The 135,899-nt window shown below is 36.7% G+C and overlaps 1 protein-coding gene across 1 annotated transcript; it reads left to right on the top strand.

Moving 5' to 3' along the window:
* Positions 1 to 32,562: 32,562 nt before the first annotated feature.
* LOC129943281 (uncharacterized) lies at positions 32,563 to 134,703 on the top strand. Its single transcript, XM_056052601.1, has 2 exons — positions 32,563 to 33,605; positions 133,564 to 134,703. Exons 1-2 carry the CDS (start codon positions 33,381 to 33,383, stop codon positions 133,942 to 133,944), a joined length of 606 nt encoding a protein of 201 aa, XP_055908576.1. The 5' UTR covers positions 32,563 to 33,380; the 3' UTR covers positions 133,945 to 134,703.
* Positions 134,704 to 135,899: the final 1,196 nt, after the last annotated feature.

Raw genomic sequence — 135,899 nt, 5'->3', positions numbered from 1 at the left:
CCCCTTCCTTGGAGTTATACTAAGGATATGGCCCTCCAGGTTGGGGGTTGTGCCGTCGGGGTGACTTCCTAGCCACGTAAAAATACCTTAAGTTTCGAAGCACCAACAAGCCTCGGATACGGACGGATTCACTGTTGACTCACGCAAACGAAATAAGGACAACGAACTTCGGATATGAACGTGGAATGTTAGGTCCCTTAACAGACCACGTGCAGCCGAACAATTAGCGGAAGCCCTAAACTGCTGCAAGGCAGATATTACAGCCATCCAAGAAGTGCGATGGGATGGACTGCGATATCTATTACGGCGACTCGTATGAGGTTGTTAATTTTACCAAAAGGTAAAAAACACCTACCAAGGGTACAAACCACGAACCGAAGCCTATAAGGATGATCAGGGGAACATCGTAGTTGAACCGCATTCGATGCTGAGAATATAGAAAGACCCCTTCTCTAAATTACATAGCGGCGATGACGAACCGAATTCCGCTGTACGGGAGATATAACCACTCAACCTAGGCGACGCAGATCAACAATTCCGCCTACCTGAACTTGACGAAGTGAAGATAGCTATATCTAAACTTAAGTCAAACAAAGCTGCTGGGGCTGACGGCATCGCTGCCGAAATATTCAAAGCAGCAGCCGATGACTTGGTGCGGAGCATGCATCAGCTCATCTTCAAAATATGGTCCTAAGAAAGCATGCCTGATGAGTGGAATCTCAGCATAGTTTTCCCAATACATAAGAATGGAGACCCTCTTAACTGCGCCAACTACAGAGGCATCAGTCTCCTTAACATTGCGTATAAGATCCTCTTTGCAGTATTATGTGAACGTCTGAATTTGTTCGTCAACAACCTGATTGGTCCTTATCAGTGTGGCTTCAGACCAGGAAAGTCCACTATCGCCCAAATATTCACACCACGGCATATCTTGGAAAAAACCCAGGAACTTCAAATCGATACCCACCATCTCTTTATTGATCTTAAAGCCGCGTATGGCAGCATCTATAGGGAAGAGCTCTACAGAGCAATGTCTAGTTTTGGAATCCCTGTCAAACTTATCCGTTTGTACAGAATGCACGCTGCTCTATAAAAGTCGGAAAAGATCTCACCGATGCATTTGATGTCAAAAAAGGTTTTAGACAAGGCGATGCACTGTCATGCGACTTTTTCAACATAGTTCTAGAAAGAATCGTGCAAAACTCAACCCGTCTATACTAGAGGCACAATCTTTCAAAGGTACATCCAATTACTCGGATAACCAAATGATATTGACATAATTAAAAGACCAAAGCCAGTGGAGCGTTTTTGACCATTGCGACGGAAGTGAAGAAGATGGGTTCAGTGGTCAATGAGAACAAGACCAAATATATGCTGTCATCAAAAAAGTACATTGAACAACGACGTCTTGGACAAAACGTCACCACGGACAACTATAACTTTGAGGTAGTTAAGGACTTTGTCTACCTAGGCACCGCTATTAATGCAGACAACGACACCAGCGCTGAAATCAAACGAAGTATAACTCTTGCAAATCGCTGCTTCTTTGGACTTAAAAGGCAATTGAGAAGTAAAGTCCTCTCTCGAGCATGTAAAATCACCATTTATAAGACACTCATCATCCCGGTTCTCATTTATGTCGCTGAAGCCTGGACCCTGTCAAAGAAAGATGAGAGCATCTTAGGATGCTTCGAGAGAAAAATCCTTCGGGTGATTTTTGGTCCCGTACGCATAGATGGAGAATGGAGGAGAAGATATAACGACGAACTGTACGGGATGTACAGCGACACTGACCTAGTTAGCAGAATTAAAGTCCAACGGCTTAGATGGCTAGGTCATGTAGAGCGGATGGACATCAACGCTCCAGCCCGGAAGGTCTTCGAATCCAATCCCGAGGAACGGCGCAGTAGAGGAAGATCGCGACTCAGGTGGCGCACGCAGGTGGGAGAGGACCTCAACCAACTTGTCGTGCAAAACTGGAGACAGCTAGCTAGGGACCGAGCTGGCTGGAGACTCCTGATTTTGTCATTTTTAACTGTTAAAAATGTGCGGAAGAATGAAGAGACTTCCATAAAGGAAATGCTACAACTTATTCTTAAAAGAATTGATAAACAGGATTTGAATATCAAACTGCTTAGCGAAAAAGTCGCTCTTAAAAAACAATGATGGACAGAACCATTAAAAATTGCTACATGGAATGCAAGCGGTCTTATACAACATTCATCCGAATTAAAAATATTTTTAAATCTAGAACATATCGATATTTGCCTGGTGTCCGAAACTCATTTCTCCAATGGACAAAGTCTAGATAATGTAATAGAAAACTATTCATCTTACCGCGCTCCACATCCAGCTGACAAGGCAAGAGGTGGATCGGTGATTCTTATAAAAGAAAGCTTAAAACATTATGAAGTAACCAGGTTTACTAGTGAAAATATGCAAGTAAGAACTATTAGTATTGGTATGAAAAAGAAAGAGTTTAAGATAGCAGCTACATACTACCCACCAAGGCGCTCGACTCCCCGACAGAAGATGACTATACAGATCTATTTAATCTTCTTGGGCATAACTTTCTTTTGGTGGAGACTTCAATGCGAAACACACCCATTGGGGTTCAAGACTTATATCAACAAAAGGCCTAAAGGCTTACTGGCCTTCCGATACTAACAAAATACCAGACGTTATTGACTTTTTCGTAGCTAAAGTAATCAAACGAAATAACATTAGTGTCGAAGGTAATTGTGACCTATTATCAGATCATACTCCAGTGATTCTATCACTAGGTGAATGGGAAGTACTAAAAAAAGTAATCCAAAGCTTGTAAATAAGAAAACAAGCTGGAATGATTTTATAGAAAGGCTTTTAAGTTTTATAAATTTAAGATCTCCAATAGATACAATCGAGCAAATTGACCATGGAGTGGAACAATTTATTGCTGATGTGCAACAGGCCGCTGAAAAAAGTATATCTAACATTTTCTAATAGAAGACAAAATAAAAATATCCTTTAGAGAAAAGAGAGTTGATAACAGAGAAAAGAAGAGCTCGAAGAAAATGGCAAAATACTAGATTTCCAGATAATAACACAACGTTTAACCGTATAAGCAACAACCTTAAAAAACAAATTTACAAATTCAAAAATGATTCACTCAGTACATTCCTAAGGAATTTAAAGACTGATGCTTAACCGATTTTTCGCCAAGCGCCTGAAAAGACCGCAGTTACAAAATTCGTCCTTGAAATCTCAAGATGGGAAATAGATCAGTAACCCGAAAGAAAAAGCTAACCTTTTCGCTGAACATCTTGCGAATGTTTTTAAGCCATACTCATCAAACGCGGCTGAAAATAACTTACAATTTGTTGATAAGATAGATGAAAGTAAAACACCAATTGTAAGACTTAAAGAAATAAAAAGCATGTGTTTACATCAACTATCAAATAAAAAATCACCAGGTTACGATCTAATTACTGCTCAGGTTATTAAAGAAATGTCATTAAAAGCCTCCATAAAACTCCAATATGTAATAAGTGCATGCCTTAAGCACCGGTATGTCCCGCACCATTGGAAAATTGCTGAAGTAATTGTCATACCAAAGCAAGGTTAACCACTAACAGAAGTGATGGCTTACAGACCAATATCGCTTATACCAATTATGGCAAAAGTTTTTGAAAAACTGCTTCTGAAGAGACTTAGCAAAATCATAGAAGAAAGAAGGTTAATCAAAAACCAGCAGTTTGGCTTTAGAAATACACATTCCACGACAGACCAAGTTCATAGAATATCGGATGTAATAGAAAAAGCATTAGAAGAAAAACAAGTATGTTCAGCTATTTTCTTAGATGTTGCTCAAGCTTTTGACAAGGTTTGGCATAAGGGACTTGAGTACAAACTGCAAAGGGATCTTCCCAGGCAGTACTTTGAAATATTGAAATCGTACATCTCAGAGCGGTTGTTTAGAAAAAGGTACGTTCAAGAATCCTCGGAATTAAAGGAAATAGAAGCCGGTGTACCACAAGGACGTGTCCTAGGTCCTACCCTGTATTTACTATACACAAGGGATATTCCAGTTGGTAATCACACCATAATGGCTACTTTTGCAAATGATACCGCAATTTTGGTACCCGAAAAATGTGTCTCTAAGGCAGCAGTAAAACTACAAAATGCCGTCGACACAGTGAGAACTTGGACAGAAAAATGGCGTATTAAACTCAATGAAACAAAATCTTCACATATAAACTTTACAAATAAAAAGATAAACAACAGTGGAGAGCACATAAAAAAAAAGAGAAGAACTAAACTTGAAATATAGAAAAATGTACTGGTTGCTTGATAACAACTCTGATTTATCAATCCAAAACAAAATAATGATGTAGAATCAAGTGCTAAGGCCTGTTTGGAATTCAAATACTGAAATCATCCAAAAATTCCAAAACAAAGTCCTTCGTACATAAGAAATACCGATCTACATCGTGACTTGCAAATAGAAATGGTTACAGAAGTTGTTAAAAAATACGCTGTATCGCACAACCAGAGACTCAAAAGTCATACTAATTCTGAAATGGAGTCCGTCTTGAATATAAGAAACCATGTTCGGAGATTAAGAAGAACTAAGCCTCATGAGCTTATGGTCTAAAAAAAAATATGGGAAAGTATTGAAAGTTTAAACTTCCCCCGGAAGCCGATCCTTCAAAATTGGTCCTTATGAAGAGGTTGTTTTAGTGGTTAAAAGTCCCACACTACTTGGTGTCGACGATTTCCCATTGTAAAAAAAAAAAAAAAATTAGAAAGGACTTCTGAATTCTTAGTAAAATATGTAAGACTTGATAAGACCCATTTTGTGTGATGAATTGAGGAAGGAACCCAATATCTGCAACTTAGATGTAATGAAGTAATGAGAGAGTTGCTTTAGAAAAATCAGTGAGAATTTCCCCTTAGGTTACAAAAAATGGAAATAGGCACGAAGGGAAGATGCTACTATTGATTTATATTTTTCAAGATAATTGATCTGGACTATAAAGTACAGCCAAGTACTGTAAGATTTCGTCTAACATCATTAAACTTAGTTTGGGGACAGTCTTGCAAGTAAATTTATACGGGATTTATACGGGATTGTCAATGAAAAATTTCTGAAAGTTGGTTGGAAACGGGTTACAAATTTCTGGAATAACAACTGAGTTATCTTTATTATAAATAAAGCTTACTGGATAGCCATCAGCTTTTATAGAGATGTTTAAGAGGACTTAAAATTTGGACTTATTTGGAAAATAGGATTTGTTGATATTTTTCATCCGGACTTTAAATTTGAATCTGTCATTTTAAAAAATAAGTTTTTTTAAGGATGTTAACGGTTTCCCAGATTCTTTCTTTCTCCGCTCATATCCCAAAAATGATCAGAATCAAGAAGTGCAGTTGGAAATTTTAAAAACAAAATCAAAGGATTATTCACAAAACAGGGTAAAGAACCAATTTAAATAAAAATAAAAATTAAAGTTGATCTAAAATATTTGTAACGACTCAAATTGTCTTCGACGACTTTAATGCTAAGCAAGAAGAATAATCGGGAAAAATAGCCTGCACGACAACACTTCCGATAACGGATTCAGGTTCATCGATTCTGCAATGGGGAGACACATCATGGTAGCCAGTACGCGTTTTCCACGCCTCAATATACACAAAGAAACTTGGAGTTCTCCAGATCAATCTATCGTCAACCAGATTGACCATATTGCGATCGACGCCAGACACGCTTCCAGCATCGTGGATCTCCGAACTTTCCGAGAAGCATCGACTCGGACCACAACCTCGTTGTAGCCAAGGTAGCACTTCGGGTTTCCAGGCCCAAGGCAAAACAAGGAGATGCTGGAAGAAGATAGAACGTCGATCGGCTACAATCGCAAGAGATCGCCAATCGTTCTCCAACCGAGTTACAAGTAACCTCTCTCAAAGTTCTTTGCCGCCAACACAATGTATTAAAAATTAGTGGCAATCAGGGAAGCCACTTCTGACGTGCTGGTTTGAAGCAACCACCAGCAAGGAATGTCAGCAGGCAAATTCAGCCGAACAATAGACACGCAAAGCGCCGCTGCATAGAAGGACCAGAGCTGCTTACAAGCTCATGAAGAGAAGTGGCCAGAGGAAAACCGTCTTCTCAGAAGGAAAAAGAGAGAGTATAAGAGCGTGCGGTCGAAGTTGTTGAGAGGTTCAAAAACAGGATTGAAGTTCCAAAGTTTTATGAACAGGTGAAACGAATTTCACAAGTACATAAACCTTGAACCCAAGGCTGCAAAGACGAAAGTAGAAACATCATAGTAGATCCGCAGTCAATGCCGAGGATATGGAATGATAACTTCTGCAGGCTGTATAACGGCGAGGACTAACTGAATTCCACTGTCAGGCAGTGGGCGACGAAAGCTAACAGCCGCGTCTTCCCGATTAAGACGAAGTAAAGAATGCCATATCTAAGCCAATGTCCAACAGAACTGCTGAAGCAGATGGCTTGAATGCCGAGCTGCTGGAGATAATTTGGTTAGGAGCATGCACCAACTTATCTATTAGATATAGGTTAGGTTGGTGGCTGTCCAGATGTCAATGACACACGTTGACCTCAAGGGTCTATTGTGATGCAACTACTGAGGTTACTCATGGGAGAGTAATGAACTTAAACAAACCATTTTGTACTTTAAATGAAGTTAGAGAGACATTTTGTGTCAATCGTTGCCAGTTCACTGGTATTATCGAAGAGGGGATTACCGAGAAAGTTATTCCTTCTAATGGAGAGTGCTGTACATGTACATAGAAGGTGTTAGACTGTTTCCTCGTCCATGCAGCTTCTACAGGAGTCATTGGTGTAGACCCCTAGCCTCAGAGCAATTCTTCCTATAAGGCAGTGTCCTGTTATTACTCCAATTGTAGAGCTTATACTTTGTCTGCTCAGGGATATCAAGCCTTTTGGCCTTTTTAAGTCTATGCTTGGCCATATTTGCTTGGTTGCTAGGCAGGTGGTACTCTGTGACCATCTAGCATTTGTTGTTTCTAGAGCATATTGCTTGAGAAGATATTTGTATGTAGCATATGGTGTTCCTATGTTATGTTTTTGTCTAACATTAAGCAGAAGTGTTCCGTTTTTGGCGAGCTCATCGGCTTTGCAATTTTCCGGAATGTCTCTGTGACCCAGCACCCAAATAAGGTGAATATTAAACTGTTTCGTCATCTCGTTCAGAGATGATCGACAATCGTGGACTATTTGACAGTTTGTGAGCCAGGATAGTGCTCCTTTAATCGCCATTACTTCTGCCTGGGAATACACTACATTGATTGGGAAGTCTATATGATAGACTGAGATTCAGTTGTTCCGAATAGATACCACTTCCAACTCCGTGATCGGTCTTTGAACCGTCTGTGTACCGCATCCTCTTCCAGGGGTATCTTTTCTTCCCAAGTGGATCTTGAAGGGATGGACACATGGAAGCTTTTACCGAATACCATTTTTAGGTGAACTGTCTAGAATAGTAGTATGTCCAGTATTGTTACTGTTCCATTGAGAAGTGGCTCTAAGCCTTACATATGAGTTGGCAGCCACCTTTTTAGAGAAGATGTCAAGTGGTGTTAGGTTTAAAAGGACTTCCAGTCCTGCGGTTGGTGTTGAGCTAAGTGCTCCGGTGATGCACATACTTGCTGACCGCTGGACATTGATGAGCTTATTCAGACTTACCATTTTGTCCAGTGCGGTCCACCATACGACAGCTCCATAAATGAGTATCGGTCTGATTACCGAAGGTTATATCCAATGGGTTATTTTTGGGAAGAAGCCCCATTTTGATCCTATTGCCTTTTTACAAGTAAAAAGCGCTACAGTAGCCTTTTTGGCTCTTTCATCAATATTTGCCTTCCAATTTAGTTTTTTGTCTAAAATGAGGCTTAAATATTTAGCTTAATGTTATTCCTTTAATCTTGGGTGGGCTAATCTGTGGAATTTTATATCTTTTCCAAAGAGTATTATTTCTATATTATGTGGTTTGACGTCCAAGCCACATTGCTTATTCCATTTTGTTAGCCTATTTAAGGAATTGTGTAGGAGTTCCGAGAGAACTTCGGGGTCAGCATAGGCAATCACCCTGAAACCCTATTAGATATGGTCAGAATAAAGTATGCCCGTTGAATGGAACCTTATTATTGTTGCCCGATTCTGAAAAAAGGAGACGCTACTAACTATGCCAACTATAGAGGCATCGGTCTCCTTAAAATCGCTTACAACCTGATAGCTAATTATCAGTCTGGATTTAGGCGAGGAAATCAGAGATCAGTCGATCAAATATTCACATTGCTGTATAGAGCAATGTCTAGTTTTGGCATCCCTGCCATAATCGCGCTGCCCATTAACCATAAAGGTTGAAAACAACTTCACAGAAAATTTCGATGTCAAAAAAGACTTCATGCGATTTCTTTAACATCGTCCTTGAAAGAATAGTGCAGATGTTTCACGTCAACACAAGAGGCACTATCTTTCAAAAGTCTGTCTAATTACTAGCATAGGTATGCTGATAACATTAAGGTTTAATGGATCCACATTCTATAACACTGAGACGTCTGGATCAAAACGTCACCATGGACAGACGTTAATTTGAGGTAGTTAAGGACTTTGTCTACCTAGGCTTTGGTATGAACGCAGAAAACAATACCAACTCTGCGATCAAACGAAAAATAACTCTGCTGTTTCTGTGGGCTAAGAAAGCAATTGACTGGCAAAGCCCTCTCTCGAGGGACCAAAGTGTCGCTATATACGACCCTCATCATTACCGTCTTGCTATACGGTTTAGAAGCTTGGACTATGACAAAAGCGGGTCGTTCCAAAGAGAAAAGGACTTCGCGTAATCTACGGCCCTGTCTGCATATAAGGGGATTGGAGAAGAAGATGGAACGACAAGCTGTACGAGCTGTACACTGGCGTGGATTAAGCCAAAAGGGTAAAAGTCGCACGACTGAGATGGTTGGGTCGCGTAGAGCGCATGGAAACTAATGCTGCTGCCCGTGAAGTTTTCGAATCCACATCCATTGGAAAGTGTAGTAGAAGAAGACTACCGATCAGGTGGCGCGCACAAGTGTAAAGTGACCTCATCCAACTTGGAGCGCGAAACTGGAGAAATCGAGCTAGATGGAGAAGTTTCTTGGGTGAGGCCCTAATTCACACAGGACTCTATTGCCATCTTAAGTAAGTAGGTAACAATAATTTCTATTGCCGTCGACAGACACCTGTGGACCGTTTTTTTTTAATATTTCTTTTTTTTAAAAACCGTCCTAGAACTTTAATTTTATGAGTCTCTTCTTGCTACTCAATTGCCGTCGACTTTAAGGTACTACTGACTATTTCTCGAAAACGTTGTTTATTGTGTTCTATTACTAAAAACTAAGTATGTTCAAATACCACGCATTTTTCTTGCTGTTGAAATGGTTCCGTTTTGAAATTCTTTGACATCTAACCCATTCATCAAATATACATTAAAGTTTATTAATAAATTCAAAAGAATAGTTTGTCTGCTAAAACTATACAACCCAACTAGACAAGGAAGAATCTCAACAAATTTAAGCTCAAAACAAACAGTCGCGCCTCCTCCCCTATCTCCATTTCATCTCAAAAGATCTGAATCATGTATGTCGTGGACCGAAACTGTGAAATTGAATCAAAATTCATAAATAATAATTTCAGTTGTATCGTTTTATTTCTTTCAGTTGAGCAATAAATAAGTTTATTAACAGATTTAAACAAAGTTTATTACTCATAACCACACTTACTTAAAGTCAGTTCCAGACTATTTTCCATCCACATCCTTTAACTAATAGCTTCCTTGTCATAATCATAATACTTTTATAATGAACAACAGATAGCTCTATCTCTCTCTCTCTCGCTAAAAATCCACTTGACTCCGATGATGACGTCGTCGGCTTTAAAACTTTGCAATTTCCATAAATACATAATACCCATCCAGCTTATGTTGGACAAGTTCCAAACAGAAAAATATTTATTCTCCTTTTTTTAAATATAATGTCATGATGATACTTGAGGCAAAATTATGCCATGCTCCGATCGCTGGCTGTAGGAAGGTACCTACTATAACTTTTCACAACCAGTCATCAAAAAATATTTTTCATATTTTATTTTTGAACAGTTCTTTCAGGAGTCCTTGATGTCACAAAAATATCCATATGAATACGAATGTACATAACTACTCTGGGAAAATACAATAAATTCCCTTTACAATTCTGTGGCAAACCACATTTAAATCATTTTATAGATATCCCTCCTTTGAACATATACAACCGCCTTCGCCACCGCCGCCGCCACCGAGTATACAATTTGACCGCTTGTATTTTATTTTTGTATTCTCTTTTTTTTCCAAAAACCTAATTAAACATCTTTCCCATAACATTATATCCTTTTCCCTGATTAAGGCTCACAGCCCCTCTCTGAATGTATGTTGTTAAACAAATCATTATAAATAGCCCTTTCCTATGTGAGTCCTCCCTTGAACCCATACAAAATGCAGTTGCATCATAAAATAAACCAATGCCACTGCCAATGCCACCACCGGAATGTGTGTCATCCGATGTATTACATCCGTTTTGGACACCACAAATCCCCCATTATGTACTAACTACTGTGTGGGACAAGCACTTTAGTCCTAGAATTTTCATATTTGTAATGTATCCCGCCGCCCTACATGCCCCACCATTCGCCACCATATAATGTTCTATATTTCAACTAATTAGGTAATTGTCGGTTTCGATAACAAAAACTTTTTTAGCCCACTATTGCCCTGGGAACAGGATACATATTGCAGCATATGGAAATGCAAGAGGAAGGCAAGGGCGCAGAGGCTCATGATACGAATCTACCGCAGGAACAATCAGTCACTGGAAACCACAGCAATTCCTAGTTTTTTATTAGATTTTATTTTCGAATACTTTTACTACAAGCTGGGGATATATAGTTATGCACAACCCTCCCGTTGGGCGCCATTACAACTTTTGTTCATTCTCTCTGGAACTATATATACAGAGTGTTATGGTACGCAAAGGGGTATGATGGAGATGAGGGGACTACTTTTGAACAATTTCAAAGTTTCGGTGTCGTCGTCATTTGGAAATATGCTAAATAAGTGCAAAATTAATACTCTCATGCGGCAGGCGAGGCGCATCCTCGTGTACACATCCATATTCCTGTTTATGCAAATCCCTTATAGTGAACAACAAGGATATGACTATACCCCATACCATATTCCACCATCAGTGTATAACCAGCCAGCCAGCGCAACGGAATACTATAATATGCCCTTTTCTCTCGGTATAGGTACATATAGAAGCGTTTCGACAGACGAAAAGTGAAGCAACACCGTCATCGTAACAAGTTGAAATATGTTTCGGTTCGCCTCAAAAACTACCACCTTCCCTGCTTTTTGGAAACAATGGTGTTGTACTCTTTTTTTTTTTTTGTGGTAGGACCCGCAGGAGCTTCGTATCCTTTATATCGTATAGACAGATATAACTATAATTTTTCTTTTCTCTCCACTCTCCCGGATGCAGAACAAAGCCAACATTGTGATGGAATAATGAAGAATACACTCTGGATACCGAGAATACCCTGAAGCACAAAGCCCTAGATTCGATACGATATACGGTGTACGCGTATAGGTATACCTACCTACAACGAATATACAAACAAAAAAAAATCCTGATTGTGGCCCTTTAATCCTTTTCGCCATTTGCATCACGCGTGCCTTTAAAAAGTCATTTATTCGAAATTAAACCTTTTGTCTTCCAATCGGACCGACCGATGATGCCTCTAGAGAACGGCTTCGGTTGTGAATTAAGTCATTAGTCTTGTATAGTTGTGGGTTGGTTGTACATATATGAATAGTGGGTTGAAGGGGGGATAAGGTTTAAAAGTAACCCTCTAGGGGCCAGGTGCAGATGGAGAGCCTCAATTCATATAAGTACACACACACATCACACATGATTCCAATTAAAAACTCGCTCAGTACACATTCATTCATTTCAATTAAAGGAGCGAGGTATTCTGTTCGGGACCGAACAAAAGGACTTGATTTCATGATATAATGAGACGGCACAAACACACCCCTCCATCCAAACCGAATGAGTGGGGTATTAAGAGATAATAGCCTTCAGGGATAACGCTGGAAACATAAATATTTATTTCGAAGATTAAACGGAAATGGAAATGGTAGAAGACAGCGACTATTTTCTACCTTCGAAACGAAACATAAAACAAAAATTCAAGTATCCAAAAATACAGCTAAGGCCAAAATAAAAGGAACGAAAAAATAATTGTTTTTAAATATTTCTTAAGAATTTGTGTAAGTCGGAAAATCCAAAATGTATTATTTTCAAAAAGGTAATAAAAAAATTTTAAAATTTTGGAGTCCATTTGTTTCAGGTTTTAAGTGCGCTTTTTTCAAAACTGTCAATTCAAAATTTCCTTATTTAAGTTGAAAATCTTTATTTTAATTGAATTAAATTACTTCTATTTTTCGAAGAGTTTAAAATAAAAGTCGGGACTTAAATAGCGATAGAAAGTAGTTGGTATAATTTAAACGTCCGTCAGCTACAATTTAACAAGAAGGAAAGAAACCTTTCTTAACAACACACATTTTGGGAAATTAGATCTAACGTTCATAAATTAAATCGCAGTTATCAACAGTTTAGAACTACTTCAACGTTTGATGATATTTTAAAAAAACTAAAAGGAGTTAATAACTTTCTATTGACATAGAAAAGAAGTGATTTGAAAGCACTCACTACCGGACAAAAGTTGCCACCTAAACGAAACCTGTCGAAACTATACTTGAAATCAACGGTCGTAAGCGTCAAGATGCATTGTATTTGAAGTAATTTCAATATTTTAATTTTTGTAAAAGTAATATTTTTGATTGACTTTTTGTCTGTGCCAACAGACGAACGTTTCTATTTACACCTTTTTTAAGACTACTTGCAACCTTAATATCATCACACGAAAAGTTAAGCCTCACCTCTCGGGCAAATACATAGCGTTCAATGTTTTAAGGATCATGGAGTTCTTTTTAATTTTTAATTAGGAAAGCTAATTCTATGTCAGTATTTGTTAAACGTTGGTCTAGAGACTTTAAGGTTCCTCATGGTACTCTCTTTATATATAACTTTAGTCCGACTTAATCTTGTTTCCTCACCCCAGGTATGGACTGTGCAAGAAAAGGATAGAATCTGTTCAACGCAGTTTCAGAAACTTCGATTAAAGAGGATTGGTCTGATCCTTACAACTTTTCTCCTTATGAACATCGGATAAAGCTTCTTCAAATTAAGACATTATCAAATAAAGAGAATATAAAGGGTAAATCATCTCTAAGCGGTACAAATTTCAGCGGCTTAAGTTATTTCTGCAGCTTTATCATCATTGATATTTTTTCGCTACTGTTGACATCTTTAGATAGGTCCTGTTTCGTCATTCAAGTATTTTTCTCGCAAAGTTTCTAACTCTTCATTTGTTGTATTGTTCAAGCTTAACTTTATACCACAGTTTGTTGCCAGATACAGGTAATTAACACACCAGCTTGTTCTAGGCCTTAGCTACTATCTTTCGAAATCGGTTATAATCCTATGAAAAGTGTGGAAATTTCCGTTTCCAACTAGATGACGTAATTTGGTATACTATGTGGTTTATGTGGTTGGAATATTCGTTTACAATAGTACCGTAGAAGTTTCTGTACCGTGTCATACTGCCTTGTTCTATAAGTCTGTGTAGCGTGAAAAAGGATTGGTGCTGATACCGCTTTAAAAATTTTGAAGTTTCTACTTTTGTTATAGAAACAAATCTTCTAGGTTGCGCTAGTTACGTTTTTCGCCTACATCAGTTTGTCTTTCGAAAGCCTTTAAATACTCAAGTTCCGTTTCAAAGTGACACCAAGATATTTAAATTTCGTGATAGCATCGATGTTGTCATGTCATTTTTCGTGTTCGTACAGTTGCGCCCGCTTCCTGTTTGAAAATTATAAATTTGGATTTATCCAGGTTAACTATTAACTATTAAGCTCCAAAGATGGCAATGTAGGAATAGGCGATTAATCATCAGCTGCAATGATTCACGTGAGACGTGAGGTAAAACTGTTGTATATAAGTTCATTTCTTCATTAAAGAAATGTCTCTGCAATACTTTTGAGAATAAAAATGTGGTCAATAGTAGAATTTCCAGTTTTAAAACCTGCCTGCCAGTCCTTTTAAAGTTTGTTGTCGTCGTTTTTTTCAATATAAGCGTAAATATTTTGTATTACTTACAAACTTCTCCATCTAGCTCGGTCCCTAGATCTAGGAGTCTCCAGTTTTGAGCTGCAAGTTGGGTGAGGTCACTTTCCACTTGTGCGCCACCTGGTCCGAGGTCTTCCTATACTTCGCTGCTCTATGTGTGTGGATTCGAAGACTTTCCGGGCATTTTACCCTTCTGGCTTAGTCTACTACGGTATACAGCCCGTACAGCTCGTAGTTCCATCTTCTCCTTCACTTACTTTCTTTGCATACGGGACCGTAGATCACGCGAAAAAACTTTTTTCTGGAAACGACCCAAGGTGCTTTCACCTGCTTTTGTCATAGTCCATGCTCCAGCACCGTATAGCAGACGAGGATCATGAGGGTCTTATATAGCGACACTTTGGTCCCTCAAGAATGGGCTTTGCCACTTAATTGCTTTCTAAGCCCAAAGAAACAGCGGTTAGCTGTGGATCATAGGTAGACGAAGTCCTTAACTAACTCAACGATGGTGACGGTTTGACCGAGTCGTCGGTGTTTTAGGTCCTTTCTTGATGACAGCATGTACTTTCTTTTGCCCTCAATAACCGTTAAACCCATTTTTTTCCGCGTCTGCCTCAATACTCACAACAATTTCCATTGAAATCACGCTGAATTCTTCCGATTATGTCAATGTCAGGAGCATTTGCCAGTAATTGGACAGACTTTTGAAAGGTAGTGTTTCTGTTGTTGACGTGGGAGCTCTGCACTATTCTTTCAAGCACGATGTTAAAGAAATCACATGACAGCGCATCACCTTGTATAAAACCTTTTTTGACGTCGAAAGGTTCTGTTAAGTTGTTTCGAACCTTTATGGAGCAGCGTGAATTCCCTATGGTCATCCTGCAAAAACGGACGAGTTTGGAAGGGATTTCCCTGTAGATGCTGTCATATGGGCCCTTGATATCGATGGAAAGATGTTAGGTGTTGATTTGATGTTCTTCGGTTTTATCCTTGATCTGTCAATATTTGATTAACTGTGTTCTTTTCTGGTCTAAACCCTCACTGATAAGGACTTATCAAGTAGTTGACGATGGGCTTTAGACATTCACATATTACGGCAGAGAAGATTTTGTAAGCGATGTAGTTAAGTAGACTGATGCCTGTATAATTGGCGAAATTTAGAGCGTCTAATTTTGTCAAAATACGGTAAACAATACTGAAGTTCCATTCATCGGGAAATATTTTGTATTAACAATTTAAAAAGGATATGTCTCTATAATTTGACGGTGTGTTCAAATTGAAACAAATATTGTATTCCTTTAATTCTCGTGATATGACCTCCGTTCCGAGGACATTGCCATTGCTATTATCTTTTTGGCAACACTGGTTTAGACAGCTAACGCACGTTTCATGTTTTGTTTCACTGTCAAACATCTTCAGTTTGGTCTATAATTTAACCGTGACTCGTTTCACAAACGAACAGCGCTTGCAAATTATTGAATTTTTTTGTATCAAAAAGAAAGTTCATCGCGCGCTTCTTCGAAAAAAAAGTATTGCAAAAGCTGCAAATGCATCCACAAAAGTCACAATTTGGTTCGGTTTATGGACTGATGACACCATTGGACCATACTTCTTCAAATATGATGAACGGTACCGTGAGATAAAATCCAACTTTTTTTGCCCAAAATGCTTGTGCTTGACTCTCATAACATATGGATTCAACAAAACGGTAACACATGCCACACAGCACGTGCAACAATGGACTTATTGAGAGGGGATTTCGTTGAACATTTTATTTCACGTTCGGGAGCGGTCAATTGGCCGCCTAGATCATGCGATTTAACGTCTTTATACTATTTTTTGTGGCGTTGTGTTAAAGCTCATGTCTATAAAGACAAGCCTGCTTCAATTGACGTATTGGAAGACAACATTGAAGCATTTATTCGTGAGATACCGACCGAAGTTTGAGGCGCAGTAAAGGTTAACATTTGCATAAAATAATTTTCAAACATTAAATTAAATGGACCGTACTATCGCTTCAAATAAAGATTTCATGAATTTTTCTAAATTGTATGTGTTCTTTTTAAATATTTCCTAAAGCTTTTAAGAAATCACACTTTATAAGTGACAGCTTCCTTAATTTGTAGAATTCAGCTGATATCCCATTCTATCCTGCTGCTTTTTTCCCCCTTTAAGTTTATAGAAGAATCAAGAATTTCACTGTTAAAATATGTAGATTTCTCTTGAGCTTGATTCGACAATTTTTTAAAGTGAACTTTCCAAAGCTTTGACTTCTGATTGTGGCGGATTTAAAACCACTTGTCATTTAGACTCTTTGTCAAGTAATCTATTAAATTGTATAAGTTAAAACTTGTAGTAGTAGTTTACAATGAATGCCTGTTTCCCAAAACCGTACTAATGTCTGAACTTTTAAATATGAACTCAAGCCTCTCTGCTTTTGACACGAGTACAAATATTCTTAAAAAATTATTAAATAAAAGCATGCAACGGACTTGAATTTTTGGCAATTCTTTGGTCATAAAATATAGCTTGTAATAAGGTTTGTTACGCAAGGATAAAGAAATGTTCCTTTTATTTTGGGCATAGCTGTACATGTAGGTATATATAAATAACAAATTCCCCGCATATATAAACATAGCCAAGCCACACACCATGCCACAAAGAAGAAAGGAAAAAGAGACTATACTCCTTTCTAAGCCTGAGCCTGAGCCTGAGGCTGAGTCATCATCCATCCAGAGTAACTTTCACTTTGGATTAGTTTTCCTTTGGCCAACATAACACATAACAACAACAACAACAAAAACAACATTATCATTATCCTGGAAATCCTCATGTGTTCAATGGCAAAGAGTGTAGAGCCAGAAAGATTTCAAGTGCTGATTTGTTATCCCAGACAGCCACCATCTCCACCGCTACCACCCATCGCAATTGCCATCGCCATCGCCATCACTCTCGTGCTCATCTTCATCGTCGTCATCTTGATGTTCTTCTCATCCTTATCCTCCTTTTCCATCCTCCATCCTCATCCTGAGTGTGTATGACTATGTGTATCCTTAATCACATGGGTGGCATCAGAGAGGCAGTTGATACTAAAAGGAGTAGTGGGGGGTGTTTATGACAACTTCGTTTAGGTTATGTTCATGGATCAGTAGTCTTTTTTTTCTGTGTACTGTTGATGTTGCTGTTGCTATATCCTTGTATATCCTGTGCACTCCCATTCAATTGGGATTTCATTTCTCATTCTCTCAGTTACAGTGAAGCTATTTTCCCCCGATCCAGTTTTCTCTAAGCCAGGATGAAAGGAGAGAAACAGTTCAAAAGGACTCATTTCTAACCACCCGTTCGGTCGTACAGTTCCCTATTACATCATCACATCGTCCTTGATGGGATCGGGAAACATTAACAAAATTCTGAGCTGTTCGTCGCTCGTCGCGTCTCGTCGCTCGTGTGCCGTGCGACGTTCGTCGTCGTGGTTCTGCAACGAAAATTGATAGTCCTTATATGCGGGGAGCGATATGATATATGAGTTGTCTGTGTGTATGATAGGAAGTAACGGTTTTCTATTATGCCTTCTATTTCTAGGATACTCTATCTGCCTCCTAGAAATCGAATCACGGCACTGTTCGGTGGCTGATGTTGTCAGCATATTGTAACAAAGGAACCGCCGCCCGCGTGTAGCTTCATATTTTATTTTTCGCTTTCGTCCTCGTCCTCGGCTGAGGCTCTTGGATTCTCTCCGTAGATGGCAACAACTTTAGACATGGTGTTTCGACTTTGGTGCCATTGGCATTGATTGGGGAGAATCACAAGAGATGAAAATATGTATAGGAGTTGGATTCTTCTACGGAACGGATATATGGATGTATATTTTCTGTCGTCGTCATCATCGTCGTCGTCGTAGTCACAAAACGATGAATCTCATCAGGCATGTAATTAGATTTTTGGAAAATAGTTGCGGGATTGCGGCACAAAGCACGATACGGCCTTGATTGGAAGGGATTTCAGTTCCAATAATTGAAATTGTATAGAAGGATTTATACACAGTTAGAGGCAATATTGGCATCGAAATTTGACAACTTTGAGGAATATATACCATTGAAGAAGACGAGAGAGAGTGAGTTATTGCATAATTGAGGCGAGGAAATGAGGACAGAGCAATTAATTTAAAAGGATTTTTGGGGGAAATATTTTAAGTTACAATTTGGAAAATAAAGGTTAACAAGAATTGTTGTAAATTTTAATTTACTCCATGACATGATTTTTCTGCCAAAATTTGAAAGAAATTAAGAGATCTGGGTTAGATAAGGGAGGAAACTTGAAATGCAGTGGTTGTGAGAGTGTAACCAATGGACATATGTACATACATTGCTGCAAACTTGTTTCCTGTATTATTAAATTACCTCACATAAATGTATCAAACTTTTTTAAATTATTTTCATATTACTGAGAAAAAAGTGGTTATCTGCAATTTGATTACGTTCTGACGCAATTTCGAAAGGGGTGCTTTAAGTTAAAAATCAGAACAGTTTATATTCTATGCTGTGGATGACATTCAAATTGATGGATCTAAAAGGGCCACTGACTTTGCTTGATATTTGTATTTTATTCATTATTTATAAAGAAGGTTGACTAAACTCTAATTTATAGTAAGTTATGGGATCAATTAGTATTTACTCGTAACTATCTTTGAAACTTTAAAACGACTTACCTATGGCTTGAAAGTTTGACTGACAAAGAACGTGTTTCTGCAACTAAGTCGGTGACCGGACTTATTACAAAATTGCTGTAGCGGCTTGGGTAGTGTTTGCAACTAACTTGAATGGCGTGCATTTTTGAAAATAGTAGATGACTGATATTTTATATACTAGTTGACACTTTTTGACCTAAAATAATGTGAAGAAAAAATATTGTTATTAAAAATTCAATCGTAATGTTAAAATCATTAGTAAAGTAATAGAAAACGAATTTGAATAGAGTTTGGTCAAATTATGTTTAAAGATTTTTTATTTATCTGAATTTGGTTTATAAAAAAGTATCTGCGAAACCGAAGCTTGTCTTCAGAAGAATATCTATCCATTACATTAACATAAAAGAAAGTAAAGTTTACGGTTTTACATAAAATGCAATTTCAAAGTTCCAATTTGAAAAAATAAAAAAATAAGTAAAGATTGTAATAAAATATCTTTACAATTTTAATTTGTACAATTGATGAAATATTTGTTTCTCTTGGTAGTCCGTTGATTATACTTGGTACGGTGTGTTGAAGTTTACGTCTTCGGTAGTTATTGTAGTTTCTTGGTATCTGTAACATTCCTTGTGCACGTCTTCTGGTGTTGAGTTGGTGTTAAATTGGTTGTTTGAATCGGTTGTCATCAAAGTATTCTGTTATGATTGTCCTCTTTAAACAAAATTTTCATTTTTTAGTGGTTTAAAAAGCGTGTCATACGTTTGTCAATAGTTGTTGTTAATTTGGTTTCACCTGTATTATCCCAAGCAAGTATACCATGTCGTATCCTAGATTCCTTACTTACTTACGTAAGGTGGAGCTACAGTTCTGTGTGAACTAGGGCCTCACCCAACTAACTTCTCCATCTAGCTCGGTCCCTAGTTAGATGTCTCTTCACTTGTGCGCGGCACCTGATCCGCGGTCTTCCTCTACTGCGCTGTCCAGTGGGTGTGGATTCGAAGACTTTCCGGGCCGGAGCATTGGTTTCCATGCGCTCTACGTGACCCAGCCTTTAAGTCGTTGGACTTTTACCCTTCTGGCTAAGTCTACGTCGCTGTACAGCCCGTACAGCTCGTCGTTCCATCTTCTTCTCCACTCCCCTTATATGCATACGGGACCGTAGATCACACGAAGAACTTTTCTCTCGAACCGACCCAAGGTGCTTTCAAAAGCTTTTGTCATAGTCCAAGCTTTAAAACCGTAAAGCAAGACGGTAATGATGAGGGTCTTATAAAGCGACACTTTGGTCCCTCGAGAGAGGGCTTTGCCAGTCAATTGCTTTCTTAGCCCAGGGAAACAGCAGAGTTATTCTTTGTTTGATCTCAGCCCTGGTGTTGTTTTTTGCGTTTACAGCAGAGCCTAGGTAGACGAAGTCCTTGACTACCTCAAAATTACGTCTGTCTATGGTGACATTTTGACCAAGACGTCGATGTTATATGTCCTTTCTTGACAACAGCATGTACTTTGTTTTGCCTTCATTAACCGTTAAACCCATTTTTGCCGCCTCTGCCTCAATACGCACAAAAGTCCCATTGACATCACGCTGAGTTCTTCCGATTATGTCAATGTCATCAGCATATGCCAGTAATTGGACAGACTTTTGAAAGATAGTGCCTCTAGTGTTGACGTGTGAGCTCTGCACTATTCTTTCAAGCACGATGTTAAAAAAATCGCATGACAGGGCATCACCTTTTCTGAAACCTTTTTTGACATCGAAAGGTTCTGTTAAGTTGTTTCCAACCTTTATGGAGCAGCGTGAATTCTCCATGGTCATCCTGCACAAACGGACGAGTTTGGCAGGGATGCCAAAACTATACATGGCTCTATACAGCTCGTCCCTGTAGATGCTGTCATATGCGGCCTTGAAATCGATGAAAAGATGGTGGGTGTCGATTTGGTGCTCTTGAGTTTTTTCCAGGATCTGCCGTAATGTGAATATTTGATCAACTGTGGACTTTCCTGGTCTAAAACCACACTGATAAGGACCTATCAGGTTGTTGACGATGGGCTTTAGAAGTTCACATATTACGGCAGAGAAGATTTTATAGGCGATGTTAAGCCTGATTCCTCTGTAGTTGGTGCAGTTTAGAGGGTCTCTTTTTTTCAGGATCGGGCAAACAATACTGAGGTTCCATTCATCGGGCATGCTTTCTTCCGACCATATCTAACAGATTAGTTGGTGCATGCACCTAACCAACTTATCTCCAGCTGCTTTAAAGAGCTCGGCATTCAAGCTATCCGCTCCAGCGGCTTTATTAGACTTCAGCTTAGATATGGCAATCTTTGCTTCGTCTAAGTTGGGAGGACGGGATTGGTGGCTTTCGTCGTCTATGTTGAATGGATCATCCTGCCTGACAGTGGAATTCAGTTCGTCGTCGCCGTTATACAGTCTGCAGAAGTGGTCCTTCTATATCCTCAGCATTGACTGCGGTTGCACTATGATGTTTCCACTTTCGTCTTTGCAGCCTTCGGTTCTAGGTTTATGTACCTGTGAATTTCGTTTCACTTTTCAAACTTCATTCCTGATTTTAAACTTCTCAACATCTTCGACCGCACGCTTCTCATCTCTTTTTCCTTCCGAGAAACCAGGGGTTCCTTGTTCGTGGCTGTTTGAAATCCAGCACATCAGATGCGGCTTCTCTGATTGCATCTTGGCAATGTTGCTACTGGTTTCGATACATTGTGTTGGCGGCAGAGGACTTCGAGAGAGGTTACTTGTAACTCGGTCGGAAAAGGATTTGGCGATCTCTGACGATTGTAGCCGTTCGACGTTGTAGCTTCTCCTAGCACCTCCCTGTTTTGCCTTGGGTCTGGAAATCTGAAGTGCTTCCTTGGCTACAACGAGGTAGTGGTCCGAGTCGACGTTATCTCCTCGGAAAATTCGTACATCCATAATGCTGGAAGCGTGTCTGGCGTCGATCGCAATATGGTCAATCTGGTTGACGGTAGATTGATCTGGAGAAGTCCAAGTTCCTTTGTGGATGTTGAGGTGTGGAAAACGCGTACTGGCTACCATGACGTTTCGCCCCACAGCAAAATCTATGAGCCTGAATCCATTGTCGGAAGTGTTGTCGTGCAAGCTGTTCTTCCCGATTATTCCACCAAAGATGTCTTCCCTTCCTAGCTTGGCGATAAAACCGCTCAGGACTATTTTAATATCGTAGCTAGGGCACTGCTCATATGTTTTGTCTAAGAGCTCGAAGAACATATCTTTGGTGTTGTCGTCTTTCTCTTCTGTGGGGGTGTACGCGTATATCAGGCTAATGTTGCCGAATTTAGCCTTGATGCGTATGGTCATGAGGCGCTCAATGATGCACCTATAGCTCTAGACTTCTTGCCTAAGTCTGGCTCCAATGACGAAGCTGCATCTAAATAAGCGCTGTTGGTTTTCGCGGTAGCAGTCACCATACTAAATATCGCAGTTTTTCATCCTCTTTTTGCCCGGACCATCCCATCGTATTTCCTGGATGGCGGTGTGATATCTGCCTTTTAGCGTTTCTAAATTTTATTCGTTTCTAAGAACACCCGCTAAAAATTGTTAACCTTTGTGTAAATTTATTCATTATTTGAAACCGAAACTCTGGTGAAAAATGAAACAGCGTGATTTGTCGAACGAAATCTTTTTACACTCTAGAATATGATTAGAACAATTAATGATGTGAACTTTAACATTAACTTTATTTGACTTGTTAAATCGTTTTACAGAAATATCAAGAATTAAATTTTTAACTGATATTTGTTTTTTTTACAGTCACTAAATCTGTCAAAAAGAAAACATTTTCCAGATTGAAAATACCAATAACAAAAATTGTATATCTTTTAAAAAGAAGGACGGTCTGATATCTGGTATTTTCTTGACTTAATTTGAATTGGAAAGATTTGTTTCCACGCGATGTATACTAAAAACATCAATACTCGACTTTGTCGACAGAAATCATCTAAACTTCAATTTTGTATTCCTTTATGTATGATGTTCTTTCCAAAAGTCTTTAAATCAGTATAATGATTATTACCGTAAAATTTTAAGTGTCAGTTAACCAGCGTAAGTCTTTTCTCATCAGCATTATTTTGACAGTTTATATCTAAAAATAAAATAGTTTCAACACATATGTCTTTCAAAATTCTAAATTATTAAAACTCTTTGTGACAAAAACCAATCAATTTATTTCTTTTATAAAACTACACTCATTCCTTTTTAGTTCAGGTGTGAGAACCATTATTGATTGGACACAATTCAGGATCTCTCTAATGTACGTAGCTCTTTTCCGGATGACAAAAATTAACCCTTTTAGCTAAAGTTTGGATAAACACCCAGTTATTTATAGATAACAAAAACGAATATCATTATCTCTACAACCATTAACTAAAACAAAGGTTTCACTTTATCTGAAAACACCCCTTTTAAGCTCCATTTCTCTCGATATATATACATAGGTATAGATTATATTATATGTTACACTTATAACACTATTTGCCACAAATATGTCAAATAATGAAATTACTTATTTTTCATGATCAACATTCAATCCATTTATTGTGCCACACACCACACTTTCTCTCAAATTCCGCATTCATCAATATCCATCATCAATAGACTATATATGTATATGTATGTACCTTGTGGTGTGTGACCCTTATTCATTCGAATAAACCAAAATATTTCTCTTCTTAAAATGTATTAACCCTCCCCCATCTACCTCTCTGTATATATGTACATTCTGTTTCACTGTTGTCAACTTTATCGAGATAAAAAGATACCAATAACAGCAAAACAATAATAACAACAACAACAAAAAGAAACATAACCCAATGTTTCACTCTGACAACACAACGCAGAAATAACATCTCAATTTCAAAACAAAGATCAATATCCATATGTCCACACAACATCTATGGTCCCCCCCAACCTCACTCTCACCCTTACCATTCTTCCACACGTTCCCAACTCCTTTTTGATGCTTTTTCCATAACAACTTTTCAAAAATATACCCCCCCCCAAGACCATCCCTTCTGCCACATAATTCAGACATAAAAAATCGTTACAAAAAAAAAACATCCTCTCCCCTAAAATGGATATAAATGAGAATCAGGACTCATTTTGTTCCACAACCCTTATCCCTTATAATGCCTTATGGGGACGGGTGGGGGAGCTCGGAGAGTTTTGTCTCTTTTATAACTCTCATGACATAACCAAGAGACTATAGGAGCCTTCTATACATAAATGACAATGACAACGGCAACGACAGCACATATTTCAAGCTAAAGTTGAAATTATTGATATGGAATGGAAAGCTGCCTTGAAAGTATAGGAACTTCCATAATATTTCTCCACTGGCAAAAGACTACAACACTTTATTGCATGATATATTTTGCAACAGTCGAGGCTTGAACATAAGCACTGCCTTAAGTTATATAAGGAAAATAAACCTCATGACAATCTGTATTATGAAATATCTCAAAAAAACTGAGACTTATGGTTGGCTTGAAATTTTGTAGACATTAATTTCTAACTTTAAGCTAAATTTTTTAAGCTATCAGTAGTACAGTAAAATTAATAAAACGACCGATGTGTTCGTAAAGTATTGTCCAACATACAAAACACAACCAGATCTTTGAGAAGGGATCCATCCCAAACCATTTCAGCGATGCCTTGATTTTCCTAATCCACAAGAAGGGAATCACTGAAGATCCGAAAAACTACAGAGGAATCTGATTTTTGAACTCGTCATATAAAATTTTTACATCGATCCATTTCAGGCATTTAAATTAATGGAAAAATACTAATAATCTGCTCAGTTAGTTCCAAACTGACTTCAGATCGGGATACTCCAAGAAATAAGAAACTATTTACACTTTTCGTTGATTTAAGAACTACTTTCGACACCAGTGGCAAAATTACCTTGAAGCCATCAGAGATGCCGCCTATGAGGTGCTAGGTTGCGAGCTAGGTGCGAGCTCTACGAACAGAAGAGAGGAACACCCGCTTCTTAGATGGAAAAAAAGAGATCATGAGAAGCGCGCGATCGAGGAGATAGAGGGATGGCACAACAGGAATGAGGTTCGTAAATTTTACCAAAAGGTAAAAAAAAATTCCCAAGGGTACCAGCCACGAACCGAAGCCTGTAAAGACGATCAGGGGAACATCGTAGTAGAACCACAGTCGATGCTGAGAATATGGAAAGATCACTTCTCCAAATTATATAACGACGATGACGAACCGAATTCCGCTGTAAGAAAACTAGAACTAGAACCACTCAACCTCGGCGACGCAGATCAACAATTCCGCCCAAACCCGACCTTGACGATGTGAAGATAGCTATATCTAAACTCTTAAGTCAAACAAACCTGCTGGAGCTGACGGCATCGCTGCCGAACTATTCAAAGCAGCAGGCGATGACTTGGTAGGGAGCATGCACCAACTCATCTGCAAAATATGGTCGGAAGAAAGCATGCCCGATGAGTGGAATCTCAGCATATTGTGCCCGATACACAAGCAAGGAGACCCTCTAAACTGCGCCAACTACAGAGGCATCAGTCTCCTTAACATTGCGTATAAAAACCTTTCTGCCGTATTATGTGAACGTCTGAAGCCATTCGTCAACAACCTGATGGGTCCTTATCAGTGTTGCTTCAGACCAGGAAAGTCCACTATCGACCAAATATTCACACTATGGCAGATCTTGGAAAAAACCGAGGAGCTTCAAATCGATACCCACTATCTCTTTATCTATAGGGAAGAGCTCTACCGAGCAATGTCTAGTTTTGGCATCCCTGTCAAACTTATCCGTTTGTGCAGAATGACCATGGAGAATGCACGCTGCTCTATCAAGGTCGGGAAAGATCTTACCGATGCATTTGATCTAAAAAAAGGTTTTAGACAAGGCGACGCACGCACTGTCATGCAACTTCTTCAAAATCGTTCTGGAAAGAATTGTGCAAAACTCAACCGTCAACACTAGAGGCGCAATCTTCCAAAGGTTCATCCAATTACTCGGATACGCAGATGATATTGACATAATTGGAAGATCAAAGCGTGATGTCAGTGAAGCGTTTTTGAGTATTGCGACGGAAGCAAAGAAGATAGGTTTAGTGGTCAATGAAGGCAAGACCAAGTATATGCTGTCATCAAAAAAGGACACTGAACGACGACGTCTTGGACAAAACGTCAATATGGACAGCTATAACTTTGAGGTAGTTAAGGACTTTGTCTACCTAAGCACCGCTATTAATGCAGACAACAACACCAGCGCTGAAGAATAACTCTTGCAAATCGCTTCTTCTTTGGATTTAGAAGGCAATTGAGAAGTAAATTTCTCTTTCGAGCATCTAAAATCACCATCTATAAGACACTCATCATACCGGTTCTCATTTATGGCGATGGGGCCTGAACCCTGTCAAAGAAAGATGAGAGCGTCTTAGGATGCTTCGAGAGAAAAATTCTTCGGGTGATTTTTGGTCCCGTACGCATAGATGGAGAATGGAGGAGAAGATATAACGACGAACTGTACGGGCTGTACAGCGACACTGACCTAGGTAGCAGAATTAAAGTCCAACGGCTTAGATGGCTAGGTCATGTAGAGCGAATCCAATCCCGAGGGACGGCGCATTAGGGGAAGACCGCGACTCAAGTGGCGCACTTAGGTGGAAGAGAACCTGAACAAACTTGGCGTGCGAAACTGAAGACCCGCCCGGATTAAAGCGCCACCTTAAGGTAGTAAGTAAGTAAGTAAGTTTCGACACCGTTGATCGAAATGCCCTGTTTTACAAGCTTTTCCAAATAAAAAATGTCACTTAAGTTCGGTCAGTCTTGCAACATTTACACAAGACTTCCAAAGCAGCAGTGTAGAATGGCCAAATTGCGAGTTAGAAAGGTCTGTGCACTTAATGAGTTTGTTTGCACGTTTCATTGAAGATAAGTCAAAGAATTACCAGAAGGTCAAACAGCGTAGTAGCAATAACACTATCCATCTTGTTAGATTTGAACGGAAACCTTTTAGTGACGATAGAAGATCAGCTAAAAAGATGGAAGGAGCACTTTGGTGCGGTACTAAATGATGACCATAATGCAGAATTGAATCCACAATTGAACAACATGCGCAGATCTTCTAGGGGTATTGACACCAGTTCCCCAGAGATAATTAATACAATACATCTTCTAAAGAAAAACAAAGCAGCTGGACTTTATGGTATTCCCGCAGAGTTCCTTAAAGCAGAGGCAGCTTCCCGTTTTTTGCTTAAACTCGTGCAGGCTGTCTGGGAGAGTGAAACTTACCGAGGGACTGGAAGGATGGAGTTATTGTAAAGTTACCAAAGAAAGGAAAGCTTAAAAACTGTAATAGCTGGTGCGGTATCACAGTTCTGTCCGTTTTTCCGAAGTTAATGGAAACTGTTATTCGCGATAGGATTAAGTCTAGGATCGAGTGGCCGATCGTGCGTCGACCACATCAACACCTTGCGAATCATACTCGAACAATCATCAGAGTACCAATCACCGCTGTACCAAATGTTTGTAGATTTTGAGAAGGCGTTTGATCGGGTCAATCGTTAATGCACCTGGAGATCGCTTATTGCGCGAGGAATCCCTGAGAAAATTGTAGCTTTTATTAAAGAATCGTATCGTGTTTTGTGTTGCACAATGGACAACTTTCCGACTCTTTCGATGTGCGTCAAGGAGATGTCTTGTCACCAATTCTGTTTTTGCTGGCGATTGACGATGTGATGACTGCCACGGTGGGTACAAATGAAAGACACGGTATTTAATGGAGTCTGTTTGACAAACTTAGCAACATAGATTATGTTGACGATATATGTCTCATGGCAAACAACAGGGCAGGCTTAAATCAGATGTGCCATTCGGTGCAAATAAATGAAGAGGTGGCTGGCTTAAGGATTAACGCAAATAAGACCAAAGTAATGACCACGGACCAAGCACACAAGTTATTCTAAGGCAAGGGACCATAGAGGATGTCGAACCGTTTAATTATCTGGGAAGTGTTATAGCTCCCGATGGCGGAAGGACCTGGATGTCAACAGTAGAATAAACAAATCCAGTAGTGCATTTAAAATCCTTTCTTCTGTGTGGAACTCTAGCAAAATATCGCTACGCATAAGTTGAAACTCTTCGAATCCAACGTCAAATCAGTGCTGTTATATGCTGCTTCTGAAACATGGAAATGATCTGTCAACATCCCGAGAAGAATACATTCTTTCGTTGTCTGCGCTCTATTCTGAAGATCCGGTGGCTGCAAACCATTTCTAACGTTAGTCTGTGGAAAAGGACCGGACAGAAAAAATTGGACGTAGACATCATGCAACGGAAATTGCGTTGGATATGCCATACACTGAGGAAACCTGACGACAATGTAGCAAAATAATCCGTCCAATGGAATCCCCAGGACGCGTTGGAAGACTAAAGACAACTTGGAGGTCATCAGTTTTGAAGGAGGCTTTTTCTAAAGGTTTTCAATCGTGGCCACAGCTGAGGTCAGATGCCGTGAATCGGGATAGTTGGAAGGATCTCGTTGCTGCACTATGCTACAGGAGGAGTTTAAGCGCTGCTGTACTTGCAGCCGGACAACATACATATTACAAGAAGGAATTTAGTACGCAGGTGTTGACAATAAAACTCTTATTTTCGCTGACGACTTTGCCCTGCTCGGGTATACACCGCAGTCACTACAGCTAATGATAAATGAGCTTGCTGAATATTTAAACAAGTGAAACCTAGTGTTAGTTATGGTTTTTAAGAATGGTAGAGGAAAATCGTATGCAAGTGAGTAAAATTTTGAAAGATTAGTGTCTGTTTTACTTAGAACTTGAGCATGGAAGAACATCTCACTGACAAACTTCTTAAAGCAAAAACCGCTTTAACCGAAGGATGGAAGCAATGCTTTAATAGTAAGAAAATTAGACATACTAGTAAATTCAGGGTCTTCGAAGCTGTACGCATACCAGTAAATTCACGGTCTTCGAAGCTGTATCGGAATCGGTTATGTTTTATGCGGCGCAAGCGTGGGGAGGTCTGAAATATGAACAAGTGGAACAATTCCTCAGATTTTATATAAAACGGATTTTCGACCTTCCTTCGATTACGCGAAAATACATGATCATGTTGAAAACGGGTTTATCGCCTTTATTAATAAAAACTCTCAATCTGTAGGTCGATTACATCCTCAAAGCTCTCGGTATGGCAATTTATCGTCTTCCAAAGAGAGGAGTTGTTCAAACAATGCAATCCCGAAGTGGATGTTTTAAAAACTGGATTGAACTAGCCGAAATGTTAACCTGAACTATAGTAAACTTACCTCATGGAAACTAACTTTATATTACTTAATAGCTCGTATGGATGAAGCTTTAAGAAAACAATACACGGAGCAAGCCAAAGCAAGCTCCGTATGATTCACAGTAGACTAGACTACGATCTCCGGGAAATAAACTACTTCCACGACAAATACTTAGGGTTTTTAATTTGGAGCGGGCAGATTTTGGGGCCCTGGGGCAGCCATTTTGTTTTGGTGATATCTGTCAAATCTTTTGTTTATTATTCAGCTGTTTATGCCAAATCATCGTGGCAGGTTAAGCATTTGAACAGCACGTTCAAATGATAAAACTCTAGTATCGAAATGACTGGGTCTTGAATCGTTTGGTAGAAGACCCCAATTTTGGCCGAAAAATCATCTTTAGTGACGAGGCGTATTTTTGGAGGAATGGCTGTGTTAAAAAGCAAAATTGCTGTATATGGGACGAGACCAACCCACGCCAGGTTCACCAGGTGCTAATGCATACTGAAAATGACGTTAGCGAGGCGGTCACCATCAACAGCAAATTTCTAATGGCCTAAATTGAACCATACGGACCTAGACGAAGCGAAGTGCAACACAGCAAATGAAACGATTGATATTTCGCATGAAAGAATTGAGGGTAAGGTTAATTCCCGCAGTGGTAATGTGAATTGGCGACCAAGGTCAAGCGATTTGACTCCGCTAGACTTTTTCCTGCAGGGTTACTTGAAGCGGCAGGTCTATGCCAATAAACCACAATTGACCGATGCCTTAAAGGTGAACATAACATAGGCCATCGCTCAAATTCAGCCAGATCTATGCGGAAGAGTAATTGAAAATTTGGCCACTCGGATCCGTGCCACCACCGCTCTCAATTTTGCTTAATTTTTTAACAATTTTGTTTTAAATTTTTCTGACAATTGTATCAGCTTTCAAATATAAAAACCGTGTTTTCGGCAATTTTTGACTGTACCGTTAATGGAATCCCAAAAAAACAGTGCTAAGCTACCAAAAACATCATTGTAAACATTTGTTGAAGGACTTTGGAATTTTTCAAATGTCGTTGCTGAAGCCATTTAACAATTGCTAAAAATGTCATTCATTGCTCATTCACAGAATTTTCCAATAAGAAGTTTTATCTTGACATTTATAAAATTTAATTTTTTTTTTTAAAATCAATCGATTACTTTTTGAATTTCATCTTTGAGGTCTTGAATTTATTGTAGACTTTTGGCATTTATTAAGCTTTGTTTTAATTTAAAAGATCTAGGTGGCCAATTATTACCAGCTCTTCAAGAAATACTACGGTTACGAAATTTTTCTTGTAAAATTACGATGGTTTCGTTGCTTTTGGGACAACGTCTTATGGAGAAACTAAAGTCGTGTGACTTTAGCCACACATTTTTTCAATAATAATTTTTAATTTTTAGAGACCTAAGTCGGAGGCTTTGTGAGCATGGTTTTTCGATGGAAAGCTGTATCCTTAACATGCCTTTCGAGGATTTAATCAGCGAAGAAACAAGGTCGAGCGGCTTTAAAAATTATGTTAAGTGAACTTTAAAAGCCGTAAATTCTACGTTTTTATGAAAAAAACGGTGTCGGTGTGACTGCTTTAGATAAAGCTATAAACCGCGACAAACTAAATAAAGTACAACGTTCAGCACTGGACACACTACTCTACCTTACATCTCTTGATTTATTCAGCAAACAAATAGCTGCAAGCTCTGCTATTCGCCTCAAAGCTTCGGCCAGTGGACTAATAACAAAATTGGCCACTCCGTAATTCATAAGTATTTAGAATCAATTCCAAAGCACACAGATTACACCATCCCCCAACAGCAATTCCACAAAAAATTCACTCCGTAATTCATAAGTATTTAGAATCAATTCCAAAGCACACAGATTACACCATCCCCCAACAGCAATTCCACAAAAACTTCAAGACGAGTCAATCCATTTTTGTACAGATGGTTCAAAAACAAAAGCAGGGGTTGGGAAGGTGTGTACTCTGAACGACTAAAATTAAGTCTCAGAAAACTCAGGAAACTGTAGGCAAACTCGACAGCAAATGAACTCGCCAGCGATCAAGGTGCTTGCTATCTCGAAGCAGATCACATATAAGCTCGATAATAGGTGTCATGACCAGGCACTGTCTAATAGGAAAGTACGCCACGCGGCTATCCGTATTCCAAATGACTTTTGCGCTGAAGAGGAGGAAGAGGAGGAAACAGTTTTTCACCTTCTCTGTACATGCCCTGATCTAGCTCAAAAACACAAGAATTTTCTTGAAAAAAAAACTCCTACAACAATCTTAATCATTTCCACATAATCAGCCTTTAACGTTTCGTAAGGCACTCAAACTGATATCATTAAGCTTAGGAGGAAGCCTCGAGATTCTTGTGGTATCACTATGGCTCACTAAACTGGCCTAAGTGTGTTGCACTCCACTTTAACCTAACCTTACCCACTAACACAGTTTCGATTTTTCCCATCACTAATTTCTCTCAATATCTCAAATATTTCGAAAACTTTACCTTAGTTCTACGAATTGGGAATGTAAACATTTCACCATTTCAATGCGTTGTTGAAGCGTGTATCGTTCCATTTGTAATCAAAAAGTAGGATAGTTCTTATTTGTCAAATGCCAAAAAATGACAGCTTCAAAAGTAACAGCTGCTTAAATAGTTGACTCTTGGAAGTAACAATGTAAAAACCTCTTACTAAAAAACTACGCCTAAGGTTCTTTCTTATAAAATGATAGAATCACTTAACATCGAATTGTTTAAAATTTTATTTGCTACGTTGCATATGGAACGAAATATACTTGCACCGGCTTTACACTTCAAGGTCCCGTCTCACAAGCCAAATTGAAAAGCGATCAAATCTAAAACATTATCTTTTCAACTTTTGAAATTAAAACAGGATTAACCTTGTTGAGATTTTAGAAAATACGAATACGGCTCAGACCGCAGAAGTACACAAAATTGGCAAATTGTAAACAGAATTAGTCGAATCGAACTTTTTAACATCAAAAGTCGATTTTTAATAAATGAACAAGCCTCCCTGACATAATTATCTATCATGGAAACTTTCTTGCATGCTACTTCGAAAAAATATACAACAGTGTTGGAATACTTTCAGCAGACACTGTGCAGAGAAGAGCATGCGCCCGAAATCCGCCTGTAATCAAAATGTTCTGAGAGAATCTTTGTTTCGTCGTCGTAGTCGTAGTCGCTTCGTAAGGGCTGTTGGATGTTGAGGGTTGATGGTTGATGGCTGATGGTGGTTCACAGTTAATCAGTGTAGGACTAGCAGCAGCAGCATCACAGAATGTTGCTGATACCGAGGCGCTTAAAAACCATCTCTCAAGCACACAAGACGAGCAAACAACATTGAAACATATCGGTGCAACAAACACCTATCGAATCGGCCTCATGCAATGGAAGCCTTGTCAGTTCGCAAAAGGTGCTCGCAATCGAAAGGCAGCTCCAGCCAGTTTGAGACGTGCGTAGACCCGAGCTATATCAGTTTGTCGACGATAACGTTTTACAACCGACCACAAAATTGAAGGCGGGAGTGAAGTTGAAGTTGAAATTCTGTGTTGTGTTTTTTAAATTTTTTGTATTTGTTGTCTCAAAAAATAGGGTGTCATATTTAGTACTATATTTAAGTTGGGGGTTGGTTGTTTGTTTGTTTGATTTGTTTAGTAATTCAGTCCCAAGGGTTGTCGACTTCGACATATAAAGTGCTTCTAAAAAGTTTGAGTAATTTTAGCCCCTGATTTATTAAACAAAACACATAACGAATGGGGGAGAGACATCATCATCAGCACACAGACGCGAAACACAATTCCAAGAAATCCACTCAAGTTATAGTACGACGACACGTAGTGTAGTAGTATATCCTGTGAGTTGAAAAAGAAACAAAAACGAGAAAATAAAAATAAAAGAAAAACGAAAAACGAAACGGTTTGTTGTGAGTGCATCAGGTGTCCTGGGTTATAAACAAAAATATCCTTGTGCGCTATAATGTAATCCGCCGGAAGTGAAACCTTAAACGAGTGCGGTCCGCGCGCAATCCAAACAATGGAAATGGATGTGAACTTATCGACGAAAAAAATTGGCGCTATCGAGGGCGTGCTTGGCGGTGGTCTTGGTCTAAGCCCTAACTCGCCAGTTGCCAAATCGGGCTGCTGTATGCTTCGAATGAATTTAAGGACGAAACAGCATCGAACGCCACAGGAAGTGTATTTCGAGAGTCGGGGCAAGTCCTGCAAGAAGCTGTTAAAATTTAATGGCAACTCGAACAAGGTTAGTGAAGTGATCTACTTGGTTGGTCTAACTTTAAATAAAATTTTCAAAATTTCATATCCTTTATATCCTTTCATTTACATACATACATTTGTGCATCTATAGCCATATAGATACATGGCTATGATGCTTATATCCTTGCAATCACCCATTGCAATTGGGTTTATTTATATGCTCCCAATAATGATCCTTTGTGCCATCGAACATGTGGAAGAATCAGGAGTAGGCAAAAAGGGGGTTTAACATCATGAAAGCTCCATCCTATATCCTATACGACACGACACGACACACATTCATGGAGATGGAGGGATACGAGTATGTTATTATATGCCAGGATATGTCACTTTTGGCTTTCGTTATCCTTATTTTTGTGTTTGCATGGTGCTGCTGCAGTATAGTATAATATAGTATCTATAGAAGAAGTAGCAGCATTAAGAATATATTGAGGTATTCGTGTCGTATCCTGTTTTCAGGATATATGATTTAAGCGCAGCTATTTTTCTATAGGAGTTTCATATCCTGCGGCTAAGTCTCTAGAATGACAGCAGTACGAGTATACTATAGGGTGACCAAATCCGAACTTCATTTGCATTTATCCTGTCCTCGTTTAGTTATGGAATGGGATATACTCGTATTTTTCTTTTTCCTCCTAGTGCTTCCATTTTGTCCTGGCTTTTTTTTCTGCTTCTTCTTCGTCTCCTGCTGATGCTCTCCGGATGGTTGTCTGTGTTTATCAAAGGAGGTGGTTGGAGTGGAACAAAACATACAATATTCCCTTGGTCCTACCTATATTCTACGAGTGTATCCCAAAGGACGATGGAAGTGGTGGCCGTCCGTCGGTCGGCAGGGTGGCCTGGCCATTCAAATAGATGACTTGCGGTTATTCCTGGAACTTTGGTCCCTCTACCTAGATTTTTTTGTTTTCATTTCCATTCCCATTCTTGTTCTTCATCTGCTACTCGGTACTCTAACGACTATATATGTCCTTTTTCGTTTGTCTGCTTCCTTTGTCCTTTGAATTATATGAGTTGGAAGCTGGAAGGTAAGTTTGAACATAGAAGAGAGGCCTCTATCTAGATACTGCTTTACCTGCTTATTTTCTCGTGCCCAGGATTACGATATTTTTTTATTCAATTTTATTCGGGAAGGCGCAGCACAAAAAAGGACTCAAATCAAATTATGTTTTCTTTTTATTTTTATTTTTGTTGTGCTCTTAGAAGCTTTTTCTCTAATTTTTTTTTTGAGGAAATTTATGATCAAGTGGGAGGATAGGTCTAGGCATCGTCGTCTTCGTCGGTCTTCCTCCTGCTCTTATAGTTGGTCGGTCGTCGACATAACGATGATTCAAGAGGGTAAGACGAGGACGAATGCGACTGCCAGCCAACCCAACAATCTGTGACTAGGTAACTAGAAAATCTGGAATTTAATTTCATCTCTCATGTTTGCCCATTTGGAATGGTTTCAAGAGTTTGTGTTTACTGTGTTGTTTTATATTGCTCCTTGGCATAAAAGTGTACTCGCAGACATAAAAATTGAAAATAAAACAAGGATTCTAATGAAACTGCGCTTTGCACCATAAACCCTATCTGAAGGCAACTTGACCACTATCTAAACTCAGAGCTATGCCAAAAGGATATATACCTACTTAAATTCTTCTTCTTCTTCTTGATAAATTAACAAAGATGCTTATCCTTTTACACATATAAACATACAGGCATAAATAGTATCTGCACATATAGCTCGTTATCATAATAAGAAAGGATATGGGAAGTGTTTGTAGAAATAATAGGCTTTGCGCCTGATAATATGCTACACATAGTACCTATGTTTATCATGAGGCCGTTGGTTGTCGTTGAGTCGGCTAGGTTGGGCGGTGTGACGGCGGCGGCAGACAGTCTGCCTCTGATGTTCTATAGGGTTTTTGATTTTATGTGGGTTAAGTAGGTGCAGAGAGATGATAATTTTCAAAAGATATGCGAATAAGGATATTTATACGTTAAGGCAGATTAATAGGCGATTGCCACAGTTAAACTTATCCTTAGACGGAAGCAATTTCCAGCAACACTCTTGGTGCCATTAATCACTCGCTTTTCTGAGCTAATATAAAAAAAGAGATGTGTAATGTTACGAATGAGTATTTTAGGGGGGGGGGGGGGTTAGATTGTTTTGTTCCTCATCATTTCCATCAACAAGGGATGCTTTCTTTTTCTTTTCTCTTTTCGAAAAGTAGGTATACCTACTCGTACAGATAAAAGAACGACGAGAGTAGGGTTTTACTTTTTTTTGTTCGGATTTGTAAGGTTTTGTAAAACGAGTGTTTTATATTCAAATGAGAGATCAGCTTAAGCTTAAACTTGTAATGTCATTAATTTTATTACAAAAGTTTTGAATAGATTTTTAGTGTTTCTTATGCTGATTTAGATTTACATCAATTCAGAATTCTATCGTTTGAAAGGAATATTTTATTTAAATTTAACTAGGTTTTTAAGCAGTATAGGATAGACGTCAGAAGTGGAGAGGGTCAAGAGTCAAGAGCTGTCACTTTCTGTTTTGATAGAAAAAAAAAGAATTCCTGCCTAGAAAGTTTAAGATAGCTTTTATATAAGATCTCCCTCTGTTTTTATTTCTTTTGACTTAAGTTGAATTTTATTTATTTATTTCGGTTCAAGGAATAAAACGAATACAAATTCAGGGAGAAATAAATTATTTATAACTTGAATTAATTTTATTACATTTTATTTTATACCAAAAGTATTCTAATAAAAAGCCTAACTTTTTTTATTTCTTACCCAAAATTGTATTTCTTTTATTAGAAAATACAAATTTGTCCAAAAACAAAATAATAACAATTATTGGAGGATTTTGTAAATATTTATGACTGGAAGAAGTTTTAAACAACTCTTTCAAAGACAATGTTTACACTTAGGTTCTTAATAGTTGAATCATAAATTCTCTCTTAATGCCAATTTTTGTATTTGTGTTTTATTTATTTCAAAAGTCGCTTACAAGGTAGGACATGAGGCTTATAAAGTGTTACAAGCATTTACATTAATTTCAGAATTCGAATAAAAATTATATACCTAAGACTTCTATTTGCGAAAGTTAATTAAGTTGTTTAGCCTACAACCAGAAATTCGTACCACAAAAATTGATATGTTATCATAACGACGTAGATTATAAATAACAATTGGTAGTATAAGGGCCTTAGCAAGTAGCAGTTTAGTTTTGATCGAGATGAAATTTCAAGTCACTTGAAGAAGGCGGAGACTTCCATAGACTTTAGCAATGGTAGTATTAAAGTGGTCATCCCAAGTGAGAGTGCGATTGAATACTACTCCTAGGTTTCTAGCAGTGCTTACATATTCAATGGTTTGGTCGTCAAGTTTACACAGGTTTAAACCCAATAGATTAAAGTTTTTTTTCGATAGATGGGGAGGGATGTTGATTTGACAGAGTTAAGTCGAAGATCGTTATTTTACCACTGTGAAATGCGGAGCAGATCTTCGTTCATTAAAGCTACGGCATCATTTTTAGCCCCAAAAGGTCGACTTATCAGGAGCTGCATATCATCAGCATAAAAATGAATTAAACAATGTTATGCAGCTTGTGGTTACTCATTTATTTAAAGTGAGAAGAGGATTGGTCCAAGGATAGATCCCTGTGGCACTCCACTCAAAACATTGAGAAATGTGGACGAGTATCCATTGGTCACTACGCATTGTTGACTTCCGCTGAAATACGAAAGAACAAGCTTACAGGACTCTGAGGAAAACCCAAAGATAATTGGAAGCTTTCTACACAGAATTGAGTGGGTAATTGTATGCCAAATTGTACACTTTATTTTTTTTTTAAATTCACAAGCACTCAAAGGGTAATTAGTACCCTTTATATGTTTATATTTAAACACAGTGCGAGCGTTAGGAAAATAGGGAAGGGTTTAAAAGGAGATACCGGTGCACATTGGTCTTAAAGTTCTGAACATCAAAATGGGAGGGAAACACAGAGTTGGCCAAAGCATTCCACATTCTCGATGTGCGATTTAAGAAAGAATCTCTATACTTGACAGTACACCCGAAATTGAGCTCAAGGGTAAACTGATGAGAATTCCTGGAAGTGCGAATATTACGGCTGAATCGTTTAAGGGGTGGAATGTAACTTGCTAGTTTAACAGAACATTGTTTGTAAAAACATCGATAAAACAATGATAGGCTTGAAACAATGCTGCGGTGTTCTAGCGATGTAAATGTTTTGATTATAGTTCTGTCGCCTATCATTTTGTAAGCCCTTTTCTGAATTCTATCCAAGAAATTTAAACTTGTTTTGGGGGCACCTGCCCAGATATTCGAAGGCTTTGTAAATTACAGCCATATCAGAAGGGGTGAACAATTTCTTGCACCGTCGGAGAAATCCTAATCACCGGGCAGCGTTTTTTGCAATTTCGAATATGTGATCATTCTATAAGAGGTGATCTGTCATATTCATACCGAGTACTGAAAGTTGATTAGTTTCTTGGATGCAAGTGCCACTCATAGATAGTGGATCGGGGGTGGGTTACGCTTTAACGACAGGAGACACATTGAGTTTTCGAAGCATTAAATTCTAAACGGTTTTTGATTTCCCATTGGACAATGCTGTCAAGATCAGAATTTAATGAGCTTATCATACACTGCCGTTGAAATTCCACATCCGAAGGACAAGGATGTGAATCTAGAAACGAATATGAAAAGCTGAGGGTACTGTTGTTGGCGAAACAGGTTAATGGATTAGAAGTGGCAGACATAAGATCATTTATGAATGTAAGAAAGAGTGTCGGAGACAAAACGGAGCCCTGGGGCATACCAGCGTTTATTTTATGAATTTCAGACTTGTAACCATCCAATACAACTTGGATTGAACGGTTAGAAAGGTAATTTCTAATCCAACAAAGAAGAGATTCATCAATACCAAAAGCACGCATTTTCGATAAAAAAAGCTTGGTGCGAAACTCTATCAAATGCTTTTGAAATATCAAGTGCAATAATCTTACTTTCTCCAAAACGATGTAAAGATTTGTTCCACTGTTACGTGAGATGAACCATGAGATCACCAGTGGACCTATTGCTACGAAAGCCATACTGTCGGTCAATAAGAAGCTTCCGTTCTTCAAGATATTTCTTAAGCTGAAGGGAAAGAAGGGACGTAAGTGCAATTGGACGATAGTTTGAGGGAGAGGAGGATTCGCCTTTTTTAGGGACAGGCTGCACAATTGCTGTTTTCTATCCACTCGGGAAGAGACCTGTAGAATAGGACAGATGGAAAAGCTTACGCCAGTGGTTTTGCCAGCGTTGAAGAACACCTCTTCAGAACAATAGCAGGGATACTATCCGGGCCAGCGGATTTGTGTATGTCAAGGTCTTTCAGTACTCTTTCGACTGCACGAGTGCGAAAGAAGATTCGTCTCATAGAATCATTTACGCTCTCGAGAACAGGAGGACTCATGACACTATCCGGTAGCGTCGAATTAACAGCAAAATGTGATGCAAGCAAATTGACTTTATCAATCGAGCTTACATAGGAAGTGTCATTGTGAACGAGCGTTGGAACTGAGGATGACGTGGTGAATATTAAATCTACAGAAAAAAGAATGATGACTATTATTAGATTGTTAGTTTATTCGCGAAACCGAAAAAACAATGAACATACTTTTACAAATGATTTAAAATTATAAAATCAAGCAAACAAATAGCTATAGAATACTGTCAATTGAATTTTTCTAAACATTTCACCAGATTTCCTTTCCAGGAACATCAATAATGAACGAAAATAGAAACAATCGTATCCATAACTACAACTTCTAATAGGGAGTTAAAAAAGGGGCTCGAATGTGACCCACGATAAGTTCCGATGTTCGTGGCCGTCAACTAATATTTTTCAAAGTCTTACAAAATTGATAACAACATTTTCTTTTTTTTGTCAATATAATTGAGCCTTAAAGCATTTTTAAGTTGTTTTTGTAGGTTTAGGACTAAAGTTTTCTCAGAAAATTATTTTAGTATGTTTTTAAAGAATCGAATAATTTTAAAGTCGATACTTCCATTTATTCTAGAGTTATTTGAGTCAAAAATCACTTTTCAATAATCTTGTGTAATATTATCTGTACAATCAGTTACATTGTTCTAAAAATGTTACTAAATGTTAAAAACAATATTGTTTATAACATAAAATTAGTTTGAAAGCAATCGTATTCTTTGACTAGATATTTGAGTCGAAATACCATTTTTTGTAAGTTTTTATAGTAAAATATTTTTTTTTTGTTAAAAAAATCTATTCTAGAAATATTTTACCAGATGTCGAAAACGTTAATGTTTGATGCATACAATCATTATTTTGGAGCTAATGTCATTTTTTGTAAAACCAGAATGTTTCGTGTTATTTTTATGTGTTAAAAAAAAAACCATTAGCCGATTTTTTTTTCGAATTGAATTTATACAAATTTGGTATCACGTCACGATGTATGATATAAAATTAAATTGAAGTCAGTATCAGCGATATTAGTTCGAGAGATATTTGTGATTAACCAAACTTTTAAGTTGCTATAGTAAACAAAAGACAAAGCTTAGAGAACACAGCACCTTGAGCAACTTGACTAATAAAGTGATAACAACACAAGACATTAATACAAGACAGAAGGACAGAAGAGAAAGAACACATGAGAACAGCACGCGGTAGGTTTCGAGACGGTCCTCCATCTGTCTACTAAGACTAACCACGCTCACTGATGCTTAATTTCGGTGATCGATGGGAACCGAAGCTTTAACAGTGACTGACGAAATATCTCGAGGTTCCTACGATATTAACGAAAAAAGGGATCTCGAACGTATTAACACACACAGACACTTTTCTTAAAACCTTTCATTTATGTTCTAGAGATCTTGATATGTCCAAATTTTCGGTTTGACAAATCCAATTGCAAGACCTTCCTTTGTGAAGTTAAAAAAACCTTCGTAGCAAGGAATTTTGGTTAACAGTTATAAGAATGAATAAATAAATAAATTAGAAGATGCAACAATCTCGAGTAAAGTTTTCAGGTATGGAAAGGACCTGCAATTTTAAGCCATATCCGAACGGATATTTTGAGAAACCAATTTTTATGACAAAAATTACTTTTGTAGGTTTTGATAATTAATCGCAAGAAGCAGTAACCGTGCAAAAATAAAAAGAGGCTGGGATGCGACCAACACTGATAACTTCCCATCCCTTCTATCGATTTCTCTTGCTTAAAATTTTGTAGGTACTAATTTTTGTAGATTTTATTTTTTTGGAAAACAATATTTTGTTATAAAATTAAAATAATTTGAAGCCTAGGTATATCTTAAATTTGGAAAAAATATTTGTGTCGAAAATATATTTTTAAGAACTTTTATTATTTTTTTGTAGGTTTTTATATTTTGTAAAAAAACTGTCAATTTTGTTCGGAATATTGAATACAATATTTCTTATAAGATTTAATTAGTTAAAAGCCAATAAATCAAAGTTTTGAAAACATATTAAAGCCAAAAATCAATTTTTAATAATTGTGAGCATAGTTTATTTTTTGTAGGTTTTTATTTTTTATAAAAAAAAAACTGTCAATTCGATTTTCCTTAAAATTTTACCTGATGTCAAAAACGTTTTTTTTAGTTACACAAAATTATTTTGGACATTAAATCAGTTTTTGTATTTTTTTTTTTTTCAGTCTCATTGATTTATAAAAAAAACGTTAATTGGATTTTTTTTTTTTCAAAAAATATACTTGTTCCATATCACGTTACAATATATTATATAAAATTTAATTCAAGTCTCTAGCGTTTTTGGTTCGTTCGATATTTAGGGTTAACCAAAATGTTCACCTTTTTTCAAACTGCTATGGTAAAAAAAACACAAACGCAATTTCTTTGAGAGCCTTTTCTGCATCTTGCTGCACTATTATTGGTACAACAAAAATTGAGCTATGGATGACGAAAAAAACTTTCCGAACGTACATACACACGCACGCACAGACATATTTCCAAAAATAAACTTTTATTTCGACTCTAGGGACGTTGAAATTTCGAAAAATGTCCAAATTTTTAATTCGACAAATAGGACCGATTACAATAATTTCCTATGGGAAGTTAAAAAACTTTAGTTTGCAAAGCATATTTAAAAAAATTATTAGTTAAGTGCAATTTTGCTATATTATCGTTTTTCGATAACAATTTCTTAATAACAATATTTTTTATTATATCTTTTAATAATTTGATTATAAAGTAGAGCCTAATTGAAAATTTTAACTTTCTTAAGTTTGCCCAAACGTTCATTATTTGCACCGCTACTGTTTGAAATCGAGAAAAATCATATATTTTTGTGCTTCTCAAACCTATTTTTAGTTTCTTAGTAAATCAAAGTTATTCAGTAAAAATGTAAAAACACCCAATAAACGTTTTAGAAGGTGATGATATTTCATAAGACCCTCAAACACACTTTAAGCCCTTTTTATCTGAATATATTTACTTTGAGTTTTATAAACGCTCTAAAAAAATAAAGTTCTTAAAAGCTGCACCCGCGATAAAAGAATCGCCCCAACTTTACTATTTAATTTACTTTGTTCGAAATTAAAAACTTACTTTTGAAACGAACAGAATTATTTTTAGATTCACGATTTCAAAGACCATTTTTGAAACCCTAAAGTTTTGTCAATGATTCAACTTAAAACCACCGTGTTCACTCTTTTTCTCTTGAATTTAATAAATAGAAGAGAATAAAAATAAACATTGATCTAACATAAGTTAAAAGAAGACGCGTAATGAAACAAAACAAAAATATTATAATAATTTTAATACGCAGGTTCAGGAATGAGTACTCGTATGTACTTACATACATTATTTATTTAAATAACCAAATGTGATGTCTTTTCGTTTTATTTAACATGTTACTTTAAAAAACGATATTCCACATAAGATTCTTAGGAAATCAAGTTGTGGAAATAACGTCTCCGATTTACATTCAATTTTGGTCAGAATTCGATTGTTAACTCTGTTAAGAACTTCAGAAACTTGAGCAAAAATGCATGAGTTTATGTTGTGTTACAGCAACAGAGCTAAACACGCGGGGTTAATGCTAAAACTTAGTGAATAAATTTCACACAGTTAATTGATCAATCATCGGTTTTATTGACTGTTAAAATTTACTTCAAAAACAAGCTGGGATGTGACCCACACTGATAATTTCTATTCTGTGCCCATCTGTCGAATTTTCTAAAACTTCACAAATAACTAATAACATTATCATCCCCTTTTGCAATTAGGTGGTACAGTGGCTCTTTCCAGTGATTGAAGTCAAAGTTATCTATGTATGTTAAGGTCCATCTCACACTCATTAGCAAGTTTCATCCATTCTGCATATCATCTTGACTTCTCTCGAATAGTTTAAAGTGACACTATTTTTGGTAACTCGTAACTGTCCATATTCATAATTTTCATTCAAAAAACCCGTTCCAAGAACATTTCTTCTGATGTCTTTAAGAATTGGACATTTACCCATGAAGTGAAATACATCTTCTCTCACATTTAGATTACATAAGAAGCATTATATTGGTAAATCCTCTCTATGTGGAATAAGGTTAGGAGGTACTCAGCTTCACCATCATCAAAATCTTTTTTACGCTATATTCATCCCGAAAATAGTTCATTACCTTCAAATTGCTCTGTTCATAGACCCAGTTGCTTTATTAAGGCATTTCCCAATAACACATCATCCTATTTTGCAAATAAGTAGTACAGTGACTCTTTCCAATGATTCAAATTAAAATTATCTATGTTAAGGTCCATCCACACTCAATAGCAAAATTTCAGCCATTGTGCATACCATGCTGACCTCTCTTGCATAGTTTGAAGTGTCACCATCTTCGGTAACCGGTAATTATCCATATCCATAACTTTCAGCAATCAATCTGCACTCGAAGTTCGTACAAAGAGTGACTGCAGCCACGTTTCCAACAATTTTAAAGCTTGGTTTAGTTGTTGCTTGAGAGCAAGGATTTTTTCACATCTTTATATTGCTTCCCCTACTTCCTATACTTAAACTGCATAGAACAAGATTGATTCTGCTATACTGCCTTTAAAACAGTGTATTTTACTCCAAGATGTGCTGATGGCGGCTTTAGCCGTTGCAAGCTTTTTTCTCAGATGCGTTTCCATACTTAAATTTGTTTGTCAATTTTACTCCAAGGTATTTAGACTCTTTCACTATCTTTATATTCTCACTATAGTAGTTCCACTTTTGAATTTTTTATTAAGGCAGTTTCTACCTGTTCCGTTCTTGAAAATCATGATCTTGGACTTTTCGATGTGTACTATTTGGTTCCATATTTTACAGTAGTTAAAAATACGGTTGAACAACAATATCATCCGCTAAAAACAGTCCTTTGTTTAATTTTCTAGCGTGTTCGATACCAGCAGGTAAGAAATCGACTAAGTCTTCGATAAAGAGAGCGAATAGGCTTGGGCTCATCGTACAACCTTGTATGACGCCTGATTCCGTTCTGAGCCAATCCGACCATTCTGTGCCATTCCAAACTGCTGCATAAGTATTCGTGTACAGGCTTTGCAGGACTCTTCTAAACTTTAACGACATTCCCATTACAAAGAATATATAGAAAATATCGTTTTTTTTTCTACGAAAAACGCGTATAACTTCTTTCTGCCACTTATAAATGAATCCGCAATGCTTTTAAGAACAAAGATATGATCGATTGTTGAGTAACCGCATCTAAAGCCTACCTGAAGTTCTTTTAACTGCTTATTTTCATCAATCTATTTATTGAGTCGTGTTTGCAGAAAAGCTTGAAATATTTTAAGGAGAATTAAAAAACTATAATCCTTTTCTAAGGATTGGTAAAATGATTGATTCACTAAATTTTTAAGATATTTAGAGAATCACACCAGTTCCCAACACCTCGTTGTAAACTGCAGTTAGCTCGCTTATTAACTCAACAGTTCCATACTTCCGCTGGTATCCTATTGGATCCTGCCGCTTTTCCATCCTTGATTTTGCTCATTGCTGCATTTTCTTCCTCGTTGGTTAAATCTGTGTCCAAATCTTCATTAAAAATACCCTGAGGTGCAAAATGTAAGTTGTTTTCTTCATGAATTGGGCTTAGCAAATTTTTAAAATGGTCTGCCAAAAGTATGGGACTCAAATTGAGATGGATTTTAAAGGTTTTACCGTTCAAATTCTAGCACCACATTCCAAAAGTCCTTCAAGTTCATAGAATTAGGTAACCGTCTAGCTTCTGTCTCAAAGTATTTTTTTTTTTGGAACGCAAGGCCTTGTAATCTTCAAGATACTGTCTTTTAATGTGCTCATAACTTGAACGACGATGAGCTCTTAACCATCCAAATGATAATTTTCTGGCCTTTACTTAAGGTCAAACGAAGGCGCTATAAAGCTATGTTGTGTTTTCTGTACACGAGCACTAAAATCTCCTTTAAAATTTTAATTAAGTCGAGAAATAAAAGAAAGGAACAGATAGAACTCTCAAGAAAATTGAATGGGTGTTTGTTCGATTGTCTTCTCCAAATTAAATGTATGCAACGAAGAATTACGTTTTTAACATCTGGTAAAATTTTGAAGAAAAATCGAATTGACAGTTTCTTTGTAAGCAGTTGAGGAATAAGGCTCTATCGCGAAATACCAAAGAGACACTGTACAAAACTTTAATCATCCCAGACTTGGTGGTGCAGAAGCATTGACCCTCTTCCAGGCGGATCTATGGTCCGGTTTGTGTCGACAGGCAAAGTAACATCTGGCGGAAAAGATTTAATCAGGAGTTAACGAGCTGTACAGCGACTTACCACTGGTCAAAAAACAGCGTGTTCAAGCATAAGATGGCGACTAAAAATCTCGTTTCAAAAATAGATTTTGAAATCAAACTATTTCATCAAATGCAAAATATTGTTGGTAATTTCTAGAAAAATTCAACTGACAACTTTTGTAACAAAACATACAAACCTACAAACCTTTTATGCAAGCCTAATAGCAAAACGGGATGGGAAGTTATCAGTGTGAGTAGCATCCCAGCCTCTTTTTTTTATTTTATAGTCAACAGGAAACAATTCTTTAAATACGCTTACGTCAGATAAAACCATTTTCTTTTTCTTTAATTGAATACAACAAATATCAACTTTAGTTAAAGCGATTCATTATTTTCAAGAAGGTCAAAAATATCTTCTGACGATATTAGACGAAATTTAAAAATTACATGATGCCGTTCGGAAATACTTAATCGTCCTATAATAACGTGACTAAATAACAAAAAGGTCAAAGTTGAAGGCCATACATTTATTACGTCCGTCGCAGTTCTCTAAAAATATAACATTTCAAAAAAAAAGCTACACATTTAATCTGATATTATTTTTACCTCATAAGAACCTATAAATAGCTTTGAGTTGTTATTTGAAAACTGTCTTTGCCTTGGGTGTGCATGTATGGTACAGAGTCTTATCTTCTAAGAATAAGCTCAACCATTGTTGTCTGCCGTGCGTGAGCATAGAAATTTCTCTATCACACACTAAATCCTTACAATTACTTTTGGGTCACCCGACGACGAGTGATAATTCCTAATCCTTTCGTCCTTGTTATGTTTTCGGTACAACTACAATATTATAGGAGCTTATTTATGTGTATATACATAATCTCTATATGTTCAATACGTCTTATCTATTTGCAACCTTAGGATATTGGGAGTATCGTGAAGACCCATAGCTCTGAAACTGGACTAAGATTTGTAAGAACTTTAAGTGCCACAAAAACCACATATTTATAATTTATTTTAAGTGAAACAGCGACTTTCAATCAAAAAATAAAAGAAACTACTTAAAAATAATATTTTTTAAAGGACATGAGTCAATTTTTGCAATTTATACTTTTCAACCTAAACGATTTATTGAAGATCTCAATTTGAAAGATAAATGTTCGTCTTCTTCTTTTTGTGACAGTTGACAGAATAAGAATAGCTCCTTTCAATCACAACTTTGTGAGCTATAATATCTCGCATTGTTTTCCAAATAATATTGAAATTACCCATAAATCTATGAATAAAATTTCATTACCATTTCTTTTGTTCCTGTGAGTTCGTTCGTCAAAGGATATGTTTCTATACCTACCCTACATGACTATGTACGTTTGTACAAATGTACACACATAAAATAAATGTGAGTCGCAAGGTTAAAAATACCCCCACATGCCACACTCACGATATTCTGGAGGTAGGTAGGTAGCTACAGTTGTGGTCATATAATTAAGACATCTTTTTGTTTTTTTTTTTAAATCGATATTTTATTAGAAGTTTATATTTTTCAAGTAATTTGTTAAAAAATTCAACTTCAAACTGCATTTTGTGAAGACATTTATTCACATTTAATAAACTCAAGACTGCATATAAATGGGCGATCTACAGTAAAGAACTTTTTGAGATTGTATGGGTTTTTTTCAATAGAGACATGACAACTTTGAAACATCAAACTGTCTTCTCTAAATAAGTTCAGTTAACTCAACATTTTCTTCAAACACCTTTTCTACCGAAATTCAAAGTCAGGGAGTACAACTTTAAGAGCTTTAACTCTTATATTCGGTTATATTCTCTATTAGACGGGTAATAAGAAGTTTAGTGCAAAAATTTGAGTTTACAAATGTCAAAAATATCGCTGCCGTTCAGACCTCTATTTATTAAGCTTTAACTTAACTAAACTTAACAGTTATTTTTTTTGGTTCCTGTTATCAGTTTTCAACACTAATTCATGTGGTCCTTAAGAGCCATACACAAAGAGCTTGTGTACAAGAACTAACAATTAAAATTTTATTAGAATTAAAATTAACACCGACGAAGAATGCGGACTCAAAAAGGGTATCTTTCAGATAAGATTTGGAAATGTTATGGTCGAAAAGCTAGCATAGCAGTATTGCAGTTAAGAAGAATTCTGGACATTGGTTCAAAGTGGCCGTAAATAGTGCGGTGATGAGAGTCCACGTAAGGCAAATCGAACGAAACGTCTTTGAACATATTCAATTCTAAGAGAATGGTTTTCATAAAAGGGAAACCAAACTTGGCATGCATATTCAAGATGAAGGCTAGGGAAATGTATAGCGGTTTAGCTACATAGGGGTTGGACAATTCTTTTAACTAAACCGAGAGATCTATTAGCTTTATTAATAATTTGGTATACATTGGAATGGAAACTCAAGTGTTTTTCACACATAATACTAAAATCTCTAACAGGATCGACTACTTTGACGGCGTCATTAAGAAAGTAGTATACTCTATGAGATGGGATTTGTTTGGGCGAAAAGGTCATTTGATTACATTTACTTACATTTAACTCTAGGATATCATGTTTGCAACAAGCCAAAAAAATATTAAGATCATTTTGTAAAAGTAAGAAATCAAATGGAGTTGAGATAAAAATCTTAAACACTTCCTTTTCATTCGCAAACATTAGGATATTTAAGTTTTTTAATTTAAGACAGACATTATTAACAGATAAGAAAAAGAGTAGGGGGCCAAGGTGACTACCTTGTGGGACTCCAGAATAACAATGTATGGGACAGTGACTGAGTTAAGGAAGAAGACTCTATGTGTTCTATTCGCAAGGTAGAAGCCAGTTTATAAATATAAATGGAAAGCCTAGGGCTGATCACAAAGGATAAGTTACAATGGGCTCTCAACAGCTTCAAACCATTTAAAGCTGCAGGACCAGATGGAATAATACCAGCAGAATTACAAAAAGCCTCTGATATAATTGCACCAATCCTTGAGGCAATTTTTACCAGCTGTCTTTACCTGGTCCATGTTCCCTCGGCATGGAGAGAAGTTAAAGTTGTCTTTATACCTAAAGCAGGTAAATGCTCCCAAGTTAATCCTAAAGATTTACGACCTATAAGTCTATCATCATTCCTTCTTAAGACCCTGGAAAGATTAATTGATATCCATTTAAGGGCACGTATCGATACAAGACTTCTGTCTTTGTCTCAACATGCCTACTGTAAGGGTAAGTCGGTGGAAACAGCGTTACACCCTTTAGTACGCACCCTCGAATATTCCCTCCATCATAAAGAGTTCACTATGGTTGCTTTCCTTGACATCGAAGGTGCCTTTAACATCGTGGACACATCTGCATTCACTTCTGCACTGACATCTCTAAATGTAGAGAGTTCGCTTCGGGAGTTAATTCATTTAATGCTTACTAGCAGAATAATTAATTCAAAACTGGGCAACTCTTCTAGCAGACGATTCGTTAGAAGAGGGACACCGCAAGGTGGTGTTCTATCCCCTCTCCTCTGGAACCTAGTGGTGAATGAAATCCTAACTAGTCTGGATGCGGAGGGTTTCAGAGTGATAGCCTATGCGGACGACGTTGCTATAGCAGTTTCAGGAAAGCATCTTAATATCCTAAAAGAACTCTTACAAAATGCCTTGGACAGACTAATACTCTGGGCTGATCGGTGTGGACTGGGTGTTAACCCACACAAAACCGATCTGGTCTTATTTTCGAGGAGATACAAAATTCCATTTGTCAACCCTCCTTACATTAAAGGAATCCAATTAAAAATCTCAGACGAGGCCAAATACCTAGGTCTTGTCTTAGACAAAAAACTAAATTGGAAACGCAACGTACAGGAAAGAGTCAAAAAAGCTACTGTAGCTCTCTTTTCTTGCAAAAAAGCTATTGGTAATAAATGGGGTTTACAACCCAGAATCACGCATTGGCTATACACATCGGTAATCAGACCGATTTTAACGTACGGTGTAGCAGTATGGTGGACTGCTTTAGAGAAAGGTATAAACAGGGATAAGTTAAATAAAGTTCAACGTTCAGCCTGCCTATGTATAAGCGGATCGCTTCGCACGACCCCGTCCGACCTTACACCTCTTGACATATTTAGTAAACAAATAGCTGCAAGCTCTGTTATCCGCCTCAATGCTTCGTCGCAGTGGACTAACAACAACATTGGCCACTCCGTAATTCTAAGGTACTTAGAATCAATTCCAAAGCACACAGACTACACCATCCCCCAACTACAATTCGATAGGAATTTCCAGATTTCTATACCTACCAGATCTTTTTGGGAGGATAGGACATTCTTAGAGGATGAGTCAATCCACTTTTACACAGATGGCTCAAAGACCAAAGAAGGGGTTGGTGGTGGTGTGTACTCTGAACGACTGAAATTAAGTCTCTCATTCCGCCTTCCCAATCATTGTAGCGTGTTCCAGGCGGAACTTTTGGCGATTAAGGAAGTCTTGTCTTGGCTCAAAGAAAACGTGATATCAACATCTGATATCCGTATTTTCTCCGACAGCCAGGCCGCTATCAAATCTCTGGACTCAGTCTCTACAAACTCTATAACAGTCCATAACTGTCGATCATCTCTAATGGAGATGGCGCAACAGTTTAATATTCACCTTTGCTGGGTGCCGGGCCATAGAGACATTCCAGGTAACTGTAAGGCAGATGAACTCTCCAGGAACGGTACAGTACAGCCCATGCTGCCACGTTTGGCAAGTACTGGCATACCAATCGCTACTTGTAAACTGCTACTAATGCAAGACGCTGTGAGGAGGGCAGGCACCAGGTGGACCAACATCACCACGTGTCAAGCCACAAAAAACATCTGGCCAAAACTGGATTTAAAACGTTCAAGGTGCTTGCTTGTCATAACCGGACACTGTCTAATAGGAAAGCACGCCATGAGACTAGGCGTATTCTCAAATGACTTTTGCAGAAGCTGTATGGACGAGGAAGAGGAAGAAACGGTTCTTCATCTTCTCTGCACATGCCCTGCTCTAGCTCGAAAACCTAATAATTACCTAGGAGAATTCTTCTTTAACGATTTAAACGATCTAAATCATATCGGGATAATCAGCCTCTCACGTTTCGTAAGAGACTCTAACTGGTTCCATTGAGCTTAGGAGGAAGCCTCAAGGTTCATGTGGTATCACAAGGGGCCATTAAACTGGCCTAAGTGTGTCCGTTCCATCTTGGACAGCCACTATAACCTAACCTAAGCCTAGGGCTTTAAGCTTGAGATACATTATCTTATGAGATATTTTATCAAAGGCTTTATTGTATTCAGTGTATACCACATTAACTTCATTGACATTCTCGAGGGCTGACAAAACTTTGGATATAAATTCAATTAAGTGAGTGATAATGGATCTTCCTTTAAGAAAACTATGTTCAGCGGGGGAGAATAAGGGTTCGTAATGGAATTAAACGGAATAATGAACTAAACTTTCAAAAAAATTTGGAACGCATGAAAGTTTAGCAATAGGTCTATAATTGCTAATTTCAGTTTTATTGCCTTGTTTATGAATCGGAAATAAAAATGAATTTCTCCAGATATGTGGAAACACATTTTGGGAAAGAGAGATTTCAAGGAGTGTAGTAAGAGGCTTTGACAGAGAATGCATGCCTTTTTTTAGAACAACTGATGGGATGCCATCGGGACTAGGGCTAAAGTCTTCTTTGATGCTTACGATTTTGGCAAGTACCGTTTCTTCAGTTATTGTAAGAGATGAAAGAGAGTTTTGAGAGCAACCATCTAAATCCCTTAAGTAGTGAGGATCAGGATCAAGAAGATGTTCAGTATAAGATTAGCTTAAGGGAATGGGACAGAATATGTTGGAGAAACTCATTGCAAACGGTGCAAATCAACCCATTCTACGTCGTTCTCAGAGCATCGCGCAGATCACATTAGAGGTAAAGTTAAGTGTTCAGGTGTGTTTCAAAAATAATTCTTGATACGTTCGGACTCTGTTCAGAACTCATTTTTGAGCTAAAATAAAACCCTTATGGTGTATTTTGCGTTCAAATCTTGGTTTAGACTTTAAACCAATGCATGATGAAGCTGACTCAAGAATTGAAAGCGATAGACTATGTAAAGTGAGACGTACGTTCTCCGATTGGGAAATTGTCAAGTCTAAATTGGAAAAAACTTTATTTACTACGCTTTAAATCACGGTTTATATTGGATTTGAGCGCTACAAATTTTTATTAATAAACTAAAAACGGTTTTGGATGAAATTCCTTATTCATGTGAAAGTACGTACGTACAATTTTCGACAGTTTTTTTTTTAAGTTTATCAATCGTCGCTGGCTTGTTGGCATATACCATAGACTTAACGTAGCCCCACAGGAAATAGTCTAACGGCGGCGTCAAATCGCACGACCGAGGCGGGCAAGTGACTGGACCATTTCCTGAGATAACACGTTCTCCAAACTTGGTTTCCAATAAATTGATTGTGACATTTGCTGTGTGGCTTGTGATGCCGCGCCGTCCTGTTCACATCATCCCAGTTACAGTAATGTGGCGGTCTGGATCATCTCGGAAGAATTACGGCCCAATAACGCAGCCGCGCCGGCCCATAAACCATACCAAACCGCAATTTTTTCGGGATGCAATAATTACCCATGGAGTACGTGTGGACTGCTGCCTGACCAATGCCGCCTATTTTGTTTATTGATGAAGCTATTCAGTCAAAAATTAGCCTCATCGCTGAATTTTTCTATGAAAATCGGAATAATTTTCAAGTTGTTGCCCAATTCATGAACATACGACACTTCTGGTGGTCAAGGGGCTTCAGTTTTTGGGTCAATTTATTGTGAGGATGTAGGACTTTTTTTACAAAATTCGCAACACCACACGACGACGTCACAAAGATGCCCAACGCTTGAGAACGACGTGTGAGAGACACATTTCTGCAACAGCAATATTCTCGACACTACGGGCACTTCTTTGTGTCGCTGACACATTTTCTGGATACAAATTTTTCCACTAGACGCTCAATTGTTGATCTACTAGGACAATTATGAAGCCTCTGCCTCTGAATTTCGTTACCAAATTCCAATATTTTCGACTCGTTGTTTGCTCGTATGTCTTTTAATTAAGAAATGGCAAACCTAACTGAAGAAAAATGTTAATGCGTCAAGAAATATGGCGTCGTTTTCACTCTACTTTTGCAGCGTCCTTGTTGAAAACCGCAAAAACCCTGTAGTTTGTGAAGCTTATATTTCCATGGAATTCCCTTTTTGTCCTTTAAATTTGTGCACATCTTTTCAACACTGCACCGAAAAGCACAACAAATTGTCATTTAAATGTACTCCTGTTGGATAACTTCCCATTGTAGAACTTTCTCCTCGATTTTATTCTTAGCAAAGTTCAAAACCCTGACAACATTACTCGCACATAGGAATGGTTGAGAGTTGTTAGTCACTAAGCTTAAGTTCTAAACGGACTGTTGTGCCACATTAAAACCAGAATAAGATGCAAGATTTTAATTTTCTCATCCTTATCTTTTTTTTTTAAAGACTTGCCACGATACTTTTTTAGGCTTTATTCTGAAAGGTAGTCGTACTACAATTTATACGTAGTCCCCATTACATTTTATGGAAATGTGTATACAAACTAAACAAAAACATGCATTTACAAAAAAGATTAAATAAAAGCACATTGGAAATATACACAAGTAATAAAATTAGAAAATATTATTTGAAATAAATTAAAAAGAAATTCTGCCGAAATATCAGAGTTGATCTTGAGTTTTGAAATGACGTTAACGTGTTTTGTATGTTTGACACTACTCTACGAACATCTATAGAGCCTTAATAAGGTATCAAACTTTCCAAAGTCTAAAAAGAATTGTCTCGAAATTTGATTTCGATACTCGAATAAATGTCAAGTTTGTATCCGCAGTATAATTTTATCGGCAGTAACCGTGTTTATTGGCATTCTATAAATAGTATACTACAAAATTCCCAAGAAAACCCATCGGCAGTAGCCAGACTTTTGTATATAAAAATTGTTACGACTAAAAGAAGACCTGTCAGAATAATAAAACAAAAAAAAAACACAAATAGAAGAAAGTTTTGTGAAAATCAAAAGTTAAAATTAACTTAGCAAAAAAAACTAACTAAAAGTAATAAAATGGACAATTTTCAAAGAAGAAATGGTAAGCAAACATCTGGAAATTGAGATTCTATAAAAAAAAAGTTTATTTAACAATTGCTTCAAGGAGGGGGTCTGTTCGTAGACTTCTTCTACATTAATATTTGGTGTTAAAGTGAGCTTGAAGATCACTTCAATTCTTTATATACCTGAATCGAGTTGAAATGAGCTTGATTTGACTAGATTCCGGTCGGGGATCGGAGTCGAGTTAAAATTTGAGAAGAAAAAATGTGTGGAGGAGTCGGTTTTACAGATAATGCATTTTCGAAAGTGCCTTCAAACTTAATCATTTTTAAATCATTTTGTGTGGTGGAAAAACCAAAAAGATTTATTTAATCTAATCTGAGATAAACCTTTGGTGGAAATATAGCAAGACTTAGTTTTCTTTTTTATTGTTTTCTCTTTCAAAATAAGCCCAGTAAGTCAATTTTCACTAACAAAACTATCAACAGTAATAGATTCATTTTTGTCCCCAATGGGAAACACACATGATTCCAAATGCACAACTACTTAACGAACACAGCCATCGAGATACAAGTGCAATATCAAATCATATAAGATCCATTCGAGACTCGTATAAATGTCAAAAACCCATACGTAGTAAGATTCTACTTTAACTTTTATCGCTAGTATTTACACAATTGATATGGTTTTTGATATTCTTGTAAAATCCTACTATACTGTTGATAGATTTTCCAACAAAACACGGGTAGTAACACGGATGGTGTACTTGTTATTCATAGACTTTTCTATTGTACTACGGATGGATTTTCTAAAAAAAAAACACTCCTACTGCCTTGTCGTTTAAAAAAGAACTTTCAGCAGACCACTACAAAGCTTTAATAAGATTGGAATCAAAGCTGCATTTAACGATCCAAAAGTATCGGTATCGGGTCTTTAAAATGAATTAGGTGGTGCAACAATCCGTTGAGAATAAGGACTGTGACTTACAACTCCCAACCATTCCTGTGTGCGACTAATATTCTCAGGGATGGAGGAGACCTACAATTTTAAGCTGAATCCGAACGGTAAGTCATGTAATCGATGTTTAAAAAACTGTCTTTATAGATTTTACCATCATTGCAAGAGGTGAATCATCTTAAAAATATCACTGATGGTCCTATACATGCTTAAAAGATTGTTTGATGAATTTAAGGAACAATTGTTTTAATACACACACTTTGTAATTCACACTCGATTGGACCAAAATTCATAAAATCTGGTTTTTGAAAAGGTGCTGGTTCCTAACTTAACCTTGAACAAAAATACAAGTTTGAGGTTACTTTAACAAAGCCTTGGCGTTTATAATAGCATTCAAAAGTAAATTTTGTTGAGCTTTTTTATTTGTCCATTCAATTTTTTTACGTTTCATGACTTAATTATATGACTCCAACTGTATGTTTGTTTGAACAAAGATAAGGACTGAAAGTTGAAACGAGATATATCGAAAATGAACCATGAATGAATGAACTTTTGGTGCTTCTTATGTTTTGTTTGGAGTTTTCTATACCTTAGGTACATACATTCATGTACCTAAGTTTATATGTAGGTACTTTTATCTGTCTTCTCATGTAAGCCATAAAAATGTTAACGTTAAAGGTTATTACATCTTCATGGCTCTCTGGTTTCTCATGTGTGAAGTTTATGAAGTTTATATGTTGCCTTGCCGAAAGGTTTCCGTTAAAAAGATGGCCGCTTATAAAATTTTAACGGGGCTTTTGTTCCGGAAACAGGCACGGGCACCCACCTATACTCCTCTATACAAAACAAATACTTATGAATACCGTCAAGTCAGTATACTAGACTTGTGTAATACTAAAAAAAATATAGATGACTATAATTTTTATTAAAAATCCATTTGAGCAACGAAATGCTATGCATTCATATAATAGATAGATGTAGGCCTACCATAAAATGGAGATTCAAAAATAATAATAATTTTAGCTTTAACTTTAACTTTATGGAAAAACTGATGCATGAAAAAAGAAAAAAAAAAAGTAAATACGAACGAACAAAAATATAAAAAGGGTTTTAGAGATTGCTTCCGGAACAAATTTGTGCGAGTTTCCATAAAAACTAATGTTATTAAAATGGATGACACGTCAAAAGGATTTTATTTATTTTTTATTATTCATGAAAATTTCAGGCCAGGCTATGTTGTGTAGGTACAGTTATGTTTTTGTTTCCATAGTTTGTATGTCACGGCTTATAACGCACAGCCCACTCTGAATCTCGGGAAAATGCAAAAATACAAAAATACAAATGATTCAATTCATATCAACCACTGTCCTGGAGGGTAAATAAAAATGAGCACACATTCTACTATACCACACATACAAATATATAGAAGCTTGTATGTATATGTGTTTATATGAGTCAAAAGAAATTTTGTGCTGCGATGGAAAAGTTTTCCTTTGCACATTGGAAATAATATATTTATTTATTATTTTCTTTTTCATCTAACCGAACATTTTTTTAAAGGTTCAACTTCTAACTTAGCATGAAGTTTGTGTTTTCTGCTTTTTTTGGTTGTCTAAAAAAGTTTAATTTGCAGTTTTATTTACGGTTGTTAAAAAAAAATAATAAATCTCAAAACAAATTGTACAACAATTTGGCATCACTGTCATATAATGACAGTTGAAATTAGTTTTTTTTTTTTGAGGAAATTCTTGTGATGAACTTGATTTATCGTTACGCTTACGATTGGCACTAATTTTAAGGTTTGTTGAAAAGAAAACCTCAAGAAGTTTGGTCGTTGATTCGATTTATAGGTGGTGCCTAACAACTTTCAAACAAAAATTATGCCAGACTTTTGATAGGATGTTAAAAAAGTTCAAACTGAAAACAGACTGTTTTGAAGGTTTGATAAGATTTATATGTTTTTATAGGCAGGTAAATGAATTTTTGTTTATAGAGATGTCTGTAGGGATATTTTAAGAATTTTGAGGGACTCTTATGGCAAGCAGCCTAAACTAGTGGAGAATAGATGTCCATCAAAAATGGGACTCTTTTGAGGTGGACCAATTATGAGATTTAGAAGTGAGCTGCCTTAAAAAAAATCAAATGTGAACACCGTCATAGAAACATCTGATAAACTATTCCAGTTGAATGTCAAAGTGACAATTGGTTACTTAGTATTGAATTTCCTTTGTATGAATATGAACAAGTCTTTTCAAACAGTATTGGACTGGAAAAATATTTTGCGAATTTTAAACGATCTAATATAATTTTGAAGTCTTTTTTAACAATTTATAATGGTAACTTCAAACCATTTTAACATATGACTATTCCTTATTATACTGCTAAAGTTAAAATCACGGAATGACAATCGGCAGGTACAGGTGACATAAGAGACTTGGAAGTAAGACAATTTTCAAGTATCTGATGTGCCTTCCAATTTTATTGTAAAATTCACTTGAAAGTTAGTCAAGAAATATCTCCTTAACTATCAAGTCAAGTCCACTTCTGTCAAAATGACAGTTAATCATGTCTTTTCATTCAACTGAAAGCTGAACTTTATTACCCTACGAGTTAGTTATTTATTCTTTGTACAGCTTCATTTAATATTTTGTGTAAAAGAGTTCCTTGTAAATTAGGAAAAGAAATAAGCAATATGTCTTTATAGTACAAAATTTAATCGTGATAGACTTGTACGATCGATCACATTTTTGTGCTATCGCCGAAACTTTTCTTCAAAATGGGAAAAAAACTGTACAGCTTTTTCGTAGATTTTAAAGCAGCTTTTGACGCTGTGGATAGGCGAGCGCTTATCTACAAACTCTATGTACTGGGGATGTCTTCAAAGTTTGGAAAAGTCTTACAAAATCTGTATAACGAAACAAAGGCAGCTGTTTGGAATGGAGAGGAATTTTAGGAATGGTTTCAAAAGGAATCAGGTGTTCGACAGGGCTGTACGCTGAGCCCTCTTCTATTCGCACTTTTTATAGAAGATTTAACAGATTATATTTCTGCAGGAGTTGAGTTTGCGGGGACCACTATAAAGGCTCTTTTCTACGCGGACGACATAGTACTTCTATCAGCAACACCACAAACGCTTCAGTTGATGATCAACCAACTATATAGGTACTGTACTGTACTGTACGTGGAAACTCCAAGTGAACCTTAACATATCGAAAATACGGGTCTTCAGAAATGGAGGTGGAAGAAATAGTCAGAATGAAAGATAGTTCTTTAATACAATACCTATTGAGGTCGTAAATGAGTTTAATTACCTAGGAGTATGTTTTACAAAAAACTTAAGTATGGAAAAACATCAAACTTTTCGTAATGAAACACTCTCTAAGGCCACAAAAGTATTGCGCATAGCTGTAAGTTTCATGTATTATGTATGCCATAGTTGGGAATTACAATTACAATTATTTTTTGAATGTCTGCACATTGTAATGAGTGGAAAATATTGAGTCTGGTAAAGCATTCCACATTCTTACAGTGCAACTAAAGAAAGAATTTCGAAATTGGACTGAAGGGTAAACTAGCATTCCTAAAAGAACGAGTATTACGGAATGCAATTGGCTATTTCATTACAACATTGCTTATGAAAGTTAAATAAATTTAAATTGGGTAGCGAAACAGTCCGTTGAGGACTAGGGCCTAGTGACTTACAACTCTCAACCATTAATGTGTGCGAGTAATGTTGTCAGGAATGGAGGGGACCTACAGTTTATAGGTCGAATCCGAAAGGCTTATTTGAGAAAGCACTTTTTCATGAGAAGAGTTACTTACTGCCTCGCAAAAGGCAGTGAAAAGACTTAAGATGGCACAGGCAGGGATCGAACCCAAACCTCTAGCATGATAGTCCAACGCACTAACCATCATGCTACGGGCTTATGAAAGTAGCGATAGGATAATGACAGACATGAAACCTTACGGCGGTGCTCAAGATATACAAAAGTTTAAGTTAAACAACGGCCACCTATCGTTTTTAGAGCTCTCTTTTAAATTCTGTCCAAGAGACTTAAGTGTCTTATTTTAGTACCTGTCCAGATATGGGAATTGTACTCAATTTTCGGAAGAATATAGGCTTTGTAAGTTATAGCCAGATCAGAATGGGTAAAAAACTTCTTGCATCGTGCGGAGAAAAAGTAAACACTTAATTTGTAATGCACATACCTAGTATTGCAGGCTGTTCAGTTTTCTCGATGCAAGTACCACTCAGGGACAGTGGCATTGGGGAAAGGTTACGCTTTTGCGACAGCAAACATCATTGAGTTTGCGAAGCATTTATCATTAAGAAGATTTTGTTCTTCATGATATTTCTTTAGCTGAGAATTAAACAACTTTTCCATGACCTTGGAAAGAAGGGACGTAAGTGCAATTGTACGATAGTTAGAGGGGGACCTCTCTTTTTTAGGAGCAGGCTGCACAAATGCTATTTTCCATCCACTCGGAAAAATATTTGTAGAAAAGGACAGATGGAAAAGCTTACGCTGTGGTTTTCCAAGCTTTGAAGACCACCCCTTCAGAACAATACCTGGGATCCGATCGAGTGCCAAAGAAGATTCGTCCCATACAATCTTTTACGCTTTTGAGTACAGGAGAAGTCATGTCATATTATTAAAAGCAAACTGTTTTACATTCAAATTGGCTTTATCAATCGAGCTTACAAAAGGAGTTTTATTTTAAACAAGGGTAGGAACTGACGATGACGTAGTGTCGCGCACATTTTTACAAATGAAAAGAAATGTTTACTACCTTTGAGACGTTGCAGAATTTTTTGCGATAATTTCTGGTCATGCAAGAATTTAATGCGTCGAATATATGTATATCTGTTACAAGCCTTTCTAACTTGTTTATACTTATTCCGGCTTTCCTCCAGCTTTATAAATCCGGAAACTTACATACATTTTTGATTCTAATTACCTCTTTACACCTCGAATCAAACCACGAGTTTTCCTTGGGTATGATAAATTTTACACTATTCGTGATAAAATTCCTCATTCTACAAAAAATTAAATTTGTCACCATATCTAGAATCCCAGTCACTATCGAGGAACCATAATGAACAGTTAAAGTTCCTGAAGAATTTATTGATACAGTCCCAGTTGGCTTTCTTATATTGTGAAACGGTTCGCATAGGAGTATTTTCCTTAACTGTTTTTTCTCGACATGATAAATTTGCAAATACGATATTGGCTTCAAACTTATTTCATCTTACAAAAATATTGTTTTCAACATTCAGTAAAATTTTTAAAAAAATCCCTTACGTGGTTTCATGGTTTTTATCTCATAAACCTTCCTTCATTGACAAATCAGAGGAAGTACTTGCAAGTTTGTTTGTTGAAATAATAAATGAAGAAATCTATAATAGCCAACCCGTATTTTCATCAATATTTTCTAGTTTTCAACGAATTCTGTTGTTTTGTGCATACAGTGTGAAATAAGTAACATAACGCTCTAAATTTGATTGATAAACGCCATCTATGAATGGGTTTCGACAACATTTTTTTTCCGTCAAACTTGTCACAAAGCGTACAGTACGAGAAACGGGTGAAATTTTGAAATTGTACAAAAAATATAAAAATAAAATGTAATGCTTAAAACAAAATTACCAGTAAAGCAAATAATATAAATATTATTGACAATGTGAATTTTTTCGATTTTATGAAGTAACAAGTACTTATAAGTTGAGAGAACGGTTTGGATCAAATACGGCACAATAAATAACAAGAAACAATCACATACTCCTGTGAAAAACGTTCCGAAAAAATTGCCCATATAACAGCAATTGAACTTAAACAGTTTGTTGGAATATTCATACATTTCAACACCAACTCGACGCAAATACCCAAAGGAAAACCAGGACATGATCCCCTTCATAAAATAAGACCATTCTTGGATTAAACAAGACAGAGGCTCCCTACTGTTTCTAGAGAAAAATATATGGCAGCAGGTGAACAAATTATACCAACCAAAAGCGGATCATTTATGCGGCAAAACAACCCAAAAAAAACACCACACAGTTGGGGATATCAAAATTTTGTTCTCAGTGGTAGCTCTGGGTTCAGCTATGACTTTGGACTTTAAACTTGAGCCCAAGGACAAGTTCAGTTGTAAACCGATTTGCCAAAAATTAATACATTCAGGGACGTTGTTCAACTAAAGGGTGATTTTTTTGAGGTTAGGATTTTCATGCATTAGTAGTTGACAGATCACGCGGGATTTCAGACATGGTGTCAAAGAGAAAGATGCTCAGTATGCTTTGACATTTCATCATGAATAGACTTACTAACGAGCAACGCTTGCAAATCATTGAATTTTATTACCAAAATCAGTGTTCGGTTCGAAATGTGTTTCGCGCTTTACGTCCGATTTATTTTCTACATAATCGACCAAGTGAGCCAACAATTAATGCGATTGTAACCAAGTTTCGCACTCAGTTTACTTTATTGGACATTAAACCAACCACACGAATGCGTACAGTGCGTACAGAAGAGAATATTGCGTCTGTTTCTGAGAACTGAGAGTGTTGCTGAAGACCGTGAAATGTCGATTCGTCGCCGTTCGCAGCAATTGGGTTTGTGTTATTCGACCACATGGAAGATTTTACGCAAAGATCTTGGTGTAAAACCGTATAAAATACAGCTCGTGCAAGAACTGAAGCCGAACGATCTGCCACAACGTCGAATTTTCAGTGAATGGGCCCTAGAAAAGTTGGCAGAAAATCCGCTTTTTTATCGACAAATTTTGTTCAGCGATGAGGCTCATTTCTGGTTGAATGGCTACGTAAATAAGCAAAATTGCCGCATTTGGAGTGAAGAGCAACCAGAAGCCGTTCAAGAACTACCCATGCATCCCGAAAAAAGCACTGTTTGGTGTGGTTTGTACGCTGGTGGAATCATTGGACCGTATTTTTTCAAAGATGCTGTTGGACGCAACGTTACGGTGAATGGCGATCGCTATCGTTCAATGCTAACAAACTTTTTGTTGCCAAAAATGGAAGAACTGAACTTGGTTGACATGTGGTTTCAACAAGATGGCGCTACATGCCACACAGCTCTCGATTCTATGGCCATTTTGAGGGAAAACTTCGGAGAACAATTCATCTCAAGGAATGGACCGGTAAGTTGGCCACCAAGATCATGCGATTTGACGCCTTTAGACTATTTTTTGTGGGGCTACGTCAAGTCTAAAGTCTACACAAATAAGCCAGCAACTATTCCAGCTTTGGAAGACAACATTTCCGAAGAAATTCGGGCTATTCCGGCCGAAATGCTCGAAAAAGTTACCCAAAATTGGACTTTCCGAAAAGACCACCTAAGATGCAGCCGCGTTCAACATTTAAATGAAATTATCTTCAAAAAGTAAATGTCATCGACCAATCTAACGTTTTAAATAAAGAATCGATGAGATTTTGCAAATTTTATGGGTTTTTTGTTTAAAAAAAGTTTTCAAGCTCTTAAAAAATCACCGTTTACAAATTATTCTTTGACAATTGGTACACGTCCTTACCGCTGTTGACTTATCTAACAAATAAAGCGTTTTTACCGCTAGGAACCATAAAAGCCAATCGGATTCCGGTTTATAAAGTTCCTACCGAAGAGGAATTGAAAAAAAAGGAAAAGGTGCAACTGTGGAAAAACTGGCGACAATTGATAACCTGGATATTTCGGTGGTAACATGAGTTGCCAAAGGAATTGCAAACCTTGCTTCGACATATTACGGCAGCAAGCCGTCTTCTGAAGTCCAACGCTTCAACAAAAAATGAAAAGGGCTACCAAACTGTATTATGTCTAAAGGCAGTCATGACATATAATCGGCATATGGGTGGAGTTGATCTTTTGCTCTTCTTGGATTCTATAGAATACAAATTAGATAAACAATTGTTAGCACAGAATATTCTTCCACATGATCGACATGACAGTCATGATACGTGGCTATTGTACAGACGGCTGCCACTAACAGATTTCAAGTGCGCGGTAGTCGATGATCTATGCCATGGCAGCAAGGGCGACGCACTTATGTCATGGAGAATAATCTACAATTGAAGAAATTGAAAGGACCTGTTGCCATAATGTCATCGCTGGACGTTCAATTAGATCAATTAGGTCACCTTCCTGCTTTGACCATAAGACAGCGGTTTAGGGTTCCAGACTGCCATGGAAGATCTTATGTGGAGAGCCGAAAATGAAAAGCAAATCTTTGGTTGAATGAGTAAAGAAACTGTTTCACAATATTCCATAGTACATATTTTTTGAGTAAATAGTTGATTTCATTTATTGAAAATTTTGTTGTTACTTTTCTGACCAATGTGTAAGGAGATACATTTCACTTTTGTATCAATTCTCCAAATATATTATTATTTGTAGTCTTTAATAGCCTTTTTTAAGTTTTAGATTTTAAGTATGTATTCAATTTATAAGAATTGTTAACGTTAGTAGTTAACGATATAACAAAATTAAAAACAAAATTTTCAATTAAAGCCTTTTGTTTGTTATTTTTGTATGACAAATATTAAAAATTTGGATGTTTAATTGTTTTAACAATTTTAAAAAAATAGTTCAAATGAGCACTCAAGTCAAGAGAAAATTAATGCTAATTTTAAGTGTCAACATTTGAAGTAGAACATTAACTATTGTGCAGGGTTTAGTATTTTTTAACAATGGAGAACGATAGTAGCCAAATGATTGTTACTTTTTCGGATGTATGTGCTCAATAACTTCACAAATTTGATTTTTAAGTTCTTAAATCTATTTTGGACCATTGGCATTCATTTTATCTTTCACGGGATCCTACCAATATAATTTCCTTGACAGCTGCCCAGGTGCCGTTTCGGACGATCCTCTTAATGAGACTAAAAGCTTTTATATACAATATCACTTCAATAACTTTGGATTTAACGTTTAGGTGAGAATTAAAGAGATTGATTATGTCTAGTTGATACCAACTTTTAGACTTAAAACCTTAAAGGGGAAAGTGTTTAAAAAAATTACAACCAAAGATATTAAGTCTTAAGAAAACCAAGAACTATTTCGGTTTGATAAAACTAGTTTGAAATAACTAAAAATTAACTCGTATTTTCTTTGGACAATAAAATAATAGTTTAAAAATAAATCACGGAAAATGTTGGCATAAGAATCGTAAGAATCAATGTCGTGGTTGTAATCAATTTTTTTTTTTCAAAATTATGATGTTTTACATCTCCTACATGCTTTTAAAATTGTAGACTGAAGCCCTTGAAAATAAACTTAAACCCTTTCAAATTACACATGTATGTTTTATAACCTCGTTTTTCAAGATAGGAACACTTTAAACACATTAAAAAGGATGTCAACAAATGTTGGAAAGTTCGACGCCAGGTCTTAATACATTAATGCGCATTTTGTTATCAAGCTACATTTTTGCTCCCATTGTCATTTTCAAAAATTAAAAGAAAGTTCAAAAAACGTGCATCGACATTCAAAATGTTTGTAATCGCTGCGGTATTTCTTAACATAATTCCTAACTCCATGTATGCATAGAAATTATAGTAAAAGATACCAAATATTTGTTCTAAGAGAAAGTTTTCGTTTTCGTTACTCTTAATGTCGCTTTTATGAGATAATAAAACTTGTTCTGATTTCACATTCCATCACATTTTAAATTTAAATCAAATCTTTTTACCTCTACCTTAGGGAATCCAAAAGTCCAACAGTAAAAGTTGAAACAAAAAACTCTTTTTTCAAAGTCTTTGTTGGATTTGAATTTCAACTGCAAGCGTATTACTATGCATTTTTAACTAGGTGCAAAGATTCATAGTGAAGTTAATTATTCAAATTCTTTCTGTCAAAAAACGTTTGTGTAAAACTATATGAATGAATGAGGAAAGTGTTGACCTCTTGAGTTAAAAAGAAACTTCTAGTTGAAAACAACACCACGCCACGCCTCACCTAAAAACAAAAATACCATCATCAAGTTTCACGTCAAAATCTTACCGATTACTAACTATAGTCACGGATTTATCCTTCCATCTTTTGTTGATAGAAGACAATAATCCCCCAACCAATTCGCTTGTGCAATCTTACTAAAGAAGACCAAGACAGCAAAATTATCAACAACAACAACAAAAGTAACAAGAAAACAAAAATAAATATGAAAACGTTTTAAAAGCTCAGACACTGGAATCATAACAAATAATTTTGCTGAGTAATCTTCATTTTGCTTTTATACCGACACACAATCATCTTCATCTTCATTTTTGTGGAGAAGAAGCACATCAGGGACAAAATATAAACCCATTCGACAGGATTACAGCAATCCAATTACACCCAGCAATGGCAGGACTTATTGATCCCGAATTATTGTCCCAACCATTTCCGAAATTCATTTGGTTGCTTAGTCTCTGTGTATAAACGTTCCAACGTTCGTCGGTCTTGGTCCTGGTCGTCATCTTCGTTGTCGTCGTTGTTGAGATTGAGAATGAAAAGAAAGTTGTAAGCGTTTTCTTCCACTCATAATTGCTTTTTGTAAATCTTTATACATATGACTCGCCAATATAAGAACACAATCCACCGCACATTAAGATTATTATACTCAAGCCCTAAAATAACTATCGAACTTACCTTGCCATACCCAGAAGTATAGAAAACTTTAAAGTTGAACTGGATTAGAATTCTTCGTTGGTGTATCAAAAGACAGTCATTTTCAAAAGTTATTGGAAGACGAGCTCATGACCGAATTATGTAGGAAACCGAGCTTAAACTGAACTTGAACACTTCGTTAACAATAAATGCACTAAATTATTTATAAAACTTCATAATAATTGTCTAAACTTTATTTAAATTTATTAGAAACTTAAACTTAATCACAATCAACAAACACGAACTTTGAGAATGAATTGTCACAAGAGCCAAAGATTAATCCATTAGAGATAAGGAAGTCCGAATTGTCAAGTGAAATTAGGCTCGTTCAACTATTGGAAATCATACTAAAACCAGTATTAATAAAATACTGGGTTTGAAGTGCATGTTTAAATGGCGGATAGAGCTTTGGGAACTTTGTGAATGCACATCGGGATTGATTATTGATTCCAGGACGTTGTCCGCGTAGTATTGATGTAAAATTATGGAACAAATTTGTAGCAATTGTCAAGTTTTTATTTAGTTACAATAATTGCGTTGTCAAACAAAACGCGCCCTGGGGGACGTGAAACAAATATAATTATGTGTTGGTTATTCAAATAGAACGCGATTAAATCCAGCTGTTAGAATTGTAACGCAACGCGACGGCCAAATTAAAGCTGTAGGTTTTAACAAAGAACGCTGCGTTCAAACGTCAAAGCAGCTCCTTATTTTGTACCTTCTCACCGTTCACGATAAACTTAAATTATTCACAAAAATTCCTAACTTCTGTTTTTTAAAAACGACACTAGAATTGCTTGGATATTTTTGTTGAATTATTTTTGTCAAAGTTAAGTACAGAATCAAAGAAAAAGTGTTGCCTTGACTTTTAGAACTGGGTCAATAGAACGCCGAAAGCTGACAGCGTTCTGTTGGACGTATCGAAACGTGGTTGGCAACGCACGGTGTGTTCTTAGCGAGATTATTTTAGAACAGGTCTTTAGACCTTAGATATTGAAAATTTTGTCTCGTCAAGTGTATACATTAATGAAATTTTCATAAAATGTTGTTAATATTTCCCTCAATCTGATGCAGGCAGTAGTTTTTAGTTCTGGACTCTTTGAGTTTTGAACACCTGATCAGTTACTACCCGTGTTTTGTTGGCAAATCTCTTAATAGTATTGTAGGATTTTACACGAATAACAAAAACAATATCCGCAGTATGAATACTAGCGATAAAAGTTAGAGTACAATCTTACTATGGATGGGTTTGTGACATTCATACGAGTCCCGAATGGATCTTATGTCATTTTGTTCTCAAATATTGGTACGATTGATATTGCATTTGTATCTCGATTGCTGTGTTCGTTGTGCATTTGGAATCATGTGTTTTCCATTTGGGAAAAAAAATCAATCTATTTCAATTGATATTAGTTAGTTTCGTTAGTGAAAATGGACTAACTGGGTTTATTTTGCAAGAGAAAACAATAGAAAAGATAATTAAGTTTTTCTATAATTCCACCAAAGGTTTATCTCACTTTAGATTAAATAAATCTTTATGGTGTTTCCATCGGATAAGAAGATTTAGAAATGATTTTCTAAAATGCAAATGGTGTTTCGAATAGCTTAGCACCATATAAGAATATGCTATTTTCTTGTACACAAACATGGAAATAAACAGACCATAACGTATTATCTGTAAAACTAACTTTTCCACACATGTTTTTCTTCGCAATTTTTAACTCGACTCCGATCCCCGACCAGGATCGAGTCAAATTAAGCTCATTTAAACTAGATTCAGGTTTTTAAAGAATTGAGTCGATCTTCAAGCTCGCTTCAACGTCACATGTTAATGTAGTAGTCTACGAACAAACCCCCTGCTTGAAGCGATTGTTAAATGAACTTTTTTTTATAGAATCTCAATTTCCAGATGTTTTCTTAACATTTCTTCTTGAAAATTGTCCATTTTATTAGCTTTAGTAAGTTTTTTTGCTAAGTTAATTTTAACTTTTGATTTTCACAAAACTTAATTCTATTTATGTGTTTTTTTATTCTGACAGATCTTCTTTCAGTTATACCAATTTTTGAATACAAAGTCTGGCTACTGTGGATCGTTTTTTTGGCAGTTTCTCACTGTACTATATATGGAATACCAAAAAAACGCACATAGTATCTTGTAATATTTAAAGGGACCATTTTTGACTTGTCATAATTGAAAAAATAGTAAAAAAGGGAAAGGTAATTGCGATATTGATCTCAGGCAGGATTCTTTTAAATAAAATAAAATAATTGAATAGGATCGGGTTAAGTTGATAAAATGTCAAAATTAGCCAACCTAAAAGAATTTAATCACATATAATGTTTTGAGCACCATGTTTAACCTCTGTGTTATTCAACAATACAGGGTTTTTCAATAAGGGCGGGTAGATGTTGTGTGTAGATGTCGTGGCGTTTGCTGTGTGGCACGTAGCGCTTCGTCCTGCTGGAACCACATGTCGTCTAGGTCCATATGGTTGAATTTGGGCCACAAGAAAGTAGTTACCATTGTTATGTAGGGCTCGATGTTGACGATCATGGCCCCACTTACGTCGTTTTCAACAAAGTACGGGCCAGTTACGCCGCCACGCCGGCCCAAAATCCACACTAAACGGTAACTTTTTGAGGATGTATTTTCACTTGGTGAACATCGTGTTGGTTGGTGTCGTCTCATATACGACAATTTTGCTTGTTCATCCAAAAATGTGCCTCGTCACTAAAGATGATTTTTCGGGTAAAACTGTGGTCCCCTTCCAAACGATTCGAAGCGAACAAACAGCGCTGTATATAGTTATGAACTTTGAGCTCCTGTTTTAGTTGGATCTTGTACGAGTGTAGGCCCAACCCCAGACGCAAAATGCAAAATTTGCCAAGTTGAAGTCTACAAAAGGCCGAGAAATAGACTGTCTCGGGTTCTGCTGTACACTTTCACGGGCCGTGGCGATGTTCTCTGCCGATCTTGAGTTCCTTGAATGTACTGGTGTATAAATGTTGAAGATTCGACTGTGAAGGGCAGCCACGTTTACCGGCAATGTCCAACGTTTGCGTTAACGACACTCATTTTGACATTTTATTATTTGAACTTGATGTTCCAATCGCGATACTTGCAATGATGATTTGGCATTAACAACTGAATAATAAAAAAAAAGATTTGACAGATGTCACCGAAACAAAATGGCGGCCACGGGACGCAAAAATCTACACGTGACAATTTAAAAATCCTGTACATATCAGGAATGATTACATTTATGGTATTTTACCCTGCGGTAAACTGAACGCGATATTGACGCGGTGTGTTTTAAATAAATCATTTCTGATCATTTAAAAATTAAAGTGGAAAATATTTTAAAACGTGTTTAGATGTGTCCAGACTAAAGAAATATTTCAGAAACATTTTAGAAACAGAGACAAATTTTGGAAATGTTTTCTTTGATTTTGACGCACGCGAAACATTTCTTCCCATTTCGGAAAAGGAAATCATTTTAGAAACGATTTTTAATTTTAAGCAATGTTTCCTAAAATGTTTCTTTCGTGTGGACATATGTTTTATTACAGAATAAAATTAGTTCTTTTCCGGACTGTTTTACATTTTGCGATAATTTAAAAAATTAAATAGACTGATTCAAGAAACGCAAAGTGTCTTGGCTTTGCAATGAAACTAGGTTTTCAAAGTTCAGATTTTTAGATTGACATTAAATGGTCACTAATCACGTTTTTTAGTTTTCAATGAAAGCTGTATGGGTTTTTTGTCATATAACTTAAGAAGCTGCTTTATTAAAACTATAATTCCTTTACGGAAACTTGAATGGAATTTAAAAAACAGTTTTGGCATAAAGTCCAATATTAATATTGGAAAAAAGAATTTTTACAAAGAATTTAGGCAACATTTTTGGAAAAATGACTGAAAAGTGGAAGAATCATTGGGCAGGTTCAGAAGGCATAAGGGACTTGAAAGTAAGGCAAGCTCTAGCATCACATTGGCTTCCAAAAAACTGCCTTACAATTTATGCAACTTTATTGGAAAGTTAGTCAATCAAAATATACCTAACTATTAATTCAAGTCAACTTATGTCAAAATGACAATTGATCATGTTTTTTCATTCAACTGAAAGCTGAACTTTATTACTCTATGACTTATTTATTTTCTGTACAACTTCATTTGATGCTTTCGGTAAAAATGTTCTTTATAAATTTGGAAAAGAAATAAGTAATATTTCTTATAGTTTGCCTGAGAAGTGTTTTGTCGTCGATAATGACTTTGGTAGTTTTTGTACTATGAACTTAAAGTAAAATTTTGTGGTTAAGTTCTGAATTTTAAATTCATGACACTTGAAAAACTAACTAGTCGCCTTAGTCAAAATTTACGTTAAAATAGTGAAGTTCAATACAAATGAAGTCCCTCATGTTAACTGAACTAGCCTATTCTTGCTTTCAACTGACATTGTAGTTCTGTCAAAATATCAGCTGATCATGTTTCTTAATTTGACTGAAAGCTGATCTTCATTATTCTGTGATTTGTTAATTTCTATTCAATTCAGTGGAATTTAACTTACAAATTCAAAGACATCAAGTGAATGCAAAGACTTTAAAAGAATGCAAAGACTTCAAGTGAATGCAATGAATGCACGAAGTCTCAAATAATTGTAATCAATTGATTGCATTCAAATGATTGGAGAAAAATGATTGCAATATTTTCAGGTCAAATTTGTGGTGATTGCAAAATTTAAAGTCGCAAACTTGAGTTGTAATAAATGAATGCAATCTTTAGGTCGACATCAATAAATTATTTAAATGATTGCTTTCGTAAAAGATTGCATTCTTTTACAAACCTGTCACTTTCAAATCACGGTTAACAATGCAAACAGGTGTGGCTACTATTAGTCAAAAATTTGTGACAATCTAAAAACAGTCTTTCTATAAAAATATAAGTTGTAGAATTTCCAAACGATTAACAGCTCAAAACGAATACCTGAAGTTTGACATTTCATTTATTGCCGACCTATCAACAATAAAGAAAGATAATTTTGAACTTGTATAAAATATCGAGACGTGTCATTGAAAAATGATCAATTTATATAATCCTATAGCATTTTTTAAACGAATCTTTTAAAAAAAAGGTTGGTGTCTTATTTTTCCCCCGAGTATTTGTATTTATTCAAACTGCAAATAAAAACCTACAAAGTCAACTATTGTGTATATTTTTTTTTATCTGCCTTTATCCTTAAATTGAAGAAAGCCACATCCTTTCTTTATGCAAACCCTGCTCCCCCCATTTTAACCAATTGTATCGAACAATCCGCAATTCTCCTGCGAATGACAAGATTTATCCATTTTGTCTTGACATCTTCACGAACAAACATCTTGAATCCTCTTTGGATGTGTGTATAGGAACATTGAAGAAATTGGTCCTAGATGTCGTCAAACTGTGGGAGTCAAGCCGGGTACAATGACTAGATATATACTTTTGTAGCTTGTATAGCTTACCGTCCCCATCATGATGTTATACTTCTCTCGTTTGTCGTCGCCTCACCACACCGCTCCACCGAACTACTTCTCATAATACCAAACCATCTTCCTAGCTCCTAGGATGGCTAGGTTAACTTGGGGATGGAACAGCCCTCCATATAAGAAATCCCTTTCATGGAAAAGTTAATGCTCTGTGTGTTGTATCAAGTGATTTTCGAGAGATAAGAAAAAACTCGTGTTTTGGCAGGCAAAATCCTTGTTTGAATCTTATAGTCCAACTTTTTTTTCCTTCTCTTTTTTGAGCGTCTTCTTCTTATTCTTCTTCGTTTTCGCATATCCTTGAAATGTAATAAATTTAAATTCTTTTCAATTTCTATGCAATTTCTATCTGTTCTTCTCTTTGCTTATCGTTTGTGTGTGAATGTTCGTTTCACAGTAGTCGTCGTCGTAGTCGTCGTTATCCTTTCTTCCTTGCCTCACTCGAATAAGGAAGTTATTCGTTTGCACAGTGCAAACACTTTATAAGCATAAAGTTACCACACTCTCCCACTCGCATATAAGAGAGCAAGCACACACACATGAGCTATTCATTTCCCTTCGAATAACAATAAACAGTAGCCTGAGTGGGTGAGCTGAATAAAGGAAGAAAAAATAAAACGAATCCTTCAAAAAGGCTCATAGTCCAAAATTAGCATAGCAAAGGCGCGCCATGAAAGAATAAAATCGATTTACCCTCTCCTATTGTGGATTTAGAGTGGAGAAGAGATGAAGAAATATTTACAAAGCAGCAGTAACTTCGAAGGACACACAGGACACCATCAGGACTATGCGAAAGCGATGCGGTGTAGGACTTTTGTTTTCTTCTTTTTTTTCTTTTATCATCTTCTATTTTTGAGAAATAAAACTTTTGCATGCATATCAATTACTTTATTCCCAGAGCTTTTACAATCTGCCTCCAGAGGGCCCAGGTAATAGGAGAGATTTCCATGCAAATGTTTAAATTTACAATTTCTATTCACTTTCGATTTTCGCCTTGCCTTGCCTTAAGTAATGTGAGTCTTTGTGTTGGCTCAGTTGGGTTCGGAATGGTTTGTATATTCTAAAAGGTAGACAACAGGGTTGCCAAGACTTGAATCCAATAAAGACTCCAATTTGGCACAATTTAGCCGAAAATTAGAGCAAGAAAATTACACAAAAACAAAAACCAGCAGCTGACAGGTAAAGTTCACAACTTTGGACTTTGTAAACCGACTAAATTTTTAGGGTTTTTAGCTACTTTTTAGTTCCAATATGTGATTTATTAGTACAAAATGGCAAAATCTGCCTCCAGAGGGCCCAGGTAATAGGAGAGATTTCCATGCAAATGTTTAAATTTACAATTTCTATTCACTTTCGATTTTCGCCTTGCCTTGCCTTAAGTAATGTGAGTCTTTGTGTTGGCTCAGTTGGGTTCGGAATGGTTTGTATATTCTAAAAGGTAGACAACAGGGTTGCCAAGACTTGAATCCAATAAAGACTCCAATTTGGCACAATTTAGCCGAAAATTAGAGCAAGAAAATTACACAAAAACAAAAACCAGCAGCTGACAGGTAAAGTTCACAACTTTGGACTTTGTAAACCGACTAAATTTTTAGGGTTTTTAGCTACTTTTTAGTTCCAATATGTGATTTATTAGTACAAAATGGCAAAATCGGTTAAGATTAGACGGTGGCCAGGTTCAGACAACATAAGGGCGTTCATTTGCAGTCAACTGCGTTTTTTGCAAATGTCAAACTCTGAACTTTACTTCACCAACTCCTACCTTCAGTTCATTGTACAAAAACTACCAAGATCATTATTGACTTCAAAACACACTTTAGGCAAGCTACAAGTCCATCACTATTTGTATTTTGGATTGTAAAGAAATATTACTTGTTTCTTTTCCAATTTCACAAGGAACCATGAAATTGTGCAGAAAAAGTTCAGCTGTCAGTTGAATACAAAAACATGATCAATTGTCATTTTGACGTAAGTTGACTTGACTTGATAGTTAGGGAGATTTTTCTTGACTAACTTTCCATTCAAGTTTCCAATAAAGTCATAACCTGCCCAGTTTTGACAGTTAAGGACTAAAACATTTTGGAAAAAACAGACCAATTTTCAATGTATAGTCCGATATGGTAAGCCTGGTAGAAAATGGAAATCTGTTATCGTTGAGATGGTGATTGGAAACTGTTGGCATTTTGTACAATTTTATGGTACTAAAGGTTCATCGATTTGTTACTACTCCAGCGTCTACTGAGAATAAGGATGAGGATATTATATTACGTGTTTTGTGAGAGACGATACCTTAGGTATTGGTATTTTATTTCCATATAGTAGGTATAAAGAGGACCAGCGTTAGCTAAGGAAGAAACATTTTGTTTTTTTATAAGGTGATAGAAGGGAGGGGTTGGTTGGTTGATTCGAAGAACTGGAACTCAAACTGAACCTGAAACTGGAAGCAGGAAGTCATGAAGCAAAAGCATTTAAATGAAAAGCAATAACGAGATTTATAGCATATCTTTCTCCGTCCTAATGTTTATAGGTAAAGCTCGGGTGTTGTATGTGCTGTATACAAATTTGATAAATTTTGTTGCCAGCAAAAATATCAATTAACTTTTAATGGGCTTACAGACACAACAGCCTAAAATTATGGCCATTGGAAAGGTCCTATTACGTGCGATTCCGGAATGAAGATGAAGATTTTTTGATTTCATCAAAAAGGAAAACATGCGGATGGATGTCCTTCGAATTTCTGAAGATTGCAATGAAGAAAAAACAAATCGTTTCGATGAAGAGATTGGTGGCGGTGATGAATATGGTCTGCGATAATAAAAAAACAATTTTTTTCATAATTTATTTTTAATGTATTAGTAAATTATATGATTTGTCATTTTTATTTTGTTGATTACATTATTTGTTATTAGAAAGGAGTTCTACGTTTTGTCTTGATTTATTTTTAACTCCTGATATTTCTTAGAAGTCATTGAAGGAAAAAATCATTTTCAATAGCCTTGAAAATGATTTACTATAAGCCATTCAGAGAATCTCGTAGGGATTGGAAAACTTATTTTAATAACTTGTTACTTTTGAAGCTGCTATCTATTGACATTTCTCAAGTAAAGACTACTTACTTACTTACTTAAGGTTGTGTTACTGTCCTTTCCTGGGCCTCACGCAACAAACTTCTAAATCTAGCTCGGTCCCTAGTTACAAGGTTTCAGTTGGGTGAGGTCAATTTCCGCATTTGCGTGCCACCTGATCACCGGTCTTCTTTTACTGCGCTGTCCAGTGGGTGTGGATTGGAAGACTCTCCGGGCCGGAGCTTCTGTTTCCATGCGCTCTACGTGACCCAACCATCTCAGTCGTTTACTCTTTTGCCTAAGTCTACAACGGTGTACAGCTCGTCGTTCCATCTTCTCCTCCACTCACCTTCTACAAATACGAGACCTTTGATCACGTGAAGAACTTTTCTCTCGAAAGGACTCAAGGTTCTTGCATGGACTTTATAGCTTTGGTCGCTCGAGAGAGGACTTTGGTACTTATGTGCTTTCTTACCCCGAAAAAGTTATTCTTCGTGTCATCTTAGCGCTGGTGTTGTTTTCTGCATTAAAAGTGGAGACTAGATAGACGAAGTCCTTAACTACCTAAAAGTAACGACAGTCTATGGTGACGTTTTGGCCGAGACATAGTTCGGTGTTAAAGCCCTTTTTTGATGATAGCATGTATACTTTGTTTTGCCCTCATTAATAGTTAAACCCATTTTTGACGCCTCTTCTCATAAAAGCCTCATTGGCATTACGCTGAGTTCTTCCGATTATGTCAATGTCATCAGCATATTCTAGTTATCCGAAAGACTTTTGAAAGATAGCGCCTCTAATGTTGACATGGCAGCTCTGTACTATTCCTTCAAGTACGATGTTAAAAAAGTCGCATGACAGCTCATGACCTTGACTAAATCCTTTTTTGACATCGAATGGCTCTGTTAAATTGTTTTCATCCTTCATGGAGCAGAGTTAATTCTGCATGGTCCTTCTGCACAAACATAGCTCTATACAGCTCGTCCCTGTAGATGCTGTCGTATGCAGCCTTGAAATTTGATGTTCCTGAGATTTTTTTCCAGGATTTGTCGTAATGTGAATATTTGATTCGTTATGGGCTTTCCTGGTCTAAAACCACACCGACAAGGACGTATCAAGTTGTTGACAATGGGCTTTAGAAGTTTACATATTGCGGCAGAGAAGATTTTGTAAGTGATTTTAAGTTAGTGCAGTTTAGAGGGTCTCCTTTTTTTTAAATCGGGCAAACAATACTGAGGTTCCATTCATCGGGACCATATCTTACAGATAAGTCGGTTTATGTTCCTTACCGAATTATCTCCAGATGCTTTAAAGAGCTCGGCATTCAAGACATCCTCTCCAGCGGCTTTATTAGACTTCAGCTTAGATATGGCAATCTTTACTCTGTCCATATCGGGAAGACGGAATTGTTGGCTTTCGTTGTTGAATGAATCATCCTGCCTGACAGTGGAATTCGGTTCGTGGTCGCTGTTATACAGTCTGCAGAAATGCTCCTACCATATCCTCAGCATTGACTGCAGTTTCACTATGATGTTTCCACTTTCGTCTTTGCAGGCTTCGGTTCTAGGCTTACAGACTTGTGAATTCCGTTTAACCAGCTCATACAACTTTCGAACTTCATTCCTGCTTTTGAACCTCTCAACACCTTCGACCGCATGCTTCTCATGCTCACTATTTTTATTTCCGAGAAGTCGGTGTTTCCTCTCGTCTCATTTGCTTATAGAGCTCTCGTTCTTCTATGCACCACTACTTTGCGTGCTTGTTGTTTGGCTGTATTTGCCTGCCGACATTCTTCATCAAACCAGCGGTTCCTTGTTGGTGGTTGCTTGAAACCCTGTACGTCAGAGGCGACTTCTCTGATTGCCTCTTGGCAATGCTGCCACTGGTCCTCGATATATTGTGTTGGCGGCAGAGATCTTCGAAAGAGGTAACTTGTAGTAACTCGGTCGGAGAAGGAATTGGTGAACTTCATCTTCCAGTAATGCCTTGGGTCTGGAAACCTAAAGTGCTACCTTGGCTTCAACGAGGTAGTAGCTCCTCGGAAAGCTCGGACATCCATGATCCTGGAAGCGTGTCTAGCGTCGATCGCAATATGGTCAATCTGATTGACGGTAGATTGATCTGGAGAACTCCAAGTTCTTTTGTGGATATTGAGGTTTTGAAAACGCGTACTGTCTACCATGACGTTTCACCCCGCAGCAAAATCGATGAGCCTGAATCCGCTATCAGAAGTATTGTCGTGCAGGCTGTTTTTGCCGATTATTCCATCAAAGAAGACTTTCCTTCATAGCTTGGCATTAATATCGTAGCTAGGACGCTGCTCATATGTTTTTTGTAAAAGCTCGAAGAACATATCCTTGGTGTTGTCATTTTTCTCTTTTGTGGGCGCATTAAGAAAATGGTGAACATTTTGCAGTCAAAATTCGAAAAATTGAAAAATTTTTGAGCCGTCGTCGTGGTATTAAGGCCGTTAATAATGAAAATGGTGGGTGAACTGTTGGGACAAGTTAGTGATGTTAAGAAACCATGTACATGGCTTTATATCAATCACAACTGCAAACTGCAGCTCGTAGCATTGTTAAATCGTGGTTTTTCGATTCTTTAGAGGTATTCTAAAACAACATGACACCATATTTTGCATAAATATTAAGGTCTTAAGACTTTCAAAGCTTAATTAGCACCAGAATTCAAGTCGGTCAATCACTAGCAAGGTTTTTCTAATTGAGTCCTTGAGATTCATCAAAATGATTCAGATTTTCATAGAAAAATGCGGAATAGTCACATCAACATGACAACCAGTGCAACAGCCTCCAAAATATTCCGATTCAGACTTTTGTCTTAGAGGCTATTTGAAAGATAAGGTCTCTACAATTTCCCGACAAACCATTCAAAACGACCCAAATAAATTGGTCTCTTTTTTTTTAACATAGAAATAATAGAGTAATCTCAATTCGCTAAGAAAGATTCTAACTTCAATTCTTTATGAAATCTTGACGGAATGGATTGAGAACAACAACCGACCTTCCATGTTCCAGGTAAGATTTCGGTCAGGTTTCTCAATGGAACACCATATATTCGCTCTGACGAGTATTGTCAAGAGATCGATTGAGCAGAATAAGAAATAAGATGCCTGTTTTGTGGATTCTAAAGCAGCCTTTGACAAGGTAAATAGAAATGCCTTAATGTACAAATTGTCATTGTTATTTCAATTTTCTTGCCTCATCTACTGCATCAGTGTGGGAGGGACCTAGCTTCTCTGAATGGTTTGAAACAAAATCAGGTGTTCCACAAGGGTGTATATTAAGAACGATATTATTCCTCTTGTTTATTGATGACGTTTGTGATGTATACAAATCAAAGTTTTGCTCTACGTCGACGATCTAGTTTTACTGGCTGACAATCCATCTAAGCTTCAGCTGCAAATCAACAAACTTAATATATTTTTGGAATACTGGAGTATCTAGGTCAATGCTAACAAGACAAAAATAATGATGTTTGAACCGCGTCAGAGAAGAAGACTCGCAGACAAAAATTGGTCCCTAAACAACGAGCCTATTGAGGTAGTTCATTATTTCAACTATCTTGGTGTTTGCTGTTTTACAATCTTAATGTTTCGCAACACGTGAAAGAAAAAAGCAATGAAACCAAAGTAGCTCTAAATTTGATGTGGCTAAGTTTTATTCTAACCGAAAATCCAAATATGGTGTTTTTCAAGAAACTATGAACATGTGCTACGGTACCCAAGTTTTTGGATATTTACAACTGGAGGAGTTTGGAGCTATGCAAAGGTATTTCTTCAACCGCTTGTTCAGATTGCCTTCTTTATAGCCCAATTATACTATATATGTAGAGTCTGGCATAACACCTCTTTACATTAAAAACCTTTAAACCAACTCAGAATACATATTTAAAGTTAAAAGGAGGGATGAAAGAAGCTTTCACATATCCATTATGACAAGGCTTATGCAATAAAATGCCTCCCCTTTTAAGGAATGGAACCATATAGCTTCTTCTAATGACAGTAATCTATTCTTTTTTGAGTTCAACTTGAATCAATGGGACACCATGTTCAATAATCTGATCGCCAGAACTGATGAACATATTTTCAGTGAACGTCTTTCAAGAGCCTCAACAACATTATCAAGAAATGTGTATAGAAACCTCAACCACCAAATAACATCACAGACTAATTTTTTCAGTAACGAGTTTTCTTCATAGGCTATTAGTTACATATTTAGGGCCCGAGTCGAAATATTGAATTTTAACTCTATGCCGCATCGAACTAATCTTCCACAAATCTGTAGCCTTTGTAACACCGGAGAACCAGAAGACATCACAGGCTTCTTTGCATCGTGTCCTCTACTCCAAAAGATTCGACGGCTGTATTTCGAACTGATTTTTCTTCCCCCAACTCGGCTCTATGAAATCCTCAATGGAGACTTTGGATGGTCAACTGTCTATAGATACTGCAAACATGCTCTAAATTACCGAACTAGTTTTCCATAACTCTACAACCTGTTATTGCAATTTTAGGTTCAACAATATTGTACAAAATTACACAAGCTTGAATCTTCTAGGGGCTTTGAAGCAATGAAAAACTTCAACATTTTAAACTTGACAATCCTACCGATTCCAATAACTTGAAATTGGTTATTAAACTGAGTTCAGCAAAAAACTGGTTACTTCTATTTTTAGATGTTTTAACTTTTTCCTACAGAATGATGAACAATCCCAAGCTTTTTTTTCAAAAAATTCAGGGTTGTTAAGAGAATTCAAATGTATACCAAACATATAGCAAACTACGAGATGCTCTTCTGATCTCTTCAAAATGCAGAAGAGATCTTTAAAAAAATCGCAATCTTTTTCTTCTACCTTCGTAAGGATATATTTTTTCATGGTGGTTTTTTGCTATTTGAAATGAATTGCACTTTATTGCATTTTTAAGCGAAGCAAACATTCCATGAATAGCTATTCTGCACTTCTTCCATGAAGAGCAAAAACAAATACATCAAACCCTTAGATAAATTGTTAAGTTCCTTCTTTATACTTCCCGCACCATCAATGAAGTACACCAGCTCACCATACCAACCAACCAACGAACCAACAGGAGGGTCTTTTCCTTGATTCTTGTGACTTGCAAGTTCCAACAACTATAGCATTAAGGAATTTCTATATAATATAATTCTTCAAAAGACATTCGTACCAAGATGGTTGGTTAACTACTGAACAAAGCGGTTTCTGACATTAAATAAATTCCCCTTAAAACGAAAGCCACAATAGAAAACCCCAGCTGAAGCATTAGTAGCAAAACATCTGAGCCGGAGCTAGAGTCGGGGCAAGAGCAAGAGAAAGATCTAGAGCCACCCTTGAAAATGGGAAAAGCCCCTCTAAAAGGAATTCCCACACGGCAGGAAAACCACCCCTTAATCCCATCACTCACTCACTGCAAGACAATGGCATTTAGATTACCAAGCAATTGCATTACATTAAACTCTTTTGCCTTGGAGCGGATTCCCTTTGCCGACAACGAGCGACGTTTTGTTGCGTTGCTTTCTTGTTGTGTTCTGCTTATGCTCATGCTCGTGCTCGTGCTGGTGTTGGCTTGATGCTTAGCCCTTCTCCTGGTTTCCGGCCCGCGAAAATATAGTAAAAATAGCATTTTCACCTGGCTTAGCCGATGAGAAGCATCCTCCTCTCCAGAGTCGGTCGGTCGTCGTCGTCGCTCGGTTCGTTGCTTCACACAACACATCATAGAAAATAATCCACAAATTTTCCAACCCTCGACTTTGGTGCTACGACGACGACGACGTAGACAACAACGACAACGACAACACGACTCGTAAGTCGTAACTGCTCCTCTTCCTATAAACAACACCCTTTCGCCACCCATCAGACGTCAACAGAAAAAGCACACACACTGCACACTTATTCCTTCCTCATCCTGTACAACGACTACGTCGACAAGGACGAGGAAGACAAAGAGAGAGACCCAAACAGCCCCAATTTGTCAACTTGACGTAGATTAAAAATGCATATCGCTCGAGCGGAGGAAGCAAGCACACAACCCTATACCCCACCAACTAAATAGAAAATAAAGAAAGAAAAAAAAAACACCCTCTCTGCCAGAACATTCTGTGTGTAACTTCCGTTTTGTATATGAGAAGACTCCAGGAACTCTATGATGGCTCCCCGTAGCCTTTTGCAGAAAAAAGGCAGAACCTACAGTACCTATAGGTAGTGTTGTTGAGGAGGTAGACAGAGGTAACAGGCAGTCACATGCAATAAGTGGAAGACACGTCTCATGAGCGCGCCAAGCTAATGTAATTTATGCTCCTTCCTGCCAGGTGAACATTCCCTTTAAGTATTCCACCACTCATCCGACATTCTTCTCATGCCATCCCAACCACCCTGAAACCCAACCCAACCCATTCCGACACCACTTTCTCATCCTGACCCATTACTATACTCCAAACCACCAATACCACCTACTGTGACGAGTTCGTCCTCGTTCTCGTCCTTAGCGTCATCGTCATCGTCAACAAACAAAACGAAAATGAGACATTAATTTCGTTTAAAACTTTTGGATCTTTGCCTTCTAGCTTACCTAAGCATCAGGGTTATTCTTGTCAACGTGTCAATTGAAAATCTTTGAGAGCTCGTCGTCGTCGTCGTTTTGTAAAATGTAAAATGTAAGCCTTCTTTATGATTTTCATCTTTTTTCTTTTTTTTCTGATTTCCTTTTCAGTTCTTTTTTGTCGGTATTCCGGCCTTGTCAAAGTTTTCAGCCCAAAAACTGAATTCCTCTGTACATATCTGTATCCTGTGCTGCTGCCTGCCATTTTGTTATTTTTTGGCAGTGACTGACTTTTCATTATGGTTATGACACCAATACCCGGTTGATAGGCATCTTTTGACACTACAAACCTATGTAACTCCTGTATATAGGGCATTGTAGAGACATTTGAGCTGTGTCAACCCGCGTGTCGTTACCATCTTTCTTTTACAATGTTTCATTTCTTGATGATTTAAAAAAAGGAAGCTAACAACCAATATCAACAAAAATAAAAAGATGGAAAAAGGTCCGCATAGCTTGTCATGTAATTTCTTTTGCAACTAAAAATACTTTTTTTTAAAAATTCTAATTGTGTTTCTCTTTTGTTTTTCCTCGAATAAGGATCTGGTTTAAACTTAAATAAGTTACAGTACGGTTTTGCAAAATTATGAGATATTTTATGGCTGAAAAACAAACACGCTTCAGCTTCGGCTTTGCCTGACGTTTACGAGTTCGGCCATAGGAATTCAATGCATGCTATCACAATAGAGCTTTAACCTCACGTTTCGTTTGACAATCGTAAGGAAAAGAACGTAATGTAACGTAATGTGACTCAAATGGAAGCTCTAGTTCAATTACCTGAACATTTGCTTTGTCTGACAGCTCATCAGCTGTAAAAAAATGTCAACAAACAAAATATTTGCTCTTTGGATAGATGAAATAATAGAAATGTCATTCAAAGCAACCTCGAAGCAGGCCTAACGTAACGCAGACGAAGCCGAAGCTGAAGCGTGTATGTGTTTCAGCCATTAAGATGTTCAATATTTTTATTAATTTATTGAAGTTTTCAGTCAACATGGATTTTAGGAATATGAATTTTAGTCTTTAAACAAAGGTAAGGAGGTTTCATAACCTAACCGCTATTTGGGCAGCTTTTATTTTTAAAACTGTCATCTTTTGACATTTATAGTGCTGGTAAAAAACGCAGGTTTGTGGAATCTAGAATTCCACAGACGAAACCGCACAGACTTAATTCTTAAGGCTTTAAAAGTGGAATTTCGTCAAAAAATCATCTTCAGCCCCATGATTTAGGTTTTGTTAACAAAGAACTTTAAGAATATTAAGATGGAATCTTTTTAGTTGTGACTTACGCTAGGACCTATTTCACTTTGCTAATTTCGAACTTTGCAAAAAAATAATATAATGAAAAGTGCAAAGTGTTTCACAAAATACTTTTCAGTCTTAAATTTTTTAGACTTTTTTTGAAAAGTGAAAAGAAAAGTGTTTCACCAATAAATTCGTATTTTGAAAAGTTGGCGAGTATATCTTAGTTTGTGTTTCTTAAGATCAAGAAAGAATCGCATAACACCTTGTCTAAATCCTTTTTTGACATTGAAAGATTTTATTAAGTTGTTTCCAACCTTTATGGAGCAGAGAGAATTCTGCATGGTCATCCTGCACAAATGGGCGAGTTAGAGATGGCTCTATACAGCTCGTTCCTGTAGATGCTATCACATGCGGCCTTGAAATCAATGAAAAGATTGTGAGTGTCAATTTTATGTTGTTGGATTTTTTCCAGGAACGGCTGTGGACTTTCCTGGTCTAAAACCACACTGATAAGGACCTATTAGGTTGTTGACGATGGGCTTTAGACGTTAAGAAGACGGCAGAGAAGATTTTGTAAGCGATGTTAAGCAGACGGATCCGTTTTTCAGAAACGGGAAAATTCCATTAATTGGGCATGCTTTCTTCCGACCATATCTTACAGATAAGTTGGTTTATGCTCCTAACCGAATTATCTCCAGATGCTTTAAAGAGCTCGGCATACAAGCCATCCGCCCCAGGGGCTTTATTAGACTTCAGCTTAGATATGGCAATCTTTACTTCGTCTAAGGCGTGAACACGAGATTGTTTGCTGTCGTGGTCTATTTTGAATGGATCATCCTGCCTGACAGCAGAATTCAGTTCGTCGTCGCCGTTATACAGTCTGCAGAAGTGGTCCTTCCATATCCTCAGCATTGACTGCGGTTCCACTATGATGTTTCCACTTTCGTCTTTGCTGCCATCGGTTCTAGGTTTATGTACCTGTGAATTTCGTTTCACCTGTTCATAAAACTTTCGAACTTCATTCCTGCTTTTAAATCTCTCAACATCTTCGACCGCATGCTTCTCATGCCCTCTCTTTTTCCTTTTAAGAAGTCGGCGTTAATCTCGCCTCTTCTGCTCGTAAAGCTCATGAGCAGCTCTAGTCATTTTATGCAGCGCCGCTTTGCTTGCCTGTTGTTTGGCTGCATTTGCCTGCCGACATTCCTCATCAAACAAGGGGTTGATTGTTGGTGGCTGTTTGATATCCAGCACATCAGAGGCGGCTTCTCTGATTGCATCTTGGCAATGTTGCCACTGGTTTTCGATACATTGTGTTGGCGACAGAGAACTTCGAGAGAGGTTACTTGTTACTCGAACGAAAAAGGATTTGGCGATCTCTGGCGATTTTAGCCGTTCGACGTTGTACCTTCTCCCAGCAACCTCCCTGTTTTGCCTTTGATCTGGAAATCTGAAGTGCTTCCTTGGCTACAACGAGGTAGTGGTCCGAGTCGATGTTAGCTCCTCGGAAAGTTCGTACATCCATAATGCTGGAAGCGTGTCTGGCGTCGATCGCAATATGGTCAATCTGGTTGACGGTAGATTGATCTGGAGAAGTCCAAGTTCCTGTGTGGATGTTGAGGTGTGGAAAACGCGTACTGGCTGCCTTAATCCACTGTCGGAAGTGTTGTCATGCATGCTGTTCTTCCCGATTATTCCAGCAAAGATGTCTTCCCTTCAAAACTTGGCATTAAAATCGCCCAGTACTATTTTAATATCGTAGCTAGGGCACTGTTCATATGTTTTGTCTAGGAGCTCGAAGAACATATCTTTGGTGGTGTAGTCTTTCTCTTCTGTGCGGGCGTGCCCTTATATCAGGCTAATGTTGCCGAATTTAGAGTTAATGCGTATGGTCATGTGGCGCTCATTGATGCACCTATAGCTCAAGACTTCTTGCTTAAGTCTGGCTCCAATGACGAAGCTGCATCCAAATAAGCGCTGTTGGTTTTCGTTCTATCAGTCACCATAGTAAATATCGCAGTTTTTCATCCTCTTTTTGCCCGGCCCATCCCATCGTATTTCCTAAATGGCGGTGATATCTGCTTTATAGCGGTCTAGGACCTCCGCTAATTTTTCGGCAGCTTGGGGGTCTGTTAAGTTACTTAACATTCCACGTGCATATCCGCAGTTCGTTGTCCTTAATTTGTTTGCGTTGGTTGTCAACAGAAAATCCGCCCGTATCCGAGGCTTGTTGGTGCTTCGCAACTATGAAAGCTTTTACGTGGCCAGGAAGTCACTCAGTCGGCACAACCATCAACCTGGAGAGTCAGATCCATAGTATAACTCCAAGGATGGGGAGCCGGATAAAACCGCTCCTTATAGGCCTGGGCTGTGAATTATTTGACGAAGCCCTATAAGGTGTTCACTAAGTAGTTCAACCTTACTGGAACTGTAGACGCCACCGTTGATTCCATCTCGGGAATTCCTCCGCTGCCGTCTAGATAAGGAGAGGTGCCTTAGTGGAAACACCTTTCCCCACCTATCTCGTTTGCTACCCCAACAACTTTCCACTGGGGTTGGGACCCAATCTCCAGTTGAGGTACTAGGCACCCTATGTTCGCCACGGGGAGGTAAGAGTAGGAGTAGACAGAGGTTGGTTTTGAGAAAAACCTGTGGACCTTTTGAATGCACATGTCTACCATTTGAACATCCCAAAACGATATACCTCTGTAATTTTTAGCGATGTCTAAGGGACTCTTTTTGTGTATTGGACAAATTATAGTCTTCTTGAAAGAGGAGGGTTTGTCAGCTGTTTAAAATTTTATTCGATGTCGAGCTTGAGGGTGCTGTTTCATAATATTAGTTTTTTGATGTAATAATTTTAGCATATTCTTTTTTTGTGTATTGCGGATCCTTTAAATATTTAATTTTATACATTTACCAAAATTATATCATTTGGATTTCTATTGATTTTATCGTTCGGAATTAAAGAATTCTTCTAACCCGTCAATCGAAAAGACTCCTTCAAAATTCGGTAACCAAATATTGCTAGAGTTCATTTCATTAAACTCTCTAAATAAACTGCAATAAAAGACCGTTTATAGCAAATAAATTGTGTTCATCTACCTGTCCTATTTCTGCTTTTACTAAATTTTAACAGACTTAACTTGCGAAGCCAATTTGTTCGAAAAATATGTATGTTTAGACATTAGAACCCACTCATATATTAAGTTAATGCAAACATTAGCTTAGAACCTAATTTAGTCATGGCAATTTTCAGTGTTGAACTGTTTATTATGTATTTTATCTATAAGGGAAGATAAAACACTTAGCTTCACAGCATAATCATCGAAATATATAGTAACGACAGAGTACAGCGATGATGACGCACGTGATGCCTGAAACTCATTTTTCATCAACAACAGCACAAACGACTACGATGACGAGCGACGAAACCGACAAAACCGACGAAGTCGACGAAGACGCACGGCAAGGAAGGCAAAGATATGACGACAACTGGATCATAAATAGAAGATACAGATAGACATCATCAGATACTCGTAGACTTCCTCCGGCTTCAATGTTAGCTTTCCATTGAATATTCCTTTCCTATTCACAACGTGTGATGTCTGTGCCTCGGTATCGGGCTCTGAATTATTTATAGAAATGATGATTTTCTTATGAGCACATTCTAAGGCAGCTCGACGAGGTGGATATTGAGTACTGAAGCAACCCCCCACTTCAAGAGTGTCAGTGGCTTGTCAAAAGTAACCAGAGAAACCGCTGTCGTTGTTGCCCGACTCATCATCTCGTCGGCTTCGGTTTCGTCTTCGCCTTCATCTTCATCGTCGTCATCATAATCATCAGCAACCAATGCCTTAACTTTCTCGAATATCGTCATTCTTACCATCATCACCGCCATAGCCATCGCCATCCATCGTCATCCTTGTCATCATCATGATTTAAACCCTTAGAGTTTAGAACACAAAGACTTGAAGAATTTCATTTTCATCCCTTAAACGCGGCAAAACATAACTTTTCTTCTTCATTATTGTTTCCAAAATGCTCTTCAGGGTGCCACACTGCTGCGTTCCAATTTTCTCAGCTTCAAGCTAGGTATAAAATACAAGACACAGGCATCACAGGAACAAATTCATATTCTCCAGAAATTCTAGTCCGTCCTCGTCGTCATCGGTGTCGGTGCTCCTCGTACTCGTATAGTCAGTTGCACAGAATATACAATCAAACTCCCTTTTGAATGGTGATGCTGCAGCAGGAGTACAAGCTGAAGCACAATCACCATGGCACACACGATTCCCAACACAATGGAGCTATGCTTCATGAAGTGCATCCCATTGAGGATGCTTCGCCATACAGGTTTCGTCTTCTTCAAATAAAGCGAGCGAGAGTGGAGTAGTAGGTTCTTTTGTGGTGCTTATAGGTGTTTCATTATCATCAGCTTCAGAACGGGGGATTATGCAGCCCGGAGAATCAACCCCAAGCCATCCAATATCATATCATCATTGCATGACCTGCTTATCCAACACGAAATCTGTAGACTTCCTAGATATAATCTTGTGTGCTCCCCGCCCCTCGGGGGATCAGATGAGATGAGATTCATATCGGCTTTAACATTCGAGTAGATAACCAAGAGATTGAAGGAATACATACGATAGAGCAGCAGTAGCAGCGTATTGCAGTTTTATGTGCCCAATATTGGTGCAGGGCTTTAAGAGTCTAAAACTTGGCAAACAGCCAAGGTGCCATCATGAGTAGACCAAAGTAGGGAAGACCATTACACCATCACCATTCACCATTCACCATCGCCCGTCAGCAAAAAGTCAGCCGAATTACACGAAAAAGAGAAACCAATTCGTATTGAGTCACTGATGGGATTCGAATCGGGCGGGATTGGGTTTGGGATGGGAGTGGGCATGGGAATGGACATGGAGTATAGCGTATGGTCTTTCTCGGCGCTCAACCGATTGATTAGAAAAAGGCATTAAGGATGTGGCAACAGTCATCCTTGTATCATTATTGCTGTCGGTTATATCCTCCGGTCCTTTGCAGTTTCATCGTAATTTTTCCTGAGGTTCTCTGTTTCTGTTTCTGTTTCTGTTTTAGACCAAAGAAAACTTTCCCCATTCTGTCACGGTCGGTTGTCCTCATACGACTATAGTCCTCGTTCTCGTTGTCGTTGTCGTCGTCAACGTCGCCGCCAGTGTAATGGATATGATGGCTGCTTGTACAACATAACATTGTGCCACAGGCCACAGGATACAGGACATAGGACACAACAAGGAGATCGTCGTAGTCGTCGTCGTCGTTTATTGGAAATTTGTAAAGTTTTACTTTACTCGATTCTAGGTATGTCGTATTTCGTTTACGGTACATATTATGTGTTGCAGTTAAGAGTATACGAGGTCATGGTTGGTGTGTGTCTGCTCCTCCTATATAGGTATTAGGTACCTACATACCTACTTAGCGAATATGTACGACCATTTTGTGTAAATATAAAATCCTTCCAGAGAGAATAAAATTTAATTTGCAAGGACTAAAAGTAAAGCAAAGCAAAAGCAAAGGAAAAGCAAACCCAGAAACAACTTCAAAGTAAAAAGTCGAGAAAATTAAAAGAATTATTTTCTGTCAAAGGACATTGAAGCTGAGATCTCTTAAAGAGAGGAGCGTTGTCCTAATAAAGGAAAAAGATTGCATTCCCGCTTTTCGTTTGTCGTGTGGTCAAGATTTGAGATTTAAGGTGAACCGATTGAAAGATGTTTTAATGGAAAAGCAAATCTTTGTGGCTTCAAATGAAAATGCTTGAACTTTTAAGTTTTCTTTTATTTTTTACCTGATATGTGTGGAAACAGGATGTTGAATGTTGATTCATAACGTTAAATTGATGATGTTATGAGGGCTTGACTGCACTTAGATACACAAATATATTTCCAAGAATTTTTCACTCTAATAACTTTTCAAACTTCGTTAAAGAAATCAATTTGAAATTGACTTGATTTGAGAGGATTTGAACTTTTTAACCCTCATAATTTATCTTTGTTTTGTTGGAAATTTTGTCTAGACCCTCTCTACAATAACTCAACGTCAATGAAATTTATAACCTTAGGCTGAGATTATTATAAGAATGCAAGTGTCAGCTTAGGAATAAACGAGTTTTAAAATTTTCGAATTAGCAGAGTAAGAAAAATCTGCGAAAAAGTCTTCAGTGTGGTGAAAAAGAGGAACAAAAGTTTACAAATTTTGATAAAACTTGCAATAAGTTATTTACACACCTTTCTGTTTCTTCGCGGTTCAATCAATTTAATAGGACTTTTAGAAACCAAAGTCAAACTCGTGGAATTGATTCACACTACTACCAATCTCCAATTTTGAAAACTCCATAAAAGGTTTTTAAGTTTCTTTAGACTTTTCTGTTTTCTTATCGCTAAAAGGTGAGCGTTCTAGAATTTGGTGTCTAGGTCAAGCCTGTTCAAATAAATGTCTTTAACTGTCGTATGCAGGGTTTTCAAGTAAAAGGATTCAATTCGATATTGTAAACAAAATTTTTAGTTTTAAGACACATCACACGACGTTAATTTCATTGTAAAGTCCTTACCACTTAAATTTCTATAACCACTTAACACTTTTGCGGATGTATGACATTGATAACTTAACGAATTCCATGTTTAATACCATTAAACAAATTTGGAGTATTGAGTATTTTTCATGTAACCAATATTTTCGAATTCCGTCCACAGCGCAATTCATTTGCCGTAACAATTGTAACAGCTCATTTTCGAATAAGTTAAACGTTCACGTCCAATCCACCAAAAACCACATTGAACAGTAACAAATTGAGAGTTGCAAGACTTTTCAAAAACCATTCTTGGATTTTCTGAGCTTCAAACCCTAAGATTCCATTTATTCAAATCGCTGAAGATGATTTTCGTTGAAAATTTTAAACATTTTGAAGCATTTTAAGGACTCAATCCGCGAATATACAATGACGTAGCTGATGATAGACCGACTTGAATTCGTTTTTAAATTAACTTTAAAAACCTTAAGACCTAAGTTTTTAAAAAATACGATGTTATGTCGTTTGTAGAATGCTTAAATTCAAAGATTGACTAGGAATTCACAATACCGGGCAATATTCTCAGTTATTCAACACATTACTAACTTTTACGCAACACGTCAATTTGTACAACCAGTTTGACTATTTTCGTCGAAAAGGTCATTTACGACGACCCAAAATTGAAAACTTTAATTATATTCTAAAGAGGTTTCTAAGCAATAACCCTTAACGTATTGACTCCTAAGAAAACATCTCCTTGCACAAAAAATCATAACAATAAATTGTTTGGCTTCTTTATGTTGAAATGAAATAATTCCTTAATTAAAATACAACAACTTCACATTTAAAAGCAAAATAAGACCGAAAATCAAGGGTCTAATGAAACAACTTCTAACCATTAAAAATGTAATCTTTTAAAAATGAACACTGTGATAAACTTTAAGTCAGAGATAAGTTTTGGAGAAGGGTAGTTCTTATACATTTTTTGTCTAGGGTATGCATACCCCCTTTACCAGTGGAAAAATGGTTCAATTCGCAACTTCTAGAATAAATTAGGTGGCGCAACATCTCGTACATAACCAAAGCCTAGTGACTTATAACTCTAAACTACTCCTGTGTTCGAGTAATGTCAGAAATTGAGGGAACCTACAGTTTTTATGCCAAATTCGAACGTGTTATCTGAGAAAGCATTTTTCATGATAAGAATTATTCTTGAAGGATTTGTCAATCACTCGCAAGAAAATGTAAGTTTCCGGAATTACAAAGCCAACCCAGCTGAGGAAAACCGAAATAAGTTCAAACAAGCTAGAAAGACCTGTAACGGACATATACGACGCATTTTTGCATGTTCAGAAATAAGGGTAAAAAATACTACAATGTCCCAATGGTAGTACAAATTTCTCGTCATTTGTAAAAAATGTGCGCAACACTACGTCATCGTCATTTCCTACGCTCTTTTCCAATGACACTCCCTACGTAAGCGCGATTGATAAAGCCAATTTGCTTGCAGCATAGTTTGCTGTTAATTTGATGCTGCCAATGAGTGACATGAATCCGCCTGTACTTGAAAGCGTAAACGAAGTTACTAGAGTACTTATCTTGACATTCACAAATCCGTTGGCCTGGATACAGGTATTCTTCAACGCTGGCAAAACCACTGCGTAAGCTTTTCCATCTGTCCTATGCTACAGGTCTCTTTCCGAGTGGATGGAAAACTGCATTTGTCCAGCCTGTCCCTAAAAAAGGTGTATCCTCCTCACCATTTAACTATCGTCCAATTGCACTTACGTCCCTTCTTTCCAAGGTCATGGAAACGCTGATAAATTTTCAGTTTAGGAAATATCTTGAAGAACTAAAGCTTCTTAATGACCGGGAGTATGGCTTTCGTTGCAATAGATCCACTAGTGATCTCATGGTTTATCTCACCGAACAGTGGCACAAATCTTTACATCGTTTTGGAGAAAGTAAGATTATTGCACTTAATATTTCAAAGGCATTTGATAGAGGTTGGCATCAAGCTCTCTTATCGAAAATGCGTGCATTTGGTAATTATGAATCCCTTCTTCGTTGGGTAAGAAATTACCTTTCGGACCGTTCAATTCAAGAAGTCTTGGACGGGTTCAAATCTGATATCCACAAAATAAACGCTGGTGTGCCCCAGGGCTCCGTTTTGTCTCCGATACTTTTCCTTATTTTTATAAACGATCTTTTGTCTAAAACTTCTAACCCACTTAATTGTTTCGTGGATGACAGTACCCTCAGCTTTTCATATTCGTTTCTAGATTCTCATCCTTGTTCTTCGGATGTGGACTACCAACGGCAACGTATGATGAGCTCATTAAATATTGATCTTGACAGCATTGTCCAATGGGGAATCAAAAACCGTGTAGAATTTTAATGCTTCGAAAACTCAATGCTGTCTACTGTCACAAATGCGTAACCTTTCCCCACTATCCATAAGTGGTACTTGCATCGAGGAGACCGGACAGCTTTCAGTCTTAGGTATGTGCATTACAAACCACTTGTTGTGGAGTGATCACATATTTGACATCGCCAAAAATGCTGCTAAGTGTTTAGGTGCAAGATGTTTTTTACTCCTACTGATCTGGCTATAATCTATAATGCCTATATTCGTCCAAAACTCGAGTACAATTCCGATATCTGGGCAGATGCTCCTATAACCTACTTGGGTCTCCTAGACAGAATTCAAAAGTGAGCTCTAAAGATGATAGGTGACCGTTGTCTAGCTAAAACTTTTGTATCTCTCGAGCACCGTCGTAAGGTTTCATGCCTGTCATTATTTTATCGCTACTTTCATAAGCAATGCTCTAATGAAATAGCCAGTTGCATTCCTCCCCTCAAACAATTCAACCGTAATACTCGTTCTTAGGAATGCTCATCAGTTTACCCACGAGCCCAATTTCGGACGAACTGTAAAGTACAGAGATTCTTTCTTCAGTCACACCACACGAATGTGGAATGCTTTACCAAACTCAATGTTTCCCACTCATTACAATGTGCATCAGACATTCAAAACCAATGTGCATCGGTATCTCCTTTCTAATTCTATCCTCCCTTCTTAATTGCTCGGACTGTGATTAATCATGATAAGGGTATTCATATCCCCTTGAGTGCGCGTATATAAAAAAGAAAAGAGGCAGTACTTTAGGTGGCAAATATTGAACCTAAGACCTCTGGCATTACAGTCTTATCTACGCCCCGGGCACAATATATTTTTTTTTCTAACTTTATCAATCCATTACATGTAGAAATTTGGTCAGTTTATATTTTTTGTAGGTCTTCATATTCTCAGAAATATGTATAAACAAAGTATAGTATGATAGATTCTTTTGCTTTGGATGTGTACTTCAGTCTATATCGATCGTCTACTGTAGCAAATAATTGGTACAGAAGGGGTTTCCAGCTGAGATAGTCTTCCGGTGCCATATGTATACCTTCTACTTCAGCTTCCTTCTACCAACCTGATTTTCTCCGTATCGCCTGCAGTGCTGCTATTTTCCGGAGACGCTCATCTGACATCAGAAGGGCCTTACATATGTAGTCCACATTCAATTTCATAGTTGTTTTCGCTTTTTGTAATTTATCGGCAAGATGTTTTTCAATGCTGTTTTTGTTGTTTATATTTTGATGCCAAGATATTTATATTCTTTAACCACCTCTACTCTTTCATTATTATAAGTCCACCGTTCATGGCTGCTTACTCTTCCTCCACCTTTTAGAAAAACCCACTACTCCAGGCTAACCACTAATCTCCAGGTTTTACAGTAGATACCTAGTTTATTAATCATAAGCTGTAGCGATTCTGGTGAGTACGCAAACAACACTAAATCATCCGCAAAAAAGAGAGCCTTGATGAGAACACCAGTATATTCTACTCCCTCCTGGAAGACAATCCGTTATATCATCAATAAAGAGTGCAAATAAGCTGCGACTCAGCATACAACCTTGCCTTACCTCTGTCTTCGTTTCAAACCATGTCGAAACATTTTCTCCCTCCCATTCTGAAGTACCCGTCCGACCTTGTATGACATTTCTAATCCAAATATTTTGTACATCAATGTAATGCGGTCAATCGTATCGAAAGCTCCCTTAAAATCAACGAAGAAAACATACAGCTTTTTGTTTCTTTCCAAAAAGAAGTCAGCGATACTTCGTAGTACAAAGATGTTATCAATGGTAGAATATCCTTTTGTAAAGCCAGCTTGAAATTAATTTATTAGCTTGTGTTCGTCTATCCACATTTTTAATCTATTATGCAAAATTGATGTAAATATTTTGTAGAATGTGTTTAAGAAAAAAATTCCTCTACAGTTTGCAGGGTCCATTGTATTACCTTTTTTGTGGATTGGAAAAATAAGCGCTTCTTTGAATTTTTGCTGTATGAGGCCTGTCAACAGGATTGTATTGTATATTACCATTATTTTGTTTATCATATTCTCTGTTCCATTTTTATCGAATTATGAAGGTATTCTGTCTGATCCAGCGGCCTTTCCATCCTTGAGTCCATTGAGAGCTGCATATATTTCCTCCTTCTGTATTATACCTTCTAAGATCTCATTACTAAAAGTTGGCTGCGCAAATTGTATCATATCAGTGGAGGTAGGTAAATGATTGAAGTTCGGTAAAGTTTATTCTTAACGCCTCAGAATGTTTGCCTCATTTTCATATTAGGTTATTTTTTGCTCCACCTCGAAATCAGTAATTACAGAATTCCATTTCTCTCCAGCAAGTCCATAATCAATGACAGGACTTCCCTGTTTTCCAACAAACGTATGTTCACCAAATTCATCTCCTGCACTCGTACCATTCAGAATTCGGAATCCAAAAGAGTTGCAGAGATCAAGTAATGGATTAATTTCGACCTGGCAATCCAATGTTACACAGTGCGCATCAAAATGTTCAACTTGAACCTGCAGCTCATCATTTTTTCTTTGCAGATTCTTTTATTCGGTGCTGATGAATTGAAAGTCTGATTTGGTTGGCATGTCTTTTAGTTTAACATCCAGTATTTTATATAACGATTTCTCTATTATCAGTTGGAGGTCAGATATCGCCATTGTCCCAACTGCGGGTTCTTTGCCTATATCCAGACCATTGTTCAGGGGAGAATCTGGAGCTATTTCCTTGAGTGGTCTTTTCTGTGATTGCGAGAAATGACAAGATCTTTGTGACGATGGTGGTTTAATAAAATCTAATCTAAATCTAGTATAGTATGATAGGATTGGCCTATCACAAAAAAACTTTAACAGCGAAACGAGTTCAAAACATATTTGTTGCTAAAATTTTGCAACTGGCTGCTGATTAAGATTGTCACGTTCTAAACGGAAGCTGTGAAGACGACCAAGGTGGTGAATTTGCTTTTATCCGTGGAACATCTTGCTCTCTGATCGACTATTGTTTTGTATCTGGAAACTGGATCTCCGATTTGGAAAAATTTGAAGAAGCTGTAAAAACATTTGTTGATCACATGCCTTTGGAGGTCTTTTTCAGCTTAGAATAGTTAGTGACGAAACAGAAGTCGTTTCATTGGAATGACCACAACAGAGACATTTTTCAGTGCAGTACAAATCAGACAGTTCAAATTGCTGATAGCCACAGAAGTTCTAGAGAACTCCGACCTAGACACAATCGTAACTTTCTTAAAATAGCTTGTAAAAAAACGTTTGGAAGAAAGGTCATTACAATTAAGCAAAATTGGTTCGATAGAAAGCGAAGAAATCTTGCATTTTTGTGCTTAAAGTTACACAGAACGTCAGTAAACATAAACTTTAAAGTCCTGTATGAATCTGCATACAAGAAATGCTTAAAAATTTACCTCAGATATATTGAAACAATAAACAAGGCAAAAAACCCAATTGATGTCTGGGAAGCAGTGAAGCTTTTGAGTGGAAAGACGACTTCAATGTCTGCAGCTATGCACATAGACCTTCTTAAAACACATTTTTCGAGTCTTCTTAACTCAACTGAAACAATTAATTCTTGGTGCTCCATTTTATCTATCCGATGTTAAAGCAGCCATACATAATTCTAAAGATTGCAAAGCTCCTGGGGAAGATAGAATGCTTTTTGAATTTTGTAAACATCTAAGCCCTAACTCCTTAATTCAATAAGATGTTTGAGATAGCCAACGCTCCAGTGAGATTTCGATCAGCAATCATCTCTCTTGCATAAAAAAAGAAACCATAAAGATCCATCAAACAACAGAGACATTTCATTTTTAAACACTGCGAGAAAGCTCTTTAGTCCTGTATTGTATACTAGGTTATCCGATTGGACCGAAAGCAAACACATTTTGACTGAGTTTCAAGCAGGGTTCACTCAACAATCGATCAAATATTTTCTTAAGTAAATATAGCCCAAATCTACAAGAAGAATTGCAAAAAGCTGTATGCGTTTTTCGTCGACTTTCGGGGGTAGCATTCGACTCTATTCCTAGGGAAGCTCTCTTGTACAAGCTCTACAATTATGGAATCTCTTAAAAAATAATAGCATTGATCAGATCATTGTAAAAATAAAAAAAATTGGCATGATGTGGGATGGAAAAAAACTTTCCGATGAGTCTAAGACCTCAATGGGAGTCTTAACTTAAACGATATAACAAATTCAATGAGAGGCGGCACCATAGTGCTTAGTGGAAAGTCCATTCCTGGTCTCATGTATGCTGACGATATAGTTTTCCTGGTCGAATCTATACACGGAATGCAGCTGATGATGAACATAGTTCAGAGCTATTGCAAAGTCTTGAACCTATTAGTTACATCAGTATCAGAAATACTCTAGAATGGAAAAAATGGACTTTCCAAGAAAAAGTCGTAGAAATAGTTAAAGAGTACAAGTACCTTGATAGACACCTCCGAGCAAAAATAGCGGAAGCTAAACGTGCAATGTGTTACGTGTGGAGAAGCTGTTATTTTAGAAATGACGTTTCACAAACCGAAACCGCAACTGCAATTCTTTTTTACGGATCGCTAATGTTGGTGTACATGTCATTCGATTCAGTGGACAAATTCCTTAGTTTTTTCATCAAAAGCACCTGAAGGCTGCCGAGTACGACACAAAACTATAAACTGGGCCTAGAAACAGCAACAGGCTCACTTTTCTCAAATTACACTTTAGTTATGTGGCAAGAATTCTGGAGATGGGAGAACACAGGATTCCGAGGCTTGTGCTTAGTCACATTATTAGTTCTAGGGAGCATGCGTAGGTGAGTGGTATAAAATGGCGAAGGATTGTTCAACAACTTTTTTAATATCAACTGAAGGTAACCTTTTTTCGCTAAGTTCGAAATTTGATGATTTTTTGATGAAAATCGGAAACAGGTTTTAAGATCAGTTAACTGAGGAAGAGGAACTATCATTATATAGAGCCTACAGCAGTAAAGTTAACCACTTTTTGGAAAAAAAGACCTACTTGTTAGACGATCACACCATGCGTAAAATCAGTACAATACTTAAAGTCAGAGGTGAACTACGTAGCTTAAACTTTATTCCTCAACGTACAGATCTTCCTATCAATCAAAGAGAACGTGACGACATGTTTAATTGCTAGGGAACTTGTCCAATTCTGAAAGAATTCCGCAAGAGATACTTTGGAATTGATGTACTCAGTTTAGAGGAAACCATTAAGTTGATGAATGGAGAACGAGGGTGGGAAGTCTTATACCAATATTGTTCAAGTGCTTTACGATAAAGAACATGTTACAATCTATGAAGGTTTGGAATGTATTCAAAATTATTTTCTTAATTGTTAAATTTATTTTTTGAAAACCTTATACTAGATTTTTCTGCTGGTAGACGGCCATCGGCCAAACCATTTAAAGACTTAAAAATAGTGAACAGCATTAAAATTTTGAAGTCAATAAAACTAAAAAAAAAGCAGGAACTTTCGAAAAATAGTTTAATTTATCTCATTGCATGTCTGCGCTGCAATAATGTAATAACAATTAATCGATCTTCGATTAAAGTTCAACAAATTCTGGGCAGCAAAATGAATATTGAAAAATTTAGAAAATCATTTTCCAAAATCAAACTTAAATACATAGGGACATATTAAGACTCACGAAAAAAGTTGAATCCAACATAACCAGCGATGTCTCAAATAATTTCTAGACAGATTGAAATCCCTTGCCAAATGTCCATAGAATCTTCTTCCCTTAAACATTTCCAAGAATTTAAAAAAAAAGGAAAAAATTACCAGAATCAACAGCTAGATCATGTTTAATTCCGAATTCAATCACCGTTAACATCTTCCAAGAAATTAAAGATACAAAAAAATGTCTCGAAATTACAAGGTCAACAGTAGTTTGAAATTTTGCTGAAAAGAACTTTTGAACTGCTCTTCAGATAATGAATAATAAAGTATACACAAAGTAAAAACTGAACTAAACATAAACGTAAACGACCACTTGATGATTTCTCACATAAAATTGTGTAGAATTTCGAGAAAAAAAAACACCCCTTCCTATATATCAATCAACGACTTCTATACCTTGAGAGGGTCTATAATATACTAACTTTCTCTCAGGACTGTTACCATCGAAACGAATTAAACTTTAACTGCTGTACTTCCTACTTTTAATAACTTCCTCAATACACGCTAACACTTTAAAAAGTTCCTCCTTTTTGCTTCGCTTCGATACGAGGATGGCAAAGACGACATCTTTTCGTTTTTTTTTTAATTTTCTTTTTGCATCTGCAGGAAATCCTTTCGCCGCCATTCATGCCGCATGCTGCCCTAGGAAACGTATCTACCAAAAAAGAAAAACATGTGAAACTTTTATAATTAAACAAAATATAACAGCGTCGCGCAGCATATTCTTCCAGGGAACTAAGACCCATAGAAATACCAACAACAACAAGACCGACCAAGTTGTGGCGGTAAAACAAAAAATATAAAACCAAGTTCAACCCGCTTAGGTATACAGTATACCCACCCGACGCGACGACGACGATAACGTCGACGAAAGAGAGAAGGGTCCAGACTCAGTCTTCATCGTCGTCATCCTCGTCGTTGTCTTCTAGATGTGCATCTGAACGTGGTAAAGAAGAAAAACAAAAAAACAAGAGGAAAATTCAAGTGGAAAACTTTCCAAAAGAGTCCTTCATTGCTCCTATTTCCTTTTTTTTCTTCTTAAGTTTTCCCTCATCCACAATATTCTATCCCCCACAACATGCAGAGAATAGAGTGTGCGTTCCTTTTATAAGCAAAAGTTATATATAGAAACGCTCCAGAAGAGCTCTATCCCGAACTGGCCAGGCCGCACTAGGACACATCAAGCCATCCAGTGGCCGACACAAACATCATCGAGTCGGAATCCCTTTTGAATAATTAAAAACCAAGTACCCAGAGTGGCGAAGCCGATGGTGGTACGAGACAAGTATAGTAAAGATTTGCAATCGCCTTCAAGTTTGAATGAAGTGAAGTCGAAGTATGCTTTGCTCTGTGTGGATATGCTGTTTGTTTGCAGGACCCTTTGCCGCTCTTTCTGTTTGAGCAAAGGGCAACGAAAGTTAATTTTAATGATTTCATTGACTCATTTCTTCTCAAGAGCACACACTTTTAGTACGGTTGCCGCCATTGCTATGCGAACGATAACTGTTTGCTTATTTTTTGACGTTTTTATTAAAGATTGACAGATTTGTACAAATTAGGTGGAGCAACAGTCCGTTGAGAACTAGGGCCTAGTGACTTACAACTATTAACCATTCCTGTGGGCGAGTGATATTGTCAGGGATGGAGGGGACCTACAGTTTTAGAATGCCATTTTCATGACAAAAATCACTCTCGGAAGATTAGTCAATTCCTCACAAGAGGCAGTACCCGTGAAAAATTCTTTAGATAGCACAGGCAGGGTTTGAACCCAAGACTCCCGGCATGACAGTCCAAAGCACTAACCATTACCCCACAGGTACTATGACAGTTTTGTGTAAGTCTTGTCAAAATGATGTAACAGCTGTCATTTTTTCTGATGTTCAAAGAGGAATCTTTTGAGGCGACTCATTTTGACATCTTCCACTTGATACTTAATAATATATTTTTTTTAAATAAGTGGGAACGAGATGAAAAAATGAAAAGTCAAAATAAGTAGCCTAAAAGAGTTTAATGTTAAAGCGAACTATTACTTACTTACTTAGGTTCTCAGACCAAGTAAGTAATTCCGTGAGTTATCCCTAAATGGTTAAAGGCCTCAACTTCTTCCACGAGCCATCTTGTGTGGTTTCCGGAGATGTATTTAAGCTCTCTCTAGTCTTTCCCAATCATTACGATTCCTCCTCAACTGTTCTTCTACACGTGCTTCTCGGTCACACGACTTTTCTGTCTTCTTGAGTGAAGGGAATTAACTGTATTGCCTGTCCTGCGGTTACTGCCGTTTCAAAACTTGTTCTCAATCCATTTCAACTCTCGACTTCGTATAATAGTGTCAATGGGTTCCTGACCAGTTGTCCTATATAGTTCTTCATTGGATATTCGATTGAGCCAGAAAACCTCTTGAAGTTCTGCAGTTTCTTTGTAATTGTTTTTGTTATTTTATAGCTGCTGCAATTGTTTAACAGTACTGATTTGACGTTTGAGCAAAACAGACGAAGCTTTGTCTTCAATCTTCCTACGAGCACTGAACAACATCCCGAGCACAGCCTTTGGTTTCTAGACACAGCTAGCGATATATTGTTCAGTTCCGCCTTCAGGAGAGACAATACTTCCAAGATACTTAAAACTCTCTACTTTTCTTACTGGTTGTTGAGCAATGTTTATCAATAAAGATGATTTTCGGTTCCGTAGCTGAACACATTAGTTCTTCCCGTGTTTATTTTCTGACCCACTCAGCTTTGATTTCCCGATACAGCTAACGACATCGTGTTCAGTTCCGCTTTCAGTAGAGACAAAACTTTCAAGATACTAAAAACACTCTAATTTTTCTACTGGTTGTTGAGCAATTTTTATCAATGAAGATGATTTGCGGTTCCGTAGCTGAATACCTTAGTTTTTCCGCTGTTGATTTTGTGACCCATCTAGCCTTTGATTTCCCGATACAGCTAGCGATATCTTGTTCAGTTCTCTTCAGTAGAGACAATAGTTTCAAGATTCTAAAAACTCTCTACTTTTTTTACTGGTTATTGAGCAATGTTTACCAAGAAAGATGATTTTCGGTTCCGTAGCTGAACACATTAGTTCTTCCCGTGTTGAATTTCTGACCTGTGATTTCTGCTTCTCTCTTCACTCTTGTTGTCATTTGATGAAGATCCATTATCCTTCGAGATAGCAAGCATTCATTGTTTGCATAGTCGAGATATTTCGGGGATGTTGTCAGAGAACATTTTATTCCTCCGTTTAATGTCAAGGCTGCCAGCAGTATATTACTGATCACCAATAAGAAAAGAATTGGAGACAGCATACAGTCCTGTCTGTCTTCCCTTTGGACTTTAAACTCTTCTGACAAATTACTTCCATGTAAGACGTGACATTTCGATCCCTCCTAAGTCGTATGTATAAAAGAGATGATTTTGAAATCTCTGTTGAAGCCGCTTTTAAAAGCCTTATCAAAATCGATGAAAGGCAGGTAAAGTGCTGATCGAAAGCCAGCTATCGGTGTTATCAAATAAAAGGCATATCTGCTAAAAAACAAATTATACTCTAAATAAATTAAAAGTGGTAACCATGCCCTTCGAGTACAACGAGCAATAGGGAGAATAGCGCAAGGATAATTTCAACATTTTGGGGATTCATTCGATATTGGCTGCCATTCCGATGCGCAAAGGACGGGAAGGATATTTGAATTTTATTGAATCTATTTCTTTCGTTTTGCATGGAATCCTTCGAAATACCGATGATGATGGTCTTCTTCAACTCCTCTATCGTCGTCGACATCGTCCTCATAGTCGTCGTCGTCGTCGTCGCCGTTATGCTTCTTTATTTCAGCAAAAGATTGCTAATCGATTTTCATTGAACAAGCAAGCACACTCCACCATCCTATCGAAAGAAGTCGAGGAGGAGGACAAATTTCACCAAGTGGAAGAAGCTTTCAATTTTCTTACACTGGGAGAGCTATATACTCGTAGCTGTTTCTGTTTCCAAGGAAAACGAATGAGGGTTGGAGGTTCATGAAAAAGGATACTCCAAACTAGGATTTGTAATTTGTGTAAATCTTTTCATTTTCCTCAAATTCCTTTTTTCGTTTTCTTTTATTTTTATTATTTTAAGGTTAGGATTCCAAGTCGTATAATTGGAAAAGTTTAAGTGAATTTTTATCTTCGACCGTTAAGGGACCTAAGTTTATATAGGAATCAGCTCAACTGTATACCTGAAGCTGGAGAAGAGGGGGTGAGGAAACTTGAGAGCAAGCAAAATTAATGATCTGCCGACATCATTATGCATCAGTGGGATGCTTTTATAATATTTGACTTTTCTATTGTGTTTGCAATAATTAATTGTATCCGAGGCAACATGCTGTGGCAAAAGGAACTTATATAAAAGACCGACCAATCAAAAATAGAAAATTACAACATCTGCCGAAAAGGCGTTCAATGAAATATTGAAACGTTTTTGATAAAGTAATCGACTCAATCAAAATATAAGTTGCTTGGAATCAAAATCGAAATAGAAATCGGTCCTGGACAGGACGAGACGAGACGACACGAAATGGAGTTGGGCACGAGGTAAGGTCAAGCTAAATTGTATAAGCGGTGCTTAATGGAGTCATTAGGCGAGTGGCGACCGATGTTTCTGGACAATAAAGCGTATTAGAGTGGTGAATTTGGTCGGGGATCCTTAAACCTTATGCTTTCACTTTTACTCGTATTCCTCGCTCTTGCTCCTTGCCTAAGCCCAAGCCCAATAAAGCCTCCCCATCTACCCAAAGAACACAGAAGGGAAGCAATCATAATGCGAATAACTGTATGATGTGCTGAGGGTTATGCAGATGACGGTAATAAAATGGAAAGGAATATTCAGCGAACACAATCTGTGGTGGTGGTTATTCTCGGAGTTCGGTTGGGGGAGTCGACAAGGACAGGGGAGCGCACGTATTTTTGTGGTTTCTGGCTGGATGGATGGTCGGATTGCCATCAGCCAGAATTGCAAATGTCATTACTCAGCAGTTAGTTTTGGGGTAAGTTTATGGTTTCTTAAGAGGGGAAATACGCCATTGCAAAGGCGTTCGGCGTCGTCCTTGTCGTCGTCGTCTTCGTTGGGCTCGGTCGGCAGAAACATCAAATGTGGTTCATTATGCCGGAGTTATGAAGACATTGTGCGGTTTTGCCTATTTGGTTTTACGATGAAAATGGATCTTTGCTTTTTGGGGTCGTAATTCATAGAGACTCCTTAGTCCCCTTATTACATCAGAATAGGATTCAGTATCTTTAAATTGAAATTCCTTTGGTATTTTGTGTTGTTCTTTTGTTTTTCTTATTAAACATTCAGGATAACCTAGCCTATATGTATAAAGTTTAGACTGGAAATTTAATGTTTTTTAAACGTACCGTGTCTTGTTTAAAAAATGGTGATAAGGTGTGAGATAGCAATTTTTGATGTATTTAAGCCCCAAATTAGTTGAATGGAATTAGAAATTTGATTATTTTTCTTGCTTTGCTTTCAACAATTTTTTTCTTCAACTGTTGGAATTTAGAGCTTTGAAGTGCCAAAGAGAATATGGGTTCAAACCTAAGCTAGGATATTCGGCTTTTAGAAACTCCAATCATCTTTTTAATTTCAACAATGAGCCATATTTCAACTTTGAGGATAGATAGGTATTAAAATTTGTGTATGAAATTAGATTTCTGAAATATGATACTCTAAATGTATGTGTCAAATGAGTTCCAAGTCTTCTAAGCAGTATAATAGACCTAAAGTAAAGTCGAAAAATATAGAAAGTATGCTTTTAAAAAAGGAGACCACAAACGCAAATTATAACCGGAATTAGGACAGTTTAAGTTTGCCTTATTACAAGGATTTTAAATGTATCATTACTTTTGTGAAGGTATTAGAACTGTTTTCATTGATATTTATTATTTACCAGAGAACTTCAAAGCATCTCTATCCCTTGTTTTAAATTCATGAATCACTTAGGGCTTAACAAATATAGGGTGTCCCAAAATTAACTCAAGATTTGAATTTGCCGCCATTTGTGCAGTGAAGTGTTGGCAACCCTGAAAAAAAAGCAATTTGACAGCTAACAGTCCGATGTCCGATGTGTTATTCCATACATAACCCTATCTGTGTACTTTACGAGTCAATAAAAATATAACTATCAAAAGACTAAAAACGGCGTTTTCTATTTAATTCAAATCTTGCGTTAATTTTGGGACACCCTATATAAATACTTTAAGTAGACTGTTAAGCCCTAATAAAACGCATGGCAAAATTACCGAAGTCGATCTGTTCGATGTGATACCACATGAATCTAAAAAATTACTTCTTACTAGTCGCACCATTTTGAGCTTTTTAAGAAGAAGAAGATAAATGATATCCTTTTTAGCTAGTTCACTGGGATTATCAAAAGAGCAGTCCTCCAGATGAAGTTTGCGTCTGAGTGAAAGAGCAGGGCAAGTGCAAAGGAGGTGAGAGATTGTTTCCTCTTCTTCTTCGTCCATACAGCTCCTACAGAAGTCATTTGAGGCTACACCAAGTCGTATTGCGTGTCTGCCTATAAGACAGTGTCCCGTAAGAACACCTATTAGGGAGCTTTTATGAAGTCTGCTTTTAGATAACAAGTCTTTAGAGCGCTTTAGGTCCAGTGAAGGCCATATGAGTTTTGTGGCTGCATATGTTGGTAAGTTGTGCCACCTAGAATTTGCTATCGCAAAAGCTTTTTCTTTTAGCATAAGTTTACATGCAGCTATCGGTATACCTATCTCCTCCCTTTCAGGTGAAATAGGCATGACGGTTCCATTTTTAGCGAGTTCATCGGCTCTACAATTACCTGTGATGTCTCTGTGGCCCGGCACTCAACAGAGGTGAATGTTAAATAGCTGCCCCATCTCCATAAGAGACGATCGACAATCGAAGGCCGTTAAAGATTTGGTCGAGACACCGTCAAGGGATTTGATAGCAGATTGACTGTCAGAGAAGATGCGGATATCAGAAGTTGATATCACGTTTTCTCTTAGCCAGGAGAGAACCTCTTTGATCCCTAAAATTTCCGCTTGGAAGACGCTACAATGATTAGGGAGGCGGAATGAGATGCTTAGATTAAGCTTTTCTGAGTACACACCACTACCAACTCCTTCAATTGTCTTGGATCCATCTGTATAAAAATGAAAACTTTTGTTATCCAGGAGTTTTTTGTCTTCCCATCCATCTCTGGATGGAATGGATACCTGGAAGTTTTTTTCCAAATAGGGGTTCAGGAATAGTGTAGTCTATGTACTTTGGTATAGAACCAAAGAGGTTCAAAATGATGGAGTGCCTCACATTGTTGTTGGTCCATTGAGATGACTCGTCGAGTCTTATCACTGTACTCGCTGCCACTGTTTTATTGAAGATGTCGTGGGGTGTCAGTTGGAGAAGAGTGTCTAACGCTGCTGAGGGTGTGGTTATCAATGCCCCGCTTACGCAGAGGTATGCAGTGCGTTGGACTTTGCTGAGTTTGTCGTAGTATCGGACTTTCTCCAGTGATGTTCAACATACTGCAACGCTGTACATAAGTATTGGTCGGATGACCGATGTGTATAGCCAGTAGGTTATGCGAGGTTGAAAATCCCATTTGCTTCCTATGGCTTTCTTGCAAAGGAAAAGAGCTGCTGTAGCTTTTTTAACTCTTTCCTGTATATTAGATTTCAAACTTAATTTTTTGTCCAATATCAGACCAAGGTATTTGGCTTCAAACACCTCTTTGTTTGTTTCTTTACAAAAAACTAAAACTTATCAAGAAAAATACTGCAAGGGGTTAAAATAGGGTTTTAAACAATAAAAGCTTAATAATTGCTTACTTTTAAAATAAAATGGAAGTTTTAATTTGTATGGAAGATTTTAAAAATTGAAATATTGAAAGAAAAATTTAAACACTTGAAAGTTTGATTTGAAAAACACTAAACAGTACATTTTATTACATTATTACTTTTAACTTTTTGCAAACTTCTGTTTTTTTTTTAAATTAAATAAACGAATTTGTTCAACACAATCGGTGGAGTTATTCTTTTAGTGAAAAGATTTGATTCAAAGTTTTATGATTTTGAGGTGTGATGTTTCGACTTAGATCAAAATTTAGTTGTTTGACCACTTTTTCCATCTCTTCTAGTGATTTCTATTTAGTGTTAGTGAGTAATCGATTCGGCACCACAAGCAGCAATTGGGGCTCTGTTAATCCCCTACGAGGAAAATTTTGCAGAAAAATTTACATAGGTGTAAAGTCTTACTTTTTGGTTAACGGGCTCTCGAAAATTTGGAGCAGTTATTCAAAAATTGTGTTCAGCGATGAATCTATTTTCTAATTGAATTGATACTTGAGTTAAGAACAGCCAGAAGAATTGAAAGAGCCCAAAATGAATCCCGAAAAAGTCACTGTTTGGTGCGGATTATGGAATGGCAGCATGGCATCATTGGACCGTATTTCTATAAAACATGACGCATCTAGTTTATGTAAGACTATGTAAAAGCTCATGTCCATAGTGACAAGACCGCTTCAATTGATATACTTGAAGAGAATATTAAAGCATTAATAAGTGAGATACCTGCTAAATTGTTACCGAGAGTATGCCAAAATCGGACAAAATGGATGGACCATTTAACGTCTTTCCAAGGTTAACATTTGCATTGTAAAATATTCAAGCATGAAACAACAATATTGACCTTTCTATCGATTCAAATAAAGATTTCATGATTTTTCTGAATTTTATGTGATTTTTTGTTCTTAATTTCCGATAGCTCTTAAAAAATCACTCAATATTCCAAAAATATAAGACAAAGTATCACCAAGTTTCAGATCTACCAACTTTCACTAAACTTAAGAGGCTTTGTTTTTAGTAGAACTTTTTTACAAAAGTTCCAAAGCTCAAAAACCAGTAGAGATATCGACTTCAAATAAATTTGGATAAACAGATAATAATGCAGAAAGATGCAAAAAGAGCTCTCAAAAAAATTGAGTGGGTGGTTTGTTTTACCATAGCAATTCAAGAAAAGGTGAAATTTTCGTTAACCCGAAATAAGTCACGACCCAAATATGCTACAGACTTGAATTAAGTTTTGTATTACATATTGCAACGTGATGTCAAATAAATATATTTTTAGGAAAAATTTGAACTAATAGTCTTTTTTATAAATCAAAAAACCTGACACACTGAAACATTTATCACCTCGAAAATTTTACGAACAAAAACGATTTTATTTCCAAAACAATTTTGAGCAACGAGAATAATATTTTTGACATCTGGTGAAATTTTGAAAAAAAAAAATCGAATTGACAGTTCTTTTTACAAAAAACATAAAAACCTAAAAAAAAAATTCATAGAAGTTGGTAAAAATAGATTTTCGACTCAAATATCTTCTCAAAACTTTGCGATATTAGCTTTAACCTAAGTTTATCTTTTGAGAAATGTTGTTGTCAGCATTTTAAGAAAAAAAGAATTAGCAGGTTTCTTACAAAAAATTAAAAACATAAAGAAAAAATTACAAAAGTTGGTAAAAATTGATTTTAGACTTAGATATCTTTTTAACAATTTGAAATATTGGCTTTAAACTATTTTTATCTCGCATTCAATTTTGTTTTCGACATTCAGTAAACTTTTTATAAAAATCCTACAATCCAGTTTTTCCAAAAATATTGTTGGAAATTTTTAAATTTTTAATAAAACATGAAAACCCACAAACTTTTAAGCAAGACAAATCGACAGACGGGATGGGAAGTTATCAGTGTGGGTCGCATCCCAGACTATTTATATTTTTTAAATATAGTTTTTGTATAGTAAACACACAACCAATGAAATATTTACATTTTATGGTTTGACAACATTTCTTTACAATGTTTTTTTTTTACATTAGCAATAACTGTGTCCGCCTTTAAGTAAATAACATCTAAAAGACGGTCTGAAATGAAAACATTAATTTTTTTGATAATCAAAGGAAATTTGGACCCAGGAAACCTTATGAAAAAGCCAGGCAGGATCAAATGTTAAAGTGTGATGAATATAGGGGTCATTGCAAAAGTTCCACGTCTTCTGATTGAATTTAACTTCTAAAAACCTTCAAAGTGTGTATTGGTGCATTATCTTTTTGAAATAAAATCAAGGCATTGCTCCAAAAATGCTTTTTATTTTTGGTTCGTTGTTGTGGACAAAAACCTCAAGTCGATTGTGGCATAGTTGGTTATAGCTTTCCCCATACGATACATCCGTATAAAGGATGTAATGTCTTTCTAAAATAAGCTCATTCCTTCTTAAATCATAGGAGTACAAGTTGTAACCAACGGGCCGTCAGGATTAAACTTTTTTTCACTCCAAAAAACAACGCGTTTTAATTCTTTCATTTTAATACACTTTTTTGCACTATACTTTGAAGCCTTTTTATTTTTTCTGATACTCAGCTTTTGACCCTTAATTTAGTTGCTGGTAGAGTGGAATTTGAGACAAGCTTTCTCATGATGTTATTGTTTCAACTTCAACCTTTAACCCTTTTTTTAATTTGTTCATATTTTTGTAGATCAATAATATGATTCCCTACAACTTTCCTGAAAAAAGGAGACCCTCTAAACTGCACCAACTAAGGAGGCATCAGTCTACTTAACATCGCCTATAAAATCTTCTCTGCCGTAATATGTGAACGTCTAAGGCTCATCGTCAACAACCTGATAGGTCCTTATCAGTGTGGTTTTAGACCAGGAAAGTCCACAGTTGATCAAATATTCACATTCCAGCAGATCCTGGAAAAAAACCCAAGAACAACAAATCGACACCCACCATCTTTTCATCGATTTCAAGGCCGCATATGACAGCATCCACAGGGACGAGCTTTATAGAGCCTGTTTAGTTTTGGCATTCCTGCCAAACTCGTCCGTTTGTGCAGGATGACCATGGAGAATTCACGCTGCTCCATAAAGGTTGGAAACAGCTTAACAGAACCTTTCGATGTAAGAAAAGGTTTTAGACAAGGTGATTCGCTGTCATGTGATTTTTTTAACATCGTGCTTAAAAGAATAGTGCAGAGCTCACACGTCAACACTATGGGCACTATCTTTCAAAATTCTGTGTAATAAATGGCATATGCTGATGACATTGACATAATCAGAAGAACTCAGCGTGATGTCAATAGGGCTTTTGTGAGTATTGAGGCAGAGGCGGCAAAAATTAGTTTAACGGTTAATGAGGGCAAAACAAAGTACATGCTGTCGTCAAAAAAGGACCTACAACACCGAAGTCTTGGTCAAAACGTCACAATCGACAGAAGCAACTTTGAGGTAGTTAAGGAATTTGTTTAACTAGGCTCCGCTATGAACGCAGAAAACAACACCAGCGCTGAGATCAAACGCAGAATAGCTCTTTGCTAACCGCTGTTTCTTTGGACTAAGAAAGCAATTCAGTGGTAAAGTCCTCCTTCGAGGGACCAAAGTGTCGCTATATAAGACATCATCATCTTCGTCCTGCTATACGGTGCAGAAGCGGATGAAAGCACCTTGGGTCGGTTCGAGAGAAAAGTTCTTCGTGTGATCTACGGTCCCGTATGCATCGAAGGGGAGTGGAGGAGAAGATAGAACGACGAGCTGTACGGGCTGTACAGCGACGTAGGCTAAACTAGAAGGGTAAAAGTCCAACGACTAAGATGGCTGGGTCACGTAGAGCGCATGGAAACAGGACAGCGCAGTAGAGGAAGACCGCGAATCAGCTGGCGCTCCCAACTTGGAGCGCGAAACTGGAGACATCTAGCTAGGGACCGAGCTAGATGGGGAAGTTTGTTAGGTGAGGCCCTAGTTCACACGGGACTGTAGCGCCACCTTAAGTAAGTAATTAAGTACAACTTTCTTGCTTCTGTTAAGTCTTCTTTCTATTTTAATTCTTTCTCTAGCAGTCAAAGTCTTTCCAAAGTACCTTTTAAACTTATTGTCCGATACCAATAAAATTCATAAAATGTTTTCGGCATTACGAGTATACACGTTCCCAGTTTTCGTGTTTGACCAAAATTCTAAGGGTATTTTTGTTCCAAATGTCAGAAAGAATCTTCAAAAGTTCCAAGCCATAACTCGATTTATTTAAATTTTGTAAGCTTAAAGACTTTTGAATGATGTCTTTCTAAAATAGAGGGCAACGTGAAATCAGATCTATATTAATTGCCATTTTTTCCTTTAAAATGCGTGTGGTTCTTATGTCTTAGGTATATTTTAAATAAAATTAAATTTGTAATAAGTTTTCAGAAAACACTCATTGGGTACCTATTCTTTGTGGTTAGCTTCAACTTCTGATCTCCATACAAATAAGTACCCAGAAGAGGAAAAAGCTCAACGCATCTTCCTTAAAGATTCTCACAAGTCTACCAAAATTCAATTTAGATAAAGATAAAACATTAAAAAGTTTCCAGAACTTAAGATAATTGAAGAAAAGTTTCAAGAACTTTCAAATTCAAGACAAAGTGCGTGAAAAACAGAGTACTCCACAAATACATAGTTCCAGGTCACATCCAGACCCAAGGTCAGTTCCATAAAACTTAAGAAATTCAAGTAGAATCCAGCTATAGTTACATCTGTATATTTCTATATACATACTTCTTAATTCTACTTTGTGAACAAAAAAATGAAAAAAGAAGAATTGTTTGGTAATTTATAAAAGAAAATAGCAAATCAAAGTCAATGGGTGCAAAAGTATCGAAGCAGTTTCCGAAATGAATATATATTTCCTTTTATTTCCACCAAAAGCCCACTCAGATAATATTCATTACTTTTATCCCAAAATCTTCAACATATATAAAATAAAATCACAAGAAGAAGAAAAATAAAACTAAGGGTACGAAAATGAACTGCTTACTAAGCATAGGCCTTTTACAGTAACTCGTAACTGTTCAAAGTAGCAATTTCCTGTTTTTTCGCCAATTCAACAGACTGCCATTATATCCTTGGCTGCGAATTACTCGAAAAATAAGCCTTAAGATTGAATTTATGTCCATCCGCACGCTCATACGCTATACGCTGCTAAAACATCATCAAGCCCGTTTACGTTAACGTTAAAATCCACCCCCTATATCAGATGGGTTCCTTAATTTACCGGATATAATAAGCGCTGACTGAGGGCCTCTATAGCTTCGTTGTAGTTGTTATTATTATGTAAAGGAGGAGCAGAGCACCAGACTCGATTCTGGGAAGCTCAAATAAAAATCTTAATCCCCAGCGGTTTTGGCATAACCAAAATTAAAACCGTGGGTTAAATGAAGTGCGGACTATTAATGGGAATTAATCGACAATTGGGGATCGTATACCCAGGTGTACCTGTCTGTACCCTGTACGTACAATGAACAGAACACGCACCAACAACTGTCTGGGGGTTTGTTGGGTTTTGGTTTTGGTGTTTCTGTTTCTGTTTCTGCTTCGGTTTGGGCTTCAGCTTGTGCTTGCCTAGAGAGCCACGAATACACAATCATCTGATGGGCGATGGCATAAATATTTCACATTATATTCGAGAAAGCTGTTTTGTTTGTTTAATCCCTTTTTGCGCTTCGTTACAACCCTCAAACTCAACCTTTCCTTCCTGCCTGCCTGCCTTTGCTGTAAATACTGCTATATGGTATAAAGGTATATGAGCCTTACTGTTTCCTATAGGGCTTCCTCGTCCTCGTATCAAGGCTTTCCAGGATAAAGATATATAAATTGTGTACTACAGCCACATTACTCAACAGGTGCCGAGGGTTATTTCTGTTATGCTGAAAGGCTATTTGCAAAACTGTACGAGCGTCTTGGGAAATACTTAAACGGAATCTGAGCTAAATGAAGAGGCCTGGTCGAAGTTGTAGTCGTAGTCGAAGTCGAATGGAACGGTTCGGTTCGGTTGTTTGTTGTGTTTTTGGGTGGTGGGTTTATGTTTGTATTTATATCTCTATACTCCTTCCGAAGAAAATTCCTTGCAGGAAATAGAAAAGGAAGTAAAATTCCGGGAAAAAAGTATTTAGATTACTACTTGGCAAACGAAAAACCTTATTGTTCCGGCGGAAATGAGCCCCAGGGAGCATAGAAGTATACAAAACGAAACGAAAGAAAATACTCTTTAGTTTTTCTTCTTCTTCGAAGAGATAAAGATATAAGGACATTCAGTTTATTCTTCTTCTTCATCTTGTTCTTTTAGTATTTTTCTTATTTTAGCTATAAGTTTATTCAAAGGTCCAGTAAATACAGGAAAGGACGACTCCTTGTGCCTGAATTATTAATAAATTGTTATATACTCAACTATTTGACCGAAAGTTAATCGATGATTGTAACTCAGGATATCATCATCAATGTCATTATAATATGTCGGGTTCGGTTGGTTGGATTGAGGGTTATTTGTTTAGCTCATGGAAAATTCAGGGATTTAAGGGTCCTTTTGAAAACTGCTAAATTACTTTGTTATCATCATCATGTCGTCTATATCTTTAGCTATGTATGATAATGGTCTTTCTATATATTATGTACTGTACATGGTTTCATAGTTATTATACCCTATAAAGGACTCACTTATATACCTACACGCAGCAATTTTTAAGTGGGTATAATGGCGTAGTAATTTATGTTTAATTATTGTGGAATGCAATGATTGCTTTGCGGTGACAGTGTGTGACGACGTTAATTAGTAAAAATTGGAATTATTGTATTTTAATTGCATTTCCATCCGGAGTTGGTCTGTGTGGAGGGAGCAATAAAGGGAATTTTATATGAAAGTATTTAAATTAATGGCTTAATGGGGTCTGAGTTGAAATTGCTTTTTTTTCGTCTGTAGTTATTAATTTGGTTTGTTTCGCAGCAGTTAGTGGGAATTGATTAAGTTTTTTTTTGTCTTTTTTTCAAAAAATAATTTAAAGTGTTGAAATTAGGTTTAAAATAAAAATGTTTCAATAACAACGAGGAGATATGGGAGAATCATGATTTCTGGAGTTGATTGGTTTGAATATTTATAATAATATGGATTTGATGCCGTGAGGGATTTTCAAGGAGAATTAAGTTTTTTAAATTTCAAAATCAATACTTCATAAATATTTTTTGTTCTACTATCGCATTTAAAATGTTGACTTGGAAACTAGGTTAGGTTAGGTTATAGTGGCTGTCCAAGATGGACACACTAAATGGCCCATTGTGATACCACATGAATCTCGAGGCTTCCTGCTAAGCTCAATGGAATCAGCTTGAGTCCCTTACGAAACGTGAGAGGCTGATTATACCGATATGATTTTGATCGTTTAGATCTTTAAAGAAGAATTCTCCTAGGTAATTCTTGCGTTTTCGAGCTAGAGCAGGGCATGTGCAGAGAAGTTGAAGAACAGTTTCTTCCTCTTCCTCGTCTATACAGCTTCTGCAAAAGTCATTTGAGAATACGCCTAGTCTCGTGGTGTGCTTTCCTATTAGACAGTGTCTGGTTATGACACCTATTATCGAGCTTATATGCGATCTGCATAGAGAGAGCAAGCACCTTGAACGTTTTAAATCAAGTGTTGGCCAGATATTGTTTGTGACTTGACACGTGGTGATGTTGTTCCACCTGGTGCTTGACCTCCTCACAGCGTCTTGCATTAGCAGCAGTTTACAAGTAGCGATTGGTATGCCAGTACTTGCCAAACGTGGCAGCATGGGCTGTACTGTACCGTTCCTGGAGAGTTCATCTGCCTTACAGTTACCTGGAATGTCTCTATGGCCCGGCACCCAGCAAAGGCGAATATTAAACTGTTGCGCTATCTCCATTAGAGATGATCGACAGTTATGGACTGTTATAGAGTTTGTAGATACAGAGTCCAGAGATTTGATAGTGGCCTGGCTATCAGAGAAAATACGGATATCAAATGTTGATATCACGTTTTCTTTGAGCAAAGACAAGACTTCTTTATCGCCAAAAGTTCCACCTGGAATACGCTACAATGATTGGGAAGGCGGAATGAGAGGCTTAATTTCAGTCGTTTAGAGTACACACCTCCTTCTTTTTTTTTGACCCATCTGTGTAAAAATGGATTGACTCATCCTCCAAGAATGTCCTATCCTCCCAAAAAGATCTGGTAGGTATAGAAATCTGGAAATTTCTGTCGAATTGTAGTTTGGGGTGGTGTAGTCTGTGTGCTTTGGAATTGATTCTAAGTACCTTAGAATTACGGAGTGGCCAATGTTGTTGTAAGTCCACTGCGAAGAAGCATTGAAGCGAATAGCAGAGCTTGCAGCTATTTGTTTGATAAATATGTCAAGAGGTGTAAGGTAGAGCAAGGTGTCCAGTGCCGCAGACGGGTTCGTACGAAGCAATCCGCTTATACATAGGCAAGCTGAGCGTTGGACTTTATTTAGCTTATCCCTGTTTATACCTTTCTCTAAAGCAGTCCAGCATACTGCCACACCGTACGTTAAAATCGGCCTGATTACCGATGTGTATAGGTTGTAAACCCCATTTATTACCAATAGCTTTTTTGCAAGAAAAGAGAGCTACAGTAGCTTTTTTGACTTTTTCCTGTACGTTGCGTTTCCAATTTAGTTTTTTGTCTTATACAAGACCCAGGTATTTAGCCTCGTCTGAGAATTTTAATTGGATTCCTTTAATATAGGGAGGGTTGACAAATGGAATTTTGTATCTCCTAGAAAATAAGACCAGATCGGTTTTGTGTGGGTTAACACCCAGTCCACACCTATCAGCCAAAAGTATTAGTCTGTCCAAGGCATTTTGTAAGAGTTCTTTTAGGATGTTAAGATGCTTTCCTGAAACTGCTTTAGCAACGTCGTCCGCATAGGCTATCACTCTGAAACCCTCCGCATCCAGACTAGTTAGGATTTCACTCACCACTAGGTTCCAGAGGAGAGGGGATATAACACCACCTTGCGGTGTCCCTCTACTAACGAATCGTCTGCTAGAAGAGTTGCCCAGTTTTGAGTTAATTATTCTGCTAGTAAGCATTAAATGAATTAACTCCTGAAGCGATGTTAGCGCAGATGTGTCCACGTTGTTAAAGCCACCTTCGATGTCAAGAAATGCAACCATAGTGAACTCTTTATAATGGAGGCAATATTCGATGGTGCGTACTAAAGTGTGTAACGCTGTTTCCACCGATTTACCTTCACATTAGGCATGAGACGAAGACAGAAGTCTTGTATCGATACGTGCCCTTAAATGGATATCAATCAATCTTTCCAAGGTCTTAAGAAGGTCTTATAGATCTTTAGGATTGACTTGGAAGTATTTACCTGCTTTAGGTATAAAAACAACTTTAACTTCTCTTAATGCCGAGGGAACATGGAACAGGCAAAGACAGCTGGTAAAAATTGACTCAAGGATTGGTGCAATTATATCAGAAGTCTTTTGTAATTCGGCTACTATTATTCCATCTGGTCCTGCAGCTTTAAATGGTTTGAAGCAATTTGCAAGTTTCGGTTAAAGAACTACCAGGAAAGTGAGTGTCCAGCAGCCGTCTGCATTTTTCAAGCAGTTTGGCATAGTTGGATTAGTTGAAAGAATTTTCCGTAACCTAGAGGCTTCAGAAGTTTCTTCTATCGTGCCACAGAAGGATCGCCAAGAAGAACGCTTGGATTTCCTTAGTGCCTTCTTGTAGATTCTTAGGGATTCTTTGTAGGAGTCCCAATTAGAGGCTAGTCTTGCGGTTTTGGCCCAGTTAAAAAGTTTCCTGCATTCTTTCCTGAGCGAGTCAAGCTCTGATGCCCACCATTGTGGTTTCCTCTTTTCTCTTATGTGTATAAGTGGACAAGCAATTTCTAGCGATCTGTTCATAGTTGAGGTAAGGTCATTGACTTTGTTGTCAAGTTCGTTAGCGTTAGAGGAAGGACAAGATAGTCCAGGTTCTAGTAAACTCTGTAATGAGTTCTTGTATGAAGCCCAGTCAGTTTTCCGATAGTTTCGAAAAGTCAGTGGACTTGGGTTATCATCCACATTTATATTGAACTGGATATATCTATGAGCAGAGAATAAGTGTTCTTTGGATACTTTCCAGTCCAAGATCATATATTGTATACTATCTGAGACAAGAGTTATGTCTAAGACTTCTTGTCGAGTTTTAGTTATGAAGGTTGGTTCATTTCCAACATTACTTACTAAGAGGTTAGTACTAGGAATATTATCAAAAAGAGACTCACCTCTGTCGTTGATATTCGTCCCCATACAGTATGATGAGCGTTAGCATCGCTCCCAATAATTAGGAGGATCCTTTGCCTTTCCGCTTCAGCGACGACTTTCTCCAGGGTTTTTCCAGGGAGAGGGCCAAGGTGGTCATGGCCAAGATACGCCAACACTAGCCAGAAACTTCTTGGAAACTAAGTCCAGATAATTTTGCATAGTATCAGTCAAAACGCCAAATATGATGTTTTTAACGCAACTGCAAAAGCAGTTTTTTTTTTATGGAGCACAGATCTGGGGTCTTCGGAAATACGAAACTGTTGAAAATTTTCTTCGATTCTTCCTTAGAAAAGTATTTCTCCTCCCTCTAAGTTCGCCTAAGTACATGTATCATTTGGAAACAGGGCTTTCGACACTCTTTGTATTAACATTGAAGTTGAGTGCAGACTATTTGATACAGGTGAATAATATGTTACTATTGTTACTAATCTGTTTCATTGGACGTCCTTTTGTGTAGATGCTTTTGAAAAACATGAACAAGTAGAATGTATCTTTACTGATTTCAGCAAGGCCTTTGACAAATTGTGTCATAAAACATTACTTTTAAAACTAGTACAACAAGGTTTTAACGACAATTTCATAAACGTTATAGTGTTAAATTTCGTAATGAGTATTTAAGTTATTTTGTTGTGAGTTTTGGTGTCCCTCAGGGTAACCATCTTGGACCTATTCTATTTGTTTTATTTATTTCGATCATACAAAGTTCGTTTGATAAGATTAAAATGTTCAAAAAAATCAACTCTGAATCTTCTGACTTCTCTTGCAAGAACATTTATTTTTATTCATGGAATGGTGCAATAATTATCTTCTTGTTTTAAATATTGACAAATATATAAAACCATGACTTTAACATACAAAACAGTTGCAAATATTTTTAATTATATGTTTGATTCTTGTCCAGCAGAACTGGATTGTCCAATATCTTTGTCTGAACTCGATTCTTCACTTCATAAGATGAAAAACAATAAAGCTCCTGGCATAGATGAAATTTCTGTAGGGTTCTACAAAAATAGCACAGTTCAATTCAAGAAGTACCTCATACCTCAACAGATTATACAGCGATTCTTATGTGCCACACAACCTAAACAATGCAGTTATTTTTGCAATTCACAAGAGCGGTAATGCCAACCTATCAGAAAATTATCGAGGAATTTCTATTTTAAGCACTTTGAGGAAGATTCTTACTTCGATTCTATACGAAAGGCTTACCAAATGGATCGAAGAAAAAAAACCCTTTTAAGTATGTTCCGAGCTGGTTTTCGGTCGGGCTTCTCAACCATGACTCAAATATTTGCTTTTACAAGCATTGCTAGAAAATCCATTGATAAAAAGAAAAAATTATACGCTTGCTTCGTAGATATCAAGGCAGAATTTGACAAAGTTAACAGACAGGCTTTGCTGTACAAGCTTTCAACGATAGGAATCTCGTGAAAATTTTTGACCATGTACTCTAAATTTCTTGCTTCATCTAGTGCATCTGTATGGGATGGAATGGACTTCTTAGAATGGTTTGAAACAACTGCAGGTGTTCCACAGGGCTGTATTTTAAGAACATTACTTTTTGCTTTCTTTGTTGAAGACATTTGTGATATACTCCCAGGAGAGATATCGTTTGCTGATATACAAGTTAAAGTTCTGTTATATGCTGATAACTTAGTACTACTCGCCGAAAACCTTTATTTAAAGACAAAAGTGATGATTTTTGAAGCGCGTCAAAGGAGAAAACAACCACGAAAAATGGTCTCTCAATAATGTAAACATCGAATTTAAGTACCTGGGTGTTTGGATTACACACAACCTCAATTTTGAAGCAAAACTAGCCTTGAATATGATGTGGATTAGGTTCTTTGCAAAATAAAATATTGATCTCGCGTAAAAATACAGCGTTTTTCATGCAACGGCCAACACTTGTATTTATTTGAGTCGAAAATCAATTTTTACCAACTTTTATACATTTTTTTAGGTTTTTATTTTTGTAAGAAAACTGTCAATTCGATTTTTCTCAAAATGTTACCGAATGTTAAAAACAATATTTCTTAAAAAATAAAATTAGTTTGAAGCCAATATTTCAATGTTTTGAAAAGATATTTGAGTCCAAAATGAATTTTTACCAACTTTTATTATTTTTTTTTTAGGTTTTTATTTTTTATAAAAAAACTGTCAATTCGATTTTTTTCAAAATTTTATCGAATGTTGAAAACAATATTTGTTATAAGATAGAATAAGTTTTAAGCCTAAATTTCAAGTTTTTGAAAAGATATTTGAATCGATATTCAATTTTTACCAACTTTGAGTAATGTTTTTTTTAGATTTTTATTTTTTATAAAAAAAAACTGTCAATTTGATTTTTCTAAAAAATTTATCAGATTTCAAAAACATTGTTCTCCGTTGCTCAAAATGGTTTTGGAGATGAAATTATATTTTAGTCGTTAAATTTTGGAGGTGACACATTTTTTTTCAGTTTTATTAATTTATAAAAAAACCCGTTAGATAGATTTTTTTTCAAAAAATATACTTCTTTGAGACCACGTTACAATATATTATATAAAATTTAATTCAAGTCTCTTACGTTTTTGGTTCGTAAGATATTTAGGGTTAACCAAAATGTTCACCTTTTTTTAAACTGCTATGGTAAAAAAACCACCCACGCAATTTTCTTGAGAGCCCTTTCTGAATCTTTCTGCCTTATTATCTGTATAACAAAATTTATTTGGAGTCGATATCTCTTCTGGTTCTTGAGCTATGGACAACGAAAAAAACGTCGCGAAGGTACGGACGTACGGACGTACGAACGTACGTACACACGCACGCACAGACATCTTTCTAAACATCTTTTATTTCAACTCTATTGACCTTGAAACGTCGAGAAATGTCAAAATTTTCAATTTGACAAATCGGACCCATTACAATAACTTCCTATGGGAAGTTAATAAGAAAAAGCTTTAGAAAGTTTAAAAAAAAATGCCCGGTTGATTTTTAACCAAACAATTTTTATTGGGACTGCTGTTATTTTTTGTATTAACAAAATGAAAAAAGAACGGCTTACGCCAATCGGCTTAAAACTTAATCGATACAAGGGTTTGGGATGTAGAGGATAAGACAGACAGACAAACAGACGGATGGTTGAAGGACCAACTTTTTTCGACTTTTCTACCATTGTAATGTCATGTTTGATTGAAAGCTCGAGCTCGAAGAATTCAATACATGCCATATAGTTCCTATAAATAGCAAGTAAAAAAATCAATCTGTTTTTATGCGTCAAAAAAATAAGACGGAATTGAAGGCGAGTTTCAGGAATTAAAAGGCAACTTAATAGTTAGTTGCTTTTGACAGCAAACCACTTTTAAGTAAACTTTGTTAAATTACTACGAATTATTAGATAAAATATTTGGTTAAACAACTTAACTGTATAAGCTTTTTCGGCTCTTATGACCTCTATGCCCCCCCCCGTCCTAGATCGTCCACTGGTCAAAAGTTGATAAATTTGTGCTGCGTTATTTGAAAATGGCTGAATTTCCGATTCATATTATGTTCTTGGTTCAGTCCTCAGTGAAAAGTAGTACTTTTAGCAAACAATGTTTAAGAAAGTCATAACCTCTACGACCACCCTTCCTCCCTGGACCGCCATTGGTCATCACAAAATCATAAGCTGTAAGAAAACGATATACGTGATACGAAGTTCACCGGGTCAGCTAGTAACATAATACAAAATCGAAACATTCATAAGCAAAGGAAACTTTTAGATTGACGCAATTTACGAACTTTTTTATTTTTGATTTGAAAACAAACCGTCCAAGAGTGGTCACTCAAGTCATTAATAAGTTTTTGTTTCTCAAGTTATACGTTCTAATTTACCAAATAATCATATCGTAAATTTACGCTTTCTTAATTCGTTTTTTAATTTGTTTTTCGTCATAACTTTTTTTCCAAAGATTGAAATATAAATAACTTTCCACAATCCAGCAACAACATACGTTATTATTGTGGTTTTCCATTATCTTTCATTTATAAGATATTTTCCTGAATTATTGACTATTCAACTTAATTGTTTTTAAATTCATTGTTTTCAATGTAAACAACACAAACAACAACAAAAAATCAGCCTTTCCACCTTTTTTCATTTATTTTTTTGTCGTTGTCTTTATAAAAGGAAGTAAATTAAAACCAAACTAATTAAAAATCTCAATCAAAAAAAAAAGGAAATGAAAAACAACTTTAACGTAGGAAAATTTCACCTTCACCCCACACAACACCCGACACCCGACACCTCACCATACAACACCAATATGCTTTTTATGGTAGGCTCTGAAATATAAAAAGAATCCATTTGGAAATTATGGAGATGCTTGATATTTTAATTATTTGCCCATCGATTGGTAGTGGCTCAAAAAATGTCATTCGCTGTTGTTGTTGTGATTTTCATTTTATTTTAATGCACAAGCAATTATGAGATTTTCACCAAAATAATAATAAAAAAAATAAGTACATTACCTTGTGCTTCGTGAACAAAAATACATTCTAGAACATATGTAGGTACACTAGTATTTAATAAAGGTGTTCATACACTTCGTGTCAGAAGAATAGGGACAAGCTTTTTTCGTTTTTTATTTGACGATATTTTTCCAAAACTTAGGTTTTTTGGGAAAATTCAAATGCGGAATGAATGAGGCATGTAATAAGTGTATATTGCAAGCAAAACTTTACATTACATGGGTTACATGAAAAGGGACAAGATCTAAATTTACCTATTACCGTGTTTTGAATCAGATAAAAGGATACTCTGATTGTTTGGGAGCTAAGTACGAGTATTAATTCGATCGCATCAAAAAGTATGGAAAGAGGTAAGATTCTAACCATATATGAAATAGGCCAAATTCGATCTTACATGGATCTCAGCAAAAATATCCGTGTTACAGCGAGTAAAATAAGAAGAAGTTTAAATATTGCATACATTTTTTTCAAATACCTAGAGAGGTATGAAAAAAACCAGAAAGGAATAGTCAAAAAAGCCTAAAACTTTCACCAAGGGCGGGTTATAGTAAGAACTGCTTAAATTGCAAGGCATTCCATTTGTAAAATCAATGCAGAAGCTGGGCTAAATGCTAGTAGATTGACTGTAGTTCCGGTGATACAGAATACAGACCATATACGACAACAACAAAATGAAGAAAAAACTACCATGGAATGCTGCACGCAAGACCCAACGCCTTAATTATTCAACAAATGACATCAGGGGGAATGGAGCTTGGCATACCGTCGTCTTTTCTGGTGAAATCAAACTTAACTTGGACGGACCTGATGGATAAAGCTGCTATTTCCATGATTGAAGAAAACAAATATAGATTGAAAAACGGCACAGCAAAGTAGGCGATGTCATAGGATGGAGAGCAATCACTTATTACGGGGCCCGGGAGATGGATTTTCAAAGATCTACATTGTAGGCAATCACTAACAAATTGATTCTGGAACTAGCTTTTCCGCAGTTTTCTGAATTATTATGTGGCAAAGATAGGGTTTTCAATACGATAATGCACCAATACATACCACCCGGACAACAAAAGCCTAGATTCAGGGGCAAAATTTTAACTTATTACCATGGCCCCATATTCTCCTGACCTGAACATCATGGAAAACGTGTGGGAATGGCTTTTTTAAGAAAAGTCTACAAGAAGGACGGCAATAACAAAAAAACTGAAGAGCTTATTGAAGCCAAAAAACGGGACTGGGCCCAAAGGCAGCACACATTACTAATAACTATTTTAATCTAATCAATAAAACCAGTATTTACCTAAACTATGATATTTTTTGTTATTTTCACTATAAAGGGTCTTAGACCTTGTCCTTATTCATGTGACCCTTTTATAGCGTTTTTCAGAAAAAGCTCCATAAAACTTGTGTTTATCACCTTAATCCAAAATTTGGATAGCATTAAAAACTTAAAACATACATACGTCATTCAATCCACATTTGGGATTTTCCAAAAAGGCTTTGAAAAATATTGTCAAATAAAAACAAAAAAATACTTGTCACTATTCCTGTAAAACGAAATGTAATTCAGATATCAAACAGGTCTTTTTTTAAAGATGTGGTTTTCAATCTGTTAGATGCTTCTCTTTTTGACAGCTGTCACTGATTTATTCTAAGTTTGGTTTGGTATTTAGTAATAAATGGACAAATTTATTACCGAGATAATAGTTCGGTTCGATAACGAAAAAAGAGGCTGGGATGCGACCCACACTGATAACTTCCCATCCCGTCTGTCGATTTGTCTTGCTTAAAAGTTTGTCTTTATGTACTCGTATCAATTTTTACCAAATTTGCGTACTCTTTTTGTAGATTTTATTTTTTATATGAAAAAACGGACTGTTGGATTTTTATATAAAAATTACTGAATATCGAAAACAATATTTTCTGTGAAATAAAATAAGTTTCAAGCCAATATTTTTAAGTTTTGAAAAGCTATTTGAGCCGAAAGTAAATTTTTACCAAGTTTTAGTATTGTTTTTATTTTAGAGTTTTATTTTTTGTAAAAAAAACTGTAAATTCGATTTTTTTAAAATTTTACCAACAATATTTCTTAGGAGATAAAATTACTTTAAAGCCAATACTTTGTTGACAGCAAAATTTTTTGAAAGATAAAAGTAAATTAAAGCCAATATCTCAAAGTTTTGAAAAGATATTTGAGTCGAAAATCAATTTTTACCAACTTTTATAATTTTTTTTTTTAGGTTTTTATTTTTTGTAAAAAAACTGTCACTTCGATTTTTTTCAAACTTTAACTGAATGTTGACAACAAGATTTTTTGAAAGATAAAAGTAAATAAAAGCCAATATCGTAAGGTGTTGAAAAGATATTTGAGTCGAAAATCAATTTTTACCAACTTTTATAAATTTTTTTTTTAGGTTTTTATTTTATGTAAAAAAACTGTCAATTCGATTTTTTTTAAACTTTAACTGAATGTTGACAACAAGATTTTTTGAAAGATAAAAGTAAATAAAAGCCAATATCTCAAAGTTTTGAAAAGATATTTGAGTCGAAAATCAATTTTTACCAATTTTTATAAATTATTTTTTTAGGTTTTATTTTTTGTAAAAAAACTGTCAATTCGATTTTTTTCAAACTTTAATTGTATGTTGACAACAAGATTTTTTGAAAGATAAAAGATAACTTAAGCCAATATTTGAGTCGAAAATCAATTTTTACCACCTTTTATAAATTTTTTTTTTAGGTTTTTATTTTATGTAAAAAAACTGTAAATTCGATTTTTTTCAAACTTTAACTGAATGTTAACAACAAGATTTTTTGAAAGACAAAAGTAAATAAAAGCCAATATCTCAAAGTTTTGAAAAGATATTTGAGTCGAAAATCAATTTTTACCAACTTTTATAAATTTTTTGTTTAGGTTTTTATTTTTTGTAAAAAAAACTGTCAATTCGATTTTTCTCAAAATTTTTCAGAATGTTGAAAACAATATTTTTTATAAGATAAAATAAAATTGAAGCCTTAATTTCAAGTTTTTGAAAAGATATTTGAATCGATATTCAATTTTTACGAACTTCGAGTAATGTTTTTTTTTAGATTTTTATTTTTTATAAAAAAAACTGTCAATTAGATTTTTCTCAAAACTTTATCAGATGTCAAAAACATTATTTTTCGTTGCACAAAATTGTTTTAGAGATAAAATCATATTTCAGTCGTAAAATTTTGGAGGTGAAAAATTTTTTTTTTCAGTTTTATTGATTTTAAAAAAAACCGTTATATTGATTTTTTTCAAAAAATATACCTGTTTGGTATCACGTTACAATCTATTATATAAAATTTAATTCAAGTCTCTAGCGTTTTTGGTTCGTAAGATATTTAGGGTTAACCAAAATGTTCACCTTTTTCAAACTGCTATGGTAAAAAAACCACCCACGCAATTTTCTTGAGAGCCCTTTCTGCATCTTTCTGCGTTATTATCTGTATCTTATCTTATTTATTTGAAGTTGATATCTCTTCTGGTTCTTGAGCGGACGTACGGGCGTACGAACGTACGTACACACTCACGCACAGACATCTTTCTAAAAATCTTTTATTTCGACTCTAGGGACCTTGAAACGTCGAGAAATGTCAAAATTTTCAATTTGACAAATCGGACCCATTACAATAACTTCCTATGGGAAGTTAAAAATCAATGTATTGAAGGAAATTTTTAGTGAGCTGTAAAATTCAACATCATTTGACTATTTTTTGTGAGCTAATGGAAAGTTGCTTGTCTACACAGATAAGTCCAAAACGACTGACGTCTTGAAAGAAAATATTCTGCTCTTTATTACCGACATACGCTTCCATTTGAAGCAAGAACTAGTCGGAAATAAAACATAACGTAAAGCCTTTATTTTTATAATAATGCTTAATTCTTGGACACAACAATATCTGCAAGAGTTGGTATTGAAACGGGTTGCGCTTTTAAAAGTATAGGTCTGAAATTCTACACCTGTCAAACTAATTATTAAACTAAACTTTTTTTCAGTTAAAAGTCTGACATCTACGAAAATGGATTTCCTAACTTTCGCACAACACTTACAAATTTTTCAAACCTACTACAAAAATGGTGATTCTGCCACAGCCACATATCGTCTTTTAAGAGGAGATTATAGCTTACTAAATCGTCCAACTACACAAGCAATTGGCAAAATTGTGAAGAAATTTGAAGAGACTGGATTGGTTAGAGATATCGTAAGGCCTGTACATCATCGTTTCTCTCGTACCAATGAAAATATCGCTACAGGTAAAAGTCTTGCTGAAGGCTCGAATGTGTTGATTCCTCGTCGTTCTCAGGAATTAGGATTGTCTTACCTCACTTTATGGCGTATTTTACGTTTGAATCGACACCTAGTTCCATAAAATGTCCAGCTCACAGAACAACTGAAGCTGACTATTCACAACGTCGTCGTTGATATGTCTAATGGGTGCTTGAACAACAGGCGTTGGACTGCGATTTTTCGAACTAAATTTTTTTCAGCGACGTAGCACATTTCTAAATCGGTAGGTATGTTAATAAACCATATTGTCGTATTTGTGGTTCTGAGAATTTTCAAGTAATTGAAGAGAGGACATTACATCCACAAAATGCCATTCTTTGGTCCAGAGATATGATCGGACCTTACTTCTTCCAAAACAACGGTGGAACGACTATCACCGTCAATTCAGAGCTTATTGGTTACATGATAAGCAACTGTTTGTGCCTGCTATTGAAGAAATCGACTTGGAGAATATGCAGTTTCTAAAAGATGGTACACATGCCTCACAACTCGAGTGAATATGGCTTTATTGAAAGAGGCATTTCCTGACCGCGTAATTTCTCATCGTGGCGATGTCAACTGGCCAGCACCTAGTTTTATTAACGAATGCTCTTGAAACCGTAAAATGAATTACCCTATATTTACTATACGATTTACTATATTCCCTTTAAATGTTTCCCAAAAGTAAGGTGATTCGCCACTCCAAACACTTAAATGTGCTTTTTTGCGAAATGATGTCTTCGGTGAAAATTTTGTTTTGACACATCTATTTAGGGCTGGTAAAGCGTCCATTCAGGACTTGTGTAAATATTTCTACATGGCAATCCGTCTTCATTTAGGATCTAATATGTAACAATACCCATCATCAAGAGTTCTTTTATGCTGTTTTATTCATTATAAATCCTTATTTCATAATATTAAACGCGTTCCTAACTTAACCTTGCCAAAAATATAAGATTCGGGTTAATTAAGGACTATTCACACGAGAACCACCAACGACCGCCGAATAAAAAACAAATGGAATGTAAAACATTTAATTAGTCTAAATCCTTCACAAAAACTGGATAAAATCGTAAAAAACTTAATTCAATTCATGTTAAGATACTAAAATTTTCCTTGTAAATGCTAAAATAAGTGAAGTTTGCTATCTGATTGTTACGAACTGTCAAACTCTATTCGCGTTCCACATACCATCCACACTTTAACGAATGAGTTATTCGCTCACGAATAACCTCAAAATCTTTCTTGTTATTGTTCACTTGGTGATTCGTCATGGTTAAAACAAACATTAATAAAAAGGCATTTATGAACACTGAAATAATGTTAAGTGTTCAAGGAATTTGGTGAAAAATTAATTTTGGAAGTGGAATCAAATCAATCATTGTCCAACAAAGCCGTTCGTTCCTATTCAGATAGAAGAAGGATGGCAAAATATTGCTTTTATTTTAAATACCGAAGGTAATATAATCATATTTTGTTTAATCTATTCATTTTTTTAAACACTTTTTTAAAATGATTTTGAAACAAATCAAGTGAATTGTCAAAGTAAAACGTCATTCGCGACGAATTATGTGAACAAAACCTCAAAATAGACAAATGTTCGTTCAATCGCCGGTCGTTGGCTGCTCTCATGTGAATAGTCCTTTAAAGCTCAGAGCAGAGACTAAATTGTCTAACATAAAATTGTGTTTCTTCAAGCTTCAGAATCTTTATCCTCACTGCCTTCAAAGAAATAAATTAAATGCTTGTTTGATACTATTAAATTTTTCCATTTTAATTTTAGTTTTGAATCATATTTTCTTGTTTCTAGTAGAAGAAAATGGCTAGTTCAGTTGCTCGGACTCTGCACGAAATTCATTTTTGAACTAAAAAATTGTTATATTATGAGACCGTATTCAGTCCTTAATTATGTCGTGAACTATTTCTCTTTAAAGGATATAAATTTTTCATAAAACTTACCTTTAAAAGTTTAAAGTAGTACAGATGTCGTAGACGAAGAACCTTCAAATCCTGAAAAAAAATTAAAGTGTTATAAAAGCGATTTTTATTACAAATGATTTATAACATGTTTTTGAAGAATAAGAAGAGGATTATAACCTTGCTTTGATAAGAACCCCCCCACCAAGATATTCCATACTGAATCTTAAAATAAATAATACCATAGTAAATCATAACTAGTATTTTTTGTGAGCAATACAAACCAAGCTTAAAAAACTGTCTAGAACAAAATAACAAGTAATTTCTGTAAGAGTGAGTATGATAAGACCAATTAATTTTACTATCAAGTAATACCCCTAGATATTTAAAGGTCGTTAGAAAAATACTACTAGAATTATTTACACTGACTTTTTTGCAATCAGAAGAATTTTTTTTATTATCAGCGCACACTTAAGTGGATATTACCACCCTTATTTTGCAAAGACACAATGTGCGCACTAGGAAAGAGAGAAAGGGGTTGGAAGGAGGTGTCGGTGCACATTGGTTTTAAATTCCTGAATATTGCAATGACTGGGAAAGACAGAGTGTGGCAAGGCATTCCACATTCGCGTAGTTCGGCTAAAGACCGAATCTCTGCACTTGACGGTACGACCGAAGTTGGGCTCGAGGGTATTCTGATGAGCATTCCTAGAAGCGCGAGTATTACGGTTGAACTGTTTAAGAGAAGGAATGCAGCTGTCTATTTCTCTAGAGCATAAACCGATAAATTAATGGTAAAAGAGGGTGAGATAGGAAACTTTACGACGATGTTCTAGCGACGTAAATGTACCTGTGATGGTATTATCACCAATCAATCTAAATGCTCTAAGTTCAATACTGTCCAAGAGGCTTAAGTAAGTTGCAGGAGCACCAGCCCAGATATGGGAGTTATACTCAAGCTTTGGACGTATATAAGACTTGTAAATAACAGCCAGATCAGAGGGTGATAAAAACTTCTTGCATCACCTTAGAAAACTCCAACATCTTGTGACATTTGGCGACATCGCGTATGTGATCGTTCCACAAGAGCTGGTTCGTACCTATACCGAGAATATGGAGATGTTCAGTTTTCCTCGATGCAAGTGCCATCTATGAATAATAGGGGTATATCTCGTTTTAACGATGCAAGACATCATTGGGTTTTCGAAGCTTAAGTTCTACTCGGTTTTTTATTCCCCATTGTACAATGCTGCTTAGGTCGGAATTTAATGAGCTTACCATATTTTGTCGTTAAAGTTCCACATTCGCTGAAGAGGGATGTGAATCTGAAAACGAATATGAGAAGCTAAGGGTACTATCGTCAGCGAAACAATGTATTGGATTAGATGTTGCAGACAGGAGATCATGAGTGTTGGAGATAGAACAGAGCCCTGGGGCACACCAGCATCAGCATTTATTTTGTGGTTTTTTGACTTGAATCCATCCAATACAACTTGTATGGAACGATTCGAAAGGTAACTAACCTAGTGAAGGAGAGATTCGTGAAAACCGAAACCACGCATTTTCGATAAGAGATCCTGACGTTAAACCCTATTTAATGCTTTTGAAATATGAAGTGCAATAACCTTACTTTCTCCAAAACGATGTAAAGATTTGTTCGATGAGATGAACCATGCGAGCACCAGTGGACTTATTGCTACGAAAGCTGTATGGTCGGTCATTAAAAAGCTTTCGATCTTCTAAATTTTTCTTGATCTTTTTATTTCAGCACTTCCATGACCTTGGAAAGAAGGGACGTAAGTGCAATGGGTCCTTAATTAGACTGTGAAGAACATTCGCCTTTTTTGGGTATAGGCTGGACAAATGCGGTTTTCCATCCGCTCTGAAAGAGACCTGACGAGTAGGATAGATGAAAAAGCTTACGCAGTGGTTTTTCCAGCGTTGAAGAACACCTCTTCAGAACAATAGCGGGGATACCATCCGGACCAGCATATTTATGAATGTTGAGATCTTTAAGAACTCTTGTCACAGTACGAGTGCGAAAAAAATTGGTCCCATAGAATCACTAACTCCCTCTAGTAAAGACGCATAACACTAACTGGCAGCGTTGAAATGGCGGTGAACTACCTAGTAAAGAGATTAGCTTTCTCTAAAGAGCTTACAAATGGAGTGTCATTGACAACGAGCACAGGAACCGAGGAAGAGGAAGAATTCTTCATATATTTTACAAATGACCAAAAATGTGCACTGCATTTGTGGAAATTGCAGTATTTTTTATCATAATTTTTGGTCATGTACAAATTTGGTCCGTCGAATATGGACGATGTAAGCCTTCCTGGCTTGCTTGAACTTATTCCGGTTATCCTGAGTTGGATTGGCTTATAAACAAGGGAAACTTACCTTCTTGACCCTAATAACCTCCTTACAGATCGCATCGAACCATGCGTTTTCCTTAGGTCTGATGCTTTTAACCTTATTCGGGATAAAAGTTCTCATTCCCAGGGGAATCAAACTTGTGATCATATCAGCGCTGGTTGGCTTCCTCGCATTGCCAAACGGTTCTCTTAAGAGCTCTTTCTTTTACTGGAGCACAATGGTCAGATGTTCCTAGAGAAGATAGAACACTAGTGTACTTACCAGGGTCAGAGGTAAGAAACAAGTCAAGAGTATTTTCTGCTCAACCTACCACGTCCGATGATAGGTGGTTCAACTCAGCGAAGATCTCAGCACACACTCCTTCTGGTGTTGTCTGGCCCGAATATTGAAGCCATGAAGAATTGTGTGCATTGAAATACTCCGTAATAACGACAATTTTTTAAATGGAGTCAGACAGAGCATCATATTCCTGAGCAGTCGGAACTCTGTCCAGGTTTGGGCTCCAAAGCCTAAGTCGAATCAAGGAAGAGTCCAGCTTTAAATAAATTATGACTCAAATTTTCATTAATTTGATCTGTCATTCCCAGATTTTTTTCTATTTTTGCCCATTTAAGTTAAATATTATATATGTCAGTTCAAATAAATAAAAAGTGAGCTAAGATCAATTAAATAGCATAATTATTTGTCTATTATTAATAAATATAGATTAATAACTGTTTTTCTTAAACATATATAAACAGTAGTTAAAAAAAAATAAATCTTAGTTGACGATTTTGTTCGTTCTGTGACTTATTTATATGGCCCAAACTGTATATGTGTGGGTTGGTAACTTTTTTCGGTCCTGATTCTGATCAAACCATGCCACATTCAGTGGCTAGCCTAACCCCTCTTACACTCCATTGAATCACCATCAACCATTCGACCAATAAATCTATATATGGTAGAAGAGAGGATTCAGAGGATTGCAATTGCCATTCCAATTCCAATGCAACCCCAACAGCTCCAGCAGATGGATTAAAAGTCTTTCAACCGAGGAGGAAATAACGCTCTTTCGATATTAAATTTAAATCCTGAAAAATACTTTGAGTATATGAATGTGTGTTTGTGTTTTTATTTTTTTCTCAATAAAACTATATTCAATTCAAAAGCCATGTTATACCTATAGCCCCTCAGTTTTACAGGATGACCATAGCCTTAATATACAAATAGACATATGCATGTGTGTATGTGTGTACATCGATGCAGATATACACCACGATGAGATAATAACTTAATTAAATTGCAGGTCATATCCTGAGCCATATGTAATTCCTTCCGCACAATGAAAATTGCCAAAATAAAGCTTATATATGCATCAGGACCTCTAGAATATGGGAATGAGATATATAGGACAAGGATTAAGCTATACACTTTGACGGCAGACGACCGACGCACGGCGCTGCGGTACAAAAGGGCGTCATTTTTATATTGATGGCGCACAAGTTTATAAAAAAAAAACCATCGAACGCTAGCGTAGATAATGCGGAATACCTTAATCCTGATAAATTTCTAATTCGATACATTAAGCGAAGTTAGTAATAAAGCAAATAACTAATTATACCGACATTTAAAGGCTTCCAATACAAGTACTTGCTATTTTATAGCTGCTATAACAATGACAAATGTTCATAGCTGTGCATCCATAAAAAGAAACTGTAATAAAATGGTTCTGTCTAAATGTATATTAAATTATAGGGTGATTCAGATGAAATTTCTTTTGCCTGATTTATTTTTGACAGAAATGTTAATTTGCATGCTTAAAGAAATTTACTTCAAAAATATACACCAATTTTCTGACATTTTTACTTAGATATCTTCAAAACTGTCAAATTTGTATTGAACTTCGAACTTGAATAACTTTTTAACTTGTAGACTTAACGTTAAACATTCGATTTTAATACAATTGACTAAAAAAGACTTAAAAGACGAGACACTAGGACTGTTGCGAGACCTAATTTATAAAGTTGACGAACAAGAAACGTCTGCAAATCATAAATTAAGACCCTGTCGGCTAAGTTTACGTCGCTGTACACACCGTACAGGTCATCGCTCCATCTTCTCCAGCACCCCCGCTCGATGCATACCGGACCGTAGATCACAAGACGAACTTTTCTCACAAACGACCCAAGGCGCTTTCATCCGGTTTTGTCATAGTCCATGCTTCAGCACCGTATAGCAGGACGGGGATGATAAGGGTCTTATACAGCGACACTTTGGTCCCTCGAGAGAGGGCTTTGCTACTGAATTGCTTTCTTACCAAAATAAAGAAACAGTGGTTAACAAAGAGTAATTCTTCGTTTGATCTCAGTGCTGGTCATGTTTTCTGTGTTCATAGCAGAGCCTAGGTAGATGAAGTCCTTTATTACCTCAAAATTAGGTCTGTCGATGGTGACGTTTTGACTTAGGCGTCGGTGTTATGGGTCCTTTCGTCATGACAGCATGTTCTTTTTTTTGCCCTCATTAACCGTTAAACCCATTTTTTTCCGCCTCTGTCTCAATACTCACAAAAGTCCCATTGACATCACGCTGAGTTCTTTCGATTATGTCAATGTCAACAGCATATGCTAGTAATTGGACAGACTTTTGCAATATAGTGCCTCTAGTGTTGACGTGGGAGCTCTGCACTATTCTTTCAAGTATGATGTTAAAAAAATCGCATGACAGCGCATAACTTTGTCTTAAACCTTTTTTGACAAAAGGTTCTGTTAAGTTGTTTCCAACCTTTATGTCATCCTGCACAAACGGACGAGTTTGGCAGGGATGCCAAAACTCTAGACATGGCTCTATATAGCTCGTCCTTGTAGATGCTGTCATATGCGTCCTTTAAATCGATGAAAAGATGGTTGGTGTTGATTTGATGTTGTTGGGTTTTTCGACGAGCTGCCGTAATGTTTTGATTGACTGTGGACTTTCTGGGACGAAAATATCGCTGCCGTTCAGGCTTCCGGTCCGCAGGATACGTTCCAAATTGGTCAATAAGGCGCGCGTTGTCAAGAATTGGCCATCGCTCAAACCACAATATGACTATTTTGAGTAAGAATCTTGGCTTACATGCATAAAAGATCCAGCTGACTCTAAAATTTTAGGCGACCCACCATATACAGGCCACTTATTTTTTTGGCCTGTATATGGACTTTGACAACATTTGTGGTTCCAACATGATTCTATCCTTAGTCATACAGCATACCTTAAAATCGATTAATTGAAGAGTACGTTTTTGAGCGTGTTATCTCAAGAAATGGTCCAAACGAATAGCCAGAGCCACCTCATTTGTGAGATTAAACGCCTTTATATAAGTCAATTATTTAACATAGCCTCTTACAAACCCACAACTTTGGAGGAGCTCAGAGCCAACATTAAACGCGAAATAGCTCCCGTTTCGGACAAAATGTGTTGCCGACACATTAAATAGTAAAGTTTTTAAAACACCTCAAATGGTTTTGCGATTTATTTTAAAATAAAAATGTTAAGTCCTTGTCCAAAAAGGACAACCATTTGTATAGGTAGGCCACCTAGTGATATCTTTAAAATCAAATCTACATAAAGTCAAAATCGACGTTGTTCAACTTCCTATCGAACAGCTTTAAATTGCAGGTACTAGCCTGAGGAAATTTCAGCACAAAATCTCGGATTATTCGCCAATTAACTCAGCAATTAAAAGCACACGGTTCGTTATCGCTTCATCGTTTAAGCCCAAGCCCTTGGCAAAAAATCATATTTTGGCGGCTTATAAAATTGAACAGCAGGTGTAGTGGTGCTCGATATTCAACACACTGCTGAATAACAATCCGCAGGTTATTGATATGATCAATACAGGAGGATCCAGCGCGGAATCCTGCTTGTTCCGCATCCAGTGTGACTTCAAGGTGTCCTCTGATCCATTCCAGTATGATTTTTGCTACTACTTTGGCAATTCCCTTCCTTCACTCATCGGGGAATCTTTCGGTGGTCCAGGCTTCTTTTATGAGCGGATGAAGCAGTTCGCTTGATTACGTTAGCGATGCTTGTAAAAATTCTGCGGGAATTCCATCAAGTCCTATCACTTTGTTGTTTTTAAGTGATTGAATAACGACAATGATCTCATCTTTACTGGAAGGTTATTAGTTTGTTCGGGCGCTTCAGAAGGCATCGATTTAAAACCGAGGAAAAGTGTTTTTTTCCACCTTATGACTTGCTCATACACCGAACCTTTCACGTTCCGTCTACTTCTTTCACCAGGTGTTGCTTTGAGCTAAGTTCACCGGTTCGTTCTTTGGTTATTCTGTGAACGGTGAACATTTCTCTTTTTCATGTGGTACGAGGACTCCAGCTTATGTCTTTCTTCTCCTTGTGCAGCAGTTATTCGAGCCCTTAACTATTTGCGTTCGTTGATCCTTGTCCAAGATTCTTCTGAAAGCCAGGTGTAGTTGCTTCCTTCTTTCCGATCGACTTTTTTGTCAGCACCTGAAATGAAAACTTTTTTCACAGCATTCCAATTGTTTTCGATGTCGTCATGTACTGTGCTGCTGATGGTTCTCATTTCGTGATCCTTAAGTCTAGCAATATTGAACTTGGGGGCTTGTGTAAATCCGTTGAATCTTAGAACTGTAGCTGTACGCAATTTTAGGGTAGCTATTATTAAGTGGTGGTCAAAGGCAAGTCCCATGTCGGCGCCACTTCGGTTTTGGACATCGAAGAGACAGCTTCTAAAGCGGTGACTAATAGGAATGTGGTCAATTTGGTGGGAAGATGCTTGCCCATCCGTTGACATCCAACTAATTTTATGACACAGTCTATGTTCAAACATAGTGCCACCAATCACAAGGCCATTGCAGAAGTCAAGTCAAGTCATGCCTTAGTCCGTCGTTGTAACTGCCAACCTTAGCTTTAAGGTCTCCCATAACCAAAATAATATCTCCGCGGGGTGTGTTGTTGTAGGCGGATAATAGTTGACTGTAAAATCATTCTTTCTCTTCATCAGATGCTAGCTCCGCCGTCGGGGCGTAACACTGTATAATGGTCAATTCTTACTCATTAGGCCAATATACATGCAAGAAATGTTTTCGTTTTCTTGTAATTAAAAAACGATAATATTAATATGAAATTAATATTTTTAAAAAGAGCAACAAATTACCTTAACTTAAGAGACTTTGATTTTTGCTTAAAAGGTGCAGAGAGACCACAGTTTTTCTGTAAGTGCAAATTATTTATGTTGCTGTTATAATTATCTTTCCCTTAAACATTCTATACAACACTATTTATGCATTTTCAACTTGAACTTATATTTTCAGGGATAATTAAATTCATCCCTTAAATTGATAGAGCTCAAAATTACCCCTATACACAATACACATTTCTCTTTGTCGAAATAATCATGAGAAAACTAATTAAGTACATTCTGACAAAACATCCTATCCTTATACACATAATTTAAATCCCAAAGCAATCTGATTCAAATCTTATGTCTGTATTCCATCCAACAGAACAACAGCAAGACTTTTGTAATGTGCGCTAAAATCTCTTCTGCACGCAGGCGATAAGATGGCCAGCGGCGCTTCTGCTCATCCGTACCATGCTTTTCATGAAAACCATTTTATACGGCAAAACACCACCCTCTGTGTCAATAACAATTTTCCGATAATCCTGTTGGTTACCCCTGCGGAATATACAAACATCAAAATCGTCGCGAAATTTGTAATTAAATTGAAAAAAGAATCCAACTATTTCACTACGTGCGCATCCTTTCACAGATCGATTCCGGAGAGCATCCTTCGAAGTCCTAGTACCAATCTCAGTCCCAGTATCCAACCAAAAAAAATAAAAGCAATTCCAATTCCATGTGTGTAGAATTACACACGTCTACATAATGTCGGACAGGGTGATGTTGGTACTATACCTAAACCTTACCTAACCTATCCTGATGCTACTTGTATTCTTGAATTCTTGTCCTATTTTTTGGTTTTATTTTCTCATCAAGTTTCTTCTATTTATTCCATCCAAATACAGATCCTACTCTATCCGGAAGAAGGTTGGGCACGTACAGCTGCCTCCAGCTATTGGACAATAACGCCATGTTGGTGGCAACCAAATCGGTGTCGCATCGAAGAATTCATGGGTTCCCAACGGCAAGTGACCAAAGCCAAAATGCTCCCCATGGACAAAGGTTCACTGTTGATCCTGGGCCATTTCAATCGCAAGCAAAGCACCGAAACCGAATTCAAGCTATACCTCAGTTCGAATATCTCCATGGAGGACTATAACATGGGCTATTGTCTGACTGGTTTTGTGGAGAGACGTTGTCCACAAACAAACGCCTTCCAGATGACACATTTTGCCGTGATAAAAAGGGCATGGCCGTCCATAGCTAATGATTGTAAAACAACATGAATGCGCCACTTCTTCTATATTTTTGAATATGTAATAATGTAAGTAGTGGATTGAAAAAAACAAAAATATTCTAATTACTGTAATTTGATATTATATATATATTGAAAGAAAACAAAAATCTTTAAACAAAACAAAAGAGTTTTAGATGTTTTAGTACGTGTTTAGCGGGTTAAGGAGTAGTTTTTTTGATTGTATTGTACAACAACGCTAAGCGAGCGCCATTTTGTGTTTTGTAAAAATAGAATTAAATAAAATGCTTATGCTATTCAAAAGCACAGGCTTTTAAAAAATGTAATTGTAACTTTTATTTAGTTTAGTTTCTAAATTTTAAGTAACTGTTTTCGTGTATAATTCTTCCTCTTTATACGAATATATAAAACTGAAATATATAAAGAAATAGAAGAAGAAGTGAAACGATATAACGTATATGAATATCAAAATTTCGTCCAAAATTGGAGTTGAAGCAACCGGTCTTAATGCACATTTAACAAAATACAAAATATAAACAAAAATTATATAAATATGTATAAAAGAAAATAAACAATAAAATACTAAAACTATCATCGCACAATCATTTAATTTTTAAAACCTTAATTTTGTAAAAACGATTTCTTTAAAAACTAAAAATGATCTGATTATTTCTTCCGAATACTTGTTTAAAGTCAAAAAAACTTTTACTTTTAATTCCCAACTTTACTGATTGTTGGACCAAGTATTAACTGACTGTAAAATGGTCATGATTTCAAAAGCGGAACATGATCTATGTTTGCACTACTTACTCGTAAAAGACAGTTTCTTCTTCAGCGAGTTCTAAACACATTTTTTCAAACATATTGATAATATTTCAAGAACTATTGAAGATTATTCTTGGTAGATTGTCAAATATTTGTGTAAAAGGGTTTTGTCAATAAGTTGTTGCTTTTTAGCAGTTGTCAATTTTGAAGCTGTCATCTTTCGAGATTTTTAAACAGCCCCATTTCGAAAAATACAATAACACACCCTTCAACAATTAACTGAAATAGTTTACTATCTTAAAAAGAAGTCTTAGATTAGGTTAGGGTAAAATGGTTGACCTTTTAAAGGCACATTGTGATACGACATGAATCTTGAGGCTTTCTTCTGAACTCAATTAAACCAGTTAAAGTCCCTTACGAAAATTGATGATATGATTTAGATCGCTTAGATCGTTATCCAGGGTTTTTCAACAGGGACGCTACAAAAATAGAGCAACAGGGACAGCAAACGACGCCATATTTCTTATCGCTCTTTTGACAGTTCTCTTCAATAAGGTTTCATGATGGAAAGATATAGGAGCCAACAACGAGTCGAAATTATTTAAATTTACTAGTGAAACTCGGAGTCAGTGACTTCAACGTTAAGAGCGCTACGTCCAATTTATGGTCGTCATAATCTCCCTATCTGATCAACAATTGAGCGACTAGTAGAAAAATTTTAACAGTACAAAATATTCCCGTGACAGTGAGACAAAGAAGTGCCCGTAGGGGCTAGAATATTACTGCCGAGAGGGCTTCGGTTGCAGAAAGCCTAAATGTGTCTCTCGCACGTCGTTCTCAAGCATTAGGCATCGCTGTGACTTCGTTGTGAGAATAGCTATCAAGGCCGATAAAAGGTGGAACTTTCTTGACACCTGCGGCACTACAAATAATATATTGGGTTATCATATGAAAAAGACGGTAAAGACATCAACTGTCAGCCCCTCAACCTAACCTAACCTAACGTCGTTGTGGCGAATTTTGCGAAAAGATCTTGGCCTACATACTTACAAGATTAAATTGAAGCCGCATGACCACCAGAAGCGTCATATTTTCGAGAATTGGGCTGAGCAACAACTTGAAAATGATTCGAATTTTCATCGAAAAATCATCTTTAGCGATGAGCGTCATTTCTGGCTGAATGGCTTCGTCAATAAACAAAATATTTGTTATAGGTCAAGC

Source organism: Eupeodes corollae, chromosome 1, assembly GCF_945859685.1.
Source record: "Eupeodes corollae chromosome 1, idEupCoro1.1, whole genome shotgun sequence".
Lineage (NCBI taxonomy): Eukaryota > Metazoa > Arthropoda > Insecta > Diptera > Syrphidae > Eupeodes > Eupeodes corollae.
This window is presented reverse-complemented; position numbering and strand designations above follow the sequence as displayed.

What these genes read in the sequence shown, in the direction of transcription:
- LOC129943281 (XM_056052601.1), top strand. Translation starts at nt 33,381, where the DNA reads ATGGAAATGGATGTGAACTTATCGACGAAAAAAATTGGCGCTATCGAG. An exon ending in TTAATGGCAACTCGAACAAG is followed by an intron (nt 33,606 to 133,563) that starts GTTAGTGAAGTG and finishes ATCCAAATACAG; the next exon opens with ATCCTACTCTATCCGGAAGA.